The sequence below is a fragment of the Mauremys reevesii genome, linkage group 10, assembly GCF_016161935.1.
Source record: "Mauremys reevesii isolate NIE-2019 linkage group 10, ASM1616193v1, whole genome shotgun sequence".
NCBI lineage: Eukaryota > Metazoa > Chordata > Testudines > Geoemydidae > Mauremys > Mauremys reevesii.
This window is the reverse complement of record NC_052632.1, coordinates 66,292,631-66,423,000: the sequence shown is the minus strand read 5'-3', so window position 1 is coordinate 66,423,000 and position 130,370 is coordinate 66,292,631. Positions and strand designations below refer to the sequence as shown.

At 43.9% G+C, this 130,370-nt stretch overlaps 2 protein-coding genes and 1 long non-coding RNA gene across 11 annotated transcripts; 2 read left to right on the top strand and 1 right to left on the bottom strand.

Moving 5' to 3' along the window:
- Window positions 1-9,223: 9,223 nt before the first annotated feature.
- On the top strand, window positions 9,224-19,111 carry CEP20 (centrosomal protein 20). 2 transcript variants are annotated; one of them, XM_039491805.1, is made up of 5 exons: window positions 9,224-9,394; window positions 12,334-12,531; window positions 14,375-14,459; window positions 15,398-15,492; window positions 18,629-19,111. In XM_039491805.1, exons 1-5 carry the CDS (start codon window positions 9,367-9,369, stop codon window positions 18,703-18,705), a joined length of 483 nt encoding a protein of 160 aa, XP_039347739.1. In that variant the 5' UTR covers window positions 9,224-9,366; the 3' UTR covers window positions 18,706-19,111. The 2 variants fall into 2 exon arrangements, with proteins under 2 accessions (XP_039347739.1, XP_039347738.1); XM_039491804.1 differs by having other exon boundaries at window positions 9,225-9,394; window positions 15,356-15,492.
- Window positions 19,112-27,588: 8,477 nt separating this feature from the next.
- LOC120373405 lies at window positions 27,589-41,836 on the bottom strand. Of its 2 annotated transcripts, none has more exons than XR_005585527.1 (4): window positions 41,754-41,836; window positions 40,577-40,809; window positions 39,618-39,738; window positions 27,589-28,116 (listed from the first exon to the last, which is right to left on the bottom strand). It is a non-coding gene; the product is annotated as an uncharacterized LOC120373405 (long non-coding RNA). The 2 variants fall into 2 exon arrangements; XR_005585526.1 differs by lacking the exon at window positions 27,589-28,116 and adding an exon at window positions 36,072-36,580.
- On the top strand, window positions 28,894-127,760 carry MYH11 (myosin heavy chain 11). Of its 7 annotated transcripts, none has more exons than XM_039491796.1 (42): window positions 28,894-28,987; window positions 43,627-43,988; window positions 50,617-50,773; window positions 68,948-68,975; window positions 80,952-81,054; window positions 83,633-83,653; window positions 87,722-87,814; window positions 90,424-90,487; window positions 92,315-92,413; window positions 93,227-93,370; window positions 95,600-95,695; window positions 96,869-96,987; window positions 97,173-97,325; window positions 97,951-98,124; window positions 98,327-98,500; window positions 99,065-99,179; window positions 100,160-100,353; window positions 101,525-101,646; window positions 101,748-101,817; window positions 101,982-102,142; window positions 103,283-103,391; window positions 104,033-104,164; window positions 105,114-105,320; window positions 105,925-106,062; window positions 107,032-107,155; window positions 107,971-108,142; window positions 109,055-109,267; window positions 109,659-109,803; window positions 109,899-110,105; window positions 111,149-111,253; window positions 111,340-111,492; window positions 111,943-112,191; window positions 112,468-112,680; window positions 113,603-113,815; window positions 114,554-114,715; window positions 116,598-116,726; window positions 117,376-117,464; window positions 117,836-117,959; window positions 118,182-118,390; window positions 120,395-120,503; window positions 122,339-122,511; window positions 127,146-127,281. In XM_039491796.1, the coding sequence occupies exons 2-42, from the start codon at window positions 43,644-43,646 to the stop codon at window positions 127,279-127,281; spliced, it is 5,943 nt and encodes a 1,980-aa protein (XP_039347730.1). In that variant the 5' UTR covers window positions 28,894-28,987; window positions 43,627-43,643. The 7 variants fall into 7 exon arrangements, with proteins under 7 accessions (XP_039347730.1, XP_039347736.1, XP_039347731.1 ...); XM_039491797.1 differs by lacking the exon at window positions 28,894-28,987 and adding an exon at window positions 42,244-42,386; XM_039491800.1 differs by lacking the exon at window positions 28,894-28,987 and adding an exon at window positions 124,075-124,107 and having other exon boundaries at window positions 43,644-43,988; window positions 127,146-127,279.
- Window positions 127,761-130,370: the final 2,610 nt, after the last annotated feature.

Here is a 130,370-nt window from a genome sequence, read left to right as displayed (position 1 = left end):
TTCTCTGGGAATTTTGAAAGTCCCCTTCCTGTTTGCTCAGCAAGGCCTGGAGTACTCTCAGTGCATCTTTCCAGGTGACCATGCCTCCACGCGCCATGTGATCCCCAGTATGGAGCAATGGCGAAGTCCTGGACCTCATCAGTGTTTGGAGGGAGGAAACAGTCCAGTCCCAGCTGTGCTCCAGCAGTAGGAATTACAATACCTATGGGCAGATATCAAGGGCTATGATAGAAAGGGGCCATGACTGGGACACAGTGCAGGGTTAAAGTGAAGGCGCTGCGGAATGCCTACCACAAAGCATGGGAGGCAAACCGCCCCTCCGGTGCTGCTCCCATGACCTGCCAGTTCTACAAACAGCTGGACGAGATACTTGGGGGCGACCCCACCTCCACTCCGAAGATAACCATGGACACTTCAGAGGCCATGGCAGCCCAGAGTGCAACAAGGCAGGAGGAGGAAAGCGGGAGTGAGGATGCCGAGGAAGAGGGGGGCCCAGAGCCAGAGGACAGCCCAGATCCCTAGATGCATGCAGTCAGGAGCTGTTTTCAAGCCAGGAGAAAGGTAGCCAGTCGCAACAGACGGTGCTTGGGGAAGAAAAAATAGCAGAGGAGATGCCCAGTAAGCAGTTTTTATTTTGAGAAGGGAGTTGCTGGGTGCAGGCTGTTGGGGCGAGGAGGGTTGCAGAAAGAGGGGTTAGGGCTGCATGCATGCCTAGATGTGGAATAGGGTGTTGATGTATTCTCTCACATCGCGGTAATCGGCCTCAGTGATCTCTTCAAAGGTCTCATGTAGAAGCTGGGCAATCCGCTTGTGCAGGTTCCTTGGCAGAGCTACCATGCTCCTTGTCCCAGTAAGGCTAACATATCTGTGCCACTGTGCCGTGAGGGGCGGGGGACCATTGCTGCACACAGGCAAGCTGCACAAGGGTCAGGGCGGAAGCCGCATTGTTGCAGAAGACCCCCCCCTTGCTTGCCAGGTCATCCTCAGCAGCGAGATATTTTCCAGGATGAACCCATCCTGTTGAAAATGTGGGGTTGAGTATAGGGGCCCCCTGCAGCTGTTGGCTCTCCCGAAGGCACAGGACAACAGAGGACAGTACAGCCCTGGAACAATCACTCCCTCTTGCCTCTGTGGTTACTCACCATTTCGGGGCTCTTGTGGGTTATGTGCGCTCGCCTTAGGACAGGCAGTTTGTGCTATTGTGTGCAATGTGCTTGTCTTTAAGTTCAGCCGAATCATTGATATTTCTGGCGTGAACAATGCTGCCTCTGTTAAATGTTGCATTTTGGCTTTACAGATGCAACCTTGAGATCCCAGCCATCCTTGTTATCAATGGCGGAAAGGTTGCAAAGACTCAGGAAGCAGCCGTGAAGAAGCAAGGAGGACCTTCTGCATGAAGTCACGTAGCAGTCCCTTAATGAAAATAAAAAATTACAGGAGTAGCAGGAGGTTCCGACAGGAGAATACAGAGTACAGATCACCAGCAACAAACCACGGAGAAGCTACTAAGCATTATGGAGCGCCATACGGATTCAATGCAGGCGCTCATATCACTGCATATGGAGCAGATCTGCACGTGCACACACACACACACACACGCTCTTGTCCCAAAACTCTTTCCCATGTGCCCCTATGTCACCGCCAACCCACTTTCCCCAACATCCATGTTATCACCACCAGCTTCCTCCAACACCTCTAGCTTCAGCCATGCAAACTATGACCCTTACCCACTGCACTCAACCCCCATCACCATGCATTTTAGCCCGCCTGAAGTGCAGCACTCATTACACGGCACTCCAGATAGGAAGGCGGAATATAATAACAAGACATTTACAAATCTGTGATTGTTCCATTCCCCACCCTCCCTCCTCCCACACAGCACAGATGGGTCATTCCATGTGTGTTTCTCCAGCAGTTGTATTTCTTTTCAATAAATGAATTTTTTGGTTTTCGGTTTTCGAAACATTATTGCATTAAGTAAAAGATACCATAGCCCAGGAAAGCAACAGGTACTGCTAGTCAGTGCATCATACATAGCAAACACAGATGCCTACTAGCCTTGGAACCACTTCACTCCTGTGCAGGGCACCAAACATTACTGATGATTTTCAGCATCGAATTGCTCCCTCAAGGCATCCCTAATTCTTACAGCCCTGTGCTGGGCACCTCTAATAGCCCTGGTCTCTGGCAGTTCAAATTCAGCCTCCAGGAATTGAATCTCAGCGGCCCATGCCTGAGTGAAGCTTTCACCCAGGGCCGGCTCCAGACCCCAGCGCGCCAAGCGCGCGCTTGGGGCGGCCTTTTGCCAGCAGGGCGGCAGGTGGGTCCGGCGGACCTTCCGCAGTCATGCCTGCGGGAGGTCCAATGGAGCCGCGGGATGACCGGACCTCCCGCCGGCATGACTGCGGCAGGTGCGCTGGTCCCGCGGCTCATGTGGACCTCCCGCAGGCATGACTGCGGAAGCTCCACCGTAGGCGCGGGACCAGCGGCACGTCTGCGGGAGGTCCCGCGGAGGCGCGGGACCGGCGCCTGGCTGCGCGAGCGGCGCAGCGCGCCGCCCTGCTTGGGGCAGCGGAATTCGTAGAGCCGCCCCTGCTTTCACCCTTTCCTTCCCAAATGTTATGGAGGGTCCAGCACATGGCTATAACCGTAGGGATGCTGTCATCGGCCAGATCCAGCTTCCCATATAGACAGCGCCAGCAGCCCTTTCATTCTGCACCAACTCAACCTGTGGTTGAACCGCTCCTTGCTGCTGTCAAGGCTCCCTGTGTATGGTTTCAAGAGCCATGGCATTAAAGGGTAGGCGGGGTCCCCAAGGATCACAAGGGGCATTTTGACTTCCCCTACGGTTATCTTCTGGTCCAGGAAGAAAGTCCAGGCTTCAGCTTCCTGAACAGGGCAGTGTTCTGAAAGATGCGTGCGTCATGCACCTTTCCAGACCAGCCTGCGTTAATGTCTGTGAAATGTCCACAGTGATCCACAAGCGCCTGGAGAACCACTGAGAAATACCCCTTCTGATTTATGTACTCAGAGGCTAGGTTGTCTGGTGCCAGAATTAGAATGTGTGTGCCATCTATCGCCCCTTTGCAGTTAGGGAAACCCATTTGTGCAAAGCAGGGCTTTGGAGCAGAAGCCAGAGCTGGAGCATGGAGCAGCAGAGCTGCAGGTTTTTGCTGGAGCACAGCTCCAAAGCCCTGGTGCAAAGCCATCCACAATGTCACACACATTGCCCAGAGTGAGTCACTGTTCTTCTGAGCAGGATGTGATTAATGGCCCTGCACACTTGCATCAACATGATTCCAACAGCAGACTTGCTCACTCCAAACTGGTTAGTGACTAATCGGTAGCTCTCTGGAGTAGTCAGCTTCCAGACTGCAATCACCACACAATTCTCCACCAGCAGGGCACCTTTCAATCTCGTGTCCTTGCACCGCAGGGTGAGGGCGAGCTCAGCACAAAATCCCATAAAAGTGGCTTTCCTCATCTGAAAGTTTTGCAGCCACTGCTCGCCATCCCAGACTTGCATGACGATGTGATCCCACCACTCCGTGCTTGTTTTCTGAGCCCAAAAGCGGCGTTCCACGGTGGTGAGCATGTCTGTGAATGCCACAAGCAATCTCATGTCATATGCGTTATGCGTGTTAATATCATCGTCTGACTCCTCACTGCCACTTGGAGCTTAAGGAGTAACGACTGCAATTCGTGATGTGCTGGTGAGACCCATCAGCATATTCCTCAGCAGTTCGGGATCCACTCCCGCAGATTGAAAGGGAAGACAGAGCGCGCAGTACAAAAAACATTGAAAGATGGCGGAAAGAAACACAGGGATTGCTGGGATGCGAAGCGATGCATCACGGGGCATTGGGATAGGATCCAGGATGCCCCACACCGCCCCTTCCCCTTCCTACAAGCCTCAGTGCCAGAATGGGAAGAGGTGCTCTGTGGGATAGCTGCTCATAATGCACCATTCCAAATGCCGCTGCAAGTGCCGCAAATGTGGCCACGCCACTGCACTTGCAGCTGACAGTGTGAACACACGGCAGCCCTTTCCCTGCTGCTGTCTACGAGGGCTGGTTTAACTCCTGACGCTCTACATCTGTGACTGTAGCCATGTCCTGACACAGTGAGATTTCAAGAATGCAAGTAGATGTAAGTCTGTGTCATTGTTAAATAATTTTTTGAGAATTACACCTACTTGTATTCTTGACATTTCACTGTGTCAGACCGTACCAACTCTAGTGAAGATGGGATATAAACAACCCATCCACATATAATGGGATATAACAGAGAATGTATACTAAATATTATTTAAAAAGTCTATGGGGCTGATTTAGAGCCAGATCCAACTCCTCCTGAATCCAGTAAGACTTTCACTTTCTCTTGATGCTTTTACATCTTTTATTGCCACTCATGTCGCAATATTAAACTTCTATACACTTCATTCACCACAGAAACTTTGAACAAAATAGGTTACACCACATCAGCAAAATGAACCATTGCCCCAAAAATACAGAGCAGTTTGCCATAACAAGGGACAGGAAAAAAGGGACAGTTCAGGTGATTTTGCTGCTACTAGTGGAGATCTTCCCTTTCAAGGTATTGCTAAATCATCCGTGGCAGTTTTGAGTTACCCCTATGGTTCAAAATCAGTTGTGTAATACAAATGTTTTGCTTTAATAACACAACACACTTAGAAAATACACACTGTAAATAAAGGAGTCATGCTCCCACATAACCAAAAACAGACTGATCTATCTAGATCTCAGCAAATCCAGGTTATTTATCCATACTGATTGAATTGCTTTCACATTACACACACACACGCACACCTGAAACAAACACACAAACAGAACTCTACATGCACAGAGAGTCCCAGTGATTTCAACATTTCACAACATCCACTTTCACAGGTCCTTTTTATGTTTTTTTTAAATCTCGTTTTTATTGTGAACCTAAGTACAGAGAGAACCCATCTATCACAGGATATAAAGGGGTACATATTAAAAAGCAAAAATCATCCACCTCCTAGCATTACCATTTTTATAAGGAAAAATACTGACACCCCATATAATTACAAAAAAAAAGGGGGGGGCAGGCCAAAATGAAAGCTTCCATGGTAGTTAATCTATAGTTGCAAGTCCCCACTTATATTTGTTTTAATAATATTCATCATTTTATTATATGATTTTACTAACAACCTTGAATCCAATCATAAGATCAAGGCCTGAGTAGGCAGACCCTCTACAGCAAGTGTTCTCAACCTTTTCCTTTCTGAGACCCCCCCAGACATGCTATAAAAACTCCTGTGCCACAATAACTGGTTTTCTGCATATAAAAGCCAGGGCCGGCATTAAGGGGTAGCAAGCAGGGCAACTGCCCAGGCCCCCATGCCACAGGGGGCACCATGAAGCTAAGCTCCTCAGGGCCCCAGGCTTCAACTGCATGCAGTGGGCCTTAGACTTGCTGGAGCCCAGGGCACAAAGACGAACACTGGTCCTGCTTGGAGGACCCCCTGAAACCTGCTCATGGCCCCCCAGGGGGCCCCAGACCCCTGGTTGAGAACCACTGCTGTAGAGGTGAGTGAGTCCCAACCCCATTTTAATGGGGTCACCAGGGCTGGCTTAGATTTGCTAGGGCCCAGGGGCGAAGCCCGGGGCCAAAGCCAGAGGGCTTCAGTCTTGGGTGGTGGGGCTCAGTGTAAGGGGACTGTTGTCCCCTTACTAAAACTCAGTGGGGGGGGGTTTGGTTGGCTGGCTTCCAGTACCAAAAGAAAGGGGAGGGGTCGATGGGAAATCAGGACTCGGAGACTGACAGTCCCCAGGAACAGTAGAGGCCAATGCTCCAGGTCAGCCTGATTGACGGGGGGGCCAGGCTAACCAAAGAGTCAGGCCAGGGGGGTCCCATCCTGCGTGTGAGCTGGAATTGTCTGGGTCAGACAGAGTAGGGCTGAGCTAAGGAGAGAGCAGGGGTCCAAGCTGAGCTGGGGAGCAGAGCTGGGCCAGATTCAGAGGGGCCAGAAATCAGCCCAGGAAGCAGGTCAAAGCTAGGAGCAGAGTCACAGAAGCAGCCCACAGAGCAGACCTGTGCTGGGAGCAGAGCTGCAGCAACCAGAGCCAGAGGGGCCAGAGAAGCAACCAAGGGAGCTGGATGCAGAGCAGCAGCGAGGCAGAGTGGAGCTGGAACTGGAGCAGTTTGGAGCTGAGTGCAATGAGCAGCTGGGGAGAGCAAGGGAGACTCTGGGCAGTGGGCCCAGCACAGGGAGACACCCCCAGCCAAGTGGCCCTGCAGGCCAGACTTGGAGGGGAATCATAACCCCAACACAGTGGGGGTGATGCTGGAAAGAAGGGTCCTGCCACCTAGAGCCTGAGAGCGTGTGGCCACCGCCAGAGCAAGTGTCCGACCCGCAGCATCCCTGCAGCACAGCCAGGGCCTGAGAAGGGGCCTGGGACTTGTGAGGAACAGACTGAATGTAAGCGGGGGAATGGTCCCGCTACTGTGGGGAACTTTCCTGGCTTCTGCACTACCCCGGTGAAATGGGCTAGTGAAAGGATCTGAATCCTCGCTCCCACTTCCTTTACCCAGAGGCCTCCCTGCCCTTGAAGACTCCCCTTCCACTCTCCTGTCTGGCAGAGTCCTCGCAACCCCGACAAGGCTGGGCCCAGGATTCCTGGGGGGCTCGACCCCAACCGTGCTGTGGTCACCTAGGACAGGGGCTAGGGTGTCCCCACTCCGTGGTACTCTCTCTGCACTGGGCACCTCCCTGACCCACTGATCACATCATACAATTTAAAGCAAATACAAGTTATTTAATTAACAATTAATTTTAAAAAAGAATAAGGAAAAATGGGAAAGGTTAAAGGAAAACACATCACCCTGCTCGGTGGCAGGGAACATCACAGTGTCTCTAGAATGTCAGGGCAGTTCACAGTCTGTTCCTTGTAGGTCCCAGGCCTCCTTCTCAGGCCCTGGCTGTGCTGCAGGGACGCTGCGGGTTGGACACTTGCTCTGGCGGTGGCCACACACTCTCAGGCTCTGGGTGGCAGGACCTTTCTCCCCAGCGTCACCCCCACCCTGTCAGGGTTACGATCCCCCTCCAAGTCTGGCCTGCAGGGCGTCTTGGCTGAGGCATCTCCCTGTGCTGAGCCCACTGCCCAGGGTCCCCCTCGCTCTCCCCAGCTGCTCACTGCACCCAGCTCCGGACTGCTCCAGCCCCAGCCCCAGCTCCACTCTGCCTCAGCACGGCTGCTGCTGCTGCTCTGCCTTCAGCTCTCTGGGCTGCTTCTCTGGCCTCTCTGGCTCCAGTTGCTACGGCTCTGCTCCCAGGGCAGGTCTGCTCTGCAGACTGCTTCTGTGACTCTGCTCTCACCTGCTTCCTGGGCTGCTTGTCTGGCCCCTCTGGCTCTGGTTACTGCAGCTCTCCTCCCAGGGCAGGTCTGCTCTCTCTGGGCTGTGCTCTGGCTTTTTGGGCTGCAGCTCTGCTCCTAGCAGCTTAGCTTGGGCCCTGGCTCTCTCCTTAGCTCAGCCCCACTCCATCTGACTGGGACAATTCCAGCTCACAGGGAGGACGGGACCCTCCCTCGCCTCCTGACTCCATGATTAGCCTGTCTGCCTTGTCAATCAGGATGATCTGGAGCATTGGCCTCTCCACATTGTTCCTGGAGACTGTCAGTCTCAGGATCCTGATTTCCCATCGACCCCTTCCTTTTTAGTGCTGGGAGCTAGCAACCAAACACCCTCACTGAATGTTAGTAAGGGGGCAACAGTCCCCTTACATGAACTCCCCTTGCATTCCAGAGATGCTGGCTGTGATGTCCCCATGCCACAGAGCAGGGTTGTGTATTCTTTTAACCTTTCCCATGTTTTCCTTATTTTTTAATTGATTGCTGTTTAATAAATTGTATTTGCTTTGAACTGTATGCAATGATCAGTGGGTCAGGGAAGCACCCCAGAGTGGGGACACCCTAGCCCCTGCCTTAAGTGACCACAAGGTTGGGGGTCAAGCCCCCCCAGGAATCCTGGGCCCAGCCTTGTTGGTGTTACAAGGACTCTGCCACACAGTGGAAGGGGAGCGCTTGAGGTCAGGCAGACCTCTGGGTAAAGGAAGTGAGGACTCAGATCCTTTCACTAGCCCACTTCCCTGGAATTGTGTATAAGCAAGGAAAGTTCCCCACAATAGTGGGATCATTCCCCCACTTACATAATGCTCCAGGCAGTCCTTGGGCTTCGGTCCTGCTCAGGGTGGTGGGGCTTGGGCTTTTCCCCCACCCCTCCAGGAGCTCTCAGGCTTTGGTCCCTCCTGCGGTCCTGTAGTAATTTTTGTTGTCAGAAAAAAGGGTCACGGTGCAATGAAGTTTGAGAACCCCAGCTCTACAGAGTCACCAAAGACTATATTTGTGGACAGATTTCCCCCCCCCCCCCCCGGTAGAGAATATAAACAAAAAATCATAACTGACCAGACAAAGTGAATAGTCAGTCACTAAATGCATATAATCACCATGACTAATATGATGATATATAATCACATATATTATGTAAAAATAACACCTCATTCCAGAAGTTTTCCTCTCTGCATATACTTTTCTCCATCCTAGAAAGGACCTTCCCTCTCACGTTTTCTCTTCTTCCTCAAAGAGTAGCTAGGCTTCCTTCATAGATTATCAGGGTTAGAAGGGACCTCAGGAGGTCATCTAGTCCAACCCCCTGCTCAAAGCAGGACCACTCCCCAGACAGATTTTTTACCCCAGGTCCCTAAATGGCCTAAAGGATTGAACTCACAAGTCTGGGTTTAGCAGGCCAATGCTCAAACCACTGAGCTATCCTTCCCTTCCCCCACTGCATCCTGCAGAGGGTCCCCTCCCACCTCCTGAAGCGGTCAGAAGGAAATAGATCCTTGTAATCGCGTTGGGTGACAAAGAAACACAGCAAACAACCAAACTCATATAATGCAGGCAAAAATTGGGGACTTATGCGAAGGGCTTCCTTCAATAACACTCTCCATAAACACACAGGGCTAAATCCACCGCAACAAACACTCCCACCTGCCCAGACTCATAGCAGAAACGGCTCCACCCCGACCTCGGTGGGCACCACCTTTCCGTCCCGCCCTAGAGAGTCACTTTCTCCCATTCAAAACTCCCCACGCTTCCGAACGCTTCAGCTGCCGTGCACCCTGATTGGCTCAGGGCGCAGCGACGGAACGTTAAGACAAACGCCACTTCCGCCACGGAAAGATTTCCGCGTCACCTCCCCGTTGCCGGTTAGCACAGTGGGCATGCGCAGCACGCCCGTTGTCTTAGCCCTTTTCATCCGGGGCCTTTCACTCTCCTGCCAGTCCCCGCCCCTCGGCGGAGCGGTGGCCGTTGGAAGATGGCGACCATCGCCGAGTTGAAAGCAGGTAATGGCTGCCTGGAGGGAGCAGCTGTGCCCAGAGCGCCCGCGCTGCGTGGGAGCCCCTGCCCGCTCCGGGGCGCTCTCTGGCGAGGGGGTGGAAGCGGGAGCCGCTGCGGGCAGCGTGTGCGCCGGGCCGGGGTTGCTGGATAAATCCTTGGAGCCAGGCTCCGGTTTCCCAAGCGGAGAGTCGCCCCCAGCCTGTCCCACTGGGGCTTCGCCCTGACAGACGCTTGGCTTAGTGCAGCCTGAGCAAAAAATTAATTATCTAGTAAATAAGCAAGAGATTCACCATTTTTCCAGCACTCTATAAGGGCACAATTAGGATGCTGAAAATTGTAAGTGATAATTGCATAAATATATAATTACAGGAGTACTTGTGGCACCTTAGAGACTAATGAATTTATTTCAGCATAAGCTTTCGTGGGCTACAGCTCACTTCTTTGGACGCATCGACTGGAACACACAGACAGGAGATGTTTATACATCCAGAGAACATGAAAAGGTGGAAGTATGCATACTAACTGCTGGGTTAGTCTCTAAGGTGCCACAAGTACGCCTGGTCTTTTTGCGGATACAGACTAACACAGCTGCTACTCTGAAATCTATATAATTAGTGTTCCTTCCTAGGTGGCAAAAAGATGTAGCAAATCTAGCGTACAGACTATTTAGTCGTAAATCAACATGTTTTAATGGTTATATGAACCAGTGAGAGTGCACCTATCTTTAGAAAAATAAAGGAAGTACAAAAAGTTTATTAAAATTGGTTTAAATCAAGGCCTTGTACTTGGTGATTTAAATAGCTGAAAAAGTAGCATCTAGACCTCATGACTGTAGAGAACAGTTTGGAAACATGGATTCTACTATTGAAGGCAAATAAATAGAACTCATTAAAATATTTCTCAAAATTCATTATTGTTAACCAATGTGATGATTAGTTTTGGGCCCTGACTCATGATTTTTGAACATTTGGGGTTGGCAGCACAATACATAGTATGTCTTGCTGACCAGCCAATAGGTAATACCCATATCAGATACAATGTGAGTACACTCTAGCCCAGGCCTGTACAACTCGAAAAGCGGCGAGGGCCACATTACTCCAAAGAAAACAGCTGAGGGCAGAAACCTCCCACCCCCGTAGAAACACCCTGCCCCAGGGCCGCCCAGCCCTGTGGAAACAAACCCTCCTTCCCCAGCACTGCCCCACCAAAACAGCTGTGGGCCAAAAAGGAAGGTTGGGGATGGGGAAGGTGATACTTTATTTTAAATCAACCAGGGGCTCCTAGCTGAAGAGGTGGCTGGGAGCCCTCAGGGGCAAATTAAAGGGCCAGGGGCTCTGGCAGCTGGGGGAACCCCGCAGGGCCAGCTCTAGGTTTTTTTGCTGCCCCAAGCAAAAAAAAACTTGGCAGCCCCCTGTCCCAGCCCTGGGCTGCCCCCTGCTGCCCCAGTCCTGGGCTCTCCCCCCAGCCCTGGGCTCCCCCCTTTCCTCCCCACCAGTGCCCTCCCCCCACCTCGCTGCTGCCCCAGCCCTGGGCTCTCCCCCAGACCTGCACTCTCCTTCCACCCCAGCCCTGGGTCACTGGTAACTCGCTCCCAGGGCGGGTCATTCAGTAGGAATTTTGGATGTGCACAAAACACAGACAGGATTGGTTCCCATATGGTTACAGAGCTGCAGTGAAATGAAACAATTTTCAGCTTGTGTGATTGGAGGATATCTGGATGCATATTATAAGACTGTCCTTCATAAATGAGGAAAAGTTGAGATGCCTTTATTATTCTTTTGTTCCACTCTTTCTTTCTATGGGGAATTTGCCAATGCAATATCACTGTCTTCCTTTTAAACAAACAAAAAGGCAATGGCTGTTGAAAATAGCAATTCCAGTCCTAATAAGCATTTCTTGCTCAATTTTATCCTACTTTTTCAACAGCAAGCTACAGTGGATCACTATATTTGATTTGGGAGAAATGAAGTAACAGGTGCCCAAACTGAGCTTGAGCACTCCTGAATTTTGAGGTGTTCAAATCTGGAAGGCAGTGCTGGGGGGGCTGTGGGCTCCGCGGGGGAGCATGGCAGCAACGTGTCTGGAGCTGCATGGATCCAGACACGCTGGTCTGAGTGGCACGGTACGTGGGCTGGGGGTTGGAGATTGGGTAGGGAGTTTCGGGGGGCAGTCAAGGGACAGGGAGCAGTTGGATAGGCATGGGAGTCCCAGGGGTTTATGAGGGGACAGGTAGGGGGTGGGGTCCTGGGGGGAAAGTTGGGGGGGAGTCTTAGGAGGGGGCAGTTGGGGACAAGGAGAAGGGAGGCTTAGATAGGGGCTGGGGTCCCAAGGAGCAGTTAGGGGCAGGGGTGGCGGGAGGGGGCAATTGGGGGACAAGGAGCAGCAGCATTTAGATAGGGGGTGGGGATTCTGGGGGGCAGTTGGGGCAGGGGTCCGGGGAGGGGGCAATCAGCGGCCGCGGGCCGGGATTCAAAGGGCTCTGACCTGCCCACAGAGCGCCATGTGCGGGGGATTTAGAATCCCCTCGCGGGCCGCACAGTGAGGCTCCACGGGCCGTGAGCAGCCCGCAGGCCGTATGTTGTGCAGGCCTGCTCTAGCCTTTCCTATACTAGACATTCTGAAATTTCTTACTGGTTTTAGCAACATGGGAACCTTGTATACACTTGAGCTCCCAGGGGCTGGTATTGTTTTTAATTTCATATTATCTGTCTTTGCTCAGAAATGATCTCTAATCAGTGCTTAAAAAGCCAGCTGATTTGTCCATGGTTTGGATCCCGTACATTTCTCTTCATAATTAATAATCCTTAGCCACCATTCCAAATAGTTTGGACAACTGACTTTTTTAAAATGATTGTTACATAAAATGACTGAGTCTGGGGGTTAGCATTGAATAATAAGCTTGACTATGGGCAGTAATAGAAATTCTTTTTTATGTATTTAATAGTACTAAAGGACACGTTGGAAAGGAGAGGTGCACTGGGACAAATAAAAGCAAGGATCCGAGCTGAAGTTTTTAATGCATTGGATGACCAAAGTGAACCACGGCCACCCTTGTCCCATGAAAATTTTCTAATCAATGAACTAATTCGTGAATACTTGGAATATAATAAATATAAATACACTGCATCTGTTCTAACAGCAGGTATTGGGTTGTCTTACTGGCTTCAACTGTTTTATTTACAATCTCTATCTTAATGGATAATAGCTGGATTAGCGCAACAAATCTGATCATATTACATAGTGATGACATAAGTCAAAATCTTCAGGGTCATGTGTGTACTCTTTTCCCTTCCTCCCCCCCCCACCCACTTCCTTTCCCCCGGCTTGTCTTGTAAAGGTTAGTGAAGATAAATAAACTCTGCTGCATCAATTCATCATTCATTTATCAGTTTAGGACAGTTTAGAAAAAAAAAAAATGGCTAAAAACCCATTACACAGTTTCTTCTCCCTTTTTCTCCTCACTCACACCTCAGCTGCTCCCATCCTCCCCCCTTGATCTTGATCTTCTCTCCTCTCCTCTCCTGCTTGCTGCTGCTTATATACACACCCCCCCCTGGTAATTTCCACTGCTCCGAGAAGAAGAAGTGGTATCACCACGAAAAAGCTCATGCTGCAAAACATCTGTTAGTCTATAAGGTGCCACAGGATTCTTTGCTGCTTCTACAGAACCAGACTAACACGGCTACCCCTCTGATAAATAAAGTGTAGACATCTCTTTTCCCTCAGACAACAGGCTAAATAATGGCATTAGTCTCTGTGAAGTCTCTTTCTCAGGCTCCTTGCCATAAGGTAAATGCGTCAGTGTAGTAACTGATGCACAGGAGAGGATGGCTTTCTAAAGCAAAAATTAGTCTGCTATAGCAGGTGGAGAAACATCCTTGCCAGTTAAGCGCAATCCCATGTGATGCACATATAGTATATGGAATACAAACTGCCACCACTGAAGTGTCTGACATGGGAATGAGTATTTTAAAGCATGCAGTTCCATTTATATGTCCGTTTCTTATTAAGTAAAGTGCCAAATGGAAATAAATGAAGGATGAAAATTCAGATGTCAGCTAATGATTCCAAAGTATATTTGCGCTTCAAATCAGGTGGAGGACAGTCTTATGTCTTGGAGTACTGTGAATACACTATCTAATTGCACCCAAGACTTGGTTAGAGGTACTCAGTAAATGGTAGGATTGAGGGTAGAAAGGAGTAATTAGTGTTTGAACAACTACATCTATGCTTTAATCTTATTGATTATATTTCAAATATTAGTGATAGTTATATTATTACAGTGTTCGTAAATCAAATCACTGTCCTTCATATTTGAAATGTTTACAGGTCCTCAGTTCTGGCATTATTGCTGCTGTTGCCTGTTTGAAATGTAGTATGCAAGAGACATGTAACATGCTCCAATTGTGCTTAGCAATATTTAAACTGGAAAGATGCAATAATTAGATTGAAAATAGCTCAGTAAAGCAATATGAAAGATGTTCAAGTAAGGAGCTAATTTGGTATTTGTACATATTGTGACATCATCCTTGAGAGTCAACTTTCTCTTTAAAGGATATTTTAAATGCAGAGATATGTCCATGCGTCTTTTGATGGGGAGAGATGAAGGAGTTTGTGGATTCCATTATGTGCAACGTCAGCCTGATATTTGTAACAGGATTCCTGTGGGGAAAAAATAACTTACCCAAGTATTTATTATTTAAAAATGACTTGAAGTTTTATATAAAAAACATTACTAAAGAACTTTACAGTAGAGGATAATTATTAAAGTTTATTGTAGGAATCCCATGTAGTATTGGACTTAGCCATCATGGGAATAGAAGAGATCTAACAGTGGGAATATATGTTAAAGGCAACATGCACTTGGTTGTTCCAAAGACTAGAGTGTAAAGGTTTTTTTTTTATATACATACACACACACACACACACATAGTTTAGCTGTTATTTAAGAACTTAAAATATTTTAAACATTCTTAACTTTTCAGAATCTGGTCAACCTGAAGTACCATTGGATAGACAGTTTCTTGTCCATGAGCTGAATATAGTGGAAGATCCAAATAGAAAATCGGTGTAAGTAGATTTGAAATCACAGTGCACTCTATTCAATATGTTCCACATTTTCTGTGCCTGCTGTAATATTTGTTAAGACCCATGTAAGTGCTATTTATAGTCTTAAGTCTTGGAGATGTGCAAATTGTCTTTGGAGGAACTGGCCTACATTTCATGCTCCAAAGGTAGTAGTTCTCTGCACAAGCATGTTACCAATTTGTGTAGTAACTCACACACTGTTAGCATCTGAAACACGTATGCTGAACTATTCTACCGGGTTTGTGAAAGTCTCCAAACTGCGCATTAGGACCACAACATGCAAGCCTCAGACACTACTCTTTATAGAGTTCTTCACTGTGATTTTCCACATATCTTTCAACTAACTCCAAAGTCAGTTGCAAAATTGTGCTTTGAGACTTCCATGTGAATTTGTGTGGTGCTCCTTGGCATGACATTCATAAACCAATGAAATGATTGTTTCTCTATTGGCAGTTATTAATTTTGACATACGAATAAAGAATTGAAGGTAATTTTTTACTTATCCTGATTTAGGACATCCTGTATGAGGGAAGATAGCAATCCTATTTGATCTTTTACAAAATTAGAGGAATGTGTTTTAGGTTTATTTGTTTACAAACAAAAGGAAAAAGAGCATTGGCTGTGATTTTTAAGCTAAATAATTTTTGAGACAGGAATTGTAAACCTTGACTTAAAAAACACAATGTTTGGGAAATAGTTATGCTGAAGACATCTCTGTCTGTCTACATTCTGGGAACCAATACTGAGGACTAAGTGGCCTTTTCCTGTTCCAGGACTCTGTTCTTTGAAATTTAAAAAAAAAAAAGGCAAGGGGGAGAGAATTCTTATGCTCAGCACTTTACATTCTATGTACACTACTTTGTTGTTTCTCTTAACAGCCCTCTCTTGTATGGAATTATAGCTCATTTTTTACATGGTAGTAAAGGCGACATCCATGATACATTTTCCAAAGGATCTTCACTGCAGTTTCCAAGACGGAACCTCAGCAAACTACCTAATGAAAGAAATCAAATGGGTGTGTATATTTTAATCTGCAGCTTTGTTTTCCCTCAGGAGTTTTTAGGTCCTACAAGAAGAGCCAGCACTGTGCCCTCTGCGCACCACTGACTCTGATCTGATCCCATCTCATGCTTCAAAGGGCGTAGTTTAGCACAATGATTAGAGAGTTCTCCATTCTAAATAAGCTGGTATTGGCAAGTAGAACTTGACCACTATTCCCCTCCCCCCCCCGTGCCATGTCTTGAGCCACTTGACAGAGATTTTATAGAACAAAGATGCTAACGGATGGGAACAGTCATTGCCATAGATCCATAGGTGTTTTTGCATCTAAAAGTGAGTTGAGAAGGTAGATCTCTATAGCCAAAAGTTTACCTAGCCCATATTAAATTATTTCCCCAGTTGATTGATAACTTCATACACATGTATAAAGAACATGAAAGCGGAACACATCAGAATGCAAAATAAGATACACCAAGTGTATAACCTCTTCTATGCAAAGAGTGCATAAAGGATGAGATTTGTTTTTCCAGGTTTCTTTGTGATGATAGCTCTATCAAAAACAATGTTAATATTTTCAAAATGTGTTGGCTAATCATATTGAGATTTAGGGCTGTAGGATGTATCCTGCTACTAAGTGCTACATTAATATCAGATATAGCTATATGTACATGAAAAATCTTTGCTCATACCATAGCTAATTTTATGAAGCAAGAATCCTTCACTTCTGAAAGTGTCTAATGGATCCCTTTTAATGCGTATGAATACTTCATTTTTACCTTGCAACATCTAGGTAGGTGGAAAACATACATTTGACTGAACAAGACCAAACACACTGGAAAGCAGATGTGAAAAACGTTCACAGATCTTGTTTTTGCCAACAAATGTCTTGATAGTTGGAATTTTCCTCTAAAATGGGAATGAACATTATCTAGAGAACAGACATTTTTAAAATTGTACAGAGTAAGTTTAAATATACAGCCTTATTTTAAATATTGCTGAGTGTTGCAGTTTCTGTTGTCTACAGTGGTACCTGCAGGTAGCCAGGACAATTGAAACACATGAGTTAATTTTCATATGCAGTGAAAAAACATAATGTTACAAATGCTTGAAACTCATTAACAGGAGACAGATGAGTTATTCTGGTTGGTAGATAGGAAGAGTTATGTGCAATTTTTCCTGCAGTTTTAGAATTCAGGATTTGCTGAACATTACCAGTGTTACTGATCTTGCATTGGGAATCCGTAAATCCCAACTCCCAGTGCCAAAATGTTACCCACAACCTTTTTCCAATTTTGCTTCTGAGGAAAAGCCCAAATTTCACTTTGTCACACTACTATAAATCTGGAATAGTTTTACTGGCATCAGTTGGATTACTTCAAATTTACGCTGGAATAACAAGGAGCAAAATTTATCCCAAACTCTCAGTACAGGGTTGGGGGTGCATACACATGAATATATATATTTTATGCAAAGACATTTCTTGTATGTTCTGATCATCAAAATATTTCCACTAGAAAGTTCTCATTAGTTCAGGCATCTTTCTTTAAGTTTGATTTATGCCTGTAGCATAAATACCTAATTCCCTCTAAGGGCCTGATCCAAAGCTCACTGAGATCAGTGGGAGTTTTCCCCCCGACTTCAGTCATTGCTAGATCAGGCCATAACTGCTATTACCATGTTATACTGTAATATCACTGTCTTTACTTTCCTGTTTGTTTCTAGCCACTTTGGCCAGGTCCACACAGGTATTTAGTCTCCTTTCACTGAAATCAGTGGCCGTTAGGGCCTAAACACTTGTGGATATGGATCTTTCTGCCCACCTACTACTGATTCTGACTAGATACAGTGTATTTTCCCCCTTTGTGTTTTATGCACAAGAGAGCGAAAGGGACAGTTGCTCCAAGATTTTTTCCCTCGAATAAGCCACTCTGCCATGTTTTATTTCACTTATGTGCTCGTTGAGATTTGGTACTTTCCCTTAATTGTAAATCCTGAAAATCCTGCTGAAGATGGATGTGTTTTATGCTCTTACATTATTTACAGATAAAAAGCATTATTTTTATATAGAAATTCATCATGTAGGGTGTCAAAATGGGAGGCAGGGACAGCTAGTTTCCTTTCCTCCACAAGAGGGTGTCAAAGAAGCAACACTTTTTAGTACAGAAGCTGGGCTTCGAGAAGTAACTGGTTTCTCTTTTAGTTAATTCTCTTTCTGTGCAGTATTATCTCTACGCGTTTAAGTTCAGTGTTGTGCTGGTTAGTTTAAACTACTATAACTTTAGTCATCAATCTTGCAATTGACTCTGCTCTGGAGCTCCTATGCAGAGCCCATTGATTTCGGTGAGACTCCACGCCAGGGTCTCCCTGCCAACTACAGGATGGGGTGTTAGTTGTTAGACATTACTACCTCCTTATGTAGGAATAACAACTGTAGAAGACTCTCTTAACTTTTTAATAGAGGAAGCTTTAGTCTTTAGCTTTAGCCGGTTTGTATTGTGAAGCAAGCTGATATGCAAAACGCAGCTGAGGAGCCCAAAAAAAGCAATTGTTTTAAGATACCAGATGTGTCTGATTAATTCTTCAGTAAGTCTTACTATGAAGAATCAAACATCAGTCCAGTGGAATAAATAAGTGATCTTGAGAAAACAAATATTTCAGCATTCTGGAATCTGTTTTCCCTTTCTATGTAAATAGAACTCCTAATGAGTCATGTATATTAAACAATGGAAGAGAAGACCTTTATTTTTCATGTTAGAAATGTTCTTGTTCATGTTGTCCTGTGAATGTTCTGATATGCTTTTGGGCATGATACATCATGATGGGCATCCTGCTATATACTGTAATTTACAGTATGTTTCAATATATAAATACAGTACACTCAGGTGCATCCGAGAACTAGAATAAGACTGAAAGCTCATTCTGTTAATACTTATTCAAAAAGTTATTATAGATGAATAGACAAATTTATGGTGCATAACTGCTAATGCAAAAACTGACATGGATGAGCTTCCTAGCCTCCTCCAGTCTTAAAATGTTCTATGGACTGAGGTTCAGACTACTAAATTTTGTTGACAATGACGTTTACATAGAAATGTCTCCCCTGATTCTGCAGATGCATAAACACTTATACTACATCTTGTATTAATTTTCAGATTCAATTCCAGAACCAGGGAGGATGGCCGGCACTAGCATTGAAGATCCACTTGTTTTAGAGGGTGTAAACAGATGACAATTCAGTTTTTTTATCCATTTTTCCACTTAAACAATCAAGACTGGATCCTGCAAACCCTTATTCACATGAATAGCTCTTGCTTACATAAGTTGTCCCTTTGGCTTCGGTGGGACTGCTTGAATGAGTAAAGGCTACCTATAAATCAGACTTTGTAGGATTAGGCCCACAATAATTTATTGCGGGAAAAGCAAGGTTAGCTCTGGGCCTGTTCCCGCCATGCAAGAAGGGGCCCAAAATGTTTTAATTTACAAAAATAAGACTTTTCAGGAGTATTTATTCTATTCTAGCACTCACTATTTAACTGTCTTTAGTCTCATTTCTTTACACTACTTTTTCTGCACCTGTGAAGTCACTATTACTGTACATGTGAATAAAAGCTAACTTCATTTTCTGTTTTACTTGATACTGCATTTGACTTGCAAGGGTGTAAACTTAATATTTTAAGCATTATTTGATAAGTTGCAGCCTCACCACTTCCTACAGATAATCAGTGGAAAATTAACTATGAAAACAGAACCAAAATGCCTTAGGGAATGTTTGACTTTTTTACTCCCCCGGAAGCCACAACTATATTTATCTTCATGCTATTGAACAACTATTGTCAAGTCGTCTTTTCCAGCAGGAGTTGTTATAAATTATATGGAGTTAGTATCAAGCACACAAATGGAGGACTATAAGGCCTATATTTTTTTCCTAAGCTGTTTAAGAATCAAAATTAGAGGAAGTTTAAAACTAAAACTGCATAGTGAACCACCAGTTCCCAGAAAGTTCATTCATTTTCCCCAGGTATTTAAATTTCCAGCAAACATAGGTAAAACTATTAAAAAACGGAGTTTGAAAGGCATGTGTGTATGTAAGTGGGCTTCAAGTTTGATTTAACAGAATTAATAAGTATATTTAAATAAAACTCCCAATGGCGTCAATAGGAGGTTTACCCAAGTAAAGGTTGTAGACTTGGATCCTTACTGAGGTTTTTTCCTTTATCTTGGCATAGCCTGAGGCTGAGCTATGCTATAAAGTTAGGTTGGCTTGACTGTGTCACTGACAGCTGTGAAAAATCACACCCTGTGCAATGTAATTAAGCCAACCTAAGCTCCAGCGTAGACACCACTAGGTCAATGGAAAAGTTCTTCCATTGACCTAAATACTACCTCACGGAGGTGGATTAACTACAGCAATGAAGAATCCCGTCCGTTGTTGTAGGGAGTGTCTGTGCCAGCAGCTATGCTGCTGTAGCATTTCTTATGTGGACATACCCTAAGTTGTGGGAAGGGAAGGGGAGATAAGGTAAAAGAGCAGCATAGGTAACTTTTGATTTACTAAGCTCTCAAGGAGAGGACTGTCTTCTCATTTGTGTTCGTACACTTCCCAACAAAATTATGCCTTAATCCGGATTAGAACCTGTGGGCATTATTTATATTAAAGTGTTCTTTTGATTAGAACATAAAAGTGGCCATACTGGGTCAGACCAATAATCCATATTTAGCCCAGTATTCGGTCTTCTGACAGTAGCCAATACCAGGTGCTTCAGAGGGAATGATTGCTTGTTCTAGTCAGTGTGATCCATCCCCTGTTGTCCACTCCCAGCTTCTGACAGTCAGGGGGTAGGGACACCCAGAGTGTGGGTTGCATCCCTGACCATCTTGGCTAATAATCACCAATGGACCTATCCTCCATGAACTTAATTCTTTTTTAAAATCTAGTTGTACTTTTGGCCTTCACAACGTCCCCTGGCAAGGAGTGCCACAAGTTGACTGTGCGTTGTGTGAAGTAGTACTTCCTTCTGTTTGTTTCAGACCTGCAGCCTATTAATTTCATTGTGTGATCCCTGGTTCCTGTGTTATGAGAAGGAGTAAATAACATTTTCTTATTTACTTTCTCCACACAAGTCATGATTTTATAGACTTCTGTCATATCCTCCCTTGGTCATCTTTTGTCCAAAGTGAACAGTCCCAGCCTTTTTTGTTTCTCCTCATATGGGAAGCTGTTCCATACCCTTAATCAGTTTTGTTGCTCTTCTCTCTACCTTTTCTAATTCTAATGCATCTTTTTTGAGATGGTGCTACCTGAACTGCACTCAGTATTTAAGGTGCGGGCATACCAGGGATTTTTGTAGTGGCATGATATTTACTGTCTTATCTATCCCTTTCTTTATGGTTCCTAACATTGTTAGCTTTGTTGACTGCTGTTGCACATTCAGCAGATGTTTAAGAGAACTAGCCACAGTGATTCCAAGATCTTTCTTGAGTGGTATTGGCTAATTTAGATCCCATCATTGTGTGTGTGTATACATGGAATTATTTCCAATGTGTATTACTTGGCAGTTATCAACATTGAATTTCATCTACCATTTTGTTTCATGAGATCTCTTTGTAACTCTTCATAGTCTACTTTGGAAGTAACTGCCTTGAGTAATTTTGTATCATCTGCAGTCTTTGCCACCTCACTGTTTACTCTTTTTTTTTTCCAGATCATTTATGAATGTGTTGAATAGTATTGGTCCCAGTACACATTCTTGCAGGACACCCCTATTTACCTCTCTCCATTCTAAAAATGGAGGATTTCTTTCTAGCCTTTGTTTCCTGTCTTTTAACCATTTACTGATCCATGAGAGGACCTTCTCTCTCATCCCAGGACTGCTTGCTTTGGTTAAGAACCTTTGGTGAGGGACCTTGTCATAGACTTTCTGAAAGTCCAAGTACACTATATGCACTGGCTCACCCTTGTTCATGTATGTTGATCCCTGTTTAGGAATTCTAATAGATGGGTGAGGCATAATTTCCATTTACAAAAGCCATGTTGACTTTTCTGCAACAAATCATGTACAGCTATGCATCTGATAATTCTGTTCTTTACTATAGTTTCAACCAATTTGCCTGGTACTGAAGTTAGGCTTATTGGCTAATTGCAGGATCACCTCTGGAGCCTTTTAAAAAAAAAAATGGCATCACATTAGCTATCCTCCAGTCAGCTGGTACAGAGTCTGCTTTAAGTGATAGGTTACATACCACAGTTAGTAGTTCTGCAATTTCATATTTGAATTCCTTCAGAACTCAAAAGAACTTATTAGGATATACCTGTAATGTGAAACCGCAGCCATGAAGGATAATTACAGGTTTAAAGAGGAGAGGATTGTCAATAAAAAAGATGCCCTATGTCCCTGATTTTATAACACATTAATTATATTACCCTCACAGGGTCCACTCACCACAGAGGCAGTTCCTGTTGGCCATCCTGGGAATTAGCACTGCCAGGCTTGCACTCCCTCCAATGGTATCTTTCCCCCATCCTGTCTTGCCATGCAGCCCCTCTCAGTACAGAAATTGCAGTCTCCTCTTCAGGGCTTGACCCTCCAGCCAGATCACAAAGATCCTCCCCTTCCAAGGAATTCAAAGTCTTTCTAGACTCACTGGCATCTCTAATGCTCTTGCCACTTCCAAGTAGCTGGTAAGGGAACCTAGACCCACCATGGGTTCCAGCCCAGGGACCTTATAACAAGCAGCCAAGATCTCTGTACTGTCCTATCCCTTGTTGCTGTTTCCTACCTATCCACCCCAGCTTGCCAACCTCCCAACTCACTCCATGCAGGGAATGGGTACAAAATACTTTCTCTAGCCCCTCCCTCAGTTTTCTGGCTTTATCCAGGTGAGCCTGTTTCTTTAATTAAGGCTTTCCCTTCAGTCTACCAGGTTAATTGGCCCATCTGGTCTCCATTAACCCTTGTCACGGCTGTGTGGTATGGACACCGTATCACATGCTCCTTGAACAACTACCTTAAAAAGCCTGAGTTTTTGAACTTCAGAGGACCAAATTCTACTCCCTTGTGTACACACAGAAGGCTCAGTTTAGTCCACAAGCATCAGCTCAGAATTCCAATCATGTCTTCCTGTCAGGAGTGAGGAGTTAAGGTCCTCTGCAGGAAGGGCCTCCGCTACCCAATGATTTATATGAGATATACAAGAAGAGAATTCCCATGCAGCAACAGCACTTTTCTCGGCAGCCTTTCATCTCCCCCAGCACAACTCCTACAGAAGTTGCCCCTGGGGGCTCCAAGGGGAGTTCATACTAACTTTTATAAGTGGAAATGTTTTGGAGCTGTATGCTGCTCCCATGGATGGAAGTGATAGTGAAGCTGGTACTTGCCTGTTCCTCACCAAAAAGACAATTGTGTAGGAGTATAGTACTGTACTCTATGCATGAAAGGAAAGGCTATTGGGGTCTACATTAGACATATGTGCTTTACTGAATTGTGGAATGGGGATTTAAATCTGGATTCAAGCCAGAAATCCATTTTAGAACCAAAGGAAATTGATGGGCTATTTTCTTACAAAAGTTTAGTAATATGGAGCCAACTTCAATAACATGCTGAGGTTCCATATGATCTGGGGGTGCAGTAGCTGCCACAGCATTTGCTTTGAATCCAACCCTTAATTTGTGTTTATTTGGTCATAAGCTTTCGTGGGTAAACAACCACACTTCTTCAGATGCATGGAATGAAAATTACAGATACAGTCATAAATATCTGTAATTTTCACTCCATGCATCTGAAGAAGTGGGTTTTTTTTTACTCATGAAAGCTTATGCCCAAATAAATCTGTTAGTCTTTAAGGTGTCACTGGACTCCTCATTGTTTTTGTGGATACAGACTAACACAGCTACCCCTCTGATACTTAATTTGGATGCACTTTAATCTTTTTACATTTATGGAACTTGATTTTTTTTTTTTTTTGGAACACAAAGAGTTTATTATTGTAGCAACCAAAGCTAAAACACACTCTTAGTGATATTTGTATAACACAGCCTTGGAACATTGACATGAACATTTACCAGCCCAACCACAACTCTTACTACCTACATTTTACCATGATAGTTGATAATAATGAAAGATAGATCATCCACCAAGATCCATGCATGGAGAGATGCTGTGCATAAGGGATCTCCCCATTCTGATGAATGTATGGGGAAGGAAAGGTTCAACTCCTTCCACAGTATACATGTATATTTCATAAGGTTTTTTAAATGGAAAACTAGGTAAATTAAGCTTTCTTATTAAGTACTTGAAAATTCAAACCTTAAGGTACAGATTCCTAACAAAACCCCCAACCTTCCATGCACTAAAAAATAGATCATATTAGTGACCTCATATTTAACAAATTGTAGTTTAATATATTTACTCTAGTGTAACATTAACCTTGAAGTATAATGGCTTTGGGATATTTTCTGACCAAGTTCTTCTTACAGAAAATAAAAAACAGCAGTAAATAGCTAAGTAGATGCTTTTAAAAGTACCATCTACCAGCAAATGCACAATTCCAAATTATTTTGAATAGGATGCTATAAATGTGAATATTATGTGCAAGAGTGATCTAGGGGGTTTTGTTTGTCTTGTTTTAGCTAGAGAGAGAGAGAGAATACCGGGTCTATAAATTTTCCTATCCATGCCAACACACTTCCCGAGTTCGGTTACATGTTCCTTCCTTAGCACCCATTATTCCAAGCTGAATCCTGCAGCCAGACAATCACTTTGCCGGATGGGTGACTATCACTCACTGATAACATTTTGAAAAAGAAAACCTGGAAACGTATTCACGTTTTAAAGAACTTCTTCCATTAATAGCTGGTCACTGAGTGGCTTGGAGACTAGATCTGTGTGACCCAGCCAGTCTGCGTGCATTGGTCAATAGGGGTTGATGCTGTAAAGTACTGAGGACTCTGGCCCTGATCCAACGTTAAGCACTGGGACTATGCATATGCTTAAACTGTTTTGCCGGTTTGGCGGCAGACTGGTTAGCACCTGGCAGGATCCAGGATCTTACACCAAAATCTGTTAGATTAGAGAGACGCTCAGTGACAGGTAAACTATCCTTCTAAAAAAATAAGTTTCCTGATCTGTATTAACACCCATAACTTAGCCATTACAACAGATTAGAGCCTTTAGTTGACATTTCATTATTTATACTGTTACTTTGCATTTCATTCAGGTTGCACAGTGGAAAATAGACTAGTCAGTTTCATTTTTATTCCTAGACCCTAATCATTTACAATGTTTCCCCTCCCCTCAGGCAGAAGCACAATATTTGGCCGACAAACTCAGCAGTGAGATATTTAAAGCCAATCTCCTCAGAGAGCTATACTTTTTCTAGAAAATTGACATGGAAATATTTTTGCAAACCCAACATTCGGGATCTCTGGGGTGACAAAATCTTTGTAAACCACAAAGACGTTGTAAGAGGACAAGTTGGATATCAACATCCCTTGCTTTAAAAGTAGAAGTTTAATTTTGCCTCAACATTTATGTTTCATAAATGCCCCAGTACTCAGCACACAGGTGCCAGTTAGCCTCTGATCATATTCTATTCCACTAACATTTTCCTATTTCGATTTTATCTTATATATGGCTTGCTTGCAAGTTGGCCCCGGTGGCAATTCCTATCACACATGGCTTCCAATTGTAACTCTGATATATACCCCCATCTAGCTTTTTTAAACTTTCCAGTTCAGTTTAATATCACATCATACATCACTCACCACCATTTACTCTGTTAAACATGCAGCCTGCGTGTGTGCATGCAGCAGTTCACCAAACTGGAGGAACAATTTCCACTCCTTTTTAAGTTGCTGTTAAAATTCATATATAGTTGAGACACAGCTCTATACATTTGTAGGGAACATTTTAAGGTAATTTTGATGAATGCTATATAATCTAGTGACACTTTTCAGAGGGCCCCATGGTTTTCTTTACCTCCCTGTTTAAAAGCTAAGAAGCAGCAGAGGAGCTGCAAGATACAGGGTGAGTTACTAAGGAGACAACTTCCTACCAAGGAGGGCCTAGCCTTCCTTAATTTTTGGATTGATTTTCCTCTGCCTGGATTTGCCATAGTCATTTACCCCTGTGTAAAGTGGATGTCCATTGCTATCTTTCTGACTTTGGTAGGGTTATGCTCTTACTTTTCCCAGGTGGAAAAGACCATGCAAGGTGCAAGGCAGAGTAGAATCTGGACCTACATCTGCAGCTAAAGGATGCAAACAGCAGGAGAGTTCACATTTTCCCAGCTGACTAGAGTTGGTCAAATAATTTGCTGGTGTGCATGAATTTTGTGATTTTTTTCAAATAAGTGATTCACATATAACTCCCCTCCGCGGCCCTTATTTGTCCAGCTCTGCAAAGGGTCCAGCAGCAGGTCAGGTGCAAAGCAACAATCCGAGTCTCTTGTACCACACAATAGTTGTATTAAAAAACTAAAATGATACAAAATCAACATAGCACACACTGAATGGATTAAAAACTGGCTAACTGATAGGACGCAAAATATAATTGTACATGCAGAATTATCATTGAGTGGGTGTGTTTCTACTGGACTCCACAGGGACTGGTTCTTGGCTCTATGCTAGATAACATTTTTATCAATGACCTGTAAGAGAACATAACATCATCACTGGAGAAGTCTACAGATGAAACAAAAATTGGGGCAATGGTAAATACCGAAGATGACACTTCACAGATACAGAGCAATCTGGGTTGCTTAGTAAACTGGGCACAAGGAAACTATGCTGCTTAATACAGCTCAGTGTAAATGTATATATCTAGGGAGAAAGAATGGAGGCCATATTTACAAGATGGGGGACTTTATCCTGGGAAGAAGTGACTGAAAGAAATTTGGGGGCTGCTAGTGGATAATCAGTTGAACATGAGTTACCAGAACAACACAGTAGCCCAAAAGGGCTAGTGTAATATTTAGATGCATAAACAGAAGAATCTCAAATAGAAATAAAGAGATTATTTTACCTCTGTGTTTGGCACAGGAGCCAACACTGCTGGAATAATGTGTCCAGTTCTGGTGTTCATAATTGAAGACGGATGTTGAAAAATTGGAGATGGTTCATAAAAGATTCACAGAAATGATTAAAGGGTTAGGAAACTTGTCTTATAGGGATAGATTCAAGGTGCTCAATCTATTTATCTTAACAAAAAGAAAGCTAAGGGGTCTGATCACAGTCTGTAAGTACCTACATGGGGAACAAATCATAGAATCATGGAATATCAGGGTTGGAAGCAGAGGTGAAAGTAAGCCAGTACGGGTAGCCCAGAGCCCTTTGAATCCCACCTGCGGCTCCGGCAGCCGGGCTGGGGCCAGATTTAAAGGGCCCAGAGCTCCGTGGTGGCCAGAGCCCTGGGCCCTTTAATTTGCCCCTGAGCCCCGGGGGCTCCCAGCCACCTCTACAGCTGGGAGCCCCAGGTTGATTTAAAGGTCCTGGGGCTCCCAGCCACAGCCGGAATACCAGGGCCTTTAAATCTTGAGAAGCCCCCTTCTTCCGGTTGAGGCCATGCCCCCCTGACTCCAGCAGTACCAGTAAGTCCTGTAAGTTACTTTCACCCCTGGTTGGAAGAGACCTCAGGAGGTCATCTAGTCCAACCCCCTGCTCAAAGCAGGACCAATCCCCAGGCAGATTTTTACCCCAATTCCGTAAATGGCCCCCTCCGGAATTGAACTCACAACTCTGGGTTGAGCAGGCCAATGCTCAAACCACTGAGCTAAATATTTGCTAATGGGCTCTTCAGTCTAGCAAAGATAGGTATAACACAATCCAACGGCTCTAGGTTCAAGGTAGACATATTCAGACTACAAATAAGGTGTACACTTTTAACAGTGAGGGTAATTAACCACTGGAACAATTTACCAAGAGTTGTGGTGGCTTCTCCGTGACTGGCAATATTTAAATCAAAATTTCATTATTTCTTTTAAAGGTATGCTCTAGTTCAAAAGGCATTATTCTAGGAGGAGTTCTATGGCCTGTGTTATACAGGAGGTCAGACTAAATGATCACAATGGTCCCTTCTGGCCTTTCTATGAATCTTTATTCATCATACTAGGAAACATTGGTTTTTAGTCCTGATGATTTGAAAGGTGAACAGCCCTGCCTCCTTTCATGGAGGAGTTTCCTGGAAGGTCCAGATTGGGCCGGGACTCATCTGTCATTCCCGAGGGAGAGGGGGTTATTTCAGGGGACAGAGAGGACTATTTGAAGTCAATAAATGCCATTTCAGCCAGCACCGTGCTCTGGCTCTCTGGGTAGATCTCTGCACCATATTTAGTCTGTTGCAGCATGCAAATAGCTTCAGTATTTCATATCCGGTATGCTGATGGGAATTCCTGGAGGATCCTAGCTTTCCCTTTTTGGGATGTCTCCCATGCACCGGTCTTGCTGAACAAAACTGTTTGCTACTGGAGTGGACGGGGGGAACTGAGGACTGAAGGTTTCAGAGGAGTTGACAAGGACCAGATTCACGTCCAAGGCTGGCTCCAAGCACCTTTTCTTCCACTCCCCCAGCAGCTGGTGCCTGCCTCCTGTTCTTTCCACTACATCCTAGGGACCATTGCCCACAGCCATTTAACAGTCCTCTTCTTCCTTTTATGGACAGAGGGAAGTATTTTTATATAGATAAGTTATTTACAACACTTTCTCAGGAACTGGGCTGAGGCTGCAAAAAGCAAGACCAACTTCTGCAAAATGGTGGGGAGCTGGGAAAAATAACCTTCTTATTCCCCAGAGCCAGACAAGGCTTAAAACAGCCGCAAGCTCTAAATGTTACATAAACACAAGGAGACAGAGAAAGACCTCCACCCCCCACACCGCCGCTGTGTTGGAAATAACCTCCCACTCCCAAACAACTCATACAGAACCCATCTTAGCTCCACATCAACAGGCCGATAGTCTGAATGGCTTTTGTAATAGGATCTCAACTACAGCTACCCCCGATCTGGCTTTCCCAGCTGGAAGGCATACATGAGGAGATAGTTTATGTAAGGCAGGAAAGGGTTAAAGTGGAAAGGGTTAAAGTGTCTCGTTTGCTTGATCCAACACATCAGTTTCAGTCTGGGAAGTGGCAAAAAGAAATAACTCTGTTAATTTCAGGCACCACCTAGTACTATTGCACAAGGTGCAATTGGATGTCAGAAAATAAGGGGTGACACCCAGGTCGTAATTCTGTTTGGATTTTTGTGTTTGTTAATACTAAGGGAAAGGTTTGGGGGAAGTCACCAGCCCTGAACTGGGCCCCTCCAAAAACAAGGTTCTTGACTGATGATCTCTCATTTTTAGCCCAGGTACTGAAGATTTTCCAGCAGGAGGTGGTTTCTAGGGCCCCTCCCCATTGACCAGATTCTCCTCCTCTATATAGGGAGGCTGCAAAGGCAGAGAGGATTTGGACTGTTCCAGCTGTTAGCTGTACAGGTTCCGGACTCTCCAATTCACTCTCTGCTTCCCTACTTGGATATCTGTAAGTACTACTGTGACTGAGGACTCTCCTGCTGGGGGAGGGGGCTGGGAGTGAACAGATGTTTCTAACAGAGTTACTTTAGCAATCTAAGTTATCGTGTACCTTTGCAAAAGCAATTTATATGTGAATTACTTTCAGGTTACAAACACTTGCTGCTTAGGGTTACCAGATAGCAACTGTGAAAAAACGGGACAGGAGGTAGGGGGTAATAGGTGCCTATATAAGAAAAAGTCCACCAAAACAGGACTGTCCCTTTAAAAACAGGACATCTGGTCACCCTATTGCTGCTTTACTTAAACTGTATTGTGACAGACCTAGAAAACATGCTTGTTTGGCTTGCACCTGATTTGCATATTGCAAACAGAGCATTCAGTTAAAATTCACTGAAAGAGCACGGTAAACTCAAAATCTCCAAGTGGTGTGAGAAATTCATAATTTGTTTTATATCACTGCCATAGCTGCATCTGTTTATATAGAGATGTAGAGAAACAAATACCCAGATGATGTTGTGCACAATATAATAATACTTTGCAATTCTATAGCAGCTTTTCCAGACAATGACAGGCACAAGCACTAATTAACTTCATATGTGTATCCAGTAAAGATGCTCTAGTAAAAGCAGTGGTAGTTTAGCAGCAGGTTTTCTTTATATGTTTTCAATACTAATATATAAAATAACTTAGTTTTAATATTTGATTACAATATAAATGTATTTGATTAAATATAATTAGCTTTGCTATTTTTTTGTTTAATTGCACAGCAAAAAAATCCTTTTAAAATACAAAAGAAAAGCATCACCTTTATTATTACATAAATAATAACATAGATGATTTGCATGTTAGGAATAAAGAGATTGCACTGCTAGATCAGATTTCTTCCCTGTTAGTGAGGTGCACTTGTTAATTTTGTTTATATGCATAGATCTGAAGATTATTTTTTCCTTTAGAGGAAGAAACTAAGCAATGAACTCAAGTTTGTAATAAAAGTGATGTGAATAAAGAAAAATGTCAGTAGATGGCAGTATAGAAAGCATCATTGGTAATCCAGAAGAAAAAATCTCACTGACTTTTTATATTAGCATTTTTTTTTATTAATCAGAATATGACCCTTCCAACCTGGGATAGAAAAGTCAGTAAACCCGATTTGTTATTTAATTGTTAGATATTTTGTAACAGATATTTTTATTGCAAAAAATGTTCATAATTTTTTTTAAATAAATCAAATTGTATCTTATTCAAAAGTTTCCATTAGCTATCAGCTCCTAAGAAAGTAGTTCAGAATATCAACCCTTTACAAAGTACAAACAGTCAACATCATTTTTAAACCTCAACCACTGAAACCAGAAGTATGAACTCCTGGAATATTAACTACTGGAAAACTAAAAGCTTGATTGAGTGGTAGTTTTAATTTAGTGCATGTTGCTGCTCTGGCTGCATTCACTTGGATGTAAACAATGATTTTTATTATCACATTTGCAATGGACATGTTATTCCCTAAAAGGTATTTGTTTTGAATTTGTTATCATTACATTTTTGTGGAACAGTTAGTATTGAGAAGAACATGACCATATATGGTAGCATCATGCATGGATGTATGCAGTGGATCCGAGCGCTTTACAAATTACTATGACTTATTAGTTGTGTATCTGTTGGCTTTTCTTTTAAACCTGTTCATATTATAAGGAATGAGGGAAAGCTTCTCTAGACCTTGTCATTCACTGCTCAAATGAAAAGATGGCTCAGTACATGCTGTTTATATTCTAGTGAACAAACATCCAAATTCCAGAGTATATTGAGGCAAATTCACTTCTGCAGACAGTGGAGTTAAATTGGGCACAAAACTGGTCTATTGACTTTTTTTCTACAGTTCATAATGTTGTAATAACCTGAGATAAAGCAATCATTCTGATTTCTTGGAAATCTTTAACTAGCTGTCAGTTACACAATCAGAGTTATGTAATCACTTGAATTATGAGAGACTGGAAAGTCTGCCAAGCAATCAAAGTAATTAAAATAAAAAAAGTAACGCTAAGTTTTTCAGTACTGACAATTTCCTTAAATGGAGAGTTTAGAAGAGAGAGCCATAGGAAACAGTTAAAATACTAGCGCCTAACACCTGGTCAAGAGAAGTTAAAGCTATTAATAAATTAACACTTTCTGTCTTCAAGTGCTGAAGGATGTTATCTAATTAACATACATATTAATATCCTCATTGTTTAGGTGGGAAATGGACAATCAGAGATTGTGCCTCATAGGAGAAGTCTGAGAGCCAATATTAGAACTCAGGAGTTCCTGGTTCCCAGTCCCACACTCATAGTACACTACTGTTGATTGCTTCAAAAAATCGGATATATCGAAGCTAGTGAATTTCCCATATTGGAGGGTTGACAACAAAGCAGCATGGCACCTCATGTTTGATTTTACTGATATCAGTGTCACCTGCATTCTAAGTGCAATAATAGCTGCCTAATCCTCCTCCAGTCAGAAAACAACAAACTATTATGCCTGTGCCAGTGCTTTAATTGATGCCAGGCATGGGCTGTTAAGTGCAGCTCCAGAGCCATGGAATTCCTTTTAAGAATATTCTTTATGTTTGGATCTGTTTGGGGGTTAGGGGGTGGAAATACTTCCCCACTCCCCTAGCTCCCCGCTCAGAAAAAAAAAAGAGATGAGAAAGATCTTTCTAAGGAGTTATTGTAGCAAAGAAATTATGAATTTGGGCCAAACAGCTGGTTACTTGCTGTGTTCTCTGCTCTGATACTCTTATGAGGACAGGACTTGTTTGTGGAAGTCATATCGTGCAAGTGGTGATGGGCAGCCACTATTCTAACAAATATTTCTCCTAAGCCTGTGATAAGCCTTTTATACCGGGAGGCATGTGCTGCAGACAAGAGGGGTGAGGAGTAATTGCTTTCCCATTTAAACAAAAAAAAGTCTCTCTTAGGTAGGACCAGGGAGGCAACACCACTTGATCGACAACATTTTAATTAATTGCACTGCCTGGAAATGTTTATACTTTTCTCCAAGAACAATATGCACTGTGTATATTTATTGTAAAGCACAGCGGTCAAATTCTGTCCTTTGAAATGAGGTGTGGAAGGGCAATGAAGACCATCTAGAAATGATCTGGGGTTGGGAAGAAAGAAGGAAGAGTATCCTCTCCTGAGAATGTAGGGGTGCATGTGCACAAGTGTTTGTGTACAAATATATATTCTGCACCCCCTTTATACTGCTGATTGGTGCATTCTGAAGGCAAAAAATTCACACTTCAAAAAGGTTTTGTGAGCTACAGAGATGTCATCTCTAGCAGGGCTGATTGAGCAGCAGCCAGAACGGGGAGATTCCATCTCAACCTGGGCAATTGCCCCAGCTCTCCCTTCTGTTTGTGGGGATTTCTAACAAGGGCCCTGCAGCACATCACTATGTATAACTGTACATATAGTGTTGTGGCAAGACCAATGTTCAAATATAAAAGTTTGATTTGTTTTAGCACCCAATTGCAGGGATGGATTAAAGCAGAATCTGTGGGGCCAAGCCTTGGGGTCATAGGGTGCTTGAAATGAGAATCAAGTGGCAGCACACAGCTGATGGCTGACTACTGGCTGCCTGCTTGGGTGGACTGGGTTGCCTTACACAGGTGGGAGATCAAGGGCTCATGAATGGGAAGAAGAAAAGAACCACTTGGAGGGCTGGGGTGGGGAGGGGGGATTAATAAATGTCTTTTGAGGAGGGAGAAATGTAGGTTAATTTGAGTCCTATTTATCCGTCATCTACCTTCCTATAAGTTTGACACATAAAGGGTGCAGTGAGAAAGCTTAACATGAGCAGCCTTACACAAGAGCTCCTGACTGTAGACCAAGGGTTCTCAAACTGGGCTCAGGACCCCTCAGGGGGTCACAAGGTTATTACGGGGGGGGGGTCGCAAGCTGCCAGCCTCCAGCATTTTGTAATGCTGTTAAATATATTAAAAAAGTGTTTTTAATTTATAAGGGGGGGGTCACACTCAGAGGCTTGCTATGTGAAAGGAGTCACCAGTACAAACGTTTGAGAACCACTGTTGTAGCCCAATTCCTACTCTTGGATACATACATGCGCCTCCCATTGAATTCAATGCATTCTGCACTGACTGAAGCTTCTGTGTACTTTTCAGGGCTAGCCTCATGCAGAGTGCAATTTGGCTCTCTTGTGTAACAACTCAAAGCAGTCATTTACTCCATGCCAAAACTCTTCCAGAATCTATAGCAACAATCAGCTCACTTATGAAAAGTATCGGAAGAGACAGGAGAACATAGTTCAGTAGGATAGACCTCTTTCTCTGTCTATCATTCTGTGCTGCATGTAAGGTGCTTGTGACTTCTGTCAACACTTGTTTTTAGGCACAGTAAGGAAGGGAGACGTGAACTTTTTCTTAATCTTTGAGTGACAAAGCAGCGGAAAAATCCTTAGGCCATTATCTAATCAATGACCAAATTTATACCAGATTAGGATTCTTAACGATCATATTAACGTTTTTAGAATTTGGCAGATTTTTGTAAAGAGAGATCATAGGATAACTTGGAAGGTTGGTTTTCACTGTCATCCATAGGCCCTTTCCAAGTAGCAATATTTGACACTACAAGCCCCATCCCAGTGTTCAATTGGGTCTAAATCTTTGTCCTAGTGAAGTAAACGTCAAAGCTCTTATTGACTTCACTGGGACAAGGATTTGGTCCTTAGAGAACACCATTTCCATGTGTTGCTTTACCAGCCCTTTTGGAGTAAGTGAGCATTTTCTGCTTTCATCAGTACAGAGGTCAAATATTGATCTCTTGCAGTTCTCTCCTAAGAAATTCATGGGTCTTAAGGATCATATCCTGCAAGGCTTTTGCACACGGCCCCCTTGCAGAAAGCACTGACTACAATAAGAGTTCTGCATGATGAAGGCCGACAGCAGTCAGGCCCCTATGTGAATAAATAGACAAAGTGTTATGCCCCTTCGTCAGTTCAGCTGATGTCAAGATGCATGGGTCAATTTTCCATCTTTCATTCTTCTGACAATGCTAGTGTCAGTAAAATGAAGACATTCAGAGGAAAGTTATTTAGTGGAGTTTGAGATTTCCAAAGGAGGCTAAAGAAGTTAGGTGCCCAACTTCCGTTGAATTTCAATTAGACTTGATTATCCAGCTCCCTTCAGCTCCTCTAAAAATCCCAGTCTTTCTTTAAGGTGTATGATTATTCATGTTACCCCCAGAGATTCACGTGACACTTAATATATGGAGATATACCTATCTCCTAGAACTGGAAGGGACTCCAAAAGGATACTAAAGTGTGTGTCTGCTTTGCCAGATAGAAAATTGCTGTGCGAGTATGTTCACACCGACTCATTCCAGGTGAGGACTGTTTTGGTTAGCTGTGAGTAGTCACATTGGTTGACTGTAGTGGTCCATAGCACTCTGGTCTTTGAACTCCCTCAAGATTAACTTTTTGTTTGGATGCTGTGAATATTCAATTCATTCACACCAGGGAAAGGCCTGCCTTTTGTCTCTGGGCTATTTTCTTCCCTTTCTCCCATTTTTCCTCCCTGCCTTTTCCTCCTCAGATTTACTGCCTCTCTTTCCCCAGTTCTTCTTCCTGCAGAACCGGACAACTGACCAGTCACATATTCTCTTCCCTGCTTTAGTGCCTTTGCTACCATCACTTGAACTCCTCCTTGTCTTCCTTGCTGCAGCAGCAAGGAACCTAACTGGGGACCTCTTTTCTGACCTGTTGGAGCAGGAAAGAAAACCAAATAGCCACCTTTTCGCCCCGCTCTGGAGTGTGTGTGGTGGGCTACGGGAGATGGCTTACAACTATCTGTGCCTGCCATCCCCAACTCAGCCACTTGCCGGCATCTTGTGGGCAGGTGATCAGCCAGAGTACTAGAAGAAGCTGCTGGTTGGGAGTAAGCAAAGCAGCTACAACTTTCAGCTGAGGAAAGGAGCTGTACTGCAGCTGCTTTATCAAGTGCCATTAGAGTTGGGTACAGGATGCTGGTACAGCATCCCTGCTTATACCAGCCCTGTTTGAGTACCACATTAGATGAGGCCTGATGTGCCAAGACTGGTTTCAGGCTTGTTACCTTTTTACTGTCCCCTTCTTGTGCGCATATCTATCCTTGGACAGGTGATCTGTCACTATCTAAATAGTATGGAAAGAGTACATTAAGCTGGTTTCATCAGTCATGGATCTCAGAGTTAGTCTGAGTCTGCTGCTAAACTCTTAACTTTATTTTCTTTTTTTCTCTGACCTTTTTCTTAATCTGGCTCTTCCCTGCGTGCAACAGAATTAAAATGGTTTGAAGTAGTGTTTGGCAATCGTTTGTTTCCATCCTTTTTTGGAATGCAGCCTGGGAACTTGTTCTTTTGCTAATTATTTCATTATTACATTGGCACTTCAGTATGCACCCAGAAAATATTTAGATAACAAGAAATCTTGTTTGTCTCTCATCTCTGTTAGCTCTGTATTGAACGAGAAACAGGGATGTGGCCGGCTTTTGCTATTCATTTTAAAGCAGTGCACTGAAAATCTGAATTATAGACACTAATTATGCATTATTTTTCTGACTGATCTTTTGTGTAAAACCTCCAAAAAAGAAATAAAAGTGATAAACCTGTGATCATGTCATTTTAGTGTCATCAAAGCTTTCAGTTTCCCTAGATGATTTCAGACCAAGTAATCCAAAATAACAATGATCTTGCCCCTAAAAAGTGTCTCTCAGCCAAATCAGTCCTATAACGCTTCACCAATTTTCCTGCTTGACTGAGCAAATATAACTGGTTAGGAGGAGCAGTATTATGTGTAATGGTAATACACTCCCCTTCTTCCTGCACCACAGTCAACTTCTCTGCAGAAGCACAGGGAAGAGCTCAGTCTTTTCAGGACTTAAATAATAAAACTGCATAGACAATGCAATACAATTTCATACTACAGGTCTGTCACATCTTAGGTGCATTTAACATGCACGATTTCAGCTTTACGCAGTTGGCAAAAACAAGAAAAAAAACAAAGAAAAAAGAAAAAAATAACAATTTAAATACTGTTTCTGTAGTGTGGGCAATTCCGCCCACCATTACACTCAATGTAATTTTGACTATACGTGATTTTTGCTTTACGTGCAGACTGCAGAACGTAACCCCAGCGTAAGATGAGACAGACCTGTATAACATTTACTATAGAAAGACATTTGCTACCAGCATGAGGAATACTTATGAAAACTTATCCTAAAGAGCTATTTTGTTGTATCTCTATTGGGTTTTCTCATACAGATTTCACCAATTGGTTGCTGTTATATAAGTTTCAGTGCAAGGAATACCTTAGCACCTACACATGCACACTCCCCTCCAATCTTTTCATAGCCATGATGTCTTAGTCTCTGCAGTGTGGCATCAGAAGTGCCTATGTATCACCTAGGCTCCTCAGAGCCAGAGGAGAATGGCAGCTCCAAACTCCTTAATCTCCTCAGCAAAGTAGTCTGAACAACCTCATGGCCAGTAGCAATTCTAGTCCTGGAGTCAATAGTTGGCGTCTCCTTGGTTTCCAGCAAGATAGGGAATTTGGATCCAAAATGGCACAGGGTCTGGAATACAGGAGACGCATCATTTTTCAGCTACTGAGTCCCCAAGAGAGTCACCACATCCCCCCAATCTTTTCCCCACTGAGCTCTGATTGTCTCAGCTCTCAGATGGTGAATATGTGGTACCTGTGAGACTGCTTGCCCTGAATGGAAGCCTTCTGCATTGTTTCAGAGATAGCTACTGAGCATGCCCAATAACTACCACACCTCTGTGCCCTTCTAACTGACAGTATGTCTACACAGTCTAACTATTCACAGCTTTTGCTATCTAAACCAGCTTGACTCCAGGCAGCACAGGTAGCAATATTGGTAGTACAAGGCCAGCATGGACCCTGGGCATGTACTTGACTCATAACTTCACCCTAGTTCAGTTTATGAAAAGGTCCAGCTAAGCATTACTTTGTGACCCCATTATCCACAGAGAGCTTACAATTCAAAGTGACAAGTGGCCTAAATGAGCATTGTCCCTAGCTTATATATTTTCTTCCTCTGAGTCCCCATATTCTCATTATTTCTTGTGTAGTGCCCATCACCATGGTATCTAGGTCTATTTTTACATGGTTTAGAATTATTAATACCAATCAATATTTTCAATAAAGAGAGAATTCAGACCTGGTCTACACTACAAAGTTAGGTCAATATAAGCCACCTTGTGTTGACTTAGTTTGCATATGTCTACACTTAAATTTGTCTCCCGCCGACATAAGTGTCCTGTTACAGCAACACAGTAAAACCGCCTCCCCAAGTGACATTGAGCCTGGGTCAATGTACTGAGATCAGTGCAGTGCAAGTGTGGATACTGTGTTACTTATATGGACCCTAGCTGTCCTACAGCAGCTGTCTCACAATGCCTGACAGTAAAAGATCTGATCACAATTGTGAACTCCACTGCTCAGGGGTCACAGAGACCCCTCCCCTTTAAAGTCACAGATATTTTAAAATGTCTTTTCTTGATTGACCAGCTTGGCAAGACACCCAGCTACTCTCCTTTGTTGTGTGCAACTAACTGCCCAGCTGACCATGCTGACTACATGCTCCTCACGCGCTCTTGGGGTAGACAGGAGATATTGGATTTCCTCGGGTTGTGGGGAAAAGAGGCTGTGCAAGCACAACTACAGACCAGCAGTAGAAACATGAATATCTATGAGCAGATTGCACAGCAGATGCAGGAGAAGAGGTATGACAGGGACCAGCAGCAGTGCCATGTGAAAGCAAAGGAACTGGATCAGGTATACCAGAAGGCGGAGGAGAGGCAAACAGTCAATCTGGTGCCAGGCCACAGACCTGCCACTGACAAAGAGCTGCATGCCATACTTGGCAGAGATTGCACCACCACCACCCCGCAGACCTCCCTGTATACCTCCAAGGAGCCTGAGTCACAGGCCCCTGGCGGGAACAGCGAGGATAAGGAGTAGGTGGAGGAGGAAGAGGCAGAGGATGGGGGACATGCGACCAGGGGGTCCAGCTATGCTGCAAGCCAGGCTCTGTTAGACTCCACCATAGTCCAGTCAGTCCCAGCAGTTGAGCATGGGCGAGCCCAATGCATGGGAAGGTATCTCAGGTAAGAGTGTAATTGTATTTCCCATTACAGTGATGTACAGATGGCACCCCCAACTTAACAGGACACAGTTACTGACTTTTCATTCATTTACTCCTGCTGGAAGAGGTAACGGTACAACAAAGAGAGGTAGTGTTGTTACCTGCTTTTCATTCCCCTGTAGAATTGGGCAATGGAAGGGAATAGAGCAGTTTGTTTATGTGCACAGGGGTGTCCATTGAATTCTTCTCAGAGAAACTTTCTTGGAGGTACTCTGCAGTCTTCTCCTGAAGGGATGGCAGCCATATTTCTTCTACGCGGACTTTCCCACTCCAGTCAGCGATAACTTCAGCTGGCACCCTTACAGTACACACGCTAGCAGCATCTGGGCCTGCGCAGCTACAGGACACCAGCACCCACTGTGCAGTCTGTGCTTTTGTTACCCTGAGGAGCAGGGCCGCCCAGAGGGGGGGGCAAAGGGGGCAATTTGCCCCGGGCTCCGCAGGGGCCCCCAAGAGAAAAGCGGAGGCTCCCACCTCCGCCCCTCTCCTGGAGCCTCGGCGCATAGAGCGTCGAGTCTCCGTCCGAGCGCCTGAGCCCCGCCCCGATCCGAGCCGCGTGGGGAGGGGGCGGGGCTGGGAGCTCTGGGCTGAGCGCTGCGCTCGGCGTGGAGCTCCCAGCCCGCCCCTCACCATGCGGCTCTGAGCGGACAGCTCAGGCCTCGCCGAGACGCGCTCGGGTAAGGGGAAGCGGGAGCCGCCGGGGCGGGCCGGGCCTGGGTGGGAAGCGGGACCCGCCGGGCCGGGCCGTGGGGAGGAAGGCGAGACCCGCCGGGCGGGCCGGGGTGAGGAGGAAGCGGGACCCGCGGGGCGGGCGGGCGGGCCGGGGAAGAGCGAGACCCGCGGGGCGGGCCGGGCGGGCGGGGAAGAGCGAGACCCGCCGGGGCGGGCCGGGCGGGAAGGAAGCGAGACCGGCTGGGCCGGGCCGGGGTGGGGAGAAGCGAGACCCGCCGGGGCGGGGTGGGAAGCGGGACCGGCGGGGTGGGGAAAGAGGGACCCGCCGCCGCCCGAGCGCAGCCGGTCTTGGCGGCGGGGGCCTTCCATTCGGGACCGCCGCCTAAGTGCCCCAAAGACCCGCGGCGGGGACCCCCCCCCCCGCCGCAGGTCTTCGGGGCACTTTGGCGGCGGGTCCCGGAACGGAAGGGGCCCCCCGCCGCCGAAGACCCCGGGCCCCCGGAATCCTCTGGGCGGCCCTGCTGAGGAGTGAGATGTCAGCGAAAATCACCACCGCCTGTGGAAATGGTGCCAGTATTCACTGCCATTGCCCTATACCCAGAGTTTCAGGGAACAGCAAATCCTCATTTGCCTCATCCCTGGCTGGCCATACTCAGCATGCCTGGTGCTGTGAGTGGAGCCATGCACAAGCACTCCGAAGCAGAAGCGTCAATAAGCAGGTCTTGTTTAAAACTTTAGGGGAGCAAAGGAAGGAAGTTCTGAATCTTACCATGGCATCTTAACTTTCACGTTCCGTTGTGACTATATCGACAATGGTACCTCTGCATCTTTTATCTGTAGCTGCTGCCATTGCAGACTTGAGGGGTTCCCCCTCCACATCTGCGGAACACCTGAGGCAGATAAGGAGGAGAAAGAAGATGACTTGGAATGACATGTTCAATGAGATCTTGCAAACCAGTGCTGCACCAGCCCATAAGCAAAGGGTCTGGAGGGGGAACATTGCAGACAGCCTGGATAAGGAAAGAGTGGCCAGAAGAAAGGCCCAGGAGCCCCACCAGGAAAAGGAGAGGGAAGTGCACCAGGACATAATGGGGCTTCTCTGTGCTGCGGATTCTTGTGGACCTACAGATTCAACAATCCCAGGCTCACCTCCCTTTGCAGTCCATGGAGAACTCCATTACAGCACCTCCCTACTCACCTCCAAACATTCCACCTGGCATCAGGGTCCCCATCCCTACCCCATCATTCCACCCTGGGTGACATTAAGACAACCACAGCTTCACATATCCTGACCTGTGAAAGCCACAGTTGCTATATGTGTAGGTAAAATGGATAAAAATGTTCTTTCCCCTTGTAAAGTTCTGTTCCATTCATTTATTTATTTTAATGTATTTGCTTTTCAGTTGCACAGATTTTTCTTTGCACTGATTTTGTTACTGAATAAAATGCTATTACTTGGAAAATAATTCATCTTTATTAGTTCACAACATGTGCTGCAGGTTGTCTAGCAGTTCTGAAAGCACCCACTTACTTGTTACTGTACAGAGTGACAACTCATAGGATAAGTGACGAACAGTATAATAATAATAAAATGTACAGCAAGCACCGCAAAATTAATAGGGGCATTGACAGTGGTAGATTCATAGATGTACACCGAGCACCACACAATTCCTAACTAGCCCCAGAACAGCAGGGCCAGGGAGAGGACAGTACACCACAACACCTTACTGTGACTCCTGTTAAACTGCTCTTTCAAATCCTCCCTGAGCCATATAGTTCTACGTTGAGGTCGTTTACTAGCCTTTGTGTCTAGCTGTTCAAACTCAGCAGCCAGCCACTCCACCCCAGCAGCAACTTTTCCACCTTGGCTTTACAGATGTTATGCAGGAGACAGCAGGCAGCTATACCCATTGGGATGCCTTTTCACTGAGATCCAATCTTGTGAGTAAACACCAGCATCCCTGCAATCAAGAAAAAGTGCATTCAACTGTCATTCTGCATCTGCTGAGCTGGTAGTAGAATTCTTCCTTGGTACTGTTGAGGGGGCTGGTGTATGGCTAGATGAGCCAGGGGAACAAGGGGTAGACCGGGTCCCCCAGGATAATTATTGTTTTTTTTCCCAACATCACCAATACTAATCTGCTAGCTGAGAAAGACAGTCCCTGCTTGTAGCCTTGTGAATAGTCTTGTGTTCTTAAAGATGCAAGCATCATGCAATTTCCCTGACCAGCCAACACTGATGTCAATGAATTATTTCTGGTGATCCACCAATATTTGCATAACCCATAGAAAAGTAGCCCTTTTTGTTGATGTACTTTGTAGCAAGGTACCCTGGTGCCAAAATAGGGATATGCTCTGTGTATTGCTCCACCCCATTTCAGGAACCTCATTGCTGCAAATCAATCAACTATGGTCTACATATTGCTGGCATGGTCGGCTTTAAGCCGATTCCCCCGATTCCCTGAAATCAAGCCCCGCGCCTAAGAGGGCCCTGTGCCTCAGGCATCTTAATTTTTTTTTTTAAACTCACCTGGCGGTGGGGGAGGTCTGCTCCGGGGCTTTGGCGGCACTTCAGCGGCAGGGGTGGGTCCGCTCCGGGGCTTTGGTGGCATTTTGGTGGCGGGGGGGTCCTTCAGTGCCGCGGAAGACCCGGAGCAGACCCCCCCACCGCCAAAGTGCCGCCAAAGCCCAGGACCACTGCTGGGTATTCAAATCGGGCTCCGCCCTTCATAAAGCCGGCCCTGATTGCTGGGACTCACAGATCTGCATGGCAGGAAACAAGTAACAGCCCTGCACACTTGCATGACAATTGCCCCCTTGAGTGGATTTTCCAACTCTAAAATCATTTCACACTGACAGGTAGCAATCCAGCATTGCAAGTTGCCAAAGTACTGTCACCATTCACTTCTCCACTGTCAGTGCAGCTCTCATTTTGGTCTCTGCACTGGAGGACTGGAGCAAACTCAGCACACAGATCTAGGAATGTGGCCTTGTCCAACTGAAAGTTCTGCAGCCACTGCTCATCATCACAAGCCTGTATTATGATGCAATTCCAACACTTGGTGCTCATTTATCGGGCCCAGAAGCTGCACTCCGCCATCTGTAACTGCTCTGTGAACACCACCAAAAACCTTGAACTGGTTCTCACTGTGTCCCACAGGAGTCTGTCCTCCAAGAAATCAGCACGTTTCTCATTGCTTTGATTCTTCTCCTGGATCTGTAAATACCAGAAAATCATGCATCCTGTGCTTACAGCGCTTATGACAATAGTACAGAGCTGTGCAGGTTCCCGGCTTCTGTTAGAGATGGTGGACTGCAAGGGTTTGTGGGATTTTTTTTAAAAGATGCAACAATTATGGGATATAGATGACATGGGATGAAGACAGTTGCATGCTGGGAAGTTGTCCCTTTGCTCCCAGTCATCCCTGGATTGTAGTACCAAAACTTCCCAAAAGATGGTGCACTGGACAGTGGTGGGTTGCACACTGGGATACTTTCCCATCATGCAGCTCACTGTGCACTGACACAAGAACCCCTGGTGAGTATGCCCAGCGTCAATGTAGGAAGCTAGGTCTGACGCACACAAGTGATATAACAACTATGGTGGCTTTATGCAGATGCAACTTGCGTCGACCAAAGTTTGTAGTGTAGATATGGCCTCATACTGCATGCCTGGCCCCTCTGCCTCTCAATCTCCCTACAATTATTCTCCTCGCTCTACTCCCACCCAACACACACACACAACACTAAGTTATACAGCCTTAAGGAACAGAAGTGGCCAGACCTAGCAAATAGATTAAATGCTAAGGAACCTGAAGTTCCTGAACTGCCTGGACTGAAAGGTTAATTTTAGACTGCTTCGTAAAGGCCTGAGCCAAAGACTATTGAAGTCAATGAAATGATTCCCACTGGTTTCAATGAACTTTGGATGAGACCCTAAAAATGGCCAGGTTAATGCTAAAATAGATGATTGTGTGCAGTGTTGTAGCCGTGACGGTCCCAGGATATTAGAGAAAGGTGGGTGAGGTAATATCTTTTATTGGACCAAATGATTGGCAGGAATGAACTCCAGAGGCAGTGACCTTTTAGTGAGAATGCTTAGTGCTAGAAGCATGAAGATACACAAAGGTCAAACACTGTTGCGCTACAATGACATGAGTGGTTCCTATCTACAATGTATCTTTCAGTCAAACTGATCCAGAATACAACTATGTATGTTGCATCCAACAAAGTGGGTATTCACCCACGAAAGCTCATGCTCCAATACGTCTGTTAGTCTATAAGGTGCCACAGGACTCTTTGCTGCTTTTACAGATCCAGACTAACACAGCTACCCCTCTGAAACTATGTATGTTGTTGCAAGCTTTCCTATGTATATATGAGAATTTATAAATTGCAGTCGATTTCTGTAACATTTCTACGCTCTTTTTTGTCAGATTTTACAGTTTCCCAATAAGACTTTAATTAGTAACAATTTCCTGCAAGAGTCAATAATATTTTGTAAATACCATCTGATTAACAGTTTTAGAGAGATATTAGTGAACTCCACTCTGCCCTGATAGGATTAAGGCAATTGAGTGATGGTGGCAGCTGAATATATATTAATGAAAATCTGCCCGAGCATCTTTTATGGACAGATTCAGAACTACTAGGTGATGTCCATGACACTAACAATAGTACTATGTAACTTCTGTGTGATCACTATTTAACCATGTTTTGATTGGAACTCAGAATTCACATTTGCCTTCTTTTAAAACAAGGTTTTACTTTCTCAACAGGTGACTATTGAGTCAAAATGGCACAGAAAACTCAGCTAAGTGATGATGAGAAGTTCCTCTTTGTAGACAAAAACTTCCTTAACAGCCCACTTGCCCAAGCAGACTGGACAGCTAAAAGATTAGTATGGGTCCCCTCAGAAAAGCAAGGATTTGAAGCAGCAAGTATCAAGGAAGAGAAAGGAGATGAAGTTGTTGTCGAGCTGGCAGAAAATGGAAAGAAAATTACAATCAGCAAGGATGACATCCAGAAGATGAACCCTCCAAAATTCTCCAAAGTGGAGGACATGGCAGAGCTGACTTGCCTCAATGAAGCTTCAGTGCTGCACAATCTAAGGGAGAGATACTTCTCAGGTCTAATTTACGTAAGTAAACTCAGGTTCATCGCTGTTATCTACTGATGAGTTGACCGAGTCCTGTCATGAAACTGACACACCTTACCCAATGCAGAGGTTCTGTGTTTCTGAACAATGACCTGTGTGGATTATGCCTTTCCTCCTGATGCTTCCCAATGTATAATGCATTTGGTCCATGTTCCTATTTGACTTTTTTGTATATTCTGTATTTCCCCCTGTTTGACTTCTCCTATTGTAACTAAGGATACAGTCTCTGTAGCTCTTTTGCACACTGACTCAGGGGAAGGCCAAAGGCTTGCTAATTCTGAAAGAACAGTTGTGACTTTGGAGGTTTTCCTTAATCATAGAATCATAGGATCATGGGACTAATAGGGACCTTGAGAGGTCATCTAGGCAGGACTTATAATAGTTAGTCCCGCCCTGTGTGCAGGAGACTGGACTAGATGACCTCTCAAAGTCCCTTCCAGTCCTGTGATTCTATGATTCTAAGTATTATCTAGACCAGGGGTCGGCAACCTTTCACAAGTGTGTGCCATGTCTTCATTTATTCACTCTAATTTAAGGTTTCGTGTGCCATTAATACATTTTAACGTTTTTAGAAGGTCTCTTTCTATAAGTATATAATATATAACTAAACTATTGTTGTATGTAAAGTAAATAAGGTTTTTAAAATGTTTAAGAAGGTTCATTTAAAATTAAATTAAAATGCAGAGCCCCCCAAGACTGGTGGCCAGGACCTGGGCAGTGTGAGTGCCACTGAAAATCAGCTTGTGTGCCATCTTTGGCACGGGTGCCATACGTTGCCTACCCCTTATCTAGACCATTCCTGACAGGTGTTTGTCTAACCTGCTCTTAAAAATCTCCAATGATGGAGATTCCACAAACTCCCTAGGCAATTTATTCCAGCGCTTAACCACCCTGAGAGTTAGGAAATTTTTCCGAATGTCCAACCTAAACCTCCCTTGCTGCAATTTAAGCCCATTGCTTCTTGTCCTGTCCTCAGAGGTTAAGAAAAACAATTTTTCCCTCCTCCTTGTAATACTGTTTTACATACTTGAAATCTGTTACCATGTCCCCCCTCAGTCTTCTCTTTTCCAGACTAAACAAACTCATTTTTTTCAGTCTCCCCTCATAGGTCATGTTTTCTAAACCTTTAATCATTTTTGTCGCTCTTCTCTGGACTCTCTCCAATTTGTCCACATCCTTCCTGAAATGTGGTGCCCAGAATTGGACACCATACTCCAGATGAGGCCTAATCAGTGCAGAGTAGAGCAGAGAATTACACCTCTACCCTGATATAACGCGACCCGATATGAGGCGGGTTCGCATACAAGGCGGTAAAGCTCTGACATGCTGCTCTGGGCAGTGTGTTAAGGGTGCCAGGCCAGGCTGGGTCCGAGGGGTTCGATAAGGGGCAGAGGGTCTCGGGGGCGGTCAGGGGCTTCCCCCCCCCAGGGTCTGGGGGGCAGGAGCTGTGGGAGGGCACTTTTGAGGGCCCCGCAGTTCCAGAGTGGCCTGGGGAATTAGCGGGGGGCCAGGAGCAGCCCACTCTGCTTCCCTTGCCCCGGCCCCAGCTGTGTCACTCAGGGGGGGGGGCTTGGGGGGAAGGGAGCCCCCCCAGCACTCACCAGCAGCAGCAGAAGCAGAGCAGCCCGGCTCCAGCCTGCTCTACTCCGCCAGCCCCCAGCCACAGCGCTCCGCTTCCCACCACAGGTGAGTATGGGAGGTGTCCTTTCCCCAACGTCTCCTCACTCACCTGCGGCGGGAAGTGAGCGACACAGCCCCAGCCCGCTCCGCTTTCCTTGCCCCGGCCCCAGCCGTGTCACTGCAGGGCAGCTGGGGAAAGGTCCTGCACTCGCCGGCCTGGCAGGAAGTGGAGCACCACGGCTGGGAGCTGGCGGAGTGCAGCTGGCTGGGGCTGGGCTGCTCCGCTTCCCGCCACCGGTGAGTGCGGGGAGGTCGGGGAAAGGACTCCCACCGCACTCACCTGTGGCAGGAAGCAGAGCAACGCGGCCTCAGCCCGCTCCACTCTGCCACCTCCCAGCCCCCTGTCTGCTGTTCTGTGATATACAAAACTGCCTATCCCTACTCAAGTGCTTAACACTAGTGAACTCGCTTATAGTTCAGAAAAATCGGGAGGCATTTAAACAGAGCTCCTGGCTTCATTCTCATTCATTCCTTAACTAATTGGAACAATTCTCACCTCACTTGTAGTCATGCATTGACTTCTTTGGAACACATGGACATAACGGAGAGAAGAATTTGACCTAAATTGCTTAAAAAAAATCTTTTTCCCTGAAGGACATCTCTCATGAAATGTAGACTCCTCATTTTGCTAGAGACAAGGATAACTGGAATAGAAAGTTCAAATTACCTGCCCTGTCCATTTACATTATATTGCCTTTTTAATATACATTCAACAATAAAATTGGACAAGCATCATCAAAGCTCCCTGCAAATAAGCTTTGAGGAAAAGATTAAGATATGTCCTTTTTGTAGTGCTTACTAAAAGTATATGAAATGGGGATATTATCAGAGGGAAAACAATCTGTCCATGTAGAACTAGCACTTAAGCCAACAATGCTGTTAACTTTGCTATTATTCCCTGCTGGCATTATCTTATTTAAGAAAATATGATTTGAGCACTTCCCAAACAAACTCTAAGCACATTCAAAACCAGTGTTTAGTTTTCTTGAATGATAATAGCTCATTTGCTTCTGTTTTCCATGGGGCAGGCTGAGGCACTGGAAAAAGATAAAACCTTTACTTCTTTTACTGTTGCAGTCACTCCTAAGATGGCTATTTTCTGGAAAAACTCCAAGCCTGTTTTAGAGCATCATGGAAAATTCAGGAAGAAATAAGGATAAAAATTGTCCTTCCTCTTGCTATCATATTTCATGTTGCTCAGAAAAAATAGAACCTGCCTTCTAAACAACCAAGTCCGACACAATCCTAGATCAAAGGATGATGATAAACATGAAAATCGGTAAACTCTTTCATATATATTTCGAGCAACAAGTGACAAAACTTCCATTGACTCTATTGGGAGCAGGAGCAGGCTGCTCTGTGTAGATAGATTAGATTAGATTGATAATCTCCCATTAAAACGAAATGATGTCACCATGAATCCTGGGAAACACACACCCAATTTTTGCCTTAAAATTCAGACAGTAAGTATTAAACTATAGGAAAAATATGTTTGGACTAGAACCAGATTATCTCATGGTGTCTTTCCTTAAATATTTTTTATCCTAATACCATATAACAAAAGACACATTAACACAACTCTTTGACTACAGGTAAAATTTTAGGGTAGAATTCCACTCTCTGATCTACATACTGGAGGCCAGAGTCTCAGGTGGTGTAAATCAGCATAGCTTCTTTGGATTCAGCGAAGTTATGTCGATTTAACCTGTTGTGGACCTGGCTCTGGATGTACACTCTACTGTTTGGCTCTCACTCCATGGCTGGAGGATTGATGTCAGTGGGAGATTTGCTCACATAGTCAGAGCAGTATAGTGAAGGTCAGGCCCATTGTTCAAATTGGAAAGACAAACAGAGTCCTTAAAGTCCTGCTGGCTGTCTCTTTCAGCATTGGCTGTGAGGTTAGGGCATTGCAAGGCGAGCAGATTCAGTTTCCAGGGCCTGGCTGTCTCAGATTAGTATTTGTCTTTCTGAGGCTTGAAGTAGGAGAGATGTAAGTAGGTTGCCCAATTCCAGTAAGTGCATCTCCATCAGACGATTAGAGAGAAACCATAATGTCCCAGCTGCCTGGAACTCAAAGGAAAATGATGTGCTTTTAACGGAGAAAGCAGAAGGAATATTTCTAACACTAATTGAACACACACAGTTTACATCCTTAGTGCTTTTACATAAGATTTTAAAGGCTCAGTTCTCTCCCCGGAGTCTGCAAGGACAGTTGTGGCAGAGGGGCATTCACCTCCTGGGGGGGCAGAAGCAGGAGTAACATCTGCACTTTCTAAGAGGAGGAGTTTTAACTTACAGCCTGTGGTTGGTAGAAGTCCCATCAGTGGAAGCTGCCCAGAAGATGCACTGAATCAACACACATGCAGGGTGCCCTGGCCCTGCACCATCCCTAGATGGCCCAACCTATTTTCTGGGCTGTGCCTTCCGGCTCTTGACCCTCTGTGGACTGGCATGTGGGTGACTTGAGCTTCTGAATCCCCTGTCTGGGCAGATGGGGGCTAGTAGCTTGATTTAACCCATACAGAAATATCTTTTAACACTAAGTGATAGATGATCATTAAATCTTGGCTACAGAATGCTTCATATGCACTAATTCTCCTTCTCAATACTCTTACCAGGTAGGTACCTGGGATTGTATCTAAGCTTTCACAAGTTGGGAAAGGAAGATCACAAGTAATTTGCCCAAAATCAGACAGAGCCTATGTCATAGCTCAGATTAAAAGTCTGGACTCCTGTGCTTGGATCAGTAGCTCATATTGTCTCCCTGCCTAAATAAGCACTTTGCTATAACTTCTTACTCTTTAAGTCCCTGATTCAGCAAGGTACTTAGGCACATGCCTAACTCAAAGTACAAGAGTTATCCTACTGACTCCAGTAGGACGAGTCACATGCTCAAAGTCAGGTGATTTTTAAGTACCTAGCTGAATTGAAGCCTAAGTTAGAACTGTTCTTAAATGGGAAGTCTACATGCTTTTTCGGGGGGAGGAAGTAATGTTAGCTATGCAAGATAAAGCTGCCCAGCTGTCCTTGCTTTTAAAAGCCTTAAGGGAATCAGTCTTTCAATCACTATGTAACCTTAAACTATTATTATTTAAAACTTCTAATTGTTTTAGACATATGTAGTCCTTCAACATTGGTTATAGCAGTCTCAGACAGATTTTTTTTAAACTGAATATTTGCCCAGCCTGAAGAAAACCCCACTGTCCATTTAGTTCTGAGCTCTTCTCTCTCTCCAGTATACGGGATCATTTCAGAATGTTTGGAGTTGGGATTTCCCTTCAAGGCTCCAATGCCAAAGAGAATCCAGGGTTAGGAACTAGTGACCTACCATCACCAGTTCTAGCGTAGGGACCTTGAAGGAAGTGAAGAGCTTGACCATACTTTCCTTGATATCTCACATAAGAACATGCAGATGCAGCAGCAGAGTTTCCAAAGGTGGTAGAAGTGTGAGCATTGGGGTCCTTTGATCTAACCAGAATGGACCACAGGAGTTCTCCTGCATAGTGCAAGTAACCAACCTGTTGATCAGCGCTGCAAACTGATGGATGCTATTTCTGTGTTTGCTTAATACCATATACGGTGTTCAGTCTGTGTTTAAAACTTGTGCTGTTTCCTAATAAAGTCAAGAAAGGGAAATCCTTGTGCCCATATTTTAAGTCTCTGCTCAAGGACACAAGCCTGCAGAGATGCCTTTGCGTGGTCACATTTTGGAGGTTCTTGTGGTGGCTACTGTACAGCTAGACCCATACTCAGACATATTCCTTATATCCAGGAAGGGAAAGATCAAATAGCAGCAGCCTCCTGAGAAATCACTCAAATGGTATATTAAGAAACTGTCCAATAATAATTCAGCTATATAAATGTAAATTAAAGTAACTGGAAGATGTTAAATTCTTAAACTATTTTAGTTTATATTTTACAACACACTGTTTTCCTTATAATTTTCTTTTTTAAAATCTAACATGAAATTTTGATTATGAATAAATGGACAAGTTTATAGTTCTTTATTTGTGAATTGTTCAAGATCTGCTAGCTAGTCGGAGTCATGCACACAAATTTCAGCCTGTGAAGTGCTTTCACACTGTTCACTTTGACTACCTACTATTCATTATTTGTGGTACATGATTAGTCACTTACATCATGTGCTATTGTCTCTGCTACTGATTGGATAGCTGAAACCTTTTAAAATAAAAGAGAATAATGAAAAGCAAATGATGAACAACAAAGAGTCAGTGTTCTTGTTTGCGTGAATATCCTTATTCACATGTAAAGAACAATCACTCCCTAAACTCTTGTGTTAACAAAACCCCCAAAGCCAGGTAATAAAGACATACATTTGGAACTAGAATGATTTTTTGCAAACAATCTTTGCAATATTCATCCAGCTCTACATTATATACATACCACCCTACTTTAAAAAAAAATCAATTTCAGTTTCAAGTTTTTTCCCAATTGTCCTGGGATTTTAATTTAGCAAATTGCTATCTGGTTAAACAGAGGTTGTAACATTTTTCAGCTCCTTAAAATTGCTCATATGCAGATCCATAAGCATTTCCATGTACATACATGCACTAAGAATGGTGGTGCCAGTTCTGCCCATTCACCTTGTGCAACCCCAGCCAAGTAACTGCAGTCAAGAACTATGGCACGCAGTGTGCGAAGTATGATGTTTCTATAGAACTTGACATTTGAAGATTCTTGTAGCTATCTCTTATTGTTAGAGATGATTAGATGGATATGTAACTGAAAATTCTTACTTCACCCATGTATACATTCTGATTTCTCCCTGGATAGATCATCGTTGTGTTGTATAAAAGGCTGTATAGGAAAACGATTCACTTATTAAAATATTGTGTTTGATCTTCATGTTTCTCAAGCTCTTGAAACATTCTGAGTTACACCATTCTTCTCTGTTCGGTTTTCCTTGCAGACTTATTCAGGCCTTTTCTGTGTTGTGGTAAACCCATACAAATACCTGCCCATCTATTCAGATAAGATTATTGATATGTACAAAGGAAAGAAGAGGCATGAGATGCCACCCCATATCTATGCTATTGCGGATACGGCATACAGGAGTATGTTGCAAGGTAAGGCTGGAAAATATCCTGGCTTAGCAATGTTTATAAAACTTAGAAATCCCTGAGCAGCAACAGAAAATGATTGTTATAAACGTTTATTCCAGCTAGGAAAGGAGCACAGTCAGAAGATTTATAGCTCTCTTCAATTACAGAAAAGTAACATGGGCTTTCTAAAACTCCCCGAGGAATTCTTTGGCAGGAATTGCAGTCCGTGAGCATTATGTGACTCAAAAAGGAAAAACAATCCATTCACCACTCTGAGTGGAGGCATGTGGGCAGGGTTTAAAGTCAAGCAAATAGTTTTGGCAAATACGGGCATGGAAAAAACTCCCTTTGTACCAATGGAGACTATTCCAAGGCTAGCTGCTAAGTTTTGCTGACGCTTGGTCAGCGTTGCCGTGCGCGCGCTGCAGTAGAGTGAAGCCAAGTGAAATCCAGGAACGTCTTGGTGACTATCATTTGGTTGCATTCTCACCTTTTGGAGCTGGGGTCCTATCTTTGGCATCAAGGATGCAATCAGCCTTCTAACAATAAAGAGAATGAGCTGCAGTGGGAACAGGATCAGACCCAAACAGTAATGTGGAAGAGACTTTCGAGGTAACGTACCTCCTCCCACTCGTGCTGTCGTCGTTTTATCATAGAAATAAAGGATTGGATGGGGCCTCAAGAGGTCATCTAGCCCCTTCCCCCCCATGCTGAAGTGGGACCAAGTAAACCTAGACCATCCCTGACAGGTGCTTGTCTAACCCCTTTTTTAAAAGCTTCAATTATGGGGATTCCACAACCTCTCTGGGAAGCTTATTCCCATACTTAACTATCCTTGCAGTTAGAACAGTTGATCCCTGTCTTCTTTATAACAGCCTTTAACACAGAGGTCCCCAAACTGTGGGGCGTGCCCCTAGAGGGCATGGAGGAATGTCTAGGGGGGTGCGGCAGGGCCCAGGACAGCCCCGCAGGGAGGGAATTCCACCCATCCCCTCCCCACCACCAGCTTTGCTCTGGGCCTGCTCCCACACCTGGCCCCCTCCCTAGCTCCTGTCCCAGCACCTTCCCCCATCTCCAGCCTTGGTGCAGTTCCACTCCTGGCCCCGCCCCCAGCCTCAACGGCTGGCTGAGGTCCGTTCCCGGCCCAGGGCCAAGGCTGGGGGTAGGGCCGGGAGGGGAACCACACCTGACTGCGGGCCTGGCTGCCGGCTCCCACCACAGCCCAGCTGCGGCTCCGCTCCTGCCCCCACCCCCAGCCCCTCTCCTGGCTCCACACCCATCCCCACCTGCAGCCCCAGCCTTGGCCCTCCCTTCCCCCGCTCCCCCAGACCCATGGACCTGCTCCCGTCTCTGGGAGGGAAGCAGGGTGCGGACAGGGGTAAGGGGGGGTGCAACCCTTAAAAGTTTGGGGACCGCTGCCTTAACATATTGAAGACTTATCAGATCCTCCCCTCATTCTTCTTTTCTTTTAAGTTTCTAGTCCTGTTTGTCCACATCTTTCTTAAAGTGTGATGCCAAAAATGGACACAATATTCCAGCTCAGGCCGCACCGCTACAGAGTAGAGTGGAACAATGAACTCCCATATCTGACATATAACACTCCTGTTAATACACCCCAGAGTGATGTTAGACTATTTTTTGCAGCTTCATCACATTGACTCAGAGGCAGTTTGTGATCAACTATAACACCCAGATCCTTTTCAGCAGTACTACCTCCTAGCCAGTTATTTTCCATTTTGTCTCTGGGCAGTTGATTCTTCCTTCATAAGTGTAGTCCTTTGCATTTTGTCGCTACTGAATTTCATCTTGTTGCTTTCAGATATAAATCTGTAAAGCCTTATTTAAAAACTTAGTCTACGAACAACAGATTTTGGGTGGTGGTGGGGAATAGAAAACAATCAGTTTATAACACTGCACTGGTACAGGGTAAGTTGACAGATTGGTCCACTGTCTTAGAACCGGCCACAAATGTGGTCCAAGAAACTGGAGTTCAGATGAACTGCACTCTTTGTCCTCTGATTGTTTGAGATGGGAGCAGGGCCGGTGCTACCATTAAGGCGAACTAGGCGGTTGCCTAGGGCACCAAGATTTGAGGGCGCCAAAAAGCGGTGCCCCCAATTTTATTTTATTTTATTTTATTTTTTTACAGTGGTTCCTCCCCAAGCGCGGTCGCTGCTCCACTTCTCCTGCCTCCCAGGCTTGCAGCGCCAATCAGCTGTTTGGCGCCCCAAGTCTGGGAGGGGAGGAGAATTAGAGCGGGGGCGGCGTGCTCGGGGAGGATGCGGAGCAGAGGTGAGCTAGGGTGGGGAGGTGCTGCACGGCTCCTGGGGTAGGGGGAGCTGCTGCGGGGCGCCTCAGGGCGGGGAGGCGGGGCGCTGCGGGCTGGGGGGGGCCCAAGGTGGAAGTTTTGCCTAGGGTGCAAAACTTCCTTGCACCGAGCCTGGATGGGAGATTTAGATATTGAAAGATATTGAAAAATGCTGTTCAAGGGCCCAGTCAAGCAGTCCTTGTTGACAAATTTTGCCTGAGCAAGAACTCCCAGATTGGGCCCTGAGCTTGCTTGACTTGGGAAAACAAACCAGGAATGTTTACTAAGCAGTATTGCAGCCCAATAGCTGAGCTACTGTGAAGTATTGATTTCTTTGTAATATATTGTTCCTATAATAAGCTTACGCCTGTGTACACAAAAATATGATTGCTATTTCAGAGGAATTGGCTCAGCAAAGCATTTTGTACCCTGTATTATTTGTGTCATTTTCCTGCGTAGTCAATACTACAAGAAGAATTGTTCTGATCTGTATTTGTGCCTCCTCTGTAACTGTCTGAGAAATATACTTGGCGATCTTAGTGGCTAATTATAAGGAATCAAAAATTAAAGTTACCCATCCTTAACCAATAATCTGGAATATCATAAATGGTGGCTATTGCTTCATTCACAATACTTACCCAAGACATAATGAAGGAAGCTTATTTCCTGCTTTTCCATGAAAAGCAGTGCTCCTCTTGTATAAGACTGGCTTTGTTGTGTGATTATGTAACACCGACAGACCCTGGTCGTCAGGATCCAACTTGGGACCTCTGGAGCTCAGTGCATGAGCCTCAACTGCATGAGCTAAAAGCCAACTGGGTGTTAGCTAAGGCTGTAGAGCAGACTCATTAATCTCTCTCTCGCTAACTGGTCTTGGTGCCACCAGATGGGACAGAACACCACACCCAGGAGGTGGGTGGGTTACAATTAGTATGTTAGATTCTGCTTGCAGCCTATATTAACTGACCGTAGATAAACAGACTTCAGCTGGCTTTAAATACCTAGCAAGGTATTTTAATGTAGTTGGATATTAATGTGGAAATACATCTGTTGCCTATAGGTCAACAGTTTCAGATACTGGGGGCCTAAAGTGAGGCCCCAGAATCCATATTTAGGACCAAAGTAAGTAGCCTGTTTTTTTTTAATTATTATTATTATTCCTCCCCTTTCCCCCAAAAGACATGAACACTCACAGCTCCCTCTGACTTCAGTGGGAACTGTGAATGCTCTGTACTCCTGAAGATCAAGCCACTTACTTAGGTCCTAAATATGGATTCAGGTGTCCAACTTTAGACATCTACACTTTCGGACATTGGCCAGAGTGTGTAGAAATATATATAATCCTATTTAAATCCTGGACAATCAAATAGGTGCCATATTGTATCAGCCTTTGTTAGCTTTGTGGCTGATGTGATGAATGCACAATTTGCTTTTCTTATCTAGAAACCACTTTGGCTTTTCCAGTTGAGTGGGAATGGAAGATAGGGTCACAGTCTGACATGCAGCGCAGGGGGTTTTGACACTTCACTGTAGTGCACAGAGAAGATATCAACGGATGACGTGCCTCCCTCCCCTAATTATAGCAGCAGTTACTCTTATAAAAAACACATGCATATAAAATCCTCTTACACTCAAATTTATTGCATAACCATTCAAGAGTCAGATGCTGGAATCTAACTTAATGAGATCAGGGAAGTCTCTTTCCAGAATAGCATAGCCATGGTAGAGTAACCCACTCAGTATAAATTGATGCCATATCCAGTCCGTACTGTTTCAGGACTACCCCTTGACATTAGGGATGCAGTGCTGTCTAGTAGCTAGAGCTAGAAACTCAGTCAGGTTATGCACAGAGGCGAAAGAGGAGAGGCGTGTGAGAAGGATGAAGGCCAGGCATCGTGCCTCTCTCACAACTTCACCATCACCGGCCACAAATTAACTCCTGACTAGAATGGTGCCTTGGCTCCATAGGAAGCTTGTTACAAGGTAAAATAGCAAGGATCTGGCTGACATATGATCCAACAGGGGTTTAAGGAAGTGGTTTTCTCTTTCCCGGGGGGAGAAGGGCAAGAGAAAAGCCTCTGGAGATTACAGCCCCTGTAGGGCAGGGGAATTACTTTGGTTTTGGTGTTACTTATCAGTTTTAACCAAAAACCTGTGCCTGAGGCAAGGACCAGAAACTGCATCAGTTCTTTCCTGAGCTGGTGAGATAGCCCCAGAGCATCTTCACTCTTGCTTTTCCCGGCTACCTCCCCACCCTCCTCAGTCTTCCTGAAATTCACTTGCCGTTGAGAGATTGCAACGTGCTCATCTCACAGATTTTACCTTGGAGGGCTTCGGTTTGTTTCTGTGTTTCTTGTTGTGTTTGAAGGTGGCGTTTTATGAGTTGTGGTGGGTTTTTTAAAATGGCAAATAGAATTCCTTGTTTGCTGACCCTTCCCTTTTTTGGACTCCTATCGCTGGCATCAGTTCTGAGGGGATCTCTGCTGTTGTGGCAATGTGATTAATGTACTTCTTTGAAAGTGACCCGGCTTGACAGTGCAGAGGAAGAAGAGGGGTGGGAGGGAGAAAAAGGGGGAAGAGTTCATGGGAAGAGCCTCAGAGGAGTCTTTAACTGGATGTACTGTCACTGTCTGTAACACTCTAACCCTACACAGCAGCAGTTCAATGGGAGGAGCAGCCCCATGAGATCTTGTCACAAGCCCAGGACACCCACACTCTTATTTTATTTATTTACTTGTTTATTTATTTGGATTCTCTCCATTTCAGAGAGAGCCCCAGCTGCTTTTGATGCCTCAAAAACTGTGCTTTTGTCTGTTCATGCTTTGAAGACCTATCCGAATCCAACCTCAAAATATCTCATTTATTCTGCCAGACTTTACCCCCCAGTTGGAGTGGTGAAAGTGCATTTCAGTGAGAGTTGCGGGTGAGCAAGAGATGTATATATAAAGTGTATGCACACATTGACACGCACAGGCAAATATGGGGTTTGAACAAATACGTATACAGCTGGAGTGTAAACAGAAAATCATATTCGCAAAGCATGCATTGCAGCACTGACTCCCTGCATGTTTTCCTTGTGAGGTTTAGTATTGTGCTTAGTCAACAGGCATCTAGTGTCCTTTATAAACCAAGCACCTCTTTATGTTTATAAAGTGTGAAGAACTGTGCTTTAATATTTCCTCCTCAGGACAGCATGGCCCAGGGAAGCCACTCATTTATCCTTGGCTGATGGACTTTGCTTTCATAAGGGGGCAGATCCTCAGCTGGTGTAAATTGCCAGTGCTCCATGGAAGACAACAGAATGACGACGACATCACTGGCTGAGGATCTGCCCCCAAGAGTTTTTAATGTTGCCGGAGTAAAAAGCATATCCAAATACCTAAGCGGAGAACTCTTCTTCTATTATGCATTTGGTCCTCGCTAAGCTATCTAAGTGGCACGCCCCCTTTGTTTGGTTCATATTTAGGCATCAAATATGAGGTCTGAGATAAGTTTTTGAGTTGTTCTGATGCTCAAAAACATAGCCAAGGAAAATATTTGGGTACCTGCCCAGCACCCACACAAATGTGTATTCAAACAAGGGGGAAGTGTAAAGAGATGTTGACTAGGAGATAGACACACAATTCCCATTAACTTCACTGGAAGTTGAGAACCTAAATCCCAGAGGTGATGTTGAAAATCATATCTACCTCTGAGAGTAGGGGATTGGGAGTCTCGACTAATCAGTCTAACACAATCTGTCACGGGCAGTGTGATGAGAGCCCAATCACTTCATCTTTGAGTGCCCCCGTTTCCTCATAAATTCCTCATAAATCTTTGAATGAGAAACAGTATCAGTGTGCAAAGAGTTGTGATTCTGATAAGGCAGGGGTGGGCAAACTTTTTGGCCAGAGGGCCACATTTGGGTATGGAATTTGTATGGCAGGCCATGAATGCTCACAAAATTGGGGATTGGGGTGCAGGAGGGGGTGAGGGCTCTGTCTGGGGGTGTGGGCTCTGGGGTGGGGCTAGGCATGAGGGGTTGGGGATTCAGGAGGATGCTCTGGGCTGGGACCGAGGGGTTTGGAGGGCAGCAGGGGGATCAGGGCTGGGGCAAGGGGTTGAGGAGTGGGGGGTCAGGGGCAGCGCTTACCTCAAGCAGCTCCTGGAAGCAGAGGCATGTCCCTCCTCCAGCTCCTACACGGAGATGCGGCCAGGTGGCTCTGCGCGCTGCCCCATCCACAGGTGCCACTCCTGCAGCTCCCATTGGCTGTGGTTCTTGGCCAATGGGCGCTGCAGGGGCAGTGCTTGGGGCAGGGGCAGCGTGCGGAGCCCCCTAGCTGTCCCTTCACATAGGAGCTCAGGGAGGACATGCTGCTGCTTGCGGGAGCCGCGCAGAGCAGGGCAAGCCCTTGACACTGCTCCCCGCCTGGAGCGCCGGAGTGAGGCAAGCCCCGGACTCCGCTCCCCGGCAGGAGCTCAAGGGCCAGATTAAAACATCTGAAGGCAGTTGCTGCCCCCCGGCTCCCTAATCTATTTACATGTTTCTACAATGTTGTGTTATCATCGGTGATGTGATTTCTGCCCCCACCCCTACCCTATCCCTTATGCTCACAGATAGATACTTTTCTGCCCAAGCATCTTTAGAACTGCAGGTAAAAACCCAATACAATCTAAGGCTATGTCTACACTGGCAATTGAATGACAAAACTTTTGTCTTTCAGGTGTTTAACCCCGCCCCCCCCTCCGAAAGACAAAAAGTTTTGCCTTGACAAGTGCCAGTGTGAACAGCGAGTTGTCAGCCCTATTGCTAAAAGCTGTGTAGTGTAGACATAACCTGACTAAGAAATGCTCCTCTTGAGCTGAGTGCATTATCCACTCAATCTGTTTCAGCCTCTCTTCCTTCCCCTCCCCACCCCCGTGCTCTTTTGGTGAGCTCTTATTTGTGGCAGTGCTTCAAAGATTCAAGTGTCCTGCTCTTTATAATGCAGGGGAAAAATGAATACACTCAGGTGACTAAAGTACTGTCCTGACAGGATAGAACACAAAGCAGGCCAGGAGCCAGATGCTGTAGCATTGCTTCACTTCACAGTCCAGTGTGCTAATAGTTGAACAGTCAAAATTTACACAGGTAAAAGTGGAAGGCGGGGAGGGCGGTAAGTATTGTGTGGCAGAGAAACAGCTCCAGGTCACTGATGGGGCCTTTCAAAAAGCTTTCCTACCTCTCTCATTGCCCATTTGATATCGGAAGTCTTGTGAATTTGAAAAGGGTTCAGAACTATGAATCAAGTGCTCATTGGCTGCCCCTAAGCACAAGTAAGTGCTTGAAGCACTGTGATGTTAAGACTCTGCCCAGATTTGCAAAACATAGTCTTGCAAGAGCTTCTCTTCTGGCAGTGGAACTGGAGGGAGGCAATTTTCTGATTTCCCCACCGCCACTGGGTGGTGAATGTAGCTATTTTGTCTCTGTATGCACAGGTATACGAATTCATGGCACACACTCTGGCTCTGCTCAGATAAGGTAGAAACATGCCAAGTCTATCACTGTAGAGAGCAGCCATGAACTTTTTCTGCCTTTGAATTTGTTTCCTTTAATCTAAATGAAAGAAAGAACATAAATAAAGTCTCCATGAGACAGCACTGTCTCTATAGAGTTGATCGACGTAATATTGAATGTCCTTGCAGACAAACTATCAAGCTAACCTTACACGTAAAGATGCAGTATATAGAAAACAGCCTTACAGTTACATAGCTACATACATCACACAAGTGTTGTTATCACTTCCCCACCCCCACCAAAAGGCAATTGGACTTAAACACAGAGGGAGTCAGACATCAGTTTGGTAGTACTGGTCAATGCTGATGTGCAAAGCCAGCGTGGGTAGCAGTAACAATTGGGATAAAGTTTGCATATGGATGTGAAGGCTCTGTCCATAAGAATCAGATGAAGAGGATCTATTACAGCCGCTTGCCAATTCAGGAACCTTGTTTCTTTTATGTAAAGAGCCATGAAATAAACAATTTAAAAAGCTGTATTGCTTTGAAAGCTTGGGTTAAAAATAACGAAAGAAAATAAACTAGTTAATAAGTGGGGGAAGAGGGAGGGAGGAAACCTGCACCTTTAAAGTTTTGATTATATTCCTACAAGTTAAAATGGTGAAAGGGGGCTGCTTCCTGCTGTAACTTTCATGGGACTGCATCAGACACATCCCCTTTAGGCAGTGTAGCCAGTATAAATGTAAAGAAGCCAATGTCTGATCACAGCTTCAGGCTGTTTTCTCCTTTTATGGTAAAGCTGCCAACTTGCTGCTTCCTTGTGAAAAACCATCAGATCATGTTGGTGATTAAGCAGAACTAGCTGGTCTATTGCGATCCATGGGGCACACAAGAGTTCCAAGCAGACTGAAGGCATATCAATAAAACAGCCCAATAGCTTCTAGAGAAAACAACTTGGGTTTTCAGAAAGACTGATAGGGGTGAGGATGATTTTAGGGCAGTAGTTCCCAAACTTTTTACCTCGTGCCCTCCCCTTATCCCTATCCTTGTGCGCCCCTCCTCCCAGAGCCACAGCTGCGGGAGTGGGGGACGTGGATGGGGTAATGGGGCTGAGGCTGGGGCCACAACTGGGGGTGGGGCTGGAGCCCCAGGCGTGGGGCTGGCAGCCAGGACCAAGAGCCAAGGTCAGGGCTAGGGCCAGAGCTAGGTGGCTCTGTGGCGCTCCCTTCCCACCCCACCCCCCACCGGGTCTGGCCCAGGCCCCAGCACACACATACCCCGAATGTTCCTCTGTGCCCCCTGATGGGGGCACACCACACAGTTTGGAGACCTCTGTTTTAGGGCACACACACACACAAAAAAAAGACCAAGAGGAGACATAAATAAAGTCTCCAAAATTCTAAAGGGAATACTGAGGATGGTTATAGCAAGATTTGAGTTAGTGTCAAATCCAAGAACAAAGGGCTATGAACCAAAAGGACATTGGGCCCTGGAAGAAATATTTTGGATTTTTTTTTTTTTAAACACAGGCCCAGATGCTATAAACACATATGCACTTTAAGTACTTGCATGCGTAGTACCCTCAAGTCAAACTTCTTGAATGAGTAAAGTTAAGCACATGTATAAGTATTCTCACAACAGGGCAGTGAGTATAAATCTTCTCGCTATCGGGGCTGTCCTTAGGATTTATGGGGTCCTACACAGTATTATTAAATTGGTGCCCCTATGCCTGATGGCAGCCCAGGCTCACAGCCCTGGTGGTGGGGGGGAGGAGAGGGACAAGGCAGCAAAGGATAAGGAGCCTGTGAATACAGCCCCTGGCTAAGGAGACTGCAGTGCGCACGGGGTGTGCAGGAGCCGACCCGCTCTTACCTGCTGTCATGGGCGGTGGGTGAAGCTGCTGCTTGGGGAGACTAACTCCCCCAGCCCACCTCTTCTGCCTGTGGCCCCACCCATACTCCACTCCTGCTCTGCCCCAGGCCCCGCCCCACTCCTCCCAGGCCCCGCCCTCTCCCCACTGTCTGCCTCGTCTCTTCCCTCCCCCATCCTGCTCACCCCCTTCCAGCCAAATCCTTGAACCAAAATGAAGCAAATGACATTTGAAATTGGCCTGCTAAAGCCAGGGTTGTGAGTTCAATCCTTGAGGGGCCCATTTAGGGATCTGAGGCAAAAATCTGTCTGGGGATTGGTCCTGCTCTGAGCAGGGGGTTGGACTAGATCTCCTGAGGTCCCTTCCAACCATGATATTCTATGATGTGCAAAAAACTCTCTTCTGCAATTTTTTACTAAAGAAAATGCAGCACGTTTTTCACTGCATGCCAAAAGGTGAAGTCTGGAGGTGCAGAAGGTACCTAACTAAAAGCACTAAACTTGGGAATAAAAAATGTCAGTCATGGGTTTTTTGATATACCTGAAGTTTGTCAGAGATTTATTTGCAAAAGCTTTGTAGTAAGGGCAAGTCAGCTGACCTGCTGAATACAACATTAAATATTATGGAATACATGATGCAGCTGTTCTGTTTTACATTTTTGTAATCAGTATTTCTAAGATGATTTTGTATATTTTAAATGTACTCTTAAACCTTCATAAAGTAATTATTCTAGATAACTACATATTAACTCACTGAAACAAAGACATTATTTTAAATTAATCAGTCACAGAGGTTTAGTGTGTTCATAACAATGTTCATTGCTTTTAGAAAAAGGGAACACTAATTTACTTTGTGTGATCTCCATAACAATAGACATGTTTATGAAATTTCACCAACTTTAAAAATTTTTCCAAAGATTTTAGGCATAATAAAGGATTTTATATCTTACTAGGTACTGATTTTGCTGGAGGGTTCTCTCAAAACTAGTTCATCAGATGGTCAGAAGTAAAGGAAGTGAAACTCTTTGTCTAGCTATCTGGAAGGAAAGGGGTGTTGCCCCTTTAAGGGCTCTCTTCATCGGGCCAGGGGTGGGGGTGAAGGGAGAAAGGGATGGACAGAAAGGACAGGAAGACTTCGGAAGCAAGTTTTTTTTAACTATAATAATTAAAATTAAAATGTGTATTTTAGATAAGGGTGGTCTCCTGAAGGATTTATTTAAAAAACGATATGTCTGAAGATCCAAGCATTTAAGGCTAAAGATGATTGTGCATCTAAAAAAATCTATGCAAGGATTTTTTTTTAGAGATGTGATTTTATCATCTTCACGAACTCACATTAGACTAATGTGTTCTGAGTAAATATTACAGTCATGCACAACTGTTTTTGTCAGTAAATTCAGACACTGAGGCTGTGGCTACACTTAGCACTTCAAAGCGCTGCCGTGGTAGCGCTGCCGCGGCAGCGCTTTGAAGCACTAAGTGTAGTCAAAGCGCCAGCGCTGGGAGAAAGCTCTCCCAGCGCTGTCCGTACTCCACCTCCCTGTGGGGAATAACGGACAGCGCTGGGAGCCGCGCTCCCAGCGCTGGGGCTTTGACTACACTGGCGCTTTGCAGCACCGCAATTTGCAGCGCTGGAGAGGGTGTGTTTTCACATCCTGCTGCAGCGCTGCAAATTTGTAAGTGTAGCCAAGCCCTGACAGTATATACCTGGGGGTTGGCAAATGCCTGTGAAATGGCATCATTACCACTTGAATGGCTGTTTAACAGTTTCAATGTTGTGCTAATAGGTCTGGCAGGCTGGAGGAAGTCTCACCAGGCTGCAGCAGCCAGTTGTGGTGGGAGCCTGCAGGAAGGGTCAGAACAGGGATAGGAAGAGGAGGGGGGGATGGACACTAAGACCCAGGGGTGCCCCAAATTTTCAGGTGCCCTACGCAGCCGCGTATGCCTAAGGATGATGCCTTTTCACTATCCACAGCAGAATGCCTGCTCGCTATCCACGGCAGAAACAACAACCAAAGTGGATAATTCTAAAAAGGAAATGAGACATTATTAGAAGGACAAGACATGTTGGGGTCTGACTATCAATCCAAAGGAAAGGATGGCTCTTAACGCGCTTCCTGACTTTGTTCATCCTTAACTTTTGCCATTTGTTAGAACAGCTGATGTGTCATCTTTGGAAACCTCTGTTCATGCATGTTCACAATTAGTTTGTCAGTAAGAGGATTAGCAGGATTCAGAGACTGCATGGTTCAATGAGATGGAGCTGAAAGCCTAATGACTCTGTATGGCTGCCAGGTGGGAGGAAGGGAAGTTGGGGATAAATCCTGGGGGCCAGTGCATGTGAGTGATCTTGTGCTGCTTACTGACAAAAACAGGATTCTATGGGTGCCTTGTGCCAGTTCTCCTCCATGCCAATAAGTCTCTTCTCACAACACTCCAACTCAGGTGTTGACATACACGCCAATGCTAGCTTATGCAGTGTGCCTCCGAGAAGCCTGAGCTGCTGTATGGTCTCTGCTTTGCTTTGTGCTCTCTGACTGACACAAATGACACCCAGAGCAGAGGTGGGGACGCAGAACATTTCTGGTGATGTCCATCAGGGCAGTAAAAGAACACCCAGAGGTTACAGTCTGCTTGGGTTAGCCAGACTCTAGCTGGTATATGCGGAAGCAGTTAAAGCAGGGACTGCTGCACCCCCAGGACCCAGAACTGTGTAGGCGAGACCCCACGCACACTCTGCGAACACTGGGACCCAGGTGCTGCCTCTGCTTCCCTGCTCCCCCACCCACAGGCAGTCCGAGTGGAAAACCATGGAGAGGACCCAGCCAAAGTCTTTGGCTGGTAGATGCAGAAGCAGCCAAAGGAAGGGCCTCTGGACATTCAGAGAACTTTCTACAGTTTTAACTGGACTGTCTCTGCCCTGTGCAGCTGTTTGCTCCAACCCTCTGCCTCAGTCCCTTCACTTACCTGACCCTCTTTGCCTTCTCTGTTGCCCCTGTACCCCCTTCCTTTCTATGTGTATTTAGCTTATCACCTCCTAACTTACTCCTATCCACCCAAATAATTGTGGAACCAACATGACGTTTGCTGCCATCACACGTTCACTCAGCTGGTGTGTTCTACTCCTTCCCCCAGCCTAATTTAGACCATAAGTTCTCTGTGGAAGGGATAATCTGCTACTCTATTTGTGCAGTGCCTAGCACAATGGGGCCCCACTCTTGGTGGCCCTCAGACACTACTGTAATAATCGTGGTTGATTACTGTATCGAGAGAGCAGAGGGAAAAGTCAATGACAAGTGAGGGACACAGACTTTACTGAAAGCAGGACACCACTAAAAGGTAGATTTAAGTGCTGCTGTTTAGCAGTTGAAGAACAGAGAGAAGGAAAAGTGAAGAGAAGAACAAGAGCAGAAATGGATAACAAAAGAGAGGTGGTTAGAAAATCTTGGGCTCCCTTACCCATCCGAGTATTTTCTCATGTCCCCTGGGCTCAGAAATTCCATTGGAAGCCTGTATCTAGGAGCTACTGTTCTGGCTTTATGATATGAATATCAATACATACCAAATGCTTCGGTTTATGCACAACAGTCTCTATTTTTAGCAAAAATTCTATCTCCAACTTAAAAGAAGTCCAATGAAGATGGCTTCCTACTCCCCTAGTCAAAAGTGTTTGGAGAGGACCCAATTATATTACCTTTTGGTAACCAACGTCTTAGTAAAATAAATGTAGCTATTTAGTTTGTACCAATGTACAAACTAAAGCTTTTAAAGTACACTACTTATAGCATGAGTTTTCAATGAAGAAAAGGACTATTATTGTTGTAGGATCTGATCCTACACCATTGAAGGAATGGGAGCAGGCTCTTAATATTTTATGATGAAGTAAAATCAACCACAACCTTTTCTAGACTTGTGATCTGGAAGTCAGTTTAAATTTAAGAGGCCAAATTCACGCTATTTTGCCACATTTTTTATATATTAGTACAGAAAGCTTTGATTAATTAGATATTATATTAATTAGCACTTAGTGTTGGTAACTTAGTAGCAAAGCATACACAATTAAAGAGGTTGGGCAGCATTCTGTACCGCAAAACAATACCCTGGAACCCTCATATTTATCACTGTCATATAATTGACATGTTTTGTACAAAGTATGCCTTGTGAGGTATAATTTTGAAAGACTTGATCTGTTGAACATTAATGTCCTGGTGGATTGTATGTGCTATCAGTGTATGTGAAGTTAGGAAGTTTTGCTATATGTGTGTGTTACTGGAATATGTTGTGAGGTTGGGAACACCCACAACCAACCTTTCAGGTACAAAAATGGAGTAGCCATATGTGCTGATGGCCCATTAAAGGGAATCCATTTTCCCAATGACCATCCCAGAAGACTTCTCAGAGAGAGCACATAGACAATGGAGAATGCTTGACCAATGGGGGCAGACCCCCATGTCACAAGCATAAATCTTTCCAGCAAGTTGGAAAAACTATAAAAGAGGGGAAGTGAACATGACTTGCTTCATTCCTCTCACAACTCAAACACCTGGAAACATATCTGGAGGACAAAGACTTTGAACTAGGGAGGGTTGTCCTGGGCTGGAGGAGAGTTCCAGCCTGTGTACGGAAGATCTGTGACCTGTTTGTATCATCTATCAGGCTGAGACACTACTTGATTCAAGTCATGTTTGGATTATAGAACACAGACTGCAAATTTACTTTAATCTCTACACTTACTACTTATAATCACTTAAAATCTATCTTTCTGTAGTCAATAAATCTGTTTTAGATTTCATCTAAAACAGTATGTTTTAGTTGAAGTCTTGGGCTCAGTTTACAAAGGCTTGTGTGCGTCCTCTCCCAGTCGAGGGAGGGGCGGACTGGGTAATGAACTTACACAGGTCAGGCTTTTGACCAGGGCAAGACAGTTCATGAGTGGCTGGGAGAAGCATTCATGTAATTCAGCTGGGTGTGTCCCTGACTGTGGAGGTCTGTGTACAATACCTGCCAGAGGTTTGTAGCTTGCCAACAGTGTCCCAGTGAGAGACAAAGCCAAGGTTTGTGAGACAGGGCTCAGCAGTCCCACAGTTTAGGTTACACGCCGGGAACCCCGTCACAGGCTACAAAATGTTTAAGTGTTTAAAGAGAAGTCTTGAAGACAGAGATTCATGCAGTAGGTACACAATCCTATAAATATACTTTTATTGCATGATAATTTGTCTTCCTAAATGAGAAGATGATTTCCCATAGTTAAAAGAAGCCAGTTTCTGCTAGCAATGTCAAATGATTCTATCAAAATGTCACAGGTCTCTAAAAATATTGAGTGCTACACCTCCAGGAATCTAAAAATTGCTATCCACTTTTTCCTGTAATTTTGTTATTTGACAGCTTATAACTGGTGATGTAGAATCTGACAAATAACTTCCTTGCATTAAAGCACAAATCTATGGTTAGCAGGAAAACCGCTCGATTTTGAGAAACTGAATTAAGAACTAATTTTGTCTCAGAAATTGCTCATTTTAAAAATATTTTTATGTTGCACTGCAGCGTATCATCATCATGTTTTGTTTCTGCAAGCTACTGTTTTATGACCAGATTCAGAGATTCTAATTCATGCTAAGCAGTATGTTACTCTGGAAGCATCCCCCCTAAAATCAATGGCTACCCTCAGAGTAAGCTCCTACTCAGTGTGAACATACCTGGCTCTTATAAATTTTTACTGTAAATTCTATCGGCCAGATTCTGAAGCCTTTACTTAGGCAAAACTCCCAGTGACCTTAATGGGAGTTTTGCTTGAGTAAAGAACAAATTGAAACTGGGAAAAGACTTTAGGATTTGGTCCTAAGTTTATTAGGAAGTGTCCATTGATAAAGGCCTACCTTGGTGCTAAACCAATGACGTGTTAAACTCTATACGGAGACTTTGTGGGCAATCAGAATGGTACTGTATATACAGTAAATGCTGTTTTATCTATCACTTCCCCAATCGGAAAGCTCTATAAACTGGTATTTCTGATCTTCATTGAAATGCCAGTTTATAGTCTGGTTGGTGTGGGGCCGGCAGGGGGTTGGGGCTCTAGAGGGGGTGCCGAGTGGGGGCTCTGGGAGGGAGTTTGGGTGCAGGAGGCGGCTTGGGGCACAGGGTGCCAGATCCAGGGGCCACTCACCTCCGGTGGCTCCCTGCAAACAGTGATCTGTCCCTGCTGCTCCTAGGCACAAGTGCAGCAGGCAGCTCTGCGCACTGCCTCCACCCACAGGCATTGCCCCTGCAGCTCCCATTGGCCGCACTTTCCAATCCCTGCCAATCTGTCCTGAAGGAAAATTCCTTCATGACCCCACATCTGGTAATCAGTTTAATCCTGAGCAAGTGAGCAAGACCCACCAACCAGGCATGTAACAAAGAGAAGTCTCTGTACCTCCTCAGAGCACCAGTCAGCCCTACCCAGGGTTCCCATCTCCAGCTGTGGCCAATCTCGGATGTTTCTAAGGAAGGGGGGGAGTTGAGGAGGGGGAAAGAATACACCTGCATCATGGGAAAAAAATTACCTGACCTCTTCAGGCAACTAGCTGAAGCCCTGAAGAATGAAATTTGATCATAGCCATTGTCTGAATGCAGAGCTGTAAGTGTTATGGGTATGTTGAGGGCAACATAGGCAATTTGGTTGGACTTCGCTGCAGAAAAATACCCACCCCATAGCTGTACTTTTACATGATGGAAATTGATCAATGAATATTCTTTGGCCTACTTCTTAACAAATTGGGATTTGTGGTGCATTTGATGATTCTGCTCAGAATCAACAGCCGAAGGTCATGTGAAATCTGCCAAGTAACTTGGTTTGGGAAGATTAGTGGGAGCTGAGCCCTCAGTGTAATTACTCTTGCCACCAATGACTAGCAATAGCATCTGACATGATTCATGGTTACCAGAATTTTGCCTAACATGATCCTATATGTTATTTTTCAGTTTAAAAGTAACTCAGCACAGAGAATATTTATGATGACCTCTCCCCTGAATTATGGGCTCTAAACATCAGGATGAATAGCTGTTCCAATGTTCCTGACTGGAAACATAACAATCATGTTTGGGTCAATAGTCTTCATGGGCATTTGTTTTAATGACATGATGCCCATTCACAAGTTGGCAGAATGTTTATCCTAGAACGCAGGTGATTGTGGATGGGAATCCTACAAAATGCTTGAATACCGAACATCACGTTTAAACAGTTGCAGAAGAGTAGGAGACTGAAAGATGACCAAGACAGGCCCTGGGCCCTGATTCTTTCCCCATAGGGTACCAGCAACTTCAGCTGAAGACAATGGGAGTTTCTGGTATTCGGATTAGGGTGGATCAGGGTCCGACTATACGTTTATCAGTACATCCTGAGAGGGTTCAGCACAACACAACTTCAGTTGAATTGATGAGAGCTAGGGACACACAGCACTTCCTACTGTATCTTATTACTCCTTAGCTACCTTATCTGGCTGAGATTATTTTTTCCCAGATAAGCCGTTGAAATGCTACACTGTATTTAATTGGGATCACTTCTGGTTTGTTCTTCAATTTGCATTTGTGAAAGCTGAAGTTCAGGTTTGTACAGCACAGTTACTGTGGCGGTTCCCTGGGCACAGCCACCACAGAGGTGGTTTTCATTTTTTGCTTTGGGGTTTCTCCTAGCCACAGCTTCTTTTGAATTTAACTTTGGATATGTGATTTCCAGGGTTTGTTATAGAGTAAAGCTCTCTCCAGCTACTCTATTTGCCTCTGGCCCTACTAAGTACCCTTGACATTTTTTCTTATACTCTTCAGTTTAATTCTGTGTCCCCTTCTTGCCCTAGTCCAGACCATTACTATTACTTCCAGCCCCTAAAATCACTCTTAATTCTCTTCTGTGCTCCCCGTTCAACCTCTTTTATGCTCTCTAATGCTCCTCAGTCTTGTGCCATATTCTCCTGGCCCTTGCCATTAATTCTGCTGCTTCTCCACTCCTCCTCAGTCCTCATCTCTCATGGTAGAAATCCCCTCTAGAGCTGAAGTGGAACTGAGAGAACACTTTACTTAGGCTGTCTGCACGTCCCAACTTTTATAATTCCTATACTGCCAGAGCTTCAGCTTCTAAAGCTACTGACTACTATCATTTTAGCTTTGAGTGGCTTATCTATTGGGTCATTCACTTAGTCTCATTAGGAGGCTTTTATTAGTAAGTGTAGTACAAACTTCTTTTCCAGCGCTATGATCTTCTCTTACAGAGTATTATCTGTGCATATTAGACTCCTCATTACCGTTCATCTCTAATTAAATTTTAAAAAGCTCTTTGAATATTTAACCTTTTGTTCTTTTTGTACAGAATCCTGGTGTTAGGGGCACTTAGTTTAACACTAGGACAAATTGACTGTGATGTGATCCTAACAGTTTTGACTGACAATGTATCATAAGATTTTGGAGGTCCAGGCAGTTCCTGTTTGTTCAAAAGAATTCTTTGTAAATGCAAATAGCTCTGACAGCATGCAACTTTTTTTGTATAATTAATGGGTTTTCGTCTTTATTCACAGATAGAGAAGACCAGTCCATTCTGTGCACGTAAGTAGAATCACTCTTTTAGTATATTTCAGGGTTCTGATGTTTATCTTGGTTCAGGGTGACTCAAAGCCCATTGAAGCCAGTGGATAGAGTCCCTTCATCATCCATGGGCTTGGGATCCAGCCTTTAGTGAAAGGCGTTTAACTATTTTTAAACTGATCAAATTATAAAGCAGTTGTAGGTGCAGGAGGAAGCATGTGACTAATAATTTTAATGACCTTCTGAAGTTCAGAAATTTCAGAGCTTACAGAAGGACTTGTGAGGAGCGTAGGTGGGTAAACTGTGTGTTTAGGAAACCCTTAGGAACATAAAGCCTCATGGACATTTGCTCGTGGTAGCTTAATGGAAAGCCTCAAGTCAGGGGTTAGTACAGAAGTAGGTGAGGAGTGTGCATGTTTTGTTGTTGCTTTTTGCCCCCTATTTATGTAGGCTATAACTGGATCTGTCCTGAAGAGAACGCCCAAGAACAGCACAAGCCCTTGAGGCTTGATCATCAGTAACTCTAGTAGCAGCACTCCTCAATTGCTTGGAGTCTATGCAGAAGGCATCAGCATGTTAATTCAGTGGGCTCAGTGACTCTGGCCATAGTATAGCTGTTCTGCATCCTTTACATTGCCTTCCTAGAGAGTAGTAAAGTGCCTTGAAGCTGACATTGTTTTTAAAGCTCCAATTGGTCTAAGCCTTAGCTGTTCTCAAAACCTCCTATTTGAGCCTTGGCCTGATGAGTGTCTGTGCTCAGGTAGCATCTGCTTTTAGAGATTTGATGGTTGAGCCGTGGTTGGAAGGTGGGCCTTAGTGTGTGGAACATACTGCACTCTGCAACCCCTCTGCTTGTTCTTCACTCCTGTTTAACAAAACATGTTAAGACTTAAGCACAGGTGTTTTAGATTTGGTTCCATATCTGTGACCGGCTCCTCCTCATCCCTTTTATCAGGTTGGAGCCCCTCAACTGGCTTTATTTGTTTGAATGTCAGTGAGGATGTTTTTGGTTGTTTTTATTGCATTAGATTTTGTGTTTGTTAGGCAGCACCCAGTTAGTCTCAGTGGAATTGGGGAGGGGGATGTGGTTCATAAATAAAAATCATCATAATTTGCAAAAGATGACACAGATGGTGATTATATTAGGAGCTGGAGGCAGGGGCGGCTCTAGCGATTTTGCCTCCCCAAGCACGGCGGCACACCACGGGGGGCGCTCTGCCAGTCGCCGGTCCTGCAGCTCTGGTGGGCCTCCCGCAGGCTGGTCCCTCCTGGCGACTGGCAGAGCGCCCCCCGCGGCATGCCGCCCCAAGCACGTGCTTGGCGTGCTGGGGCCTGGAGCGAAGTCAAGATCATACAGCGAAGTCATACTCAAATCCTCTCTGTGAGAGGTCACTCCCTCAACATGTGGTCTCTTGAGTCTATGACCATGGACCTCGATCCTGGTTTTAGAAAAAGCTATTATTGACCCACAATGTCTCAGACCCTGTAAGGTGAGGAGAACTACTCATTGGAACACTTTTATGCTAGGTCTAAGAAACACTAAAATTATGGGCCAGACCCTTAATTGGTATAAACTGCAGTAGAGCAACACAGATTTACAGCAGCTGAGAATGTGGCCCTGGATGTCTTTAATAAACTAAAATCCTTAGAATATTAAGGAGGCACTATAAACTGGCCATTTACTTCATTTTCCCAGGACAAGACTTGTCACTTTAAGAGAGCCCAATTTACGATGTGTACTTCCTTCCATTCTTGTGCTTTAGGTTTGTTTTTCCATTTGTCTCTCATCTCTTCCTGTTTTAACTCTTGAAGGTCTGCATTTTTATGGGAGAAAGCTTTCATTAAACCATGCCTTTGTTACAGCTTGCATTTCTGAAAGTCGTAGTACATGTACGGTACGTGCAGCAAATCTAAGCTTTCTTGATCCAACTTTGTAAGCCAGGATGAAGATGTCAGATTTCATACAACCCAATGGAAAGGAAATGGATTATTTATTGGATCTCACAAGTAATTCGTACAATGTAGAGATTCAAGACTGATTTGTTCTCTTTTGCTCTCTGTATCATTCTGCAACTACAGCAGCTGATTTTCCAGATGCTTAGAATAATTCTTGTGTGCTGGCAAGATTGTGGCCTTTACTTTAAAAATGCTATCAGAAGCTATGCTCTGTTTTAATTTAGTTCAAAAACACTAGGAAAGCTAAAATATATTTGAAGTGTAACTACTAGTGCTTTATCAGTTTTGTTGGCCTTATTTGGTTGCACAGAAAAAAAATTCTCTAGGCTTTTAGTTAGAGCACTAGAGTGCCAGCAATGAGCATTATTTTATCATTGTTAGAAATTGTCCTTTTGCTTAAAATATGATCCAAAAATGACTGAAGCATTCATAAAATTGATCTGGGATCTTTTCTGTAAATAGTTTCAGACTCAACATTTCCAAACCTTGCAACCTGAATTGCAACCAAAGATTATGTACCCATAAGTGCCTATTTCAATAGTTCTCAAACTTTTGTACTAGTGACCCCCTTTTACACAGCAAGCCTCTGAGTGAGACTCCCTTTATAAATTAAAAATACTTTATATTTAACATTATTATAAATGCTGGGGGTGAAGCAGGGCTTGGGGGTGGAGTCTGACAGCTCATGACCCCCCCATTGTAATAACCTCATGACCCCCTGTGGGGTCGTAACTCCTAGTTTGAGAACCCCTGGCCTATTTGCATAAGTGAATGTATTTTTGGATGCTGATGAAAATTGTATTGCTGATGTTTATTGCTCAGTGGGCATAGTCTGTGTGTTTTAATGCAGCCCCTCCATTCCCCTCTCCCCCACTCATCAGTACAGACCCCCACCTCACTTTGATTATTCATGCTCCTGACTTTGTGGGGATTGTGCAGTCATGCCCAACCCAGCCAAAACACCTGCAGAAGATGTACAGGCAAAAATTGTCCAGTCTAGTTTTAAATGTCCTGTTCTATGGGCTTGCACCGTTTCCCTCAGGAGAGTATTCCACTGTCTAAACACAGCTCAAAAAAGCCATCCAATATGTTTAAAAAAAAAAAATCTGCCTCTTCCTTTCTATCCAGATGGCCAAGCTGTGTATCCTTGCCTGCATCTCTGGCCTCAACTGTAGTAGCTGCTTCCTTTTGGGTGCTTAATACTAACCTCATCTCCAAGTACATCCAAGTATGATGCTTCCAAAATCCTCTTTCCTGCCTATCACTTAGGTCTCATTTTCATCCCATCACAACTAGCAATATCCCTTCATACACCTCTACCCCGAAATAACACTGTCCTCAGGAGCCAAAAATAAATAAATAAATAAATAAAATCTTACTGTGTTATAGGTGAAACCATGTTATATCGAACTTGCTTTGATCCACCAGAGTGCGCAGCCCCGCCCCCCCTCCCCCCCGGAGCACTGCTTTACCGCATTATATCCAAATTTGTGTTATATCGGGGAGAGGTGTACTACTCTAAGTAACTCTTCTCCATCTTTGCTATTTACAGTTTTTAAAATGGGTACACAGTGTCACCATGTTCCCACATGTTTCTAACCATGTTCTACAAGTTTGGCTCTATTAATCTTTCCTCGTCAGTCTCTAACACTCAAAACATGTGTTCTCTGAACTCCTTCAAATCCATCTTTTTGGTACTGAGGTACCCTGGGCTACATACAATATTTAAGGTGCAGACTCCTGAAGAATCTTATCGAAAAGGGCTCTTACCTCTCTGCTCATGGTGTGTGCCTTCTGTGACTATTGCCCCAAATTGCTTGTTTGCTCTGCTGTAGGATACTGCTGACTTGTATCCAATCTCTTTCTTAGCACTTCACCCTCAAATCTTTGAGCACATCCTTGTGCAGTCACATCAGCTACGTCCTGTTGCTTGCATTTGGTTCATTGTAACTGTAGCTGTTTGTTGTGATAAAACACCACAATCAAGGATTCTCTAGCTTTCCTCCACACTCCTGGATTATACTTCCTCCCAATTCACTGTGTTCATTAGATTGATTTATTTGCGCCACAAACATTTTATCTTGCAAGTGAATCTATTCTGAATTTGAACTACCTTCTTTGCATCCATTCCTTACCACATTCAGTTCAGCTACCTCAGGATCACCAGGCTTCTTTATTATATTCCCACTCTGACAGGTTTTTTTTTTATTAAATCAGATGTAGATCCAGATTATGAGTGTGTACATTTCTCTGGCTTTTACAACTTTTAAAAATTACTATTAAAAAAAAGTCAATTTGTTGAAAAGAACTGTCGTGCTGAGGACTTTCTAGACTGTTAACTAATGTTTCTGGCTGCTAAAATTAAGTACATAACAATTTTAATGTTATTGAAATCTATATTAAAGGCTAAAAATGTGAAAGCAACTTTTAAGTTTGCACATTTTAAAGTGCAACAATTCAAGAAATGCAAAGCTAATAAAGTTCCAACAATGCTGTATCAGATGAGTTCTATACACCTGTAGGTAGGTGTGTGTGTGTGTACAACCAAAAGAGGGATTATTGCATAATTTCTGTGTTTTTAAATTGAAGACATGTCTGTCATTAGCAGTTTTCTGACGGAAATAGTTTCAAACCCTAATTGGTACCCACACTTCATTTAGGGGCGTTAGGTGGAGAGGGGATGAGTTCCTACTTGTTACTACTTCTGCTGTTTGGCTAAAGATTGTTTTGTGCAAGCCTGGGTTTAAAAGGTAGTAGCACGTTGGTTTATATTGCAATGGTTGTAGCTTTATACTGGGAAAGCATAGTATCCTATGTATCTATAAATGAAGGTTTAGAATCTGTAGAATTTAGTGCAAATTCTTGAGACTAAGAAGATTCTGTATTTTTCACACCTGTGAGCTGCTTCTGATGCTAAATGGTTGTTTTGGGAGGGCAGAGGGAGATCTTGCTGTGCATGTGTCATAACTATAAAGGGAAGGGTAACAACCCTCCTGTGTACAATACTATAAAATCCCTCCTGGCCAGAGACACCAAAATCCTTTTATCTGTAAAGGGTTAAGAAGCTCAGGTAACCTGGCTGACACCTGACCCAAAGGACCAATAAGGGGACAAAATATTGGGGTTGGGGGGGGGGAAGCTTTTGTTTGTGTGCTCTTTGTTTTGGGGGTTGTTCGCTCTTGGGACTAAGAGGGACCAGACATCAATCCAGGCTCTCCAAATCTTTCTAAACCAGTCTCTCATATTTCAAACTTGTAAGTAACAGCCAGGCAAGGCGTGTTAGTTTTATCTTTGTTTCCTCAACTTGTAAATGTTCCTTTTGCTAGAGTGTTTACCTCTGTTTGCTGTAACTTTGAACCTAAGGCTGGAGGGGGTTCCTCTGGACTCTTTTAATCTGATTACCCTGTAAAGTTATTTTCCATCCTGATTTTACAGAGATTATTTTACCTTTTTCTTTAATTAAAATTCTTTTAAGAACTTGATTGATTTTTCATTGTTTTAAGATCCAAGGGTTTTGGATCTGTGTTCACCAGGACTAATTGGTGAGGATATACTCTCAAGCCTACCCAGGAAAAGGGGTGTAAGGACTTGGGGGGAGGAATTAGTCTCAAATCTGCCCAGGAAAGGGGCTGGGGGTTAGGGACTTGGGAAAACATTTGGGAGAAGGCAGAGTTCCAAGTGGCTCTCCCCTAAGATTTGAAACACGCTTGGTGGTGGCAGCTTACTGTTAACCTAAGCTGGTAAATAAGCTTGAGGGTCTTTCATGCGTGTCCCAGACCTTTACTGGACAATCACTCTCATCCAGTTGTCCCAGCAGCAGCTCCAGTTTGACTTAACTGGTTAGAGTGGATGAGAAGGGACAAATGTGCACAGATGTCACAGAATGGGTAGGATTTCATAGCAGTTGCCTAATAAGCATGCTCAGAAGTGATTTCTCAATCCCTTATAATTTTTCGCCAACCTAAACAAAGGCACTAGTCCTCAGTAAGGACCATGGGCCAGATTTTTAAAGGTATTTAGGAGCATAAAGATGGGGGGTATGGTATTTTTGAAAATCCCAATAGGTGCCTAACTGCCATTAATTTCAACAGGGCTGATTTCCATAGGAGTTAAGCACCTAGGACCAACATCAATATGCAGTTGAGTGCATCAGGCTTCAGTCATTTTGACTAAAGAGTATGGTTAGAATTTTTTTTCCTTTCTCCCATTGTTCTAGAACTTAACTAGCTGAAGGGCAGAGGTGAAAGTAAGCTGATACACCCTGGTACGGCGTACTGGCAAGAGCCTGTGTGCTGTACCGGGGCAGATCAGCTTCCCCTGGCAGCAATTTAAAGGGCCTGGGGCTCCCAGCAGTGGCTGGAGCCCTGGGCCCTTTAAATTGCTGCCAGAGCCCTGCTGCTGGAGCCCTGGGGAAGCGGCGGGGCTCGGGTGGCGATATAAAGGGCCCAGGGTGCCTGCCACAGCTACCAGAGCCCCGGGTCCTTTAAATCGTCCCCGGAGCCCTGGGGAAGCGGTGGGTCTCGGGCGGCAATATAAAGGGCCTGGGGCGCCTGCTGCAGCTACCTCCTCAGGGCCTTTAAATCGTTCCCGGAGCCCTGGGGTAGCGGTGGTGGGACTCCAGCGGCTATTCAAAGGATCTGGGGCTGCAGCAGCCGCTACAGCCCCGGACCTTAAAATAGCCGCCGGAGCCCCACTGCTGCCTCCCAAGGGCTCCGGGGACGATTTAAAGGGTCCGGGGCTCCGGTAGCTGCTACTGCCCCGGGCCCTTTAAAATTGTCCCCGCAGCCTGCCAGAGCCCTGGGGTAGTGGCAGCAGGGCTCTGGCAGCAATTTAAAGGGCCAGGGGCTCAGCCACCGCGACAGCCCTGGGCTCTTTAACTTGCCGCCAGAGCACCGTCGCTGCTACCCCAGGGCTCCGGGGAAGATTTAAAGGGCCCAGGGTGATAGTGGCAGCCGGAGCCCCGGGCCCTTTAAATCACCGTCCGAGGCCCCGGCTGCCACGGCTACTCGGGGGCTCTGGCAGTGCAGCTCAGGTGGCGATTTAAAGGGCTCAGGGCTCCCACTGCTGCTATCCTCTGGGGCCCTTTAAATCACCACCCGAGCCCCGCTGCTGGAGCCCTGGGGTAGCGGCAGCAGTGCTCTGGTGGTGATTTAAAGGCCCAGGGGCTCCCGGCTGCCACTACTGCAGCAGAGCCCCAGGCCCTTTAAAGCTCTGCCACAGGCCAGGGCCCCCTCTGATGGTGATTTAAAGTGCCCAGGGCTCCACTGCAGTAGTAGCAGCTGGAGCCCCGGGCCCTTTAAATCAACCTTGGGGCTCCTAGCCGCCTCTGCAGCTGGTAGCTCCGGGGGTGATTTAAAGGGCCCGGGCTCCCAGCTGCTGCTACCACAGCCCCAGCCCCTTTAAATCCTGATTTAAAGCACCGGGGTATTTAAAGGCCCCACCTCTTCTAGTAGAGGCCCCGCCCCCTCCTAAGGACTCCAGAGTACCAGTAAGTCCTTTAAGTTACTTTCACTCCTGCTGAAGGGAGTTCGCTCAAACTTAAAACACACCCACCCTTCAAGTAGAGGCAAAACATGGAAAAATTCAGTTCAAAAGGTGGAGGTTTTAGATGTTAGAAAACAATATTTTAAAAACTGTTGAGCACTACTGGGCGCCCACTATAACGATCCCCATGAGAATTCAAGCCATGTTACTTTTTCAATTCTATTTACTATTTTACAAATTTGTTTCCTTTAATTTTTATATATTATAAGTAGGGTGACCCCCAGATAGCAACTGTGGAAAAACAGGACAAGGGGTGGAGGGTAATAAGTGCCTATATAAGAAAAAAGTCCCCTCAAACTGGACTGTCCCTTTAAAAAGGGGACATCTGGTCTCCCTAATTATAAGCTACTGTCAGTCAGTCTAGTTTAGGAAGTGGCAGCTAATCCCCAGAAGAGCTGGTGAGGCTGAGGCTGGACTGTGATCTCTCTTTACCACCCCTTGGGCACCAGCCCCACAAGAGGCACCACAGACCTACACCAGGCATCAAAGCCAATTCAAAGGCTGGTGCAGGCAAACACCTCTGCCTGGCTTCTCCCCCACACAGACTCCATGTGTAACTCCAGGGCAGGGGGTAGAGCTTTCTGCTGAACTGAGGCTGCTTGGACTCTTTCAAGCATATATACGTTTAGCAAACTTTCACAGTAGGCTCACTGAGCCCAATTCTGAGTGATGCCTCTCTAGAGTTACTGCTAGTATGGAATAAAGTTAGGGGTGAAGGTATTGTAAAGCTCTCAGATTCTCAGTGTGGAGCCTGCCAAGCACCACCAGTGTAACTTAGAACAGACCCAAGAGGCTTTCCACATGGCCAGAATATCCAGAATGCAGAGAGCTCTAGCCACATCCGCACTCACCCCTATGCCAGGAACTTAAGGCTCTTACACTGGGCCTATACCTCTCAGAATCTGACCTGGTGTAATGATCAGCCATGGGGACGCAGAGCAAATCCAGCTGCCAGACTAGTGTAGAAAGGCTGGAATGCAGCTGAGAACTAGGGCCAGTAGTGTGCTTTCATTCTTCTATCGATGTGCTGCCTCTATTTATTATGGAGAAATGGGATTTAAGCTTTCAGAATGTCTCAGATACGTGACCAGTCTGTCTAGTTCTTCAGAGCCAGGATCAAAGAGCAGTGGCCAGACTTTGGGAGATAGGATCCCATACTCCCACTTATGAACAATCCAGAAATACATGCTGAGATTTATAGATCACCACAAGAGAGGGCCATACACCTCCTGGGAGGTCAGGGGCCCTGCTGTGGAGTAGATCTTGTGCAGGGTTCAGTTCCAAAACCCTGAAAGATACTTGTCATACAAAGCCCCACCTGGAAACCTATAATAGGGAAGACAGTGACCAGGTGCTGGGAAGGGGAGTGAAGATGATAAAGACCCATGAGGGGAGAGAGCTAGGAGGAAAACATGGTACCAGAGTTTCTTTCAGCTATTTTACCTACTGTAGGGCATGACAACAATAGAGTATATTTCTGGCATGCCAGAACCAGTGTCTTTGGAAGGTGATTCTTTGGGGTACTATGTCATGACAGATCAGCATGACCAGGGCTAGGCTACAGGTCAGTAGTTCCAGGAAGGACTCTATCCAAGATGCTGGTCACCAAGATTTCAATTGGTTGAACAAGCAAAACACACAAGTCACCCTACACATACCTAGATGGTTGGGGAGGTGAGGGTGGGAGGGAAAAGGGGTGAATCTGGGCCAAGCAATTTTAGCCCTGCATAGTTTGATATAATCAGTTTTCACATATATGTGATGTTTATCAGTGGGATCAAGCATAAACCTTGAAGCTACAATGTGCCCTTCAGATTACAGATACTACCTATTTTGCTTAATGGATAGTAGCCCATCAGACCTGTCAATCTCCATAGTCTTTTAGCGAAGATCAAGTGCAGCATGTTAGATACATCTTCTATCAAGAGATTGTGTCTCTTATAACCAGACTCGATCTAATGGGTCTTTACCCCATTTCTAGCTGCTGTGATCCTATCTGTTTTGTATTGCATGCAAGAGCATTTGACATTTAGGAGCCTGTTTAAACTTTTCAATGTCCACTTCAAAATAAAGTAAATAAGCCTCACAATTCATGTGCAGAAAACAGGAGGGTGATCAGCCAGCTTGGAAGAAAGGGGTTAAAGAGAAAGCACAGAGCCAAATATTAAGTAACTTAAGAGCTGCTGTATGGTAATATAATTACAAGTAAAATGATGCCATATATGGTAATACTCCCAGGGATTTAAGAGAAAGCCCAGTGATGGGCACTGTTGCCCTGGGAGAGAGGAAATGCAGTTCATGTAGCGATGAACTGCAAATAACCTTTCATAAATAGTTCAAAGCTCAGGGCTTGTTAGAAGAAAGTTTTTTTATTTTTCCAAAAGGCAACGTTGTAAGGTAGATTTGTTTGAAAACTCTGTATGCAGAAGACTTCAGATTGGTGTGCTTAGCTTGGAATCATTCCCAGGACACTTAATTTTTATCAATAAAACATGGAAATGTTTCAACTCTGAAGCCCACGCAAGGGGGGGGGGGGAGGGGCAGAAAATCAGTCTTCTAAAGTTTAGAAGACTGATTTTCTGCCTCCCCTTGTGTGGGCTTCAGAGTTTAGAATCTAAACTATGCAAACTAACCCAATCCTGTGAAAAGCAGCCTGTTCATCCCAATTAATCTTGTTAAACTTCTGCAAACAAGAACAATTCTCATCATGGAGTATCTACCATAGGAGGGAATTGTACAGAAAAAAATTATATTTCCTAATTAGGAAAAGGAGAACTGTAATTGATGCAGTGAAATATTTCCAACTTCAAAGGACCTGATTAAATGTCAATGGGAGTTTGTATTTGTTTTTGTAAATCCACTTAATGCAAAAAAACAAAGGGGCCTGATTCTTATTTAGACTAAGATCTCTTGATGCTGTTTTGGTAGCGTGAAGGGACATTAAAAGGAGTTTAAATTATATTCATACCCACTTTAAGGCCCTTTCAAATGGCCAGGGGAGTGCAAAGGGACATCTTAGGTTATGTCTAAACTACAATTGCTGAGTAGGACTCAGCTTATGTAAATATATCCACACTAGTTTTAACCTAGCTAGTGGAGTACTGACAGTGGCAGCATGGGGTGGCTAGCCTGTGCTGAAGCCAAGTAATTACCCAGGATTCTGGGCAGGCATGGTCACACGGAAGCCTATGCCACCACATCTACACTGGCAGTACCCAAGCTAGCTAGATTAAAGATGGCTCAGGTACGTCTATACAAACTGCCATTACACTCCAGGATTGTGGTGTAGAACTACCTTTTGTTAAAATGAGACCTGGGGCCACAGGAATCTAGAAGAGGCCAGATAGAGTAACATTAGGTGTAGGGAAGGAATGGTTGGGCTCAGTATAGTTCAACTCTGAAGTGTAAAAATGGTAGCCTCTCACTCAGATCTGCTCCCAACAGTCTCATTTCAGAGTCAGGTGTGTTTACTTTAGTGCCAAAGATAAATGTTTGATGCTTTTGACTGTTAGCCCACCAGAGCTCTGGGCAGAATGAGTTGGATTCTTTTTTGGCTCATACATGCTTGTTAAGTGAACTAAGTTTCAGTTGCAGGACCAGATGTGCCCCTCACCTATATCTGTATTGAAAACAGAGCTATAGAGATTTATTAAAAATTTAACCAGCAAAGCTGTTATTACTGGGGAGTCAGAAAGAACCCAGCTTGGCTTCCAGATCCCAGGCTGATTTTGCAGTTGTTGCAGGAGGCAGGGAGAAGGACATTATTTTATTTGCAAACAAACTTGATCTGGAAATCCATTGAGAGACACTCAGTGTGGGAATAGAGCCCCACTGCACCAATTCACAGTCGCTTTACCATTTAGAACTGCGCCAGTTGGTTTCCTCACACCAAGGAGCCCTCTGCAAGAGATGCACACAGCAATCTTATTGGGCCAGATCCTGGCCTCTAGAGGATCCAAGCTCAATGGGCGTTTCACCACTGTCTTCAAAGGGAGCCAGATCATTCCCATAGTGGAGATTTTTATAAAATCTGAGCAATTAGCTCCAGTATTAAAATAGACTATGGAGTGCAAATGATTCTTGCCACTGCTGTTGAGTCCCCCACCATCCCACTTTGTAGTTATATTATTCACCTTAAAATATTAGCAGACTTATGTCCTTCCCCTCCCCCCAAGCTTTTTATAAATACTCAAATATTCCCAAAGTGAGAAGAATGGTCTTTCAAACATGCATGATGTCTTAGGATCACCTTAAATGGACCAATAGCCAGTCAAGCTACAAAAAGAACAAAGCTAGGGCCCTCAGCCCATGTTCATGGCATACTGAACTCAGGTAGAATGTGGGGTGTGCAAGAGATGGCAGGGTGGGGGTAGGATGCTGAACTTGATTGGTACAGTATTCATGCTCTTACTATTTACCTTAAATACATCACCACAGCATGGAGGGAACCCAAGAGTCACCTGTGTTTTATTTCTCTTTCAAATCCCCTCCCCCTAGAGGTGAATCTGGTGCAGGTAAAACAGAAAATACCAAGAAGGTCATTCAATACCTGGCTTTTGTTGCTTCCTCGCATAAGGGCAAGAAGGACACCAGTATCACTGTAAGTGGCCTCTTCCATATTCAATAGCTTGCTGCTTTCCTTTTTAGTTTAACTTGTAGTTTATCAGGACTGTACTTGCCAACTATGCTAACAGCAAGTCAATTAAGTGATCAAAATGTTTGCTACTTCCATGTCTCGCCAAATAGTTGACATATTAAGAGTACACAATTATGTCACAGTTTCATGTTTATGGAAAAAACCCCACTGACTTTGTTTGACATCCTCTTAGGCACAAAGTCAGAATGTACTCTGCTGGAAGAGAATATTCATAGCTTTCCATAGGGATATCATCTATTTATAGTCTAGAATGGACTGCATGAGCTTCACAAGGAGTTATATTCCTTATTTTACCTTTGCCTCTTGGCAACTAAAACAAAAAAATGTAGAAAAGCCTTTAAATAACATTGTTCAGCTCTATTAGGAAAAAGTATTTGAACAAGATCAAAAGCAGCTAGGCACTTGGGAGCCTCTGTCCCAGTGATCTACAGTGTGACAAAGACTATGTCTGCATTACAGCAGCACTTCAGTTACATCTCTGTAGCATAAACAGAAGGATTCTTCCTGCACTGTAGGGAATCTACTCCACCCCAAGAGGCAGTAGCTCAGTGAAGTAATTCTTGTCAATTTAGCTGCATCTACACTAGGGGTTAGGTCAACCAACCTACCTACCTTACACAGGGTGAGGAATTTTTCATAAACCTGTGTGATGAAGCAAGGTTGAGCCAATTTTTAGGTTTTTGAAAAGTTTACCCAACATTGATTTTATAAAAGCTGTAGCAATTCAAATTTATGACACTGTCACAGGGTGCACCACTCAGCACCAGACTGGTACCTCCTCCTGGTACACTGGAGATTACCTCAAGATGGAGATCCCTCCCATACACCATCACTCTGTCTCTGCTGTCTGCCTGCAGCTCCTCTCACAGCCTCAGGAACCCCAATGTCCTCTTCATGGCTCAGCCCTCCAGCCATGTTACTGTCCATGTTCCCCCCTTCCAGGGAGGTTTAGCACCTCAATAGTCCTAGGCAGTCTTTCTACTCACTGCCTCTGTACCCTTCTCCCAGTGGCTGGTCAGGGAACTCAGACTGGTCATCTTTTCCAGGTTCCAGCCTAGGTTCCCTCAGCTCAGCAGTCTGAGCCATTTCTCTTTATAGCCTCACTGGTATAACCCTGGGCTTCTTCCTACTGCTGGGTCCCCTTTTCTTCTTAAGCCTGCCAGTTCCTAACGGGCACCTCCCTCTTCTCAGGGAGCAAATGCAATCTCTACTCAGACCTCCCTTTCTTCTGAGGGTATCTCCACCTTTTCCCAGCAGCTCCTGGACTTTATAAGCCCCACCTATTCCTGCCCAGCTGAGCCTCCTTAATCAGCTGCCTATTGTTTTAATTGGCCCAACTGGCCTGCATTAAACCCCCCTACAGGGTGAGTGTGGGATAGTCACCCCATCACAGACACAATGGGCCTGCCTCAGTAAGAGATTTCAGTGCACCAGGAATGCAGCATTAGGCCCAACATGCAGGACTGGCTGGCTCAGACAGGGGCTTGGTAATAGAATATGAAGTGTTTTTCTTTTTCAGGTCATCAGTTAAAATCTAGCTCAGGTTGGTAGTGACTAGAAGTTGAACCATTAGATGGCTGTTTAGACTATGTGAATGAGACAGTCTTACCAGTCCCTGATAGATAAGTATCCACAGCACAGACCAAGTGTGGGGAAGCTTGTGCTGCCCTTGCTGTTCCTATACCTATTATGGTGACAAATAGAGAACTCCAGAGTCTCCAGGGCTTCATTCCGGCACCTTTCACCAGCATTATGTTCCCTGAAAACTGAGAATAAAGGCCTGGTATTCCTGAGGTGGAGCACTTCTGAAAAATCAGGCCCTAAATGTGTACGTGTTCAGTGGCCTGTGGGAAATGAACTGATGGTTTCAAGGCCATTCCTAATGGCCAGCTAGCCACTTTGCCACTACAGCTGTTGCTAACTGATACTCTTTCGGGAAGACGCAAGGGCTAAGCACTGAACTGGCCCTGAGACTGATCTGGCCCTGAGACCGATCTATCCTCTCACCCCTGAAAGTGAATCCTGTCAAGCAAGGACTGAGGCAGAATGATTAGGAGAAACCCAAACTTCTCTCTGTTCTAAGGGGAAATAGAAAACTTCCATGTCTGGGGCTTCTGACTCAGCACTTATATTTACTTTAAAAATCTCTGGCTGCATTAAATGCCCCAGAGGAGGCTTAGGAATTTATCCTGAAAAAAAATATTCTTTGGCTTGTATTGAGGGAATAATTTTATGCCTGATCCAAAGTCCATTGAAGTCCATGGACAAACTTCTGCTGGCTCAAATGGAGTTTGGATCAGTTTTTTTTATAATCAACTCCTAAAATGAACTGTGTGTGCACTGTAGTTGTACTCTTGGTATGTCTATAACAGATTGTTCCCATTTGTTTCCCCCAGTTTAATTTGCATAGAGAAACTGTTTGTTATTTTTATGTAGAAAAATAAAACAAAAGAGAGCCACAAATGTATGTGTGATGGAAATAATACTGATGTTTGTTTTATACCACATTATTCAACTACAGCAAGGTCCATCTTTTGCTTACGTGAGTAACTTAGACTGTTCGATGTGTGTTAAAGGCACTGAGTGTAGATCTGCATGCTATTGTTGCACCAAAAAATTAAGATTTTTGTTGAAATATATAATTCTTGTATCACATGACAAAAAGCAACAATAGCACCAATGTTCACACGTATTAACCCTAACTGTGTCAAGCTCCAGGAAAAGATGAAGTCTGACACAGAGGGTTGTCTTTCAAGTGTCACCGTTTTCTATGTGTGTGTGCGTATCCAAATTTTCATAGTTTGAATGAATTTTCCCACGATCCTGAAAGAGCTAATCAGCCTGAAATTTGATCATATGATTTCTGAATGAAAGCACCCAGAGACTTTCTGTGCTTCAGGTTGAACTTTTTAGGACTGTTGTGAAATAATTCCCAAACCATCACAGTGTGTGATTGATTTGTAACTCTGCATGCTTTCCATTTGATATTGCTTATGATTCTGCATTTTCCTACAACCGTGGAGAATTATGCATGTCTGAAAAATGTTGCATGCTTCCCAACTTGCTCCTACAATTAGTAATAGTACAAAAGGGTTTCAATGTGTCTTCTGCTCTTTTATTAGTGTGGTTCTTGAGATGCAATGTTGCTTGTGAGTTTCCACTCAGATTTAGGTTAAGATTAAGGATCACGTTAGAGGACATATCAGAGGTTAAGCTATTTGTTGATGGTATTTAATATTTTATTTGACACGCTGCTTTGAAATTTCTCATCTAATTTCTATCTACGATGGACTAAATTCACTGCTAGTGTAGACAACTGAGGTTAGTGCTTACAGTAGCTGCAGATTTGGAACTATGGCCTGCTCTACACTGGGGTGGGAGGGGGAATCGATCTAAGTTATGCAACTTCAGCTACGTGAATAACGTAGCTGAAGTCAACGTACTTAGATCGACTTACCATGGTGTCTTCACCACAGTGAGTCAACTGCTGCCTCTCCCCTGTCAACTCTGCCTGCACCTCTCACCGAGCTGGAGTACAGGAGTTGACAGGAGAGCACTTGGGGATCAATTTATCGTGACTAGACTAGTCCCTGCTGGATCGATCACTGCCCGCCCATCAGCCGGTAATGAAGACATACCCTATGACTAGATAACCAGTGATTTGTACTGTACAGTGTAAGCCACACTAGGAAAGTATAGGTCTTTGTGCCATTCTAATGACTGACCCAAGGCTCTGTTATAGCTCTTCACTAATGAAGTTGCTTCTTTAACTCAAGCAGTGGAGGGATATGCTTAGTGCTCTAGAACACAGGTTCTCAACCTTTTTCTTTCTGAGCCCCCTCTCCCTCCAACATGCTATAAGAACTCCTCGGCCCACCTGTGCCACAACAACTGCTTTTATGCATATAAAAGCCAGGGCATACATTAGTGGGTAGCAAGCAGGGCAATTGCCCAGGGCCCCATGCCACAGGGGACCCACAAAGCTAAGTTGCTTAGGCTTCGGCTTCAGCCCTGGATGGCGGGGCTCAGGGCCTGGCGATTCAGCCCCATGTGGTGGGGCTTTGGCTTTCTGCCCTGGGCCCCAGCAAGTCTAATCCCAGCCCTGCTTGGTGGACCCCCTGAAACCTGCTTGAGACCCCGCAGGGGGTTGTGGACCCCTGGTTGAAAACCACTGCTCTAGAAGGTCGTAGGATCAAACCCTGCTGTTGGCACAACCAGTTGTTATAATGGCAGAGTATAATTGGAAAGAATTGCCCAACCCACTGCAGCATGGTAGCAGCCTTGCACAAGGAAGCGCTCACTGTTTTATTTCCAGGCATTTTTCCTCTAGGGCTCTTGAGTTAGCTAATCTCTATTCCTCTTCTTCCAAACTACTAGCTAGAGATTTTCATAGTTCAGGCTGGTTGAGACCCTTAGCTGAACAGTCAGGAGTCCTACACCTATACACCAACCATGTCCAAACAGAAGAGTTTAGCAAGGTGTTAATGAACTGTTGCCTTTTCTATGGTCAGGCCGTCTCCCTGTCACACACAGTGCAGGGCATCTATAAATGACAGTGATGGTGTTTGGATAGGGTTGCCAGGTGTCTGGTTTTTGACTGGAACACCCGGTCGAAAAGGGACCCTGGCGGCTGCAGTCAGCATCACCGACTGGGCCATTAAATATCCAGTTGGTGGTGCTGCAGGGCTAAGGCAGGCTAGTCCCTACCTGTCCTGGCACCGCGCTGTGCCCTGGAAGCGATGAGCAGGTTCAGCTCCTAGGCAGGGGGGCCATGGGACTCTGTGCACTGTCCATGCCCCGAGCACCAGCTCCACACTCCCACTGGCCGGGAACCACAGCCAATGGGAGCTGGGGGGGAAGTGCCTGAGGATGAGAGCAGTGCATGGAGCCTCCTGGCTCCTCCACCTAGGAGCCAGACCTGCTGGCTGCTTCCGGGGTGCAGCCTGGAGCCAGGGCAGGCAGGGAGCCTGCCTTAGCCCCACTGAGCCACTGACCGGGAGCTGCCCGAGGAAAGCCCACGTCCCAGCCCCCTGCCCCAGCCCTGAGCCCCCCCAAACCTGGAGCCCACTCCTGTACCCCAAACCCCTCATCCCCAGGCCCATCCCAGAGCTCGTACTCCCTCCTATACCCCAACCCCCTGCCTTAATGCACAGCCCCCTCCCCCACTCTGAATCCCTTGACCCCACCACCCAGCCTGGATCCCCCTCCTGCATGCCAAATCCCTCATCCCCCAGCCCCAGCCCAGCGCAGCACCTGCACCCTCAGCTGGAGCTTTCACCACCTCCTTCACCCCAACTCCCTGCCCCAGCCCAGAGCCCCCTCCTGCACCCTGAACCCCTCATTTCTGGCCCCACCCCAGAGCCTGCACCTCCAGTTAGAGACCCAACCCCCTGCCCCAGCACAGTGAAAGTGAGTGAGGGTGGGGGAGAGCAAACCACCGAGGGAGGGGGAATGTAGTGAGCAGGGGCGGGGCCTCGGGGAAGGGGTGGGGCTATGGTGTTCGGTTTTGTGCGATTAGAAAGTTGGCAACCCTATGTTTGGAACGAGAGGGAGCTACCCTTGCATCAGGGATGGCCTTATAAACAGCGATGTATACAGAGTGTGCATTTTTCTGTTTCATGGCAAGTGGTAGTTTCCTAAGTTATTTCCTCTGGACTCAGTCCAAATGTTGCCTTCATTAACTGTTAACAGAGTAATTAACATTGTTTAAAAAATATTACGCTTTTACAAGAAATTTCTGCTTTAAAAGCTATGTTTGAAGTGGTACACAGAGCATTGTATAAAGAGCTGCACATAGCAGGAGAAATATCAAAGACTAGGACACCTGGAAATAAAGGTTAATACAGATTTCGAATGTGACAACGAATGACTCTAGTATAGATGATGAGGAGGAGGAATTCAGATGCAAGTGGCCTCAGGCAGAATTACCTATTGTTAGCATCATTGTGCTAGAAGTAGGATTAAGTGCATATTTGCTTTCATTGCATGATTTGCTTAATTCGCAATTACTAATCAAAATTAACAATATAACAGTGTGTTTAAGTTTGCATGGGAATTCATGGTCATATTTTGAAATAAAGTAATGCATTTCCATATTCAACCTAAATAGCCCTGTATGTAATGTGATTAATAGACTTGGTGTAATCTGCTTTGTATCTTTGTGCTGCATTACATTAAATGTATTCTCAGCAAGTTTTTTCTAATTACATCATTTTCTATCATGAGATCTCAGTACACTAACGTGGAAAAAACAAGTCAGTAGGTTCTAAGTATTTTTGGTAATAAAGTAAAAATATCCAACTTTGACACAGAACGATCCTTTTCATTAAGGCAAGTCAGTAATGACGCTAAACAGATAAACAGACTCTGATCTTCAACAAGCAACAACACTGGAAAAGGGTCTTATTGACTTTGTGTACAGAACAGCAGTAGACTGCAGTGCACCATTATGTAAACACAAAGATTACTAGAGGAAAAAAAATAAATTTACATGGAGTGCAAAAATACACTTAGGCTTAAATCATCTTGAGTTTCTCAGGTATGTGCATTTTCCGTTTTCATTTAAATAACTGATTAATTCAAGGTTAACTTGAGTCTGCATGAATTTTAGGGTGAGCTGGAAAAGCAGCTTCTTCAGGCAAATCCTATTCTTGAGGCTTTTGGCAATGCCAAAACTGTGAAGAACGACAACTCCTCCAGATTTGTAAGTAGTATAAATGCTCTCTGTGTGTGTACGGTGTTTGTCATCAGTGCCCCATAAAGACAAAATTTGCAGATGGCTAAAAACCCTCAAACATTGGGGGAGGTTTTTTTAAAAAGAGATTTTTCCATAATTACTTCCCTTAAAGAAGGGATTTAGGATTTCTCCCTGAATCATTATTTTGGCATTTTAGAAAAGAACAAAACAAGCTAAAAGTTGGCTGTGTCATAGTTTACTCAGCGTTTAGCAGTACACGCATCTGGCCCCTGCCAGAGCTATTTGGCTTAATATTCACTTTCAGAACATTTTGCCAACAAGATCAGTTTTCTTCTTCTGGCATGACTTATTTAACGGGAGTGTTAACATGTGAATTAGTGACTATAGGGAAGAGAACGGGAAATCATGAAGTTTCAACTTGATGTTATCTAAGTCTTCTCTTGATGAAGTAGTAACTTCTGTGGGAGCAGCATTAACCCAACCTTTCCTCCTCATGTGCGTGTGTGATATTGTGGTGGCTGCCATCTTGACCAACACATTGGGGACTGAACCCGGCACTTGCAGAACTAAAAAAGCACAAGCTTGAGTTAAAGAGCCAAAGCTCTATAACTAGTGACTGACTATAAGTAGGTTGGGCACAGAGGGGGATACATAACACACACTCATAAGCAGGCTACGCGATCCAAGGTTTTTTATTATTGCAATATACTACAAAGATAAGATACTAAAGTGGCTTTCACAATAAATACTGTGACAATAATGAATTATAAAAGAGTGTGAAAATCCCAGGAAAACCAGACTACTTTTCTCAAATGTGCACGAGCCTTAAAATAGACTAGATTTTATTCTCAAAACTGCCCACTTCCTTTCAGTAACCTTCCCATTCGGCCAGTTTTCATATTGAATAATTTAGTCTCGTATGGAGCCAGGATCTTTGATCTTCACTGGCTTGGATCGTCTCACTTATTTTTGAAAAGAGTCTTAAAATAGATGATGCTTCTGTGTAAAGATAGCGCCATGATCATGTGTATTCTTTCACGGATAATAGATATTAAAATAAAACATTTTTTTTCTGATTATTTTTAATTATTAAAGAGTTGGAGATGCAAGATCTCAGAATATTAATTTATATGTTAAAACCAAACATTTGCATCCCCAAATCACTTTAATTTAATAGGAGGTAGAAATGCTACGACAGTGGAAGGCTTATAAAAACTTGACTCAAGCCTAAAGCATTTTACTATTAGCTTAGCTATAACTTTAAAGTAAATAAAAGTAGTAAGAATTTTAATGGTCACTAACATTCAGCCTGTTTGGGTGTAATCTTCTGTTAGCCCTTTAGCGAAGCTCATGCTCCTGACCTAGCTCATGAGGTATCAGGTTCAGTTCCCAGTGACAGCCAAGATAGTGGTGGTTATATCTGTACAGTCCAGGGGCGAAAGTAACTTACAGGATTTACCGATACTGCCTGGGGCAAACTGAGGGGGTGTGGCCTCATCCAGAAGAGGCGGAGCCTCAAGATTTAAAGGCTGTGGGGCACTGGCCTTTAAATCAACCCAAGGCTCTCAGCTGCAGAGGTGGCTGGGAGCCCCCGGGGCTCAGGGGCAAATTAAAGGGCTCAGGGCTCCGGCCACCGCAGAGCTCCGGGCCCTTTAAATCCCCACCACTGTGGGCGGGATTTAAAGGGCCCAGAGCTCCCGTGGCTGCGGGGAACCCCGAGCCTTGCCAGGGTGGGGCCAGGATTTAAATGGCCCGGAGCTCCTGCCACTGTGGGGAGCTCTGAGCCCTTTAAATCCCGACCCCAGCCAGGCTGCCGGAGCCATGGGCGGGATTTAAAGGGCTCTGGGCTGCCTGCAGCCGCGGGAGCTCTGAGCCCTTTAAATCCCGGCCCCAGCCCGGCTGCCAGAGCCGCAGGCGGGATTTAAAGGGCTCTGGGCTGCCCGCAGCCGCGGGAGCTCTGAGCCCTTTAAATATGGCCCCAGCCCAGCTGCTCGAGCCACAGGTGGGATTCAAAGGGCTCTGGGCTGCCTGCTGTGGTGGGAAGCCCAGAGCCCTTTAAATCCCTGCTGCGGAAGCTGGTGTGGTCCAGCACGGTGTACTGGCTCTTGCCAGTATGCCATACCGTACCGGCTTACTTTCACCTCTGTCTGTACCCTGATCAGCATGTGGAGAGTCCTCTCTTGTGCTGAAAAATCAGCTGCTGCCACAGTATTTCCTTGCCTGTCCCTCCAACTCTGAAGATGCCTTTCTAAGGCTCCAGGGATCTGTGTTGAAGAGAAAGAAGGGATTCACACCATCCCCCCCACTGGCCTTGCAGAAATCCAGGTGGAACTATAAATTCCCTGGCCACTTGCAGGATCCATAGGGTGTGTGAACTGGCCCCCAGCCTGCCGGACCTGGGTCCTTCCTTTTCACACTACCCAGATGAAACAGAGGCAAATCTCTGCAAGGAGAACCTCAGAGATTTGCTTCCTTTCAGCCTCCTCCCAGGAGTTTTGCTACAGAAGGCAGCAATTGGGCCTGTTATTACAGAGCAGAGAATGTCGTAACATGCCTCTTAAAATATGCTATAAAACACAGAAAGAGCCCAAACCATCTCCTCTTCTCATTGACAGGGTAAGTTCATCCGCATCAATTTTGATGTCACCGGCTACATTGTTGGAGCAAACATAGAAACTTGTATCCTTTTCAGTGAGCTTCATGGGAAACTAACTAGGGGGAGCAAAAGGATGTAACATAAACAGACTCCCTTGCATGTCTAAGAAAGGCAAATATCACTAAGACTGATATAAACAAAGGGCAGGGAGGGACGTAGCTCCATTTATGCTGATACCAATTTTGTAGTTTGTCTGTCTCTCATGTTTACATTTTCTGTTCAGACTAATCAGTTTGTTTTCTCAGCTATCAGGACAAAGCACACTATCTCCCACGCAGCATCTCAGAAAATACCGACAGAACATCCCACCCAATCAGAGTAGACTTTACTATCAGAAGCCATGTGTTGTGGCGATAAGTCTTGTGATTACAACCCCCGACCTGGGAGATCTGGTTTCAGCTCTGCATCTGGGGGACCGGGGGCAGGTCACTTACTCCTGTGGCTTAGTTTGCCCCATCTGTAAAAGAGGGCTAATCATTCCTTGCCTCTCAATGGGGCTGTGCAGATAAATCCATTATGTATGAGATGCTTATATACTGTGGCGCTGAGGCCTGTATAAGTACTAAAATAGATGGACTCGAAGAAAACTCTAGTGATAATATGCTGTTGGAGATGGTCTTTTGTACAGTGTCTACTACAACGAGGTCCTAGTCCATGACTGGGGTGCCTAGGTGCTATCTCAATACCACTTATACATTTACTTTTTCTTCAGCAAAGTTACAATAGGAAAGATGAAGGAGTCAGGTTTAAACCGACAAGAGGTGCTGTTCAGCAGGAATGTATTGGAATCACCTAAAATTCGCTTCCCCTTGTTAAATTTCTCCTGCCAAACTGATGGGAGGATTTCCATTCCTCTGGAGTCACCTGGTCTGTATATGTACTGCTAACCCAGCCTTGCCAGACATGACTTATCCTTGGGGCTCATAAAATATTTGTTCTGTGCCAATATTTCTGGCACTGGAGTGCACCACCAAGGTCCAAACGCTGGACATTTGCAAACAGCTTTTCTGCTGCTGATTCTGCACTTTCCCCTACTTGGTCTTCACATCCTTTTCCCATCCTCCTCCATTTCAAATGGCAGACTGAGGGTATGTCTACACTGCAGTTAAAAACCTGTGGCTGCCCTGTGTCAACTGACTTGGGGGCTTAGGCTAAGGGACTCTTTCATTGCAGTGAAGATGTTCAGGCTGGGACAAACTTTAAAGTTTTTGGCTTATGAACTAAAGGTCTGATCCTGTTCCTTCAGAAAACCATGGTGTAGACCCAAGGCTTAAAAGAACCATTACTGCACTATTCTTCACAATTCACATGTGCCATATGTACATGTTGCCAACTCTAATTTTAGCAGATTAGATATTCATTAAAATAGTTTAGTTTTTATTTTTATTTTTATATCTCCTACACCAACCTTGAGCATAGTGCTTCTGGAAAGGTGCTGAAGACACTGGTTGATGTTAAAAGATTTAACCCGCCTGCGAATCAGATGCTAGTATACTCTTGAGGAAGAAGGGCATCACAGCATGATATGACAGATATCATGTAAACTATTCAGATTAGGCCTGGTTCTGTAAACACCTAGGCCTACATGTAATGAAAGCTACCATGTTTAGCACCATTGATCAGATATAAAATGGGACTCATGGTAGTAAGCACTCAACCGAGCATTCGTATCACTTCTTGTGAGTATTTCAATTGACATCATTAATAAGCACTGCATATGGAAGCGAGTGATTGCAGAATCAGACCCATGTTTGTTAGACAAGCTAATATCCAACATGTGCCACTGGTAGTACTAAGGCACTGAGTGAAATATGCCAATAAGATTTTTTTTTAACATACATAACGTCCAGATTTGCTTGAAAAGTCTCGTGCTATTCGCCAGGCTAGAGATGAGCGGACATTTCATATCTTTTACTATATGATCGCTGGCACTGGGGAACAAATGAAAAGTAAGTTACTTATCTTAAGCTGAACTATCTGAGCAGCAGTTGTAAAGGGCTCAGTTATGTAATTGACCTTAACGTCTGAAACTGTAATTTCATTCAATCCTTGTCATAAGTAATGAACATTCCTTGGCTGTTCTAAACAATTCTACTCAAGAGTTGTAGAACTGTCCCAACTTATGTGCATCTGTAACTGATGGTTTGCAGTTCGCAGGTCACCCCAGCGCAAATAGGGAAGGGTCCACTAATAGATCAGGTGCAAGTCCCCAGGTCTCAAAAGGCCGACTTCTAAAATGAGTAGAAATATGGAATTTTTTCGAAAAACATTAAATTTGAAAAAGCTTGATGGAAACAACGGATCAGATCCCAGCTGATCAGGAAGTGCACAGCACTGCTCAGAGATATAGTGCATGCCTGACTTTTAGGATCATTGCAGCAATCAGGAATTGCCAGGACAAAGATGCCCTGGCTATGCCCTCTTTCCTGTCGCCATTCCACCTTCACTGGCACCTGTGAGAATACATTTTTAAAAGCTACTAGTGAGTGGAGGCACACAAACTCACTTGTAACTTTTGAAAATTTAGGTCATGGTAACTCTACACCACCCAAAATTCCATACACAAGGGAGATCCTCAATTGGCAAACCACTGATTTTTTTTTTTGTCTGCTTTGCATCAGTGGAATGGACTTAACAGTCCAAAGATTTGAGAACTTAAAAGCAGACTTTATACTCTGAATAATCAATGAGATTCTGATTTCTAGTATGGGTGTGTATTAAATTATTTTCTCTAAGTCAATTTTTTTCTTCACCTTTTACAGAGGATTTATTGCTGGAAAGTTTCAACAACTATACCTTTTTATCTAATGGCCACGTGCCTATTCCTGGTCAGGAAGATGACGAGATGTTCCAGGAAACCTTGGAAGCCATGACAATTATGGGTTTTAATGAAGAGGAGCAGCTTGGTAAGAATTGCTAGCAAGCTTTAGGTCAAGTAAAGCACATAGAGCAATAAGTTGATGCTTGTAAAGGTAAGAAATATTGCTGTAATCCCTGTGCACAGCAATGGATTCTTCTCAAGATATGCCACTATGTAAGCTGAATGTAAATGAACATATAGTTTCATATTAGGAAGTTAATATTATTCAAGGCTCATGTCCAGGCCTCTCTGGAGATGCAACCTCACCTCAGCTCTCTAACCTTTTTGTACAAAAAGAAAGGGGGAAGGATGATGCGGCAGGAAGTCTGGGGTGAATGTTGGCTTTGCTATGCAAGGAGGCCTAACTGATTATATGTTTGAAAAGATTGACAAAAATAGAAATTGCTATGTAAGCGCTATATGTTGTTCTAGGGTGGAGGTTTTCAAAAACACTTAGCATTGGCCTAATTCTGTCCCCACTGAAATAATGGCTAAGCTGAACATCTTTGAAAGTCCCACCCAGAATGTGATTAAACTGGCAAGAGTTCCATTACTGAAAATGGAATAAGTTATAAGATGAAAGATGACTTACTATGTACATTAGAATGAGAAAATAAACTGTATTGGATTATATACAAAATATAATGCATAGAACAAACACAGATATGTAGGGCATACGTATCTTAAATATGGATGATCTGAAATTATTTCTACGTTTTGCTGTCTATATAATTGACGAATTACAAAGGTTTTTTCATCAGTGTCAGAAGTGACAAATCCCATGAGAGCTGCTTGATGAGGGAACATCACATGCATTCCGAACTCATTTAAATGCCAAACCATCAATACAGTTGCCAACATCCAGTAGTATTTTAAAAATTGGGCCTTGAAAGGTAGAACATGGCTATTAAAGTTCAGACTTTTAAGCATCCCAGCTGACAGAACTCCACACATGCTCACTACTAATGACCATTTAAAGCTAGTTTTTAGGCACTTTCCAACAAAGATGACCAAAAAAAAAGTTGCAAAATATTATGACTTAAATTTGAAGGAATTGGTCCTGCCTTTAGCGGTTATACTAGTATTATCTGCAGGTTCAGGGCAGAGGGAAATGAACAACCAGCCTAAACTATCTTGAAAATGTACACAAATGCAGACATAGAAGAACCCTCTTAACTGACAGTTTGTGGTTTTAACTGTCATGACACTGTATGTGTGCTTCTCCCCCTCCCCTGCTCCCCCCGGGTTGTGTTAGTCTTCATACCTGAAGTGACACCTGGTGGCCAGGACAATGGAGATCTTATTACTGACCACATCGATCAAAACTGAGCCTGTGAGGTTCTGAGAACTCCATCAGCTCCCACCGATTTCATTAGGAACTGAGAGTACTAAACCCTGCATAGCAGCAATTTAGCACCTCTCCAGATTGGATTCAAAAGTGTCTATTTTAATAAAGGTGGCAGGTCTCGTCTCCCATCAAGGCATGCAGGAGGAGATGATGCCTGCACCTCTCACTGGCATCAATATTTTGTATTGATCCCTTAATCCCCCATTCCTGGACCCCCAAAATATGAACCTGCTGCATCATTCTCTGCTTGTACAAGTCTAGGAGTCTAGAAAAGAAGAATTAACCCCTGAAAGACAATCTGGTTTGTAAAGTGACAATGTATTTTAACACTAAGGCAATGCAGTGTTATGTTAATGCATGCCTTTGGAATTGCACTTCAATCAGATGATGTTTTGTATACTAAATACTTAGGCCCCAATCTTGCAAGACTTATACATGTGCTTAACTTTAATTCCATGGAACTGATAAGTTAACACATCCTTTTGCTCTTAGAAGTATATTAAGACAATTACTATGAAATAACATACTACAACACAGTAGTTCCCCACCTATGGTCCATGAACCATCAACAGTGCTCAGAGCGCTAAGTGGTGGTCGTGAATATCTGACATGGTGCTGGCTGCTCTTCTTATTTCCAGCTATTAAACTGTATTAAAAGTGAGCAACAGATACACCACCTGCTTTTCTAACATGACTTCCCCATGTAAGCAATTCCTTTAGTTGCTCCTGGTGCGTTGCAGTCATCTAAGTGGGGAGATGGCCCTGATCATCATAACTGAAAGGGGAGGTTAAACCCATTAGAGACACTCTCTTAAGATATGGTCTACACTCTAAAATAACTGTTTAGGGGACAGTCATTTTTTATTATATGCCTATTATTTCTATTGATAGAATTCCTGACATTTTACTCTATAATTTATTTTACAGCAATGCTGAAGGTTGTTTCATCTGTCCTACAGCTGGGTAATATTATCTTCAAGAAGGAGAGAAATACTGATCAAGCTTCTATGCCAGATGACACTGGTATAATTTTATCTCTTCAAAATTTAAATTGAAAACCATGAATAGCATAATAAAATGTCTGTGTCAAAGGTGGAGTCACTGCTTGCACTCACCCTCATAGTGTGGCATAATGTAGCATAGCAGGCTGTCCTCATCAAGAAACCTCTGCTGACTCCAGCCCTGCCTCTTCTCACCACTCAGCCCGCCAGCCAGGTCACATTCAGTCCGACTCTTTCTAGGGTAACAGAGATCCCACAGAACAATTGTCCAGTGACCTTACATCAAGCGTCTGACCCGCAACTCTGGGCCCTGTGGTCTTCACTCCCTTTGTCTCAAGGCTCTCCATAGCCCTTGCCCCTTGTCTCAAGGATATGTGTGTGTGTGGGAGGGAGGTTCATACCACCTTTCCCAAGTCACTGGTAGGAGTGCCTAGGCCGTCCCTCTACAGCTCAGTACCACTGCAGTGAACAGTCATGTTCTGCTCCTTTAGACCCCTGGCTGACTTGGCTTTCCTACCTTGGTCCGTCTCTAGGCTCCTGTTATCCTCTCTAGGCTCTACAGTGTTCCTTCCAGCTCTTGTAATGAGCAACACCTCCCAGGGCTTCCACCCCAGAAGTCCAATTCCTACTCTGTTTCAGGGATCATCATAGCAACTTGCACCACTCCCCCATCTTTCCAGTGTCCCTCCTTTCTAGTCTGGGCTTCTTCTCTTTATAGTAACCACTCAGCTCCTCCCTAGCTGGGTCTTGACTTTAATTGGGCCTGACCCACCCTCCAGGTGCAACCAGGGGTGCTAATTTCTCTCTGACTCCTATTAATCATTTCACTGCTAGTGTGGAAACACACCCCATCACAAGACTGTTAAGTAAATGTAATTTGTACCAGTCTTCTCATTTTCATTGTTGATTTCCACTGACGCTGCAACTATTGAAAAAAAAAGATTCTGCACTTTAAATTAATAAAATTAACAAGCATTGTATCTGGTGATCTTGAGTCCCTAGGTGACTGAGCAATGCATATGCTGCTGGTGTTGTGAATGACACTTGTGGAGTCTCTTTTGCATATGCATGAGGATGATATTTTAATGGAATGGAGGGATAATGGGTTCATCATTAGACATACTCCTAGCATGGACATTTATTTCTACCATGAGAAAATCCAGTGTGAAATAGAATTTTGTTCTCTTTATTGTAGCTGCACAGAAAGTGTGTCACCTGATGGGTATTAACGTGACAGATTTCACAAGGGCAATCCTAACACCACGGATCAAAGTTGGACGAGATGTTGTTCAGAAAGCCCAGACCAAAGAGCAGGTATCAATTTGTGATCTCCTTAACTCTGCTAACTTTCTTCTTTAAAAATCGGTGTGTGTGTCAGGGGAGGGGGGGAATGGGCAACCCTATCCCCTGCACCCCATGTACTGTTCTATATGGAAGATAGCATCTGATTCTGATTTGTTCATTCATTTCATACCTTCTTCCCTGCCCTGATTTAATAGGCAGACTTTGCGGTAGAGGCTTTAGCCAAAGCAACATATGAACGTCTGTTCCGTTGGATTCTTAGTCGTGTGAACAAAGCTCTGGATAAAACAAAAAGACAAGGAGCGTCTTTCCTGGGGATCCTTGATATCGCTGGATTTGAGATTTTTGAGGTATGTACTACTTGGCACAAGATGATCTGAACGTTTTAACTTCTCACTTGTGTATTTCACTCTTTCGTTTTAGTCAGCCTCGTTATCTGTCTTTTTCTAAAAGTCTTAAACCCTGATCCTGCTCTGAGAACCAGGTGGGCAGACCCTCTGCAACTGCGCAGCACCGAAGGGCTCTGTATGGATGCAGGGATCAACCTGCTCCATCCCCAGTGGAGGACTGGGGCCTTAAGCAGCGCACTAGACCTGTGTGGGGTGGGAATACACTGAACATTGTTCTGTGACGTTTGTAAAGAGGCAGGTTGGGTGCTCGGAAATTTAAGGAATGCACTAAGTGGATTATAAACTCATACTACTTCAGTGATAAAGAGGCACCTACATAAAACTATTGAGAATTACATTGAGTTGAGAAAACAAACTTAACATAGCTGGTTAACCTAATGTGTAAGAGTTTAATGTAAATTTTCATGTAAAGCCAAGATTAGGATAGTAAAATCTACTCCCTTATAATGTAACAATTATTGCTAATAAAAGAACTAGAAGATACAAAATGTTATCTTACTATTCAAATTTCTCTGGTACATTTATTTTTAAATGTAATAATTCAGTTCTTTCATCCCATTTTCAGGTCAATTCTTTTGAGCAATTGTGTATCAATTACACAAATGAGAAACTTCAGCAGCTCTTCAACCACACAATGTTCATACTGGAGCAGGAGGAGTATCAGCGTGAGGGCATTGAATGGAATTTCATTGACTTTGGCCTTGATCTGCAACCTTGCATTGAGCTGATTGAAAGACCGGTAAGATTACATGTCTTTAGGTGGGACAACATTGTGTAGGTTGGATAAGGGATGCTTATATCTCAGTCCAACAGGGGCTTTGTGTAACCTTAGACTTTTTGGCTCCATTGTTTCAGAGTATGATTAATAATAACCTAGAGGAAATTGAAGATGGTTTTCTTTCATTTGCATATGACTGATATGTCTACTGCTTATGTTGCAGAACAACCCGCCTGGTGTCCTGGCTCTCCTGGATGAAGAGTGCTGGTTCCCCAAAGCTACAGACACATCTTTTGTAGAGAAACTGTGTCAAGAACAAGGCAGTCATGCCAAGTTCCAGAAGCCTAAACAACTCAAAGACAAAACTGAATTCTCCATAATCCACTATGCAGGAAGGGTATTGGACAGGGCTAAGCTCTCTTACTATACAAAACTTGTAACTCGTTGATGTCCAAACAGTGAAATATACAGCCAAAGTGTGCAAGATTGCCAAGAAATAGAATCAAAGTACTGAGAGTGACTTAGTTTGCTGGAATAAAAAGTGCTTTCATTCTGTAACATATAGAAAGCACTCAGAACTGATCTAATTTTGCTCCCATTGAAGTCCATCCCTGGTGAAATCCATTGATTTCAATTTGAGCAGAGTTAGCCCAAAGCTGAGTGTTTCTCAGAAATGCCACTACTTTGGCTTCTCCAAACAAATTCACAAAGATAGCAGGAGTCCACTGATGTGGATATGGCAGGAGGATTGGGCCCCCAAAATATAAGTGCATTAACCTTTAAGAGCCACACATGTACCAACCTTAATCCATGTGAGCAAATCCTATTTACACAGGGCATTTCACATTATTGTTGTTATTTGGATTGTTATAGTGCCCAAAGTGCCCAGTCAGGATCCAGGCCCTCACTATCAAAATTCCTGACTGAGAACAGATTTTTACATGAGTGATATTTTCTAAAGGTTGACTACAGTGCAAGTGCCTGGCTAACGAAGAACATGGATCCACTAAATGACAACGTGACTTCTCTGCTGAATCAGTCTTCAGACAAATTTGTGGCAGACCTTTGGAAAGATGGTATGAATCTGAACGCTAAGCTTGTAACGTTGTGTAAAGAGCTGTCAATCATTCTTCAGGACCTATTCTGATTGCTTTCTGTCCCTTATCAGTGTTAGGTACAAGGCATTAAAATCCTTTCCCCTAAATTTATTAAATCCTTAAACTGTACTCCTCAGAGACAGCACGAATGGCTTAAGCGCCATCAAATCAATTACTTACTTAAAAATGCCATCCAAAAAGATCATGAAAATGAAGATTCAGCATGTATCTGCTATTGAACATGTAACATTGAGCAGCTTATATTGTTTTTACTTCTGAAGAGTGATCATGTACAGTCCAGATCTCACTCCCACATCTCAAATGAGTGCCCCATCGGCATTGCTAAGGAGGCATAGTTTCACTGGCCCCTTCAAGTATGATCTTTTATTCCATAGCACTTTTAATCTAAAAGAATCACAAGGAGCTGTACAAACGTATGTACAATATAAACAGCAGAGCCCTAATTTTTCCAAAGGACTTGGAGGATAACCCAAACACTGACATAATCAGGGGAAATGACCCAGAAGGGAGTGTGGTCCAGTGTGTGCAACACTGGGGTGGGAATCAGGAGGTGGTGGTGGGTAGTTTTCCCAGTTCTAACCTGCTTGATCATTCTACCCGTGTAGGGGTGTTGTGAGGTGAGCATGTTTGTAGGGTAGATGTAAACCCATATATAAGGGCTAAGTGTTCTCCGTTAATAGCCATGCGTTCAACAGCACTGTATTCAGTCATCAGTCCCTAACAAGTTGTATTTTCAGCATTGACACAGAAGTAGTAGACCTTACCAGATATTTAATCTTGTCTATATCTATGACTGTTGCTACTAAACTTTTATATAGTACCACAATAGACGGTTAGATTATACTAGATTTTAATAATATGTGCAATTATGCCAGAAGCAATGAACTTTGAAGACGGTTGTCTCAGAGGTTCCATTCACACTTGCTTTTACGTTTCAGTGGACCGCATAGTAGGGCTGGACCAGATGGCAAAGATGACTGAGAGTTCACTCCCTAGTGCTTCAAAAACCAAGAAGGGCATGTTCCGTACTGTTGGGCAACTCTATAAGGAGCAACTGACCAAGCTGATGACTACCCTAAGGAACACAAATCCAAACTTCGTCCGTTGTATCATTCCAAATCATGAAAAAAGGGTACGTTTCAAATGCTCAGGTTTCATTATTCTTGTCAAGTTATAGTAACTATAACAGTATACTGTAGACTCCACTGATTCCCAGACTTTTTACTAAGGAAATACTATCCCAGCCTCATGCAGAGGGGAGGCGCCAGGAGTGGGGATGGGTTGGAGAGGAAGCTACCCCATACTCACCCCACAATGACAGCTCCTGTCCATGGTGTTGGACATGGCCCTGAGTGTTGTTATCTGGCACATGGGATCACACCAGCACCCACGTTTGGCCCAGCTGCCCCTAATGTCATGACAGAGGGAAAGCCAGATTTCATTTGAGTGAGTGGCATTGCAACCTGGTGCACAGGGTCACAGAACCACTCAGATTTGGCCTGGTCACCCCTCCATCATGACAGGGGCGCAGCCAGGCCAAATTTGAGTAAGTGGCATTGTGAACTGGTGCACTGGATTGCAATGACAGGTCACAACACCTAGACAAGGGAGCCAGGCCCAGGCCCAGCCTCAGCCCCTGGGACAGGAGCCACCACTGTGGAGTGAGTGTGGGGCAGGGTTGTTTTCCAAACCTGCCCCCTTGAGGCCTCCACAGCAGACCCACAATCCATGTACAACCTTCCCATGACCCACTGGTAGATCATGACCCACTACCTGGAGAACACTGTTGCAGACAACAGTATTACAGAAATATAGAAATGTAGGGCTGGAAGGGACCCTGAGAAGTCAGCAAGCCCAGTCCCCGATGCTGAGGCAGGACCAAGTAAACTTAGACCATCCTTGACAGGTGTTTGTCCAACCTGTTCTTAAAACCTCCCATGATGGGGATTCTACAACCTCCCTTGGAAGTCTATTCCAGAGCTTACATACCCTTGTAGTTAGAAAGTTTTACCTAAATCTCCCTTGCTACAGATATAGCCGATTACTTCTTGTCCTACCTTCAGGGATGCAGAGAACAACTGATCCCCATCCTCTTTATAACAGCCCTTAGCATATCTGAAAACTGTTATCAGTTCTCCCCTCAATCTTCTTTTCTCAAGACTAAACATGCCCAATTTTTGTAACCTTTCCTCATAGGTCATATCTTCCATTATAATGCTGTGCCAGTAATACACTTTCCAAACTTCTATCTTCTTTCCTCATTTATTTTATATGCTAAAACTGAAAATGTCTTTATTCCATAGGCTGGCAAACTTGATGCCCATTTAGTGCTGGAGCAGTTACGATGCAATGGTGTCTTGGAAGGGATTCGTATCTGCCGGCAAGGATTCCCCAACAGAATTGTCTTCCAGGAATTCCGCCAGCGGTAGGACACTGCTATAGTACAATATAATTTGGAGTGTTGTAATACACATTAATCTGTGCTAAATAATCAGTTTTCCTTTTCTATGCCATTTCTGTTTACAGATATGAAATTCTTGCTGCAAATGCTATTCCTAAAGGATTTATGGATGGGAAACAGGCTTGTATACTGATGGTGAGCAAAATGTTTTCAACCAAAATTAATAAAGTCGGTAACATACATTTTACATGGAAATGGTTAATTTTTCTGCTAACAGGGTAAAAATCATTCCAATGCAAATTATAAGTCTGAACTGTAATGACAGAGTCCACAAAATATCCTTGTTTCCCTCCCAATAGATCAAAGCATTAGAACTTGATCCCAACTTGTACAGGATTGGACAAAGTAAAATATTCTTCAGAACTGGTGTCCTGGCTCATCTGGAAGAGGAAAGGGACTTGAAAATCACAGATATCATTATTGCTTTCCAGGCTCAAAGTCGAGGCTACCTGGCAAGAAAGTAAGACTGCATTGTCAGAAACACAATAAAGTCTATGGCGACGTGTAGTTATCTGCATTGCCACTTGAGGCTTTTTTTTTTTTAAATTAGGTTTATAGTTATTGTGACATTTTGGGTGCCACTGTAATGCAAAGGTGTCAGGTGTTAAGAATCTAATAAGATCAATTACATAGAATAGATGTACTTCAACAACTCAGACTGTAAACTGCAAGGACTGTCTTTTTGTTCTATATTTTTATGCCCCCTGGCACAACAGGGTTCTGGTCCATGACTAGGAATGCTAGATGCTACCACAATACAAATAATAAATATAAATAATAAAGCTGATGCCATTTGTAAAGTGTTAAACCCCATTGATACAGAGCTTGGACCTGAAGCACTGGGCAGTTGAGTCACCTGACCATACTCCCAATTAATTTTAAACCAACCAAGCACTCTAAGAGGTAAAAGCCCATTTTTTAAATATTAACAATAAAGGTTCTTCCCTTGGGCCCTGCCATCAAGGCCCTCAGATTTCTGAGCAAACAATTTTAAATATGGTATGATTAAAGAATGATGGACCTGAATCAGGGGCGGCTCTAGCTTTTTTGCCGCCCCAAGCACGGCAGGCAGGCTGCCTTTGGCAGCTTGCCTGCGGGAGGTCTGCTGGTCCCGCGGATTCGGCGTACCTGCCGCCGCATTGCCACCGAATCCGCTGAATTGCCGCCGAAGGCTGTCTGACTGCCGTCCTCGCAGGGACCGGCAGGGTGCCCCCTGCAGCTTCCACCCCAGGCACGCGCTTGGAGCGCTGGTGTCTGGAGTGCTGACCTGAATAAAAAGCCAAGATCTGAGTGCCTGCATACCCAGGATTCTGGAGATGTCCATACACAGATCTGGATTTTGTGGTTTGATCCTATCTCTACAATTAAGCCATTCTAAAAACAGCAGAATAAAATATTGAAAAGACAGACAAAATTACTACCTTTCCTATGGGTACCACAAATAATTAAACACTTTTAAAGTGAGAGTTTGCACCAGACATCTCAAACTTTTACACAGATTCGTGCACCAGCGTTGCTTTGTTTGAAATGTATTGTGCAGACAACTTGTGCTCACTATTATCAGATTATTTGAAGGAAGTTGCTTTGTATTTAATTATAGGGCCTTTGCCAAGAGACAGCAGCAGTTAACAGCAATGAAGGTCATTCAGAGAAACTGTTCTGCTTACCTGAAGCTAAGGAACTGGCAATGGTGGAGACTGTTCACTAAAGTAAGTGATTGTCATTCAGTGAATTTCTCTTCAGCTTTCCAAATGAGAGAGATTGTCTAGGATTCCAAGTCATGTTAGGAGAAAGGACTCTTACTGACCAATAGGGCCTGCTCCCAAGTCCGTTGTAATCACTGATTTCAGACTGTTTAAGATTGGGCTCATTATCAGAAAAGTTTTGAACGTATCTCTGGAATGTTATTAAAAGTATGGGTCATTCTGTCTTTATTCAGATGATGAAAATAAGCCCCATAAAAGGATTCACACAAGAAGAATTAGCATGTTTAGATCTTTAATTTCATATCAGACACTGAAATGCGTTAGTGAAGAGGTGCCCTGCATCACAACTCCCCATCATATCTTGTTCTAATTGTCCCGTTTCATGATAAGTCTCATCAGAGAGTCAAAGGACTGACATGACCCAAAGAACGAAATAGCCTTTTTAACAGAGAAGTGGCCTTTCAAGAACGTTGCTGAAGCTCAGTGGTGTGGGGAAGCTTGCACTGGAACTGACTGTGCTGTATTTCTCCACTACCTTCATAATACAAAAGTTCATCCATAGGGCTGTCAGTGTGGCATCCTTGGTAAATATTGCATTCACTAAAGTAAATGCTGAAAAGGAACATTCGTACTTGGTTTTTCAGGTGAAACCACTCTTACAAGTCACCCGCCAAGAGGAAGAAATGCAGGCCAAAGATGAGGAGCTACAGAGAACGATGGAAAGACAACAAAAAGCAGAGAGTGAATTGAAGGAACTGGAGCTGAAACACAATCAGGTGACATACAGTTGTGGACCACTGGAAACTTTATCAATTATTTTATTTTTAGGAGCTTATTAAATGTTACAAAATAGTCTATTCTCCGTATGATCCTCTTACTGTCAATGGACCTGAACCAAAGCACACTGCAGTCCACTGCCAGACTTCAAGAGCCTGGACCCCTAAACCTCCTATCAGTGTACTAATCTCTATTCAGTGGCAGTCTATGAGAACCATGGACTATGTATATATGGAGATATACCTATGTCATAGATCTGGAAGGGACCCTGAAAGGTCACTGTGTCCAGCCCCCTGCCTCCACTAGCAGGACCAAGTACTGATTTTGCCCCAGATCCTTAAGTGGCCCCCTCAAGGATTGAACTCACAACCCTGGGCTTAGTAGGCCAATGCTCAAACCACTGAGCTATCACTCCCTCATAGAAATGTAGGGCTGGAGGGGAGCTCACAAGATCATCTATTCAGCCTCCTGCACTGAGACAGGATCAAGTAAACCTAGACCATCCCTGATAAGCATTTGTCTAAACTGTTCTTAAAAAGCTCCAATGATGAGGATTTCACAATTTACCTTGGAAACCTATTCCCGAGTTTAACTACCCTTCTAATTAGAAAGCTTTTCCTAATATCTAATCTAAATATCTCTTGATGCAAATTAAACTGATTACTTCTTGTCCTACCTTGGACATGGAGAACAGCAAGTCATCGTCCTTTTTATAACAGCCTGTAACATATATGACTTAACACGTCACCACTCAGTCTTCTTTTCTCAAGAGTGAACAAGCCCCAGTTTTTTTAACCTTTCCTCATAGGTCAGGTTTTCTAAACTTTATATTACTCTGATTGCTCTTCTCTGGACAATCTCTCCAATTTGTCCACATATTTCTTAAAGAAAGCAGCACTGGGTAACTTGTGAGCTAAGTTTTAAATGCATATCCATTTATCTGCTTAGCTGTGTGAAGAAAAGAATCTCCTTCAGGAACAGCTTCAGGCCGAGACCGAACTGTATGCTGAAGCTGAAGAGATGAGAGTCCGCCTAGCTGCTAAGAAGCAAGAGCTGGAGGAGATCCTGCATGAAATGGAGGCCAGGATTGAAGAGGAGGAGGATCGCAGTCATCAGTTGCAAACAGAGAAGAAAAAGATGCAACAACAAATGCTGGTACTGTAACCTATGTACAGCTCATACAACTGCACCTCACTGACAAAATTGGTAACTACTGATCATATGAAAGTAGCTGCTATAAAGTACTTTGTGGAATATGTATCTGCTACACCAGTGGTTCTCAAACATTTGTACTGGTGACCCCCTTCACACAGCAAGCCTCTGGGTGCAACCCTCCTTATAAATTAAAAAATCTTTTTTACATTTAACACTATTATAAATGCTGGAGACAGACAGCTCGCAACCCCCCCATGTAATAACCTTGTGGCTCCCTGAGGGGTCACAACCCCCAGTTTGAGAACCCCTGTGCTACACAGGAGTAGGAATGCATTTCTGCTGTTTTCCCCTCCATGTAATTCTTTATAGTAGACAGGCACATTCTTCCCCTATCCCAATTTAAAATATTTAGAGTTTCTTTTCTAAATGGCTAGATTACTAAATCTTTCCTTCTGTATTGCCAAGACCCTTATGGATCACCCAGTTCTTAAAACTATAAAAGCTTTTAATATGCCCACATAGGTTTGGGCAGGCCTAAAATAGGCCCTGTAGTACATTCATTCTAGAATTCATGTTTTTTGGGGCTTTTTTTCCCACCAAAAAGGACCTTGAGGACCAGCTGGAAGAAGAAGAAGCTGCAAGGCAAAAACTACAACTTGAGAAAGTAACAGCAGAGGCCAAGATAAAGAAAATGGAAGATGACATTCTCGTAATGGATGATCAGAACAACAAGCTGACCAAGGTCAGTGTCATAGGCCCAGTTTTAGCACAAAATCAATGTAAGATGAAAAGATCTTCTCTTCAGATTTGGTGGTAACAATAACTTAGCACTTCATAGTCACATAGCTAGCAGGCCATAAGCCCTTTGTGTCTGGAATGGGCTGGTGACAACATTGCCATGTTTATCCTAGACTATTAAAAATCTAATTGTTGTTGGTTTTTTTAGTCCACTAATGGCAAAAATATCTCCAAGCAAAAATCCCCATAGCAGTTAATCAAGATCAGTGGAAACATTCCCCTTTAGCTCCTAGAAAGAGCAGACAGCTCCCCCTATGCACAAAACTCACTCATTCCTTTTAACTTGTAAAATTGTACATAATCATTTAACTGTTGTTTAAATATATTACTGCTACGTCTTGGTGCCATCTCCATGGATGTCCATACCACTTGCTTTCTAAAACAACTGAATACTAAGAGATAAAAGACAGCTGTGCAATAACATTTGCTAAAGGATATCTGTGTGTTCCTCCCAACCTGGGATAACTGGTATAACTTCTTATGCATCAAGCTAAGTATGTAGAGTTACCTCGTGCAGAGGGCCAGCACTTTATGCACCACTTACCTCCTGTTTTGAGGGCTTTAATTATGCATAGGCCTTGTGCTGGTCCTCTGGACAGAAGGAATTTCACCCATAAACTCTAAGGCCATGATTCAGAAATGCACTGGATGTATGCATGTGTTAAAATACTTTCCTGAATTGGTGCCCAAGTACTTGCTAGCATAGAGTGGGTATAAAGAATCTAATAGTCTCGTTAATCTCATAGACAGCATCCACCACTTTCCATCTCCTCTATAATCAAAGTGCTACATGACACTGTCAGGAAATGTGGCATTTAAAAAGATGTGATTTATTTTTTAGTGTGTACATTGGCATTTCATGGGCACAAATAATATATGTTCTATCTGTAAATGGAAACTTTTTTTCCTTAAGGAAAGAAAACTCCTTGAAGAGAGAATAAGTGATTTAACAACAAATCTTGCAGAAGAAGAAGAAAAAGCCAAAAACCTTACAAAGCTGAAAAACAAACATGAATCAATGATTTCAGAACTGGAAGGTATTGTAAACCAAAGGTGGTTTTATATCAATTGCTTATTTGAGTTGTATTTTTAAAAGACTCCTTTAAAAAAATAGAGACAATACATTTACCATCTAGGTTTTCTGAAATGCCGGAACATGAAATTCTGTAGTAATTACCAAATAAAAGTTATTTTTAATGACAGCCCTGGGGGGGCTCTTTCCAAGTAGGCACAAATGTAATTTTAATGGTTTTGTATGTTTGTTTTTCACTTTTAATTTTAAATGGTATTTGCCAGATTCAGTATTCTGGGGCCAGTTAGAACTATGTATTACAATATTTTTGAGAAAACCAGGCTTTCATTTATTACAAATCATTTTTTTTAAATCCATGTCAGATAAAGGTAAAAGAGATAAAGAGTTTCATTTGTGTTTCTTGGAGAATGAACCCAACCTACAAAAACTATGGCAAAAAGTAGTGCTTCAGAATTAGAGTGACCAGACAGCAAACGTGAAAAATCAGGATGGGGTGGGGGGTAATAGGAGCCTATATAAGAAAAAAGACCCAAAAATTGTGACTGTCCCTATAAAATCAGGACATCTGGTCACCCTATTCAGAATACTGGGGAGCAGAGAGTTCTGATTTATGGATGGACAGAAAGTAAAGTTTGTGTGCTAGTTGCAAGTCACTAGCCCTTCACTACAAAAAGAAAATTATCTTGTATTCAGCATATAACCAAATGGAGAAGTACAGTGATATCACTGGTTTTCCATGTATATGTACCTATGTTCAGGATCACTTTGAGAATTCCTTGGGCTGACTCACTACCCTGACAAGAATCCTTATTTTTCCAGTGCGACTGAAGAAAGAAGAGAAGAGCAGACAAGAACTGGAGAAAACAAAGAGGAAGCTGGAGGGAGACGCCAGTGATCTGCATGAGCAGATTGCAGACCTGCAGGCGCAGATTGCTGAACTAAAGATGCAGCTGGCCAAAAAGGAGGAAGAGCTGCAGGCCGCTCTTGCCAGGTATCCAACTCCTACTGACAGAAGGGCCTGAGCTGAAACTCCAGTTCTGGACATGCACACGCCAATCCCCACCCACACTTTGTGAAAGTTCAGCTCTGAATCTGATCTCTGCACTTTGAAGTGCAGGTTATAGACAAAATACACTGCAAATTACTACAAGTCTGCCCCTGACCCTGACCTATTCAAATGAATGGGGGAGGGGGTGTTTCCCATAGACTTAAATAGAAGCAGGATCCTCAGGCCATGGAAATCAGGGCTTGAAATGTCATTGGCCACCAAGCCCCCTTCCACACCTCAATATCCTCTGGGATACACTCTCTCCATACAGGTGCAACAATCATTTCCCCAAGCCTCCCCTCCCTTTCATATCTCTTTCCTGCATTGGGGGCCCAGTTTCTTACATGTCAAACAGTTGAGAAAGTCTTACTCCGCAGATACCAGTGATCCTCCCAATTGTCTATGTCAAGAGATGAGGACACCAAATCTACTTCTGTCATTCTCTGTCCATGCTGGTTAGGACTGTCTGCACAATGAGCTAAAAGCTGAACCTAGCACATACATTCAAACATATATTTAGGATGGGATTTTCAAAAACTCTTGGAGCTGGCCTAATTCTGTTCATACCGAGGTCAATGGTAAAGCTCCTATAGATTTCTAAAGGACTAAGAGTTAGGTCATTCAGAAAACCTTACCCTTAAATACACAGTTTAAGCTATACTAACATAAAACGTTATGTTATCTTATCTATTACCTGGTGTGGATTAATTAAATTTCCTAGTAAAATTTAAAAACAAACAAACATGGATTCATTTAGGTTATTTGGATTGAAATCATACCACCAGCTCCCAACAGGTCAACATACTTGAACTTTTTTTTTTTTTTTTATATTTGCATCATACTTTGTTTGTCCAGGCTTGAAGATGAAATTGCTCAGAAGAATAATGCCCTCAAAAAAATCCGTGAGCTGGAAGGTCACATCTCTGATCTCCAGGAAGACTTGGATTCTGAGAGAGCAGCAAGAAACAAAGCAGAAAAACAAAAGAGAGACCTGGGTGAAGAGCTGGAGGCCCTGAAAACAGAACTTGAAGATACCTTGGATAGCACCGCTACACAGCAAGAGCTCAGGTATAAAGACCTAGCACATGGTAGAAAAACAAATGTAGCCAAAAGTCACTATAAAAGACATAAAATCAGAAAGCACCATTTCAGTAAAATAGTGCATAACCCATATCTAGTGATGTGTAAAGATCTGCACATCTGGATAGAACAACATGGGCTCTAAACACAAGCCCCAGTGCAAGGAACTCTTGGATTCTTATTCAGGCTCTGACAGTGTTGCCCTATGTAGGACTGGACAAGTCACTTCATTAACTAATAGTTCTAAAGTGCTACTATAAATGTTCTGCTGCTGCTGCTGCCGCCATTATTTATCATCTCACAGCTGTGCAATAACACAGTTTCCTGTGTGATTAGATTGTCGGCTAGCTGTTCCATTCATGTGTGTATTGCTTTCCAGAGCAAAGAGGGAACAGGAGGTCACAGTGCTGAAGAGAGCTCTGGACGAGGAAACTCGGACTCATGAAGCCCAGGTCCAGGAGATGAGGCAAAAGCATACTCAGGCTGTGGAGGAGCTAACAGAACAGCTGGAGCAATTTAAACGGGTAAACTGAAAACCACTACCCCGATAATGGATTTATCTATTAGACATTGTGGATTTCTTTTACACAACGTATTTTTCTTTGCCTTATGCATTCAGGCCAAAGTAAACTTGGACAAGACCAAGCAGACACTAGAGAAAGAAAATGCTGACCTGAGTACTGAAATCAGGTCATTAAATCAGGCCAAACAAGATGTGGAGTACAAAAAGAAGAAGCTGGAAGTGCAGCTTCAGGAGTTACAGTCCAAATACACCGATGGAGAGCGTGTCCGGGTGGAACTCAATGAAAAAGTCTATAAGTTACAGGTAAGAAATACCTTCTTCAGTGACCTGAGAGGCTCAATGGGACAACTGGATATAGAGTGACAGACGTATTCTGGGTCCCACACAATGGTATTGCTATTACTTATTTCTTACCATTACTTATTTCTTACTAAGTGCCCATTCTCAAGAACTGTTAATTCACAAATACAGCAAAAAAAGGCTTCTTAGGACATGTCTACACTTACCTCCAGAGCGATCAATCCAGCAAGGGTCAATTTATTGCGTCTAATGAAGATGTAATAAATCAACCACCAAGTGCTCTCCCATCGACTCTGGTACTCCACTGGAGCGAGAAGCATAGGCAAAGTCTACGGGGGAGTGTCAGCAGTTGACCTATCATAGTGAAGACACCGTGGTAGGTAGATCAAAGTATGTTGACTTCAGCTACTTTATTCACGTAGCTGAAGTTGCATAAGTTAGATCGATTCTTCCCCCCCTGCCCCCCAGTGTAGACCAGGCCTCAGTATGTTATGTAGTAAAAACCTGTGGAAATAGAATACGGTTTTATTTTGTATTTGCATTTGAAAAACTCAATTTCTTCATAACAAGTTGCACTCCATTGGGTATAGACCTCTCCACTCAACGAGGGAGTGTGACAGAGGGACTGGGGCACAAAATCAAGGCACCCTTTGAATGGAGCTGTTCTACAGCTGTACTGGACAAAGGGAGGTTCAATAAAGTTGCCTGTGACAGAATTCTCCGAAACCTCCACCCCAAACATATGACTACCTGCTGCAGATTGGTTCCACAGCACTGAAATCTCACAAATTCTCTTAGCGAAACTTTGGCAATATCCACCATTCTGGCATGATTTTTGCTGTCTTGAATTACATCTGACCTGGAAAATAGGCCTCTTCTTGGGTTCTGGAAGTGATCCAGAAGCACAAGAGCAGGTTCTGGTCCTGGCATTCAAATACAAACTGCGATTCAAGAGTCCAGTCTGGACCCATCTCAAACATAGCTGAGGTAGATGAGATTGAAGCTATACAAAATGACTGAAAAGATTCAATGTGATTTTTCTTTAGGTTGAAGTGGAAAATGTTACCGGTTTGCTCAGTGAAGCAGAAACCAAGGCAATCAAGCTCACTAAGGATGTTGCAAGCTTGGGATCTCAACTACAGGATACACAGGTAGGCTTCCCACTGGGATAACCTGTATAAAACATATTGAAAAAGAACGAAAAAATGACCATGTTCTATTATGATGATCTCTGTAGGAGCTGCTTCAGGAGGAAACTCGGCAGAAACTGACTGTAACTACCAAGCTTCGCCAGCTGGAGGAGGAAAATAACAGCCTGCAAGAGCAGTTGGAGGAAGAAGCAGAAGCAAAACAAAACCTAGAGCGACATATTTCGACACTGACAGTACAGGTACAGTGGCACAGTTAGAACATTAGCTCCAGTGCAGAATCTTTACAACAGGTCCATAGATTTCAGATCTCCAGTTATCCCTATACATGTTAGACAGTGAACTATTGTTACTAGGCCAGAAGTGGCAAGTGTATGACCTGTAGACCAGCTGTAGCCTATGGAATTCTACAGGGCAGCCAGTAGCCACCCTCTTCTTAATGCAGAGGAGAGTGTGACCACAGGACTACTGGCCACACCTTGGTGCAAGATCACTCGTCTCATGATGGAGTCTGGTGCGATGGGCCTATAGCCTCTGTAGGCTGCCTCATGATGTTAAAGATGAGTCAGCTTGAGTGAGTTAGGTGCACGCCTATGGGTTCCTTGGATGATGTCATATGCAGCCCGCTGTTGTGCAAACTTAGAGTGCCTCTGCTATACAGACTTGTTTCATTCCTTGAATTCAAATTTCAGCTTTCTGACTCAAAGAAGAAGCTACAGGAATATACCAGCACAATAGAGAGTATGGAGGAAGGCAAAAAGAAATTCCAGAAGGAAATTGAAGGGCTCATACAGCAGTTTGAGGAAAAAGCTGCTTCTTATGACAAACTGGAAAAAACTAAGACCAGACTCCAGCAGGAGCTGGATGATCTGATAGTGGACTTGGACAACCAACGCCAGCTGGTCTCCAACCTGGAGAAAAAGCAGAAGAAGTTTGATCAGGTATGAGCTTATGGTTCATGTTATAACCTAACTTTGCTGGCAGTCATGGGTGCAGAGAGTAAGTTGTTGAGTGGGAATTAACATAGTTATAAAAAAAGATTAAGGTTGAATTATTTATGCCTTGATTAATTTTGTGTCTGCATATACAGGGACCTTTCTCTGTAGTCATTAGTAATTGACAAGACTAATGCACTAGAAAACCCTACACTTAATGCCTTTCTGTATTAACAGGATTACTGTGCTCAAACTGAGAATTTTTATGTTATTGGTTTATAGATGCTAGCTGAAGAGAAAAACATCTCTTCCAAATATGCAGACGAAAGGGACAGAGCAGAAGCTGAAGCTAGAGAAAAAGAAACAAAGGCTTTGTCCTTGGCCCGAGCTCTTGAGGAAGCTTTGGAAGCCAAAGAAGAACTGGAGAGAACCAACAAATTGTTGAAAGCGGAAATGGAAGATCTAGTTAGCTCCAAGGATGATGTTGGCAAGAATGTAAGTCTCACAATATATGTCCCTGAAATAGTTGTACAGGATAATCACTTAAATTAATAGTTAACATCACCAAGATCTACATTTTCAGTGTGGAGAGTTCTTCACAGTATAAAGTCCATTCAACAATGTCAGAAGTTTTATGCAGAATTCCATGAGCAATTCCATCTGCATCCAGCCCTATCACAGACTCAGCAATAAATTATGCTTACAAGCTTCTTTAGTCTTGACTTTACTGATCAACAGAAAGTTATTGATCTTGAAGAGGATTATTTGCCTTATTTCTGAGAGAAGACAAAATTAAAGCAGAGATTGGGAAGTATTTGCTAACCCAGTAAGCAGCTTCCAAGTTGTAAGGTTTGCAAATCTGAATTTATTAATTGGATTTGATTTTGCCAGCAGCTACCACTGTGGCTAAAAGAAATTTCCTCAGTTGACTTGGCAGAGTTCAGTTGTGACAGGATCCAAAGCAGTGTGATGGCTCTAACACGTGTCTGTGAGCTAAGAGCTTCAGAAGGAAATAAAAATTAAAAGGAACAAAAAGAGCCCTGCTAACTTGATTTGAAAGGGGATATTGCTTCCTATCTCTTATTTTAGTGGCATGAGCACATCACTACCACTAAGGGTTTATTTCCACAATTGTAGGTGTTTAGACTAAAATGAATCCTGGGATAACATTGGGTATCCAGAGTCTCAGTCCATGAATAAGCTGAATTTTGCCTTTTCAAATAGATTTATAAGGGTACAAAAAAATGCTAGTTTGCCACTTTTTTGAGGGTGTCCTTGAAACTTCATCCATTCTCTCTCCACCATTCATATATTCCAATTTGTCCCATGCTATAGAATGATCACATTCCAGCAATATGTATTTTTAGATTGATTACAATAAATAAAAACATTCTATTGATTTCTCATTGCATGAAAGGTCCATGATTTGGAAAAGTCCAAACGTGCCCTGGAACAACAAGTGGAGGAGATGAAGACACAGTTAGAGGAGCTGGAGGATGAGTTACAGGCTACTGAAGATGCCAAGCTTAGATTGGAGGTTAACATGCAGGCCCTAAAAGGACAGTTTGAAAGAGACTTGCAAGCTCGAGATGAACAGAATGAGGAGAAGAGGAGACAGCTGCTTAAACAGGTATAATTTGTTATCAGTGACACTGTAAATGCTTACTCAAAGTAATTGCAAATCCCCTGGCTCATGCCATTATTAGTAAGTGCTTCAGGATAATAAGAACCAAACATTCTTCTTCCTTGTGCTTGGCTGAATAAAAGCTATGTAGACCATTTTGCTTTGCTTAAAAAATGAGCTGTAGTTATAGCAGTGTTATGGCTTGTGGCTATTTCAGTATAAGGAATCTGACTGTAGAAGATAGTGATTTAACAGTGAGATTCCATTTAGTGTAAATCATCTGAATTATTAACTCTGACATAATGGCTAAAATGCTCCCCAAGCTTTCAGTGCAAGTAGTAAAAGATGGATTCCAAATATAATACCTGGCTTCCCTGGATGAATCATTAATGACAATGAATTGATCCAAAAATTCTAGAAGGGAAAACAAACAATGTAGACCTTTTTGGTAGAGGTGATATTGTGACTACAAACACAAATATTCCATTCACCAACTGAACTACACATGTATCCCTCAGGACAGAATCAAACTTTGGTCTTTTACCACACCGAACGCCAGTATTTGAGCCAAATGAGAATTTATTTCAGCAGTCAATGGTATTGGAAAACTACTGGAGCTTTTATTACCTGTCGGCAAGCCCCTAAAACACCACAGTATACACAAGCCGAGTGTAAGTAAAGTGTGTCTAAGTGTGCTAAAGTGTACCAGTAATCCTAAACAAAATCTTCTTTGCTATTGTTTAGCTCCATGAGTATGAAACAGAACTGGAAGATGAGCGTAAGCAACGTGGCCTGGCAACTGCAGCTAAAAAGAAATTAGAAGTTGACATTAAGGATCTGGAAGGTCAGGCTGACTCTGCTAACAAGGCTCGGGAAGAAGCCATTAAGCAACTTCGTAAACTACAGGTTTGTGGCTCCTGAGACTGAATAGTTTTCTGTTGGGCCATTGATGTGACTTGTATAACAGCAAGCGGAAATTAGATGTCATTTGTGACCTTGATACTAGATATAGATATAACATTAGAGAGGGGTTTGTGTTGTTATACAAAGCACACGGGATCTTTTCAGGGGGACAAAGGCAAATACGCCACATTTATTGAAAATACAACAGTTAGCATATGCTTTTTAGTCACACACACACACACACACACACACACACACACACACTCTCTCTCTCTCTCCTGCTAGTTGATGTTTATAGTTACCAGTCTGTTGTAACTCGAGTCAATCTAATGGCCAGTTAGATTGAGCATGAGTGTGGAGCTGGGCTGCCAGTCACAATCCGATGCTCTGAGGCTTTGCAGGACTGAACCCAGAGTTCCATGGCAAAACACCCCAGCTTTATAGTTGTAAATTCCCATTTGAGGCCATGCATTTTGCAATGTCATCCTGTAATCATTAGTTCTTAAGTGGTGTTAATCTTGGGGTTTTCTGCTGTTATCATTTGATGGTTATTGTCGGTCTTCCCATGTTATCTCCTATTTGTTGTCTTGCCTTCACGGGTGCCTGCCTCACCTCTGAGGTCATCAATGCTGCTAACATGTTTAGCATCGGATACAATGGAGGTTTTCTGATTGTCTTCCGGTTTTTTCCAAGTCTCTCACTTTTTCTTGACCATCTGGACATTTGTGATGGCTTTCACACCTTATCTTTTCCTGATGCATTCATTCCTCATTCACACAAACAAACAATCTTACAGAAACCTTCAAAGGTATACAGACAGCAGTATTTTATATTCAGCAGAATACATTGTAAATCAAGCCTTGCTAAATCTTATAACTAAAACAATTCACATTGGGGCTTCAGGCCCTCAACATTTTTCTAATCTCCTTAACATAGATACAAGATCCTGTCTCTTACTAAAACCTTAAAACAAAGAAGTGTATATTTAACTAGCGTGCCTAATTTGTAATACATATAGGAAACCATAGTAGACATTATAACTTATCCTAAAACAAAAGAGTGACCATAATCAGTCGTAAGGATTGTTCTGGTCTGTCATTCCTTTCTGCTATTCAAAAAGGGTGGCTGGCAGGATGAAATCAAATCATACATTAATTCTCATAGTACAATTATAAAATCTTGCTCCTACATTTGAACCAAGACCCCAGATCCAAAATGCTTAGTTAATGTAATTTGAGTGACCTTGAGATAGCTGGCTTAGAGAGTGAAAAATACCACGTTTCGCAGTGGACAGAGTCACCACAACTAACTGATCAGCACTGATGTGCTATTGGCATCTCTGTGGAAAACCTAAGGGTTCCATCGAAGAGGTGAAGCAAAAAAGGCCAGATGTGGCGATAGGACTCTCCGGTACATGAACATAGCACTATGTATTTTTGAAAAACCAGCTATCACATTTGCACCTGCATGAATAGTAGCCTGTTTTCAAAAACGCTGTATATAGCGATCAGTGATCGAGGGGAGGATTGAGACTTGACAAGCCAACTCTTGAACACACTGAGGGATTGTCTAGATGGTGAGTTAGCATAAAGCAAGCTGGGGTATAAAGCTACCGCACGCTAGTCTGCCGAGTACTAACTATCTGGGTGGATGCTGTAACTGCACACTAAAAGTTCCATAGGGTGTTGAGCCAGTCCTGTTTCAAAGCAGACTAGATCAAAGTGCATTACGGAACTGTTAGTGTGTGGCAGAAGGGTCCACACGGTCAGTTTTGTAATTACATGGAAATTAGTATTTGCTTTGTTTTCATCTAATTTTCTTTTCAACAAAACTGTGATAACCACTGACAAATACAAATCCATCCTTTTCAACTGTCTGAAACCAGGGTCAGATGAAGGACTTCCAACGAGAGCTTGATGATGCCCGTGCCTCCAGAGAAGAGATATTTGCTACAGCCAGAGAAAATGAGAAAAAAGCCAAGAACCTGGAAGCAGAACTTATGCAGCTGCAAGAGGTAAAGTGTGAATCTTAGAGAGTACTAGAATGCAGACTGCACAAGATCTTCGGTAACAAAACAGTTGTACTTGAGAGAACCAAATCATTTAAAAAAAAAAAAAAGTGATATTGGGTATGGTGCAAGGAAAGCTACAGTCAGAATCTCTTATAGCAGGTTCTGTGGACCTCTGTAAAAACCAAGGCCCAGATCCTCAAAGATATTTAGGTGCTTGACTTCCATTTAAATGGGCCACAGTGCTTAGAGATGCTGAGTACCAAGAGCTTCCTTTAAAACTATTAACCCATAAGAAGGTATGTTTCACTGGATGGAAAAGAAAGTGTACTGTTTCTTACAACCCCTATGACTTTTTCAATAATTTTGTACTCCTGACATCTTTCATCATGTTTTAAATGGATACAATCCTTGTATCGTGAAGCACAATAAAACACAAACTGCTGATGGGTTGGATAATGCATATTTTTGTTCCATTAATCTATGACTATAGAATCATAAATTAATATTCTGGTGACAGAAATGTCTGACTGTGGTTGGGTTTAAAAAGACATTATGGCTGATCGGTCTTTCACCCCATAGGACTAAATGGTTGGACTGAACTTTGTTTAACACTCTTCATTTCTTTAATACATTGGCTGTTTGTTTCCCCAAGGATCTGGCTGCTGCAGAAAGGGCGCGCAAACATGCTGATCTGGAGAAAGAGGAACTGGCTGAAGAACTTGCAAATGCTGCTTCTGGGAGGTAAGAATAGTCAATTATTTTCAAGTGTACCAAAGCCTTGCTAAATACCTCTCAGTAGTCAATGTTTATGTCCTGAAAAGCGATCTGTAGCTCCAACCTTGCCAACACGTACACATATACTTAGCTACAAACATGTGGCTAATTTCATTAAAATCAATGGGTCTACTTATAAGTGATTCATAGATATGAAGGCCAGCAGGGAAGGGCAAGTGAGGTCTCTAGTAACATAAATAAGATGGCAGCACAGGTAGACTCATTTCAAGAATACTTCCTGGTTCTCCATGAGTCTTCAGCACCTTCCAGTGTGTTGCAAGACCATGGTCAACTGCTCAAAACCAAAAACTACATGCTTTGCAAATTTAAACTTACAGGACTAGCCTCCAGGATGAGAAACGTCGCCTGGAAGCTAGAATCTCCCAACTGGAGGAAGAGCTAGAAGAGGAACAAGGTAATATGGAGGCAATGAGTGATCGCTTCAGGAAAGCAGTACAGCAGGTACTGTCCGTTCTAGTGTGTCTATAAATAAGAGGGGTGTAGGGTGTATGTATGTGTGTGTGTGTCTGCCTGTACCCATCCAAGTGTATGTTTGTTTTTGAACACACCTTCAGAGAGCTCCCAGAAAGAGACTAAGTTTTATATTAAATTGGTCTAACTCCCTTTTCCCAAGCCTAAGGTAACAGCTGTAGATTCTTAAAGTGCTCTTCCTAAATATTTCAGTCAGAGCAGCTGAATAACGAGTTGGCAACAGAGCGCACTGTGGCACAGAAGAATGAAAGTGCTCGGCAGCAACTGGAGAGGCAGAACAAAGAGCTGAAGTCTAAACTGCAGGAAATGGAAGGAGCCGTGAAGTCCAAGTTTAAGGCTACAATTGCTTCTCTGGAGGCCAAAATTGCTCAACTTGAGGAGCAAGTGGAACAGGAATCCAGGTACTTGGACACTACAACTCATCCCTCACTAGTAAAGCCATCCTTTTATTTAGTGATTCTAATACAGGTAATCAGTTATTTTTGTCAAGGTCCAAATTTCTTGGTCGAGGTATAGTCGAAGTCCAGACTTCAGAGAATATAATACAAAAACAACAGCAACGGTAATAAGTAAATAAAAAGATTTCACTATCGGTTCAAAAGTGTCTGGCAGTCTGGGTTTGGCCCATGGGTCCACCTATTGACTACCCCTGTTTTAATACATGAAAAACCAAAAAAACTAAAGGTTTTCCAGGAGTCTATTAGTGGCATTAAGGTTTGGTAAAGATTCTCACACACATGAGCAGTGTTTCTTTGGAAAATGACTGGTTCTTATCAAAAGCTTGCACAGGGCCAGCTTTGGGAAAAATTTATTATTGAAAAATCTTCTAGAATTTAATGGAAAAAGTTTCCCTGCTGTAGAATTCTATGGGCTTGCCAAAAACCCTAGATGCAGCATCTTATTCTCTAGGTTTCTACAGAAACTACTCTGAAAACCTATTGGTTTACCCTCCTTTACATTCTATACTGGCTGTAGGACCATTTCATTAGTGCTAGTCCTGTTGTTTTGGGACAGATCTTGACTTCCACTGGCAGGACGGCAAGTTCTGCAAAGGTGTCTAGTTAGCATGGTACTCAGCTCCAAAGGAGTTCTCTGCCTGCTAGGGTGCATGGCTGTCTGGTTCTATTTACCTCCTCCCCTCCCTTCCCGGGACGCATTATGGCCAGAGGGCTACCATCAGCTGAGAGTAGCACTTACGCAGGGGGAGGGAGCAGAGTTTTGCAATTTGAGGACAAAGGGAAAGATTCTTTCTGTCTCAATGCAACCAGGACCAGACCATTTATTCTGGCTGGGGGCTGGACTTGGCCCTTTACACATGCTGATGCAACTGGGAATCATTTCAGGCCTCATGTGCACATGCAGTAATTACCAACCTCCTTGCACCTCCAATGCAGAATAGCTGACTAGCTGCCAAACTGTGCTGGATTGTGGTCAGGGGCATGAGTCTGCACCGGACTCTCAGCTGCCTTTTTTTTGTTGTGGGCACTGTTGGTGCCTGCATCAGGCCAGAGCCTCTACTTCTCACTGCAGCTGTTATCTCAGACACTAGTGTGATTCTGAGAACTGTAGAGTATTCAAAGTAAATATTTGAGAATACTCAGCCCATTGTCAATTGCCCGTGATAAGAAGCCAGGCTGCTGTCTGTCTTAACATTCTCTTCTAACCCATTTAAATGGCAAAAGCCTGTACAGGTGAGGTGGTAAATGATTCCATTCCATGGTAGCAGGAGGCCTAAATCACAGTGGAAATGATGCATGAGCAGGGACAGGTCAAATGAGCCAACACAGCATCTCTCGTATGATATGAAGCCAAGCTCTGCAGTGAGAATAAATGGAGAAAGGGGAGTGGATTGTGAATAGGCCAGCAGGGCTAGGGCCAATGGCTCCATAGAATACACAAATCTGCTGGACCACAATCCTGCCTGGAGAAGACCTAGTAAGCTATCAGCTGGAGAAGAGCTGTGCTGTGCACTTGCTCCACACCTGCCACCTGGGAGGAGGGAAAGTGTCCTGTTCTTTCCCTCCAAAATGCTCTTGCAGTTCCCCATTTTTATTCACTTTCTGACTAAAGAAGCAGGGTTTGGCAGTAAGCGAAAAACTTGTAAATAACTAGTTAAAAAAAACAAAACAAAACTCCAACCATTAGAAATGTGGCAGATGGCTATACAAAGATACAAGGGCGGGCAAATGCTCCCTGCTTTCACATCTAGAAACACACACAGGACAGGGGTATAATGAGTTGACCATGGGAGAAGCTGCTGCTTCCTTCAGTTTTTATAGAAGTCAATAGCATTATTCTGAGGAAGGCTTTTAATATGAGGATCGCTCATGCTTGTTTTCAAAAGCCCTGTGCACCTAAGAGTCCTCCGTTTTCCAGATCAGTCAATGTCATGCTGTCATTTGCAGAGAGAAGCAGGTCACAGCCAAGACATTGCGCCAGAAGGACAAGAAGCTGAAAGAGGTCTTGCTGCAGGTTGAAGATGAAAGAAAGCAAGCAGACCAATACAAGGATCAGGTAACGCACCATGTGATGGGGATCCAGCAGGGGAGGAAAGGGCTGCTGTGAGTACCCAGGCTTGTGAGGCACCTCACCACTACCTGCCTCTAGCATGAAGTAGTCTTGTCTATGCCCGTTGTACCTCAGCTCCCTGACACCAGCTGCCTCTGGCCACGCAAGCACTGCCTTCCCAGCCTCCATAGACCTCTATGCAAGCTAGTGCTAGGCAAATGCCAACCCAAGTCCTACCAGGTTCGGTTTCCCCAGAGGGACAGCATACTAGCTGTTGGATTCAAGTGAGGATCAGCTCCTAATAAGTACATCTTAGTGCTGTGAGGTTATCGTGAAGGCAAGCATAAGTTCTATTATCAAAGATTTAAAAGCTACTAAGGATAATAATGGAGACGTAAATGGGTACATATAGAACAAAAAGTATAATGCTTCCTAGAGTCTAAACTCATCTTTAACAGGCTAATTCCTGGTCTAAAGTAGTTTGCCTTTAGGTGAGAGTATCTCCACCCACACTGGCTGTGAGCCCTCTTTCATAAATGCAAAAAGCACTGCCCTTTTTGCTGCTTGGTGAAGGATAAAGCAATGTCCTTTTGCATCCCTTATATCCTCCCAAATTGTTGATCCCCGGAGTCAGGATGATTCCTCCCACCCCGACCTTCCGACTTTATTCCCTGATGTGCTGAATTCATGTTGACTTTACATCCTCATATTGAGGTTGAATGCAAACAGGGTTTCCATTGTGTTGGCTTACAATGCTTAATGTACATGTGAACCAAGACAGAGGGGCGAATCTACATCCTTTGTCCTGCAAAAACCTGTTTGTCAACCTGCCCGGATTCAGACTTTATGTATATACTGGAAAATATTTTTTAATTCCTTACATACATTTCACAATGATATTAATGACCAATGTTATCCTGGCTTTCATTTAAGATCTCAATGACATTCTTTATAGACAAATACTATGAAAACTGTGTGCTAAGTGTAGCAACTTTGTCAGGCCTGATAGGAGTTGCTGTTATAGAACAATCAACCCTCTTCCAGTTGGCATTGAGAGGTTTTTAGGGTTGTGCCTGCTCTGCCTCAAAAGAGCCCAAGGCGGCGGGGAAGGCAGCTGGGCCTCGTTCTGGAAGCAGGCCTTTCAAAGGAAGGGTTTAGGCTGAGAGAGAGAGCAACACACTGCTTAGATCCCAGCCTGAAAGGGCCTCTGGTTGCTAGCCCTAGGGGGAAGAACTCTGTACTTTGGATTAATGAGACTGTTGGTGCAGTGTCTCCCAAAGAGTCAGGACAACTCTGGCATAGTACGCTGTGTTGTGCCTCATTGTGAATGCAAGTCAGCAGGACCCTCACAGGGGCTGCCAAATAGGACATTTGCCAGTGGAAGAGAAAACTGCTTTTTTTCCCGCTGTAAAGTCCTTAACAAGACTCATGCTTGACATCAAGATTCTCTATCCTTCATACCAAGGCAATGACCAACTGCCAGGGCACTGGTTCTGCCAACCAGAACAGCCTGACTGGGCACTGGGTTATAACTTACTGAGTTCAGATGCCTGTCCCAACTGGCCTCCTATAGCCATCTGAGCTTTATACAGGGACCACTCTTCATCTCAGAACCTAACGTGCTAATTTCAATTGAGACACATCAAATACATGCAGTCCAAAAGAGCAGAGCTAAGCCTACTGGGATGTCACAATAGAGGCCACAGCAGCTACTTGCAGGTGTAGAGAGTCCGGAAAGTACATCAACGTGAATAAAGGGGTGCAGACGGAGGAATGTAAAACATTCTGATCTCTTTAAAGGAAACTCAAAACTCTAAGCATTCCTCTTACTTCTCGCTCAGGCTGACAAGAGCACCGCCCGAGTAAAACAACTGAAAAGACAGCTGGAAGAGGCTGAGGAAGAGGCCCAGCGCATCAATGCAAATCGCAGGAAACTGCAGAGAGAGTTGGACGAAGCAGCTGAGAGTAATGAGGCCATGGGCCGGGAGATGGCTACACTGAAGAGCAAACTCAGGTAGGGTGGCTTTGTTTTTTACTAGCTCTTCTCTGTCCACCTATGAGAGATTTAGAATTCTAAACTATAGCAGAATTTGAGGAAAGAAACTTGGTTAAGAAGAAACACCCTGTTGATGCTGGAGAGTTATGGGTTCCCCACATCCGCCCAATGATAAATCCACCCATAATAAAAATGCTACCCCTGGTTCAAAGACTTGAGATGAAGTCATGACCCCACCAAAGTCAATGGCAACACTCTTGACTTCAATAGGGCCAGGATTTCACCCTTCAGGGGTGAGATGTTTCAAAAGCATTCCGCACTCAATTACCTCTACTCCCATTGAAGTTGATGATAAAACGCCTATTGGCTACAATAGGAGCTGAGGTAGGCCAACAGTGACTGTTGAGACCCTTGATAGTGATATTAAGAACATATAAGAATGGCCATTCTGGGTGGTCCATCTAATCCAGCATCCTGGCTTCCTACAGGGGGCCAGTGCCAGGTGCTTCAGAGGGAATGAACAAAACAGGGCAATTTATCGAGTGATCTGTCCCGTTGTTCAGTCCCAGCTTCTTGCAGTCAGGTTTAGAGACACCCAGACCATGGTGTTGCATCCCTGACCATCTTGGCTAGTAGCCATTGATGGTCCTACCTGCCATGATATTTATTATGTGCAGTACTAGTTAGCACTCTTGAAGCTAGTCACCTGTCCCTCCTCACCCGACACACACTGGAGAGATGACTAAAGTGATACTCCTGAAGTTCAGAGACTTGAAGTTCTGTAGGGAGTCAAAGGGCTTGTTGACACTTACAGCGCTGCAGCATGCAGCTTTGATGCTGTAGTGAAGACACCATCTATGCCAAGGGGAGAGCGTTTCCCATCAGTGTAGGTACTCCACCTCCCTGAGGCAGTAGCTATGGCTACAGGAGAAGCCCTCCTGTCAATATAGCACTGTCTACACCAGGAGTTAGGTTGATATAACTGTGTCACCCAGGGGGATGGATTTTCCACTCCCGCCCCCGAACGACATCATTATACCAACGTAAGTTTGTCACATGCACCCTGTGACACTTGCCCAAGTTGCCTCCCTGTTTCACACATTGACCAGTAGAGTTTCAGCTTCACTGTGTAACTGAGAAAAGTGTCAAACTAGCCACTTCCGTTTTCTCATTAAATAAAAGAAGCCAAATAATACAGTAGTCATGCAGCTCTATTAACACTCCTAAGCTTTAATACAGCTGTCAAGCCTGTGATGCTAGTGGCATGAACAAAGAGACCGATTGGTTAAAGGGAAACTGCTGCCCCTACAACATCTTCCTGTGTAAATTTAGTTCATGCTCTTTAATAAAAAAAAATTAAACTATTTGCCTAATCAAATCCTTCCAGCTATTGTCCAAGTGACTGCTAGATTTATGGGCAGTACATATTCATGATGCAGTCCAAGGCTCACTTCTACTCACCAGGGTTTTCAAGAATATGCAATAATGTACTTTGTTTAATTATTTGAAGGTAACTTACCTGAAAGTGATAATGACCATGTGCTTAGCATAACTGCTCGGGACTCTCTATCTCTGTTTCAGAGGGACACAGGAACCTTCGCAGTGACTAAGCAGGTATCATGCCTTCAACTTTGCAGCTAGCTTGTGGTGCACAAATTTCCATTTTCCTTTTGCCCAAGTAAATTTTATGTGAGATTTCTGCAAACTGTGAAGGCTTGGATATCTTCTCATCAATTTGTTGTACCAAAGGAGACAAATATTACAATAACTCTTTTCCATCAGCTGTTTGTCAGTTATTCATCTTTCTTACAGCTAGGTTGTGTTATGACATGGATTTGCAAACATTGCATTCTCACTTTTCTCATAAGCTCTGCTGACAGAAGACATACGAGTTGCTCTTTTTTAAATTTCTGCATGAAAATAGTCTTCCTTGCACTTTTAAAGTCCCAATTAAACATGGAAGTTTTGCAAACAAAATATAGCTTTGATTAATTAAAACAGCTGAAAACATTAAAGGCACACCATGGATATGAACAGAGATGTTGCAGCATGTTAGAATTTCACAGTACTACCAATGCACATTTCATATGGTGAATTCTTTAATGTAATCAGTTGGTAAGACTATTTAATCTTACATGTGCTTTGGAAAAAAATTATTTGCATGAAGTCTGCCATACAAACAAAGCGATCTAATCATAGATTGAGGATAAGCTCCTGCCCTCCAAAGCACATCAATACATGCCTGTATTGAATAGCTACTATACATTCTTATAGAGCAGCTATTTGTATACATTATGAGGCATGCCTACATGTTCTGACATAGGATGGAGTCACTGCTGTTTAACGCATGGAAATACCCTACTGAAGTTGTATTGCTTTGATACTTTAAGCTAAACAGCATCTTACTTTACACCTGCAGAAGTGATGCTAAGAAAATAGCATTCTGTAATATTTGTGGATCTTCTCTTTTTAAAAATACGGGGCTTTGTTCTTATTACAAATATTTAAAGATGACATTTTGTCCTAGCAACTGCCTTTAAGTCAATTTAACATATTTGCATGTGATTAGTACAGGGCTATACAGTTTGTGGTTGGGGTGTCGTAGTGCTTGTTCAAAGCTAGATTAACTGGAAAGTGAAATACAAACTAAACGAAGTGCTTTGCAAGGGTTTTTCCATCTTGCAGTAGACATGGGGGCGCTTTACCTCTGGCATAACATTTTCCCTTTCTCCCTTTGTCTACATACAAATTTGCACCAGTTTATCTAATGGTGTGATTTAAAGTTGATTTTAGGTAAACCAGTACAGATGACTGCGTGGACATTCTTAAATAAATATAAACCTGGCTTATATCCAAATTAGTTTAAGAAGCATGATTTAAGCTAAACTGAAATAAGCATTACATAGGGGTTTATATCAATTTAACAACCTGGACTTCAGTTCCATTATTGCAATTTATATATGTAAACTAGGGCTCGGTCTATGGTGTGTTAGTGCAGTGGTTCTCAAACTTAGGCCGCCGCTTGTTCAGGGAAAGCCCCTGGCGGGCCGGGCCGTTTACCTGCCGCGTCCGCAGGTTCGGCCGATCGCGGCTCCCACTGGCTGCGGTTCGCCGCTCCAGGCCAATGGGGGCTGCAGGAAGTGTGGCCAGCACGTCCCTCGGCCCGTGCCACTTCCTTTCATATCTTAAACAGTAGTAGCGAATCTTAAATGTTGCAGATCAAGACAAATTGTATAGGAGAGAGAGAGCTGTTTGCCAAGTGTGTAACAGAGCAGAAATGGATGCCCTCCTTTGTTTTACATTGCATGTTATCAGTGACAGGATAACTAACTAGTTCTCAAACTAGGTTGTATTGGCCAGTTAATTGCTTGCTGTAGCTAACATTTTTACATGCTTACCCATTGTGGTAGATTGACTTTTGGGCTTGATTAGTGGCTTTGATGTAAGTGAAACTGACTTAGACTTTTGCTAGGACAAAAAGAAACCTGAAGTATTTTGGCATGATTGCTGTACCCCAACATGAGTAGTTGGATGTTTAGCCTCACATTAGTCATCTTTGCACATTGTTCAGTGATCATGAATTTCCTTGCTTAAATCTGAGCTCTCAAGCCTTTACAGAAGGTTTGCTTAACAATGGGAAAGTGATAGCAGCCACCATTTTACTAGCAATTTTACTGTCATGTTGAAGTAACACCACTGTGGCTGAGAAGCTGTTTTTACTTCTAAACTGCCACTTGCAGTGCCTCAAGTCTTCTCCTCTCTCTCTCTCTCTCTCTCCCCACTCCCTCTATACTCTAGCCCTCCCAATGGAACTAGGATGGGGATGGGAATTCTCCATGCTAGGTCTATGGCTGTGAGATTATGGAGGGTGGGGGAAAGGGGCAAGCTGGAAGAAAGTGCATTCAGTGAGCTTCTCTGTGAAAAGCACATCCCATTAATTTCACAAGAGGCATGGATGTAGTCCCTGGGGAGGAAGGTGTGCACTGGTCCCTGCTGAATGAGTGACACTCCACTCCTGTGCACAGTGGTAGAGTCCATAAGGGTGTGCATGCAGGGAGCGGGAGCTTCACTGTTCTACACAAATCAATTTCCCCTCCCTACCTACAAAGCAAGCAGAGGGCAAATCTTTTCTATCCTAGCGAATGAAGAGCTAACACTTGTGCACCTCTGCGGTGGGACGTGTGGCTACTGCAGAAAAGCAGCTGTAATCTTACAGTTCTAACACAATAAAGGCCTTCAATAATCTCTACTTGCAAGGGCATATTCATGCTCTGTTCAGAAATCCAGGGCAATCCCTCTGAATCTACCCTTGGCAGCAAGGATGCAGATCCAGGTAACTGCATTTCCAGTCCCCTACTTCACATACACACAAAACCACTCCTTTATGTGCAAAATGAGTGACTTAGTCTCTGTTTGGACTGGGCTTTTCAAAACAAACAAGTGCAACAGCTACAGCCAGTTACAGTCCCATGTTACACAGACCCAAGAGTCCCACCCAGCCATAGACACCAATACAAAGTACCAACAAGGGCTACAGAAAGTTGCCTTGAAGCCATAACTTCCCACCGATGCAGTTACTGGGCTTTGTACACTTCGTCCAGTCTTAATTTGTAAAGAGTTTAAATAAACTAAAGCCTGTTTTCTTACTGCAGGAGGGGAAATGAGCCAGCATCTTTTGCCCCCTCCCGTAGATCTGGAGGCAGAAGAATAATTGAAAATGCAGAAGGTTCAGAAGAGGAAGCTGATTCAAGAGATGGAGATTTCAATGGAACAAAAGCCAGTGAATAAACACGCTCGCAAATTACACTGCAGCAAGGGGGAAGAGAAGACAATATTTAGCACTGCATAAGGCAACTTAGTTCCAATGCCACACCCACCCACTCTGATGGCAATGATAAGAGCACAGCTGCCTTCTCTCCAATGTATAAATGGAAGTTTTAGGTGTCGCAAATACTTACTTTATCAAAAAGGGTATTTTGAAAAGGTTTACATTGAGTAATTCACCTTGAGAACCTAGTCAGAAATGCAAATTCGAGCAAGTCAATTTAAATCCCAATGGACGTAGACATGCAGTTATGCTACAAAAAGAGCCATTGGCCAGCTAATCCTTTCCTAATCCAGCCGACACTTCCCTTTGTCTTACTATTCAATTAATACAGTATAGGCATTTTCTTTTCCTGGATGCTACACCCTGATGCACTGGTCACAAAATGGAAGTGCCGTCTTCAGTCACTTTTCAAAAATAAAGTATCATTTGTTCAAATGAAGTCAAACTGTTATTTAGTGTTTGTGTCTGAAGTGTGTATAAAACAATAAGAGGTTATAAAGCATTACATTTCAGTATTCTCTAAGTAGCAGTTGGGTGCAATCTGATATACTGAGAAGGAACTTCAGCTGCTGTTGACCTTGTTAGTATTCACACACCTTTTTGAAAAAAAAATAAAAAAAGTCATTTTGTACGTAAAATTCAACATTTAATTCTTTATATTCTTTAGCACAGAGGTTCTCAAACTGTGGTCCGCGGACCAGTGGTCCGCGAGCTCCAATCAGGTGGTCCGCGGATAGTTCCCCCTAAGGTGCGCACCTGGGCAGTCGCACACGAGAGAAAGAAGGCTCACCCACCTAATTAGTGGAGCTGCACAGGTGTGGCTTCACTAATTAGGTGCCCGGATCCTGGAGAAGATGCATATGTAAAGTGAGGCGGTGGCCTTGGGGGAAAATAGAGGGTAGGTGGGAGGGGGCAGTGGGGTAAGAAGAGGTGGGGGGGAATTTGGGACGTGCAGAGCTTTGGCTGCTGAGGAGAGACACCCGTCCTTCCCAGCCTCAGCTCTGGCTGCTGTGGTGGGGGAGAGAGGGCACATCCATCGCATTAGAAAGGTAAGACTATTGATATTAAAATATGACTTGTGTGCTTTTACTTGTACAACAAAAAAAGTTTATTTTTTTTTATATAGTGCTTTTATCTAAAGTGCTTTACTGACAAATTGGCCCTCCACACACGGGACAGGGGGAAGCGATAGCTCAGTGGTTTGAGTATTGGCCTTCTAAACCCAGGGTTCAGAGTTCAATCCTTGAAGGGGCCATTTAGGGATCTGGGGCAAAAATCTGTCTGGGGATTGGTCCTGCTTTGAGCAGAGGGTTGGACTAGATGACCTGCTAAGGTCCCTTCCAACCCTGATATTCTGTTCTATTGACAATAGTTGGCTAACAGCACAAACAACATTTGGAAAGGTCACTAAGGCCTGGTCTACACTGGGGGGGATCAATTTAAGATACGCAACTTCAGCTACATGAATAGCGTAGCTGAAGTCGATGTATCTTAGATCAACTTAGAATCACTTACTTTGCGTCCTCGCGGCACAGGATCAATGGCCACCACTCCCCCATCGACTTTGCTTCCACCTCTCGCCGAGCTGGGGTTCAGCAGTCAACAGGAGAGCTATCGGGGATCGATTTATCGCGTCTACACTACATGCGATAAATCGATCCCCAGTAGATCGATTGCTACCCACTGATCCGGCAGGTAGTGTAGATGTACCCTAAGCAAGAGACCTTCAGCAATTTTCAAGTGATCCGTGGGGGGGAAAAAAAAAAATTCGAGAACCACTGCCTTAGCATATATTGTTCATTGCTAAACAACTCTGAGAGAACTTTTCTTTTAGGCTACACATGACTGTTGACGTTTTCCTTTAGGTATCCTTCTCGGAGACTAGTGGTCATAATACCTCTAGTGCAATTTTGAAGCGGTATTTAATACAATGATCAATACCATGCTAATTCTGCACATTCAGGTACTAGCTTGAAGTGGTTTAGCACTGGCTACTGTGCTCCAGCTGGCCTGCAACCCCCCATTCAGGGATGTGCCAGGAATTATTGAACAAGCACCATAGAAGACCCACAGACACGCTGGTACTTCCAGCAGCTGGAAGATTGTGCTAGCAGTCCAGCAGGAGCACACACAGCAAGTCAAGTTAGTGGGACACAATTAAGTGAGCGCAGACAGTTGAACCCTTTAGATGTTAGGACAGATGATCCTTAAACAGCAAGCCCTGGAGGCCAGGAAATAACTTCAATCTAGACTCCAAGGTGGCCAGCATGCATTCAGATCAGTAAGTTAAAAATAAGTTACCCCAAGCCCCATTTCAGCCAGCGGCAGTGAGTCCAAGGAATTCAGAGGGCAGCCACATTCTGTTTATAAAAAGACCAAACAGATTAAATGAGAACCCAGCTGGGGCCATTAGGCTGAGAGAGTCTACAACAGAGGGAGATTTTAAAGAGTTAACACTGAATTGGTGCTTGGCTGAATTCACTGCTCAGCCACTTATTACAGTCCAACCCTATTTCTGCAAACATGCTTCCAAGTTTGGCTTAGCAGCTCACATGGCTGGTGACCCAGCATGTGGGAAGAAGAGAGATTGAGACAGTCAGGCTTGAAAATGCTGAGATAAGAATGGTCCTAAGCACAGAGAGCTGGAGTGGCAGCTGCAGCCTGGATGCTGAAGGTTTCAGAAAGTCTTCAGGCCCAGGGGGGCTGGGGTTGGCGACAGATAGACAGAGTAAGTGTGTGCATGCACACAAACATGCAAAATGTGCTTCAGAGAAAGGCATGAGAGATGAAGGATGGTCCAGTGGTTAGAGCACTATCCTAGCATTTGGAAGTCCTGGGTTCAAGCCCTTGTTCTACATGTCTTGTGTGACACTGAGCAAGGTCAGAAGGTTTATCTGCACTTGGAAATTTACCAGAATACTGTATTCAGTATAAGGCCTCCTGGGGACATTTATTCCAGAATAAGAGTGCCACACAGGGAGCTATTCCAGAATAGATATTTTGGTAAATTTTCAAGTGTAAATAATGCCCTTTGCCTCTCTGTGCTTCT

Coding starts and splice junctions, on each gene's coding strand:
- CEP20 (XM_039491804.1), top strand. CDS start 9,367: ATGGCGACCATCGCCGAGTTGAAAGCAG. Junction 12,532..14,374: donor TGCATCTGTTCTAACAGCAG/GTATTGGGTTGT, acceptor TTAACTTTTCAG/AATCTGGTCAACCTGAAGTA. Junction 14,460..15,355: donor GATCCAAATAGAAAATCGGT/GTAAGTAGATTT, acceptor TTCTCTTAACAG/CCCTCTCTTGTATGGAATTA.
- MYH11 (XM_039491798.1), top strand. CDS start 43,644: ATGGCACAGAAAACTCAGCTAAGTGATGATGAGAAGTTCCTCTTTGTA. Junction 116,727..117,375: donor AACTTATGCAGCTGCAAGAG/GTAAAGTGTGAA, acceptor TGTTTCCCCAAG/GATCTGGCTGCTGCAGAAAG. Junction 122,512..127,145: donor ACACTGAAGAGCAAACTCAG/GTAGGGTGGCTT, acceptor TTCTTACTGCAG/GAGGGGAAATGAGCCAGCAT.